This window comes from Pseudorca crassidens, chromosome 5 (assembly GCF_039906515.1).
Source record: "Pseudorca crassidens isolate mPseCra1 chromosome 5, mPseCra1.hap1, whole genome shotgun sequence".
In the NCBI taxonomy this organism is placed as follows: Eukaryota; Metazoa; Chordata; class Mammalia; order Artiodactyla; family Delphinidae; genus Pseudorca; species Pseudorca crassidens.
The window spans coordinates 108,568,384-108,712,562 of record NC_090300.1 but is presented as its reverse complement, the minus strand read 5'-3'; the positions used below and the strand labels follow the sequence as shown (position 1 = coordinate 108,712,562).

At 35.8% G+C, this 144,179-nt stretch overlaps 1 protein-coding gene across 1 annotated transcript; it reads left to right on the top strand.

Moving 5' to 3' along the window:
* Window positions 1-51,063: 51,063 nt before the first annotated feature.
* Window positions 51,064-117,604, top strand: CSNK2A2IP (casein kinase 2 subunit alpha' interacting protein). Its single transcript, XM_067737169.1, is given in 4 exon segments — window positions 51,064-51,108; window positions 115,319-115,646; window positions 115,649-116,075; window positions 116,077-117,604. Coding segments are annotated over 4 exon segments (2,193 nt in total). The 3' UTR covers window positions 117,470-117,604.
* The last annotated feature ends 26,575 nt before the right edge of the window (window positions 117,605-144,179 follow it).

Here is a 144,179-nt window from a genome sequence, read left to right as displayed (position 1 = left end):
TATACAGTAAGTCTTAGGTGATTTATTTAGTACCTTAAACTCCTAGGAAATTTCACTAGTTGGCAGCAACTGGCAATGCGTATTAATTACACGCTCAATCACACATCTGAAATAAAAGGAGAACGTCAGGAATAGACCAATTCTTGTTTCCTTTTGAGTATCATGTTTTAATTTCTTTTATGTTTCTTTAATCTTTTCAGCAGTGCTTAAGGATTTGGAAGATGTTGATTAAAGCATTTCCTCTGATTAATTATATTTTGGCTTTCAACTGTTTTATTTTAAAATGAAGCGCACACACATTGTCTGGATTATAGGAGCATCTGCTCTTCCCAGCCTCTGCAAATATTTATATAAATCTTACTGCCACCCTGTTCTCTCCAAGTTCTCACTGCTTAGCTAATCCTGATTGCATCTCCTCATTAAGCCATGTTCAGGATATGGAAACATAAATAAAACAGACTAACAGCCTACATTTCAGGAATATTTGTGTGCATGGTTTGCCGTTTAACTTATGTTATTAAATTCTCAGAATTCATTCTGAAGTCATAGGTTTCCCTTACCTCTCTTTATTTATTTACACATCTGATTACTGTTAACCTAAAAACTATTTTGGGTATAATAGCTTGGCCCTTACCAAGAGGATATACTATTTTTAAGCAAGGTCTGTGAAATTATTATGACTGAAAATTTAGAATTAGTAGGAAGTTTAAAGGTAACACATAAATGTTGAATGTCTTCTGTATTTGTTTTTCTTTCAATTATCCTTAATATTTGTTCCCTCCTTTTTTTATGTGTCTGTGGGCTGAGAGAATATATAAAGATAGTACCTCTCCACAGGGATGGAATGTTAGTACTTTCCATAAAAATTATCCTTCACCTGGGTTTCCTTAACTAATTACAGCTTTCATATGGGGACAGTACTTTAATCTGGGGTCTTAGCTTTATATCATGCTTTGATATAGAGTGAGAGACATCTATTTGACTTCATTTTACAAATTGTCTTTGACCATGTAGTTTCTATAGACAGAATGATTTTTTTTGATAATAAATTTCTAAGACTGAGAATTTCTGTTCTTGCAGCTTTATGTAATTATGTTCAAAGGGGTTTGAATTAAAATGGAACAGATGTGTCCATCTTTAATTATGGTGTAACAAATTGTGTTACTCTCAGTCTTTATTAAGTGAAACGCTCATCTTTATGTAATAATGGGTCAGACACTTTCAAAATGATATCAGTGAACACAGTGTATTGCCTATTCCAATTAGACTTCAAAAGGACTGTTAAAACTCAGAGGCTATGTATGTAGAGCCAGAAGAAACTATGGAAAATACATATATATATTTGTTTTTTTATTCCAAATTAAGTGAAAACAATCGTTAGAAATATATGATGAATCGTAATGTCATCTAAATAAGACAAAAAATGTAATATTTGTCTTGACAGGTCTACCTAATGAATAGTGGGACTATACAACTGTCTGCAGGGAAACACCATTTCAGGATTTCCTGAAAACCCTTTTGTATTTCTTTGTGCAAACACTCTCTTTTAAATGAGTGGCCAGGGAAGTCTTTTTTTTTTTCATCTCTTCTAAGTCAGTACAACAAAATCCTTTTTAGGAATAGCTAGTAGCTACCTAGAGAACCAAAAATTTGCTAGAATAAAATGAATTGGCACAAATCCTGTGACGTTAAGTCCCATCCCACTGTTTCCATTTCTGTCATTTGTACCAAAATTCTTTCATGCTTTGAAACGTCTTCAACTCCTCATATATTTTGCCTTTCCGTAACTCTATCTGTTATCGATTATTATTTTTATTTTCTGAATTATTTTCTTAACATACTCTCTGCGCCATTATCATCACCACTCTAATCCAGGCTCCATTACCCCATAGCCAGGATATTGCAACAGCTTTCTAATGAGCTTTCTTGAACTTTGTCTCCCCTTCCCATTCTCTAATTCATCACCAATCCAATGTAAAAATAATAGTTTTATTATGACACATTATTTCTTAAAATATTGTGATAGATGCAGGCAAAACTCAAAGGTATTGTGGGTTCAGTTTCAGACCACCACAATAAAGTGAATATCACAATAAAAGGAGTCACACAGATTTTTTGGTCTCTCAGTGCATGTAAAAGTTATGTTTGCACTGTTTTCAGGGCAGAAATAGAGACACAGATGTAAAGAACAAATGTACGGACACCAAGGGGGGAAAGTGGCGGGGGGGATGGTGGTGGTGGTGGGATGAATTGGGAGATTGGGACTGACATATATAGACTAATACGTATAAAATAGATAACTAATAACCTGCTGTATAAAAAAATAAAATAAAATTCAAAAAAGATAAAAGTTATGTTTGTACTATACTGTAGACTACTAAGGGTGCAATACCATGTTTAAGAAAACAACGTACATAACCTTAATTAAAAAATACTTTGTTAAGAAGTGCTAACCATCATCTGAGCCTTCAGTGAGTCACAATCTTTTTGCACTAGTAACGTTAAAGATCACTGATAACCATAACAAATATAATAAGAATGAAAAAGTTTGCAATATTGTGAGAATTATCAAGATATAACATAGAGACATGAGGTGAGCAAAGGCTGATGGAAAAATGGTGCTGATAGACTGGCTCATGCAGGGTTGCCACAAACTTTCAATTTGTAAAAAACTCAGTATCTGTGAAGCACAATAAGGCAAAGCACAAGAAAACAAGGTGTGCTTGTATTAATTGTCCATTATATGAAGCCATACGTTTTTTTACATGTATCTATTCTTTTTTATATTCTTTTCCCAATTATGTTGTTACAGAATATTGAGCAGAGTTCCCTGTGCTATACAGTAGGTCCTTGTTGGTTATCCATTTTAAATATAGCAGTGTGTACATGTCAATCCCAAACTCCCTAACTATCCCTCCCCCCCATCCTTCCCCCCTGGTAACCATAAGTTCATTCTCTAAGTCTGTGAGTCTGTTTCTGTTTCGTAAATAAGTTCATTTTTATCCTTTTTTTTTTTTTTTTAGATTCTCCAAATAAGCCATACTTTTCAGTCTGACCTTGAGGACCATCCATAATCCGTAAGCACCTTCTTCTCACTACTCCTTAATAAAGCTAGGGATAAGATCTTCTTTCATAAAGTACCTTTACTTTCAGTACGAAAAACAGCTTCCTCCAGGAGGATTGTTCATTGCATCCCAACATACATGCCTTTATCTTCACCTCCATGCTCTTTCTCCAACCTAGGATGACCTGGTAGCTTTCTCATTAAACACATCCCTTTTCTTTAAAGGCCAGATTCTCTGTGATGCTTTTTTCCCTTTTCCCTGTCTCTGAGATATCAATTCAGTTTTGATTCATACCCTAATCGTTTTCTGAACTGGTTTTGAATCCTCATAAAGATCTTCATCTCCTCAGGTCTTATTCAGAGTGACTAAATAAGGAATTAGAGTGACTGAAGCAAAAGTATAGATTGGTTGCTCAATTGACATGCCTTCCTGAGGGATTAATTGCTGAGGCTGTCTTCATGGTTATTGGGATGGGCAAGGGGCAGAAACATGAGATGGGTAAAAGAGAAAATTTGCAGAACAAATATTTTATTTTATTGCAATGTCCATAAAATTGTTGGTCTTAAGGGAACAAATACACTAAGTTCAAAGATGAGAAAAAAAAAAAAGTAAACTTCACAGAGCTTTAGTAAACACCAGATGTTGAAAGAGAATCTTACCAGACAAGCCTTCTTCAGCTTTCCTCTCTAGGAGATGAATTACAACAGTGAATCAAAATAAACATTAAGAAATCATAGAGGACATTAAGTGACAATGCAGAGCTATAGATTTCAAAACAGAAGACACACCCAGGGAGCCATTATCAGTGTGTCCCTTCACTATCTAGGGTTGCTGCTCTGAGTCCTTCTGCTTTCACAAGAATCTGCTGCTCTCTGTTATTTTGCCTTCCTTTCTTTTCCCCCAACAGACAAACACAATCACAATTTCAGTATCCAAAGAAGGGAACAAAGCTCGATTTTCTGGTTCCATCAGGGCAGCAGGATAGCGATGTAGTTAGATACTTTCTCCTGCTAATCCTCAACACAGAACTCTGAATTCTCATCTAAGGACTAAGAATACCTTTAATTCCGATGAATCAAAAATAAGAACTATAATTGAGTTACTTATCTAATATTAAAAAATGAAGAAATGTTGATCATTGGGTTAGCTTGGTTCACTAAGTGTAGTTTTATGATTTGTACATATACAACGATATAGGATTTTTCTTCTTTAATAACCAATTTAAAGTAACATAAATCTCATCTACATTAAAAAGTATAGGGATGGAAATGAAAAGTAATATAATCAGAGTATGATGCTACAAATGAATGATACCTTATTAGATAAATAGATCTGTTATTGTAGATCAAATAATGAGGTGCAAAGTGGACATAGCTTCAGAGAAGATGTTGATTTCTTGTCTTTTATTTTTCTAATATCAAAATTATTATGTTTATTGTAGAAAATTTGGACGGAGAGAAAAATATGAAGCAAAAAATTACCCTTAATCTCATTCTACCATCTAGTGATAACCACAGTCAATATGTTGGTCAACATCTTACCAAGAGGTAGTTTTGCACAAACATTTTCCTATTACAAAAATATCACATTATATGCTAGTTATTAAAAACTTTTCACTTAACAATATATAGTCATTTCCCACATCAAATAATATAATATGCTAAAACTTTTATGCCTAATAGAAACAACACTAAATGTAGGCTAGCTCTTATTTGCCTTATTAGTAGGCCAATTTATTTAGTTACAAAAACTTATTTAAAATCATATTTTTGCAAATACTAAATTTATTTTAAAATGTTAATTTAAAAAATCTCACATTCCATGAGATGTCATTAATTTTTCATCATTGGAGATATTCTTTTGAGTCACTGCTTTTTTTTAGGGTTTATCATCTATCCTTGTGTATCTGTTTATGATGCTGTTACTGGAAACCTTATCCCAAGATATAAATATTCATTTATATAACATTAAGACTTTTAGTATTATTGTTAATTGCCACAATATGACCTTTTATCATCTTGCTTTTAAAAGGGATCTTGTTTACCACAATATCATCACTTGGAATTATGTGGCCAGACTCCAGGAAAAACTATTAAATATGTGTTAATTTTCTCCAATTCCAGTTTTTACAGTTTCAGTCATATTATCTATTTATTTATCATTTATCTAGCTATCTTCTATCTAAATATACACACACATAAAACTAACATTGATGAAGGAAATTTGAGGCTAACGTCTTCTCCCAATCCTCGTAATGCTATTCAAGACAAAGGAATTGAGAAAGTACCCTTTGAAAAGATTGATTTAAGCTTTTTTGAGGGATCATTTTGTGAAAAAGGAAGTTACCTTATATTTGAGTATGTAGGTTATAGGAAAAAGGATGATAGGATTATGTGAAATATGTATTTGAGTTTTTTTTGTTTAACACTTAATAAAGGCTTTTATACTCCACAATTAGACAATCAGAACTTTTTTTAAAGAACATTGAATCTGAAAGTGATTTTTTAGATTTCTTCAGCAGATTGCCTATCTCCACTTCACTTAGTTGTTCTCCTGGGGTTTTATTTGTTCTTTCATTTGGAATGTGTTCCTCTGTCCCTCATTTTGCTGTTTTTATTTCTTTGTATCAGGTAGGTTGGTTATGTTTCCTGACCTTGGAGAAGTGACCTTTTGTAGGAGACGTCTTATAAGTCCCAGCAGCGCACTCCTCTCTGATCAGTAGAGCTATATGCTCTAGGGGTGTCCCCTATGTGGGCTGCTTGTGTCCTCCTGTTGTGGTGGGCTGACTATTGTGGGTGTCTGGTAGGTTTGGCCAGCCCCTGGTCCGGTTGGTTGCCAGGCTCTGCCTTGTGCAGAGGCTGCCGGATGCTGCATGGTGGGTCCACCATGACTCAAGGTGGCTGGTTGCAGAATCTTGTGGGGGGTAGTGGGGGGCTAGTGCTGGCCTACTTGTGGTCAAAGTTGGGGTCCAGAAGATCCTGGGGCTGGTGCCTGCCCATTGGTGGGTGAAGCCAGGTCCTGGGGCTAGTGCTGGCCTACTGGCAGGCAGATCCAGGTCCTGGGGTCTGACTGCAGGGCCCATGGGTCCCAGAGCTAGTGTTGGACCTTTGGTGGGTGGGGCCAGTTACTGACACAGCGGCTGGGTCTGGGAGACCCAGGGTGTCTCAAAGCTTGTGTTGGCCTGCTGGTGGGTGGGACCAGGGCCCAGGGGGTCCCATGGCTAGTGCTGTCTTGCTGGTGGATGGGCTGGGCCCACAGGCTGTGGGGCTGTGGTCGTCCTGGGATTGGTGTTATCTCACTGGTGGGTGAGGGTAGTCCTGAGGCTAGAGCAAGCTTGCTGATGGGTGGGGCCAGGGATTCTAGGGCTGGTGCCTGACCACTGTTGGGTGGAGCTGGGTCCTGGCGTCTCTGGCTTCAGGGCCTTGGGGGTCCCTGGTCTAGTGCTTGCACACTGGTGTTTGGAACCTGGTCCTGGGTCCTCTGGTGGGCAGGGTCATGTCCAAGAGTGGCTGTGGACACAGCTGAATCCTAGGGTGTGTCTGTCTGCTAGTGGGTGTGTCTGTGTCCATGCCCAGTTAGTTTTTTGATCTGAGGCATCCCAGTACTGGTGCCTTTAGTCTGGCGGACGTGGGCAGGGCTGGGTCCTGAGGGAAATAAGCTAGAGGTAGAACGAGCACCCAAATATACTTGCTGCCAGTGTCTATGTCCCCAAGAGTGAATTCCAATTGCCTCCTGCCTCTTTGGGAGACTCCAAGATCAAGCAGGTAGGTCTGACCCTGGCTCCTTTCAAGTTATTACTTCTGCCCTGGCTCCTGAAGCCTGTGAAATTTTGTGTTGGAGTCCCTATTTCCCACAGCCCTCTGTCTCGCCCCAAAGTAAGCCCCATGGCCTTCAAAGTCAGATGTTCTAGGGGTTCGTCTTCCAGGCTGGGGAGCCTGATGTGGGGCTGGGTCCTCTCACTCCTTGAGGAGAACCTCTGCAATTGTAATTATTCTCCCATTTGTGGGTCACCCACTGGGGATATGGGTCCTGACTATATTTCAGCTCTGTCCCTCCTATGCTATGGTTCCTTCTTTATATCTTTAGTTTTAGAAGATTTATCCTGGTAGGTCCCGACCTTTTTCATCAATAGGTGTTCTGTAAATAGTTGTAATTTTGGTGTAACTGTGAGAGGAGGTGCATTCAGGGTCTTTCTACTCCGCCGTCTTGACCAACTTCCCCGCCTAGTACACTCTATTTCAGGATAATTTCCCCTTAATTATCTCGTAAGAAATCCTGCATTACTTGTTTAAGAAAATGAAGATAAACTTCTCTGCTTTTTCTCCTGAGAAATACTGCCCTTTATTATCTGTATGGATGCTGCTTCCTCTCTTACAGTTCCTTATTTAGGGAATATTACTTAGATGAACTAAGCTTAAACTTATTTCCTAGTTTTTCAGCCCCACATTATCTCTGGCATTCATTTATTTATTTGTTCAACAAACTTACACCTATTGAGTAATCTGTTATTTTGCACTGAAACAAATGAAAAAGATAAAATTTGTGATAGTCACTAGGGCTATTCTCAACATTCCAATTTTTCTATTTCTAGGTATATGGTATGATTAAATTGCATTTCTTCATCTCCTTGCCATTAGATATAACTTTATTACTTTATTTAGTTATCTATGCTTGACTCTGCTGGATCTCATTTCCCCACCATGGAAGCATATGTTAAGAGGGAACCTCTGTCAGTCTGGGTCCCTGAGTGACCACCACAAACAGAGCTGTTCTCCTGGCCAATGTTGGACAAATAAGATGAAGGTATTAAACTACTGAGAGTTTAGAGCTTGTTACCACAGCTTAACTTAGCCTATCCTGATGGATAGAAAGCCCTTGCTTTCAAGATCCTCTTAATTTAGTGGAGTAGAGGTGATAATGAAGCATTTCAACTACACTCTTATCAGATTTATTATTAAAACATATTTCTATATAATGGAAGGACCAAGGAAAGAAATCAGACTTAGGAGTCAGATAGCCCTGAGTTGAAATCTTAACTCTATCTTTTAGTTGTATTTAAGTTATTAAACTTTCTAAATCTCACTTTCCATGTTATAGAATATGGGCATTAGTACTATTTATCTCATAGGGTGTTTGTAATAATTAGGTGAGCTACATAATAAGCATTCAATAAAAAGTAGTTACTACTATTATTTTTAATATTGTTATTTTCTAAATCTGTATTTGGTATAAATGGGTAATGTTGGATTGGCAAAGTTTCATATAAGTAATGCTGAACAGTTGAGGAGTTGGGGAGTTGAACTGTGAAAGAGCCATATCTGGTAGAGGCTTGGGCAAATATTTTGGGTGAGGAGATGTTATGCATAGAATACAGGTGAATGGTGAGAGGTTAAGCTGGAAGGTAGCCGAGACCTGAAGGAGAAAGATCTACCTACCATGACTAGGAAGAAATGGTGACACTGATGGAAGTGAAAAGCATCAAAATTTTAAGATGAAATCAACATTTTAGAAAGATCATTAAAGTAGTGGAATGGAAGAGGGATTGGAAGAAAACATGAGATTGGAAACAGATCTGTAAAGGTGTTACTGAAGTCTTCCAGGGAGAAGAGAGTAAGTATACTGATAATATTTGAAACCATGGATGCACATGACTTCATAAAGAGGGATCTCTTGATGTCAGGGCTTGGAATTGGTATTGCTAACATTCCAAGGGTTGCATGAAGCAAAGTGTTCTTGGGGAGAAAAAGGACAGGGAGGAGAAGACAGATAGGAGCCAGGAACCTTGGCTATCATGGATGCCAAAGTAGGGGAGAATGTGAGCAGGGGATAATCAACGCTGTGAAATATGGCTGAAATGCAAAGTAAGATACTGTCTTAAGACTCTTTTATGTCATGTAAGAATTAGGAGGTCATGGTGGATTTGTGTGGAAGAATTTTGGTAGATTGCCAGAGGTTAAAGACAGACTGCCAAAAATGCATGAGGGAGGGTGGTGGAGTGTGGAAGTAGAGTGGGTAAGAGTACTTTCAAGATGTTTGGCTGTAAATAATAGGGGAAAAGTGGGGACATAGAGTAAGGAAAGTTCTTTTCTTTGAAATGGAAGTGACTTTAACATATGTATGCTTTGGAGTGTCCCTCTTAGATGCAAGCAAATGTTTCTCTTACCCTGGGTCTATACTTTAAAAGGACACCTCTGTCCTGTTGACCACATCTGTCCCCAAGGCAAGGAATCTCAAGCCCAAAAGGACACGCACCACTGAAGAGACTTCTGGACCCAAATGTCTCTGATCACACTTCCAGAACCTACATAGACTTCTTCCCTGAATCTGCCCTCCTGAGGTTATGGGCTGCTAGGATGTTCACCTCTAAGCTTAGGTGGTGGCCATGGAATAGCTGTCATGAAGGTGGAGAGGTGGGTGGGTGGGAAATCCAAGGAGTCTAGGAAATCTAAATTCAAATCTGGCCTTCCACGTCATCATAGGGCAGTAGTTGTCAAGGCAAGGTGATAAAATATATTCTTGTGGTCTGTTAGGTGGATCGATTTATCTTTTAAAAGCTTCAAGTTATAGTTAATGTATGATAATCTGCACATATTCAAATTGTACATTTTGATGTTTTGACGTCTGTATAGACTTATAATACATTACCACAATCCAGATAGTGAACATATCTATCCATCATCTGCAGAAGTTTCCCTGTGCCCCTTGTAATGACATCCTCCATGCTCTCCTGCTTGCCATGCTCCCTGGTAACCACTTACCTGCTTCCCATCACTCTGGATTCGTTTGCATTTTCTAGAGCTTTATATAAATGGAATCATATACCATGTATTCTTTTTCTGTTTGTTTACTTTTGGTCTGGCTACTTTCACTCACAACAATTATTTTTAAATTTATTAATGTTATTGCATTTCCAATAGTTCATTCCTTTTAATTTCTGCTTATTCCATTATATGGATATACTACAACTTGTTTAGCCATTAACCTGTAGGTGGGTATTTGTTTCCAGTTTTTGCCTGTAAGAGATAAAACAGCTATGAGCATTCTTATACAAGTTTTTATATGGATGTGTAAGATAGAATATATATATTCTCTTAGGTAAATACTAGCAAGGAAAGGGCTGAATTATATGGTAAATGTGTGTTTAACTTTTTAAGAAACTGCCAAAGTGTTTTCCAAAGTGGTTGTATCATTCGACTTTCTGGCCAGCAGTGTGTGAGAACTCCAGTTTCTCCACATGTTTAACAACATTTGGTATGATCGGTGTCATTAATTTTAGGCATTATAATAGGTGTGTAGTGGTATCTCACTATAATTTTAATTTGCATTTTCCTAATGACTAATGATGTGGGCATTTTTAATGAACTGATCTTCTTTGGTAAATTGTCTATTCAAATCTTTAGCCCATATTTTAATTGGGTTGTATGTTTTCTTATTGAATTTTGAGAGTTCTTTATATATTGTGGATAGAAGTCTTTCATTAGATATAAGTTAGACAAATATCCTCTCCCAGTCTGTGGCTTGTCTTTCCACTTCCTTAGGAGTATTATTTGAAGAGCAGAAGTTTTTTGTTTTGATGAAGTCCAACTTATTTTTTCCTTTGAGAAATGATGCTTTTGATGTCATATCTAAGAGATGTTGGCCTAACTTAAGGTCACAAATAGGTTTTCTCTTAAAACTTTTATAATTTTAGGTTTGACATTTAGATTTATGATCCACTTTGAGGTTTTTTTTATGGTGCAAGAAATTGATCAAATTTTCATTACCATTTGTTGAAAAGACAATCTTTTTCCATTGAATTACTGTTGCATCTTTGTCAAAAAATCAGTTTTTTATATTTGTAGGAATCTATTCTCTTTCAATGATCTGTGTGGCTATCTTGAAGCCAGTATCACACTATCCCGGGTACTACAGCTTTACATATCTTGAAGTCAGGATGCCCTCCAAATTTATTTTCCTTTTCAAAGTTGTTTTGGCTATTCTAGTTGAGTTGTATTTCCATATAAATTTTAGAATGGGCTTATCAATTTCTACTAAAATATCTGCTGAAAATTTGATTGTGATTGCATTGGATCTATAGATAAATTTGGGAAGAATTGATATCATAACAATATTGATTCTGATGAATCAAGAACAAATTATATCTCTCCATTTCTTCAGCTCTTTTAATAATTTGCTCAACATCATTTTGTTGTGTTATTGTACATTTCACATCATTCATCAGGTTTATTTCTAAGAATTCCATCTGATGCTATTGCAGATGGTTTAAAAACATCTTTTTTTTTAGTTTTTTATTGTTCATTGCTAGTATTTAGAAATACAATTGATTTTTATATATTGATCTTTCTGGAAATTTTGATAAGCCAATTTATTATCATTAGCAGCTTTTTGGGTAGATTTCATCAGACTCTCTATAGGCAATAACATAAACTACAAATAGACACGTTTCTTTCTTTGTTATATGGATACGTTTTTCATATGGATAACTACAGTAGTCTGAACTCTCAGTATAAAGTTGAATAGACATAGTAAGAATAGGTTTTCTTAAAAATAAGGAATGGATATTAGATTTTGCCAAAAGTTTTTACTACCACTATTGAGATAATACATTTTTTTCCTTTTATTTTGCGAATATGTGAATTACATTGATTTTCAAATATTAAACCAACCTTGCTTTTTTAGAATTAATTACTATTTGGTCATGATATATTACTTTATATATATTTATAGAGATATCTATCTATATTATCTATCTATCAATCTATCTATCTATGTATCTATCTATCTACCATCTATCTATCTGTCTATAGAGAGAGAGATTAAGAATGAGAGAGATTGAGAGAGTTGAATTCTATTTACTAAAAATGTGTTTATAATTTTTGCAACTCTATTCATGTTTTGATTTTGGGGGATTTATTTGCTTTTCTTTTTCTAGTTTCTTAAGGTGGAAACTGAGGCAGTTAATTTGACCTCTTCTAATATAGGCATTTAGTGCTATAATTTCCCCATTAATACTGCTTTCTGACATTTAATTTTTATTCAGCTTAAACTGTTTTCTAATTTCCATTCTTATTTCTTCCTTGATCCCTGGGTTATTTGGAAGTGTATTATTATTTCTAAAATATTTGATGACTTTCAGATATTCTGTTATTGATTTCTAATTTAATTCCATTGTGGTCAGAGAACACTTTTATGACTTGAATACTTTTGAACTTATTGAGACTTGTTTTATGGCCTAAACTGTGGTCTGTCTTGGCAAATAGTCTGTTTACTCTTGAAAAGAATGTGTATTCTGATGTTGGGTGGAGTGTTTCATAAATATTCCTTAAATTTGTGTATTAAGTTTCTTGAAGTTATTCCACAGCTGACTGATGCTCCTTAATTTTTCAAATATTATTTCTTTCTCTCTGTTTCATTTTTAATAATTTCTATTATGCTCTCAAGTTTACCAATCTTTTGCAATGCCTAATCTACCTCTAATTCTATTCAGTGTATTTTTTATCTTAGTCACTGAAGTTTTTATCTCTAGAAGTTAGATCTGGGTCTTTTTTATATTTTTCATGTCTCTACTTAATTTTGTAACACTGAATACTGTTATTATAAGCATTTTGTTTTCCTTCTTTACTAACATTTGTGTTAGTTCTGGGTCAGTTTCATTTTATTCATTATTCTCCTCACTATGGGTCGTTTTCCTGTTCTTTTTGCAAGTTTGGTAATCTTTGACTAGATGCTGTACATTGTGAATTTTACCTTTTTGAGCACTGGATCTTTTGTATTCCTGTAAGTATTCTTGAACTTTATTCCAGGATATAGTTATTTAGAAATAGTTTGATCCTTTTTGGTTTTTCCATTATGACTTGTTCATTGGGCCTAGTTTTGTGCTCATCCTGGGTTAATTTTTTCCTCACCCTGAGGCAAGACCTTTGTGAGTAGTCCACCTAATTACCTGTGAATGATAAGTTTTCTTAGTCTGGGTGATGGGAAAAGGCACCCTTCCTAACCCCTTGGTAGTGCCAGGCATAGTTCCTGTCGATTTTGCCCTGGCTTGGGGTAGTTTTCTCACATGCACACACTATAATTTTTCTGCCAAATTATTGAGCTGATCCTCTGCAGACATCCAGGGTTCTGTTTCTGTGCAAGTCTCTCCTCTTGGGTACTCTGTCCTTTGAACTCTAGCAGCCTTATTCTCCCTGTACTCTCAGCTCTGTCTCCTCTATTCAAAGAGTCCACTGGGGTCCTCCCGGATTCTTCCTCCTCTTTTGTGGCCTGAGAACTCTCTCAAGACAGTAAATTAAAGAAATTGTAGGGCTCACCTCATTTGTTCCCCATTTCTCAGGGATCACTGTCATCTGTTAACTGTTGTCCAAATTCTTAAAAAACATTGTTTTGTATGTTTGGTCTGTGTTTTTGAAGCATGGGTTTGTTTCAGGTGGGATAGTAAATCTGGTTGCTGTTACTCCATCCTGGGTAGAACCAGATGGTTCTGTTAGTTTGCTTTATAATTTTTAAATATTTAAAAAATTGTACACAGGCCTCCATTTGTACTTTTCCCCTGGACTTAGCAAATGTTGTGGCGGATCTAGGAAAAAGTCAGTAGTATGAAAATATATGAAAAAAAAAGAGAGATAATTGATGTAATAACACAATCTCAAAGGGAAGGAATCATTATTCTTAAAATTTTTACAGAAAGGAGAAAATAAAAGATATTTGAGGAATATGGCTTATAATATATGCTGTCAATATTTAGAGATATTGTTGTTTGTTGACATGTAAAAGGTTTACTGAACCATAGCAATAGCACAATTGCTTTGGAAGGTCTTATACTTTTGATAGTTAATACCCAGTTATGTATTTTCCCGTTGGTTTTTAGCAGTGTTGGTGTGAAGCGGAGCAGCTAGTTTGTTAAGTTTGTCTATGTCTTATGTGGGGAAAAGAAAATAATGGAGCACAGATTTTAGGCTGGATATGGAAGAAATTAGGAGAAAATGAACAAATTTAAGAATAAATAAATGGGTACAAAATAACTAACATTTATTTAGCACCTATTATGTTCCATACCCTACACTATGCTAAATGTTCCATGTTGCCTCATTTTATCATCATAACAACTGTATTAGATGGACATGAGTATCTGCTAGAATAGACATAATTCCATTTTCTTTATAGGAGGAAATTAGGCCTTGTTTAAGTTGACACAGCTAGGAAGCAACTGATCCAGGATGTGGATCCAAGCAGACTGATTTAAGAGCCCACACACTTAACCACTGACTCTGTTGCCAATGAGGTTAAAATGGAAATGGATTAAAATACACAAGGGAGCTGGAAGAATTGAGGGTTGTGGTCAGAAAGCAAGATATTAATGTTAAAAGTGTCAGAGACAGAGCTGCTTTGGGTGACGTTGGATCTCAGGTGGGTGGCTGAAATAGAGCTGAAGTTAATATAATTAAGTTAAGGCAATTTAAGAAACTTTAGGCAGGGTTTTGCTTAATTTGTGTTCATGGATATTAAAATCACCCATGATTCTGGCTGAATTTGAGATGGAGGGTAAGACTAATGAAGTTTTATTTTTCTATTTGTCCTATTGGATGGTTTTCTCTAAGCCTTTAGAAAAACTCAAGAAGTTGAGGAACCCTAACATTGGATACCTTATTTAATCCGTCAGGAAATGTTCCCAGGTCCCCAAACTGTCAGGAGACAATCTAGTAAATGGATATACTTACTCTACTGGTGTCCACTACTTATCACTCCTGAAGTAATCTGGGTCTCAATCATGTATCCCTTCCCCAAGGAGAGGTCTTGATGTCATTGTTTGAGATTTACTATCTATGCAGAGTCCTTTTGGCCCCTTCAGTCAGGTGTTTCATCAGTGCCAGAGAGGAACTGCAACACCTAGGAGAGGGGTCATCTGAAGTTTCCTGCTGTAATAAGGGAATTCACCAGGATAAATATATATCGAAAGGCCAAACTTGTGGAACCCTTGAGTTTCTTGGTTGTTGGTTTAATATTTCTCAGGTAATCTCACAGAGTATCAGCTCTCTAATGTCATCTTAACTCACAGTATTACATTATATTAATGTAACATATCATTATTATTTTAATAACAAATTCCTTTAAAAGGCTTGTTATTTATATAAATTCTTTGATGGGGATTACAGAAAAAGGTGGTGCCGATTTCACCCTATGAAAGGAGATTATCATGGATTCTATACTGTACCCGATGGGGTTATAAGGTGAAAATCAGTTCTAAAGTAACTGTACTTTGGCAATATTCTCTTTCCTCTGATTTTGTTTAGTGTGGGTTTCCTGCCCTGTAGCATGTGATTCTCAGCAGAGGATTTTAAACTCTAGCACTTTTGAAGTCCAACAGACTCACAGACCTATGCCAGGTCCTGGGTTTCCAACTGTGGCCAGTTCTATGATTAAAAAGCTTCAAAGCACGTCTGTGACAAGGCAGAGTTGACATTCCAGGGCAGTCAGTTTGTGTAATGGTTAAGCCACAGTTGTATGTGGGTATCATATTGTCATCATGTTCTAGAGTGAGTCGACCAAAAACCAAATGAGATAGGGAAGGCATAAAATCAACCTATAAGGCAAATTAAGAAAGAGAAATTTGTTTTTCTAAAAGAGAATTGAAGTTTTCATGTCAGCAAGTCTTAAAATTTGGTTTGTAAATGAGTCTTGGAGTTGAAAACAAAATAATTTTATTTCCTCAAGCCATAATTCTGTGTGCCCCACCACGTTTATATTTTAATAGAGAATGAGTACATACGGGGTAAGTTTAAGTGGTGTGTTAGAGTGATCACTATCTTCTAGGATTAAAAAAAAAAAGGTGGTGGTTATATTGAAGGAGGAGAATGAGGGGCAAATTAAGGGTGAAATATGTAATTGGAGCCGATGCAAGAAACAAGGGAACATATTATAAATAGCATAATTAATACTGTAAGTTAAAATGTTTTTTGGTTTTTTTTTTAGAAAGTTAATTTGTGCCTCAATCTGCCCCTTTATTACTCTCAAGGGAAGCTTTCTAATTCACAGGAGGGAATAGAAGAAGAAATTAAGGTGAAAAAGAAGAGTCAGATAGTTGCTGGGTACTTTGAGGCTTCATATGTGAAAGTCGTGCTCAGAGTGAGTCTTAATTAAGGATGGGGCACTAGATGTTTAAGGCTGAGATGGGCAAAGTGTCATATAGGGACAGCGGCAGGGAATGGAGAAAGGCTGTGTTGAAGATAGTGCTTGAACACAGTTGCTTAGTACATGCTGAGTTTTATTTTTCATGCATTATTACCCTGTAGTATTTGTAACGAAGATAAAAAAAAAAAAAGAGTTCCAAAGCTATTAGAGATAAAAAACAAAAGCAAGAAGTTTTAAGGGGACTCCACATTTTATACTTACGTTTCCTTAACATTTAGAAATCTGTGTTTTCGAAACTGGTCTTTCACTTTGTTGCAGACAGTGCTTTGGAAAACAGATTCCTAAGTCTGAAAAGGTCAACGCAAGCCCTTCACACCAACAAAAATGCACATTTTCCTTTCATCACTCAGGAATAGTTCTTCTGATGCTGTTGAATATTGAAGTAATGAAGAATTTCTGTGTTATCTAAATTATTTGTTTTGTTCTCTGGGCATATGAGCTAGCTAATTTACAAAGTCTGGCTGAAAAACCCTCATTTGGATAGCATTTAATAAAAATGCAAGTCTTTTGACTAATGGTAAGATGATAGTATTTGGTTTTTCTCCCAAGTAAACAGATTTGTTTCCAGGAATTTGAGTGATGGAAAAATGACCTTTAAACCTATCTTTTAAGTTGAAGAGACTGTTCTGTTGTGAAAATTCATATACAAATATTTTGGAGAGTAAAAATCTCCAAGGAATTAATGGGGAACAAACAGCTATGAACTAAACAATATGGACTTCAGATGGTATTATGGACATTTTTCTCCTATAAGTAAACTAGTTTTATAATACAAATTTGGAAGAGTTTTATTCTAATGAAGAATAAGTTTCACCATTAAAACTTTTTCTAGCCAAATTGACACATTTATGCTATTTTTTAAGTTGATAACTGATTGTCGAGGGTCTATTAGCTACAAATCCTCTTCTAGGCATTGAGAATACAATAGTGAATAAGACAGTGTTTGCCTTCAAAGAGTTGAAATTCTTACTGGGAAAGATAGATAATTAAAAGAAAAATATGAACAATATATCAAATAGTAGTAAGTAGAAAAAGAAAATAAATTAGGGACAATAAATTACTTCAGAAGAGACTGTACTTGAATTGGAATTTGAATGATGAAAAGGAGGTAGGCAAATTAAGATCTGGAGAAAGAGGTCTTAAAAATAAGTAATAATAATTGAAAAGGCCTGAAGGCAGGAACAAGCTTGGTATTTTTGTGAAATAGAAAGAAGGCCAGTATGCTTTCTTTCATAGGAAAGAGAAAAAAATTTCCAATAGTTTAAAACGATTAGGACACATTTCGGCTCACATAACCAGAAGTGCAAAGGTCAAGTAGTTTCCAGGCTTGTTTGATCCTGTTGAGCCAGTGGCATCTGTTGACTATTTTATCAGAAGTAGAAGTTCAAAGACAGTTTTGCCCACTGCATCTTGGTTGGAGTCATCAAGGAAGGCATGACGCAGGCAAGCACTGGATTGGATATAGGGAAGGGACAGAGCAAGATCAGTTCTGGAGTGGGCGTTGGTTCCCCAGGGCCAGCAGTTCCCTCTGACAGCCGATGTAGGGCAACTGGCTTACATGCATGTCTCGTGTGCTGTAGCAGAAGGAGTCTCTCCTTGCAGGAGCAGCTATTGCAGCAGGGTTGACCAGGTGCCATATATTGCACATGCTTAAGCAGAACAGTGGAGAACACACTGAATCAGAAATAGGGAAAGATATTCCCATGCAAAGAGATAAGCCCAGCACGCTTATGGCCATGAGGAGTCTTGATGTCTTGACAAGGATGTGTTCCAGGCCCAAGGCCTATTCTTAAGCAGCTAAGATGAGGTGGAAAGACTGCAAGCAGAAGACTGCCTTTCCCAACAGATCCCATCATCAAGAAACCATATTTTTTTCCCTTCTTTTCATTTTCTTCCCCAGTATATTCGCATTAACCTTTGATTTGTACTGAAGGTCAGTTCACTTTGTGGCTATAGGATGGAGGCTGGTATCCATCAGACTTTACTCATTCAGGTTCAGGGGACAAGAAAATTAATTCCCAAATCTCTTAGAAGAATAAGGAACTTTCTTAGAAGCTCTGTCAACCTCTTTTCACCTGCTACCCAAATCTTTCAAACAACCAATCCTGAACTAATCAGTGGTGAAGGTAGTACAATTATTCTTAGGTATATCAGGTCCACCTCTAAATATGTCTGTGGAAGCAGGAAACCTATACTTCCCACATTCCTGAGATATGTAGCTTGTATAAAAAAACAAGAACATGAAAAAAATTATCATTCTTTTTAGAGGAATAGGGTGGGGGCAAACTGTTGATTAAGCAAACTATTGATTACCTGATATAGCTATTATGGCTATAGTATAGTGAATAAGGAGGAAAATGGAAAGAAATGAGGCCAGATATTTAGACAGTGGATAGATTATGGAGAGTCCTGTAGGATATTGAGTTTGCACCTTACTCTACTTGAAGGGAAAAGCGATTTTTGGATTTTTAAGCCACTGTGTATGTGTGTGTTTGTATGTGACATGATCTGATTTGTGTGTAAAACTGATCACTGATAATAGGTGGTGTGACAAGTTCAGGCAGTTCTTCCTGAAAAAGACAATTACAGAAACTGGAAGAAAAGCAAAAACAATCATTTGAAGATACTGGAAAATGACCAAAGGCAGGCAGAGACTTGAGAAGAGTTTACTACTGAATGATTGCCACTATGTCATGTAGAAAGTACAATTTTGTGGCTTTAAAAAAAAAAAAAAAACTCAGCCTAAATACTCAATTTCAAAGCAGGAAAAATCACTGGATATTTAGGAAAAAACTTTAGAAGCAGGAGTACCACAAAAGAGTTGAAATCCAAAAATATGAGTATAAACCTTGTCCAAATGCTTGGATGACCGGTAGAGTATGCATGCGTATGGATGACCCCAGGCATTCTGATTCAAAAGCAGGGAGAAAGTAGAAATGGGTCTCTTGAAAGACAGAATTAATTCTGTTGAAATACTGGAGTTTGTTATTCCTTTGATTGAGTGCATTCCCTAGTACACAGAGAGCTTGAGTGGCAGAAAACAGTAGGCTTATTAGATTGATTTGTCAAAAGAAAGAATTCTGGGATAGAAAAGCAACTGGAAATTTACTACAGGGGCCCTGGAGGCAGGAAACCACCAAAAGGATGAGCCTAAAAATCTGAGTATCAACTCAGCTAAATTCCTTGGCAGACATCTAAACTAAACAGGTACAGAAGAGACCAACATGGGAGCTAGGCCAAAAAAGCAACTAGAAGCCAAGAGAACTTGGCAGAGGTATCATCTTTTCCACACTATGGGACAAACAAATTTTAGTTTGAGTTCAGGCAAGTTCATGGCACCAAAACCCAATAATCTTAAGAAGAAGAAAAGAGGTTTCAGAGTAACTATAACATATTATCTTCTTATAGACTGATTTTTTTCAATTCATGTGTTGAAGCCCTATCCCCAATGTAGCTGTATTTGGAAATGAGGCCTTTGAGGAAGTAATTAAGTTTAAATGAAGACATAAGGGTGATGCCATGGTCCAATAGAATTTGTGTCCTTATAAAAAGAAACACCGGAGCATTCTTTCTCTCTCTGCACACACACTGAGGAAAGATCATGTGAGGACACAGTGAGAAGACAGTGGTCTGCAAGCCAGAAAAAGAATTCTCATCAGAAACTGAATTGTTTAAGAGATAAAGGAGAAAATAAATTGTGTAATAAAAATTATTTGTTTAACAAAAAAGAAGGTGGGAAGGAGGAACAGAGGAATAAAATGCAGGTGAGGCAAACAAAAGATGAATAGCAAAATGTCAGAAATAGGTCCAACTATATTGATAATTATATTAAATTTAAACAGACTTGAATCAGTATATTGCCACAATAGAAAAAAAGCAAGACTCTCACATATTTTGACCATAAGAGATGGATTTTAAATATAAATATCTTGAAAGTAGAATAATAGAAAAAGTATAATATATAGACAGTAAGCATATGAAAACTGAAGTGGCTATATTAATATAAGATTAAATAGACTTGACACAAGGACTATTACTAGACACCAATGTAGAGATTTCATAATGATAAAAGTATCAATATAACAAGAAGATATAACATTTATAATGTGAATGCATCTAGTAACAGAACTCCAAAATACTTCAAGAAAAACTTTATAGAACTGAAAGGAATAATAGACACTTTAACAATTATAGTTATTACCACTCAATAATTGGTAGAACAAGTTGACAGAAATTCAGTAAAGGTATACAAGAATGAAACAATACTCTTAGCTGATTTGACCTAATTGTTATTTATAAAATACTCTACCCAACCACAGAAGAATACATTTATTTTCAATAGTATATCAAACTTTTAGCAATGTAGACAATATTCTGGGCAATAAGACACAGTATCATTCAAAAAGATGTATAAAAGAACATTTAAAAGTCATAGAAAGTATGTCCTCTGACCATAATGCACTAAATTAGAAATCAACATCAAAGATATTGGGAAAATCCCCATATATTTGAAAATTAAATAATGCTCTTTTAAATAACTCGAGTTAAAGAAGAAATAAAAGGAAATGAGAAAATATTTTGAACTGAATAAATTTAAAACACAACACAACAAATTTAAATTTGAAACACAAACTTGTGGGATACAGTTACAGTGGTATTAGAGGAAAATGTTACAGTAAATTCTCACAGAAAGGAAAGGATGAGTCAATTATCTAAGTTTCCACTTTAAGAGGCTCAAAAAAGAAGAGCATATTAAATCTAATGTAAGTAAAATAATGAATATGAGGGAAATTATTGAAATAAAAATAGAAAAAAATGAGCAAAGCAGAGAAACTCAATGAAACCAAAAGTTAATTCTTTGAAAAGAAAAAAAGAGATAAATATCTAGCTCAACTAATGAAGCAAAAATTAGAAAACACAGATTACCCATCTCAAGAATGAAAGATGAGACTTCAGTACAGATACTGTATTTAAAAAGGATACAATTATAAACAACTTTGTGCCAATAAATGTCACAAATTTAATGAATGAATAAATTTTTTGAAGACAAAAATTACAAAAACGACTCAAGATAAAATAGAAAACCTGAATAGCCCTATAGCAATAAAAATAGATGATTGAAATCTGTAACTTAAAATTTTTCCACCAAGGAAGTCTAGACCCATATGGCTTCTCTGGCAAATTCTATCAAATATTTAAGAAATAATACCAATTCTATGTGGATTCTTTTAGGAAAGGATTACTTAGGCTGCTTTATGGAGAATGGATTGTAGAAGAACAAGAGTTGAAACAGGGGGACTGGTTAGGAGTTTACTAGAACAATGCAAATTAAACTGAAAAAATAGAGTTGTAACAGTGGACTTGATGAGAGTGGTTTATTTGGAGATGTATTTTGTAGGTAAAGATGACAGGACTTACTGAGTTTTGACAGGTGTGGGACATGAAAGAAGAACAATTAATATGCCTGCTTAGTCTTTGCCCTAAGCAATTAAGTGGATGAGAGCTATTAGCTACAAAATAAGGGACAAGAGCAATGTATTTGAGGGTGAGGGAGTAGTGAAGAATTCTAGTTTGTATGTGCTAAGTTAGATGCTTCTGAGATATCCAAGCAGAGTTGCCAAGTGGGCAACTGATGGAATGGTACTGTGTTCAGCAGAGAGGTTCTGGATGAAGACATGGATTTGGGAGTTACTGGCATATAGAAAAGTGTTACTAAGGAACTGGATAAAATCATCTTAGGCTGTGAGTGTAGATGATGGAGTAAAGATGTTATGGACAGATTGCTGAGATCCACTAGACTTTTAGAAGCATATGTGAGCAATAGAAGACAGAAAATTATGTGACTATATCTATTCAATACTTTTCATTTCTCTATGTCTATTCCAAAATTCTATTTCACAAGCACTCAAAACTCACTTCTGACACCAATATTTACTCAAGACACCAGATCTTCTCCTTCATTTTGACTATGCAATGGCCACTCTTTCCTTTTTCTATCCCTCCAGGCTAAAATCATTCCCATTTTGGATTTTTAAACTTGCTATCTCCTTTTTCTGGAACATTCCTCCTACTGGTCTCCCCATAGTAGACTTGACCACGTTCAGATTTCAGCTTATATTAGCCAAACTCAGAGAGGCCTCCCTGCTTTCCCTTGCTGACCAAGAGCTATCCACTCAGTCTCTATCTAACTGTCTTATTTAATTTTCTCCAAAACCATGTCATGATTTATAATTATTTTGATTATTATTTGCCATTTCCTCTTTCTTTTCTCTTTTACCCTATTTCTAAATATTGGTGTTCTCCACCATCTACTGCAGCTTTTGTTTACTTGCAGCTATATTCCTCCTCACTCTAGAATATATTAACTGGGTAAGTTCAGGTTTTTCCCTGTCTTGTTCATTTCTGTGTCACCAGTTTATAGAACAGAATCTCTCTTGCACATTGTGGATGCTCAGCAAATATTTTTTGAATAAGTGAATGAATATTGAGGACTTTTGACCTTAGTTACTGAAAATGACAAATTTCAGTCTAACTTTCTGTAGATCTTCACCTATCTCCTTCATCTTTTCTTCCCAAAGAGAAAATTCTCCTCCCTGTCCAAGATTGAACTCTCTTGGTGTTTTCTAGATTCGCTCTTATTTCACTAGCTTCAGGATCTAGCTCTTTGAATTATAATCTCTGTTTCAGTTTTCAGACACCCTTTATGTTCACTAGTTTTTCAGCCTACAGATATATTCAAAGCAAAAAAAGTAAAAACTTTCCCTTACTCCTGTCATTTCCTCAAGCAAACATACTTTCCCTCTTTCCTTTTGTGGCTAAATTTATAGAAAGACTACAACATCTGACCTTCAAGCCAAGCTTGAACTGGTTTTGGCCTATCCCAAGCTTTTTATTCTAAAGTTACCAATAATTCCTAGTTGCTAAACCAATGACTTCTCTCAATTCCCATCCTCCTCAACCACTCTGTAGCACTTAATACCACTGCTTATCTTTTCTTTTTTGTAACTCTTTTGTACTTTGGTTTTCATCCACATCTCTGAATTCTCTATCTCAATCTCAGTTGTTGTCTCAGGTTACCTAAAAGAGAAGATATTCTTTAGGAATTCTTTCTTCTACTCTCCTTCCAATGTCAACCTCATTTGGTGTCATACTTTTAATAATTAACAATGTGCTGATGATCTCAATCCTGTAGTTTGACTTTTTTTTTGCAGAACTCCAGATCCTTATATCCACTGTTTTTTTTGGATACCTCAACCTGAAGTTCTTACCAAAACCTCAAAGTCAATATTTCTAACATGAAACCCATCATCATTCTTCCCAAACATCTGCTTCTCTACGTAAACTTGGAAACTTTGGTATTTTCTTTTACTTGGTGCCCCTCTACCTAGACTTGGGAACCTTGGTATTTCCTTTGACTTCTCTCTTTCTTTCATCTTTCTATTATATTATTTATCAAGTCCTGTTTATTCTACCTGTATTATATCTATATATTTGTCCCCTTCTCAACATTCCTATTGCTTATTACTCTTTTCAGACACAGGTACTACCTTTGACTTTGAATGATTGAGTCTGTATTCCACCTGCTTTTTCCAGATTGCATCATCTCCTTCTCTCATCCATGTTACATTCTGCTGCTGAATTAACTTTTCTAAAGCACATCTCTAATAATGTTGCAGATTTCAATATTAATAGTAATAATAGCAAAACTTAAGGGCTTATTACACGCTACGCACTCCTTTCAGCGCTTTAACATTAGCCCTTACACAAACACTGTAACATAGGTACTCTTAATATCTGTACTCTTAAGATCTCTCTCCAGAAGAGGAAACTGAAGCACAGAAAAAGGTAATATGCCCATGATCACGTAGTTGGAAAGTGTTAAAGCTGGTATTTGATGATTTTAGCCAACACACTGTGTACTGCCTTAGCTATAAAACCTTGGGACTTATCTACACAGTGATCATCTGTTAATTTGATTCAATTGACTATTTTAATGGAAAAAAATTTAGTCTTGTCTCTAACAATGATATCAGTGAAATTAAAGATTTTGCGTGCTAATATATTTTTTTACATATCCATAAAATACATATAAAGCTGTTAAAATTAAAAATGCCATCAAAGTACCACTGAAAATCATACTGCACACCGTACTTCAGCACATGTCTGCAAAACAAACTTAAAGTCGTTATGGTGTAATGCAAATTTTTTTTGCCATTCAGATTTATTAATGATCCAAGTCCATCTTAAATATGTAATTTTATTTCCCACTTCTATCCTTTATTCTTCCATCAGTAAAAATAAATTAATTAATAAGTGTGGCCGCTCCTCCTTGTATATACCCTGTATGCTGGTTTCCTTTTGGTTTCTTGACTTTTGTTCATGCTGTTTCCTTATATTTAATACTCTATTAAATGAACTTTTGAATATGTCAAAATTTTATCCATTTTTTCCACTCATGAAGACTCAGCTAAGTGGGTTTAATAAATTCCTGCAACTTGATAGGATATTTCTATTTTCTAAGCCAGTGTTTTCCAATAAGCCTCTTCACAGTGATGGAAATGCACCACTGTCCAACACAGTAAACATTAACCAGTAGTGAGCACTTGAGATCTGGGTAGTGAGACTGAGGAATTAGATTTTTAGTTTTATTTAATTTTAATTAATTTAAATTTAAATAGCTGCATATGGCTAATGGCTCCTGTACTGGACAGTACAGCTCTAAACTCAATTCATTACATTAATATTGCTGATTGACCAATGTATTTAAAAAATTTATATTATAGCAGCATACAACTATATTGTCTTATTGTTTATAGTGTTCTGAAAGGAAGGATTTGCATTTTATAAGTTTTGTGTGTATTTTAACGCACCTAGCACATTTCTTTGTGTGCAAAAGTACACTAAATATTTATTATGTGACTAAATGGATGACCATCTGTTAACTTCAGTATTAGGTATATAAAAAGCTGCTCTATAATTTAATTTTTTCAAGATAACAAAGGTAAAATAAATGCTTATAATAAACAACTTGCCTTCATCTTTGCAATTGCCTATGTGATTCTTTAAAGTAAAGTGCTTTTGTCAGTTCATCTTTGTTTGCGTGGCATTGCTAGAAATGAAAACATCTATTTTGTTAACTATCTCAATTCCAAGGTCAACCAAACTGCAAAGCCCCAGATTTACAATAACTAAGTCAACAAACCTGGAACATGTTGACCTAGATTCATCATGGTTCTAATCAGCATTTTGCACATGGGAAGCTCCCCATGTGGCTCAGACCCCTGTGACACTCATTTCTTTCTAATGCAACTGCCTGCTTCTCCCTCTGCTTGTTTCAGAATAAACGTCTTGTCAACAAAAGAATTAGATTTTGACAGCTTTTTCCTATGGTTAATTGAGGTGATAGATATACTTGACATTTATCTAAGAATAGAAGATTAAGAAATATTTTTTTCCTGACCTCCTCCTGAGCTCCTCTAAGAGCTCTGCAAAAAAAAAAAAAAGTCAAGCTACAGGACTGAGATCATCAGCTCACTGTTAATTATTAAAAGTATGACACCAAATGAGGTTGCCATTGGAAAGAGAGTTGAGAAAAGAATTCCTAAAAATATTCCTGACCTCTTCTAATACTTTCTCTGTTTTAGAGGAGCTCACTTTCTGGGGTCCTTTTAATATGCCTGTGCAATTAATAGTAGTGATAATTCTGCTTCATATCACACATCTTTAAAGTTCTTCCTTCAAACTTACAGATGAACTTTTCTTTTTGTAGGGTTTGAATTATTCGAGTCTTAATTCACCCTCTAGTTCTTCCCCAGTTCAATCCTGTAAATTAATAGTAGTTGAAAAATACAAAAACTAGTGTGCAAACCCACTTAGTTCAAAGAAAATAGGGAAAGAGGGAAGTAGTTGAGAATACCTTCATTATTGTCCCTCAGTTTGTAAGGGCAGTCCCTGGCATTGTTAGGCTGACAGAAATAACATTTGAAAGTTTTTTTGTGCATATTAAAATTTCCTTAGGATTTAGTTGTGTTTGTTGTTGCTGATAGAAGTGCATACTATCATTTTAAAAAATTTTCTACATTTGTTTTATTTAAAAGTTTTTTTTTAATCATGCCAGGGTTATCTCATGTAGATATCTAATAATGTCTTCAGTCTTGAGGCTCATTATGCAATTTAATGTTAGGTATTCATTCATTATAGCTACTATATTAAACATTGTATTGTGTTTGCAGTATTTCATTTCAGCCTGTAGAACATTAAAAAAACCTCAAAATATATAAGTACATTTTTGCATTTGTGAAAGGGATTATGAAAACATAAATGCTTTTGAAACTGTTAATGAAGTACTTTATTGTTATAACTATGATAGGTGATGTTAATATTTATTGAGAGAGTTAATACAAATAAATGGAAGATTAGAAAATGTATTTAAAAAGGAAAGCAAAAATAATTTTCAACTTAGAAAAGTAAACCATTCTTTTTAGGCTAAACTTTGAACACAGGGAGTAGGTGAAGGAAACTAAAGTAGTAATGTTAAAAAAAAAAATGTTTGCAATGTAAGACACAAAAGAATTAGCCAAAAAGAATATTAGATTATGTGAATAAATACTAGTGGCTTACAAAAGGAATCTGGTAGCAAGGGCTTCAAACTGAATGTTAACTCTTTCTTAAGTATTACATTTGACTTTTATATCACTTATTAAGTTCATTAAAGACAATAACACTATTTAGAAAACTATTTAAATAGCACTATTAAAACCAATAAAACTATTTTAGAAAACTATTATTTCTAAATAGCACTACTTAAAAAATAAGGCTATCAAGTTATATTTCTGTTGACTGGCAATGCCCATGTAAAAGGGAGTAGAGTAGGTTAATACTTCTAAAGTATATTCAGAATTAAGGCAAGAAAATAACGTAATAACTATTAGAAATAGAAGAAAAATAAATAAGAGCATTGTGCCAGGAAAAGAAAATGAATGGGATAGATTCACTATTTAAGTTTTTGGGAGGCAAAGGATTCATAGATTTATTTTTATTCCCTGCACATGTTGAGCTATAAAGAATTAATGACTTCCTGACTGTGTTTAATTTATTCCTGCCAAGGAGCTTAGATAGTAGAAAGTTTGAGCTTAAGCTATCTTCTTTATACATGTGAAAACAGGATATCAGTCAAAGTAGCGATTAAATAAGTTCCTCATGGAAGAAGTTACTTAAAATGCCAGTCTCTTGCTTGTCTCAGATGGAGACAAAAAGCCCCTAAAAAAAGGAAAAGACAATTCAATGGCCTTGCACATGTGCTAAGATAGGGTAGGATCCAGCCATTGTCCTGAGATGAGAGTGTGGCAGAAGCTTTGTTTATTACAGTTACCACTCTTAAATGTCACTGGTCAGGAGATGTGTTCCTTGAGAGAAAATGTATCTGTAAATGAAAATCTGGGGCTTTCTTGAAGGAAAGAGGTCAAGAGCCTAAATATACCTCCTGGGAACTCCTAGTACAGGAGACCAAGTAGAATGACTCTGAATGGCCCAGGTGAAGAACTAGTGGCAGACAGAGGCAATGAAATAAAATTTCCTTTATGAAAGGAGTAGTATGGGGTAGTTCTTTAGGTGGTACACAAGGGACCAACTTTTTATTGTTGTTGTGGGGGGGTGAGGTCTTGGTGGTTACGATATGGCATGGGGCTGGGGCATGAAGACCCTCACACACATAGCTTTGTGGCTGTCACATGGGGAACAGTCAATAAGTGAGAGGTTTTTAAAAGAGGTACTGTGTATCTTCGGACTCCAGCATGGAGACCCACTAAGGCTATCTTGGCAGATAAAATAAACATCTACAAGATTGGGTAAAAGTAAACTTCAGCAGTAACACAATTTTAAAAGTGAGAAACAATGGCAATAATGGAAGGACCAACTATGAGATCCTTAAAAGCCTGATTTCAGAAGAGGGTTAACTTCCATTCCATTCCTTCCAAAGCCTGATTTCAGAAGAGGGTTAAGCCTTTAGCGTCTTTTGGGAGCAATTGAGGAAAAAGTGGGTCGTAGTCGGAAGAAACAGGCTTCCTTCTGATAAGGCATGCAGGGGCTCAAATAATGAGTTAGAAAAGTAAAAAGGTATAATTATACATGGTACTTCACAGCAGTTCAGATCTAATGATAGAAGTAACTATTATTCAATAAATTAAGCTTAAAAGATAGTCTGTACTGGCCAAGGATCAGCTGTGAATGCTGGCTTCACCCATTCTGAGAAGAGTGGTCACAGGCAGTTCTTTTACTCTGGTCCTCCTCTTTATTTCTCTCCTCACCTGCTCCTTCACCCAGTTTTTCTACCAAACGAGGACTTTCTCTGTATTCCTCTCATTCAAACACCTCATGAGAAAGGATCTAACTTGTTCAGTCAGTCACTATTCAGTATAGAACTTTTCTATTGAAAATGGTTCTTGGGCTAAGCCATCTCAGAGATAGCTTCTTACACAAAAGATGGCTGCCTTTGAGAGAGGAACTGATCCTTAGTACGATCCTCTGTACTCAGGGTGTCAGTATTGAGAAATTGAAGGGTAAATTGGTCCCCATAATTTTGTGATCAGAAGGGTGATGACATGATAGCCCTACCAGCCTGGGCAGAAGCTGCCAACTGATGGGGCTTTATTGAGACTTCTAGAGACCTGAGCACTGAGAATATTATGATACTTCTGGATGTGTAATCAAAATGTATTAATCTGTACAATACATATACAGAAGTCCAAAACAGTTCTGATTTTCTCCACCAAGCATTTTTGCCCCCAAGTTCTTGCTGCTGCTGTTTCTGCCTCTGTGAATTCTACCTTGCAGGAACCCTTGGCAGCTTCTCTGTTCATTGACAAAATACTTCTGGACAAATCTGAGCCTGTAGTTGGGTAGGAAGGGGTACTGGGCCCAGCTGTGGAGATGTGAAGATGGAAAATTCAGAAGAAGCAAATCATGGACTCATCAACTCTGAACAACTTTGTCCTTGTGGTTAAAGTAGCTCTGGCCTTTGAAAATTCATATCCTAGAGGCCTGATATCAATCTTATTTTTTAAAAAACTAATGGATTCTGTTAGTGAACAGAATTGTTGGTTCACTAATGGCTCACTAATAGTTCACTTGTGCCCATGCAAACCTAACCTTTCATTTTTACATTATTAATTAGCTACATGTTTCTAGTTTACTTTAGCGAGTTATTTGGATGAGTGGATTAGTTTAGTTCTAATTTAGAACTAAACTAACTTAGTTTAGAAGCCATTTTCTACCCTCACACTTATTAAACTAACCCAGTGACATTGCAAGACAGCTTACCTTTGCAGACCTAAAATTAGTCTTAAGTGTTTCCTCCTCCTCTTCCTTCTTTTTGGGAGGTCCCTTAGAAGATGCAAATTAGGGCTCCTATAGGTCTCTCCTGGGTCTACACTTTAATTCTCAGATTCAAAGGGTACTAACTTAAACTTACTGAAATAGAAAACAAAAGATGAGAGGATATGTAATATTGTAGAAAGAATATATACTTCGGAGCTGGGCAGATATTATCTCTAATGTAAGATCCATCATTCACTATTTATGAAATCTTAGGCAAGTTCTTATCATCCTGAGGTCAGAATTTTTATGTGTAAAGTGATGATGACAATGCATACTTCAGAGTATTGTACTAAAGGAGATAATTTAGATAAAATACCCAGCACAATGTTTGGTGCACAGTCAATTCTCCATTATTTTTAGCTCCCTTTCCAGATGGACACTCAGGGAGTCATTTTACTGTTTACTCATCAGCATATGGCTTAAGTGGTATTTCTTGTGCTTGGTTAGTCATAGGCCAGATCCTGGGAGTTATTCATCATTTTGAACAGCTCATGGAAGTCTGTTTCTTCTCATGCTGTAGCTTTGCTTTGACACTGCAGATATTTGTGCAGAAAAAGAAAATAATAACTTTTCCCAAATTAACCTTTATGTGACAGTTCATATTCATTTATTACTTCATTCTGCTCAGAAATATTTATCAGAGTGGTTATTTTGTGTCAGGTTACCTTGGTGACTAAGGTAAAGTCCCTGCCCTTATGAAAATTGCATTCTAGTAGCCTGGGATGGACAACAAACCAGGAAGCAAATACATAAAACAAGTAATTACAGACTGTGAAAAATGATAAGAAGGAAATAGTATATTCAATTAAAGTAACTGGAAGGAGAAAGGGTCGAGTTTTGATTGGGTGGTCAGGAAATTTTCTTCCTTCCTTCCTTCCTCCCTCCCTCTCTCTCTTTTTCTTTCTCTTTCTTTCCTTCTTTCTTCTTTCTTTCTCTTTCCTTCCTTCCTTTCTTCCTTTCATTCACTGAGACAAAGTTTTTTTTTTTTTTTTTTTTAAGCTAGCCATGTTAAGAGCCAGGGGAAGAGAAATGCTAGACATGGGAATAGCAAGTGAAAAGCTCTGAAGCTGGAAAGAACTTGGCAGGAATGAGGAGAGTAAAGGAAGCCAATGCAGCTGTTGCATGGTGAGATGTGACAGAGGGATAGAATGATATATTATGAGATAAAAATAATTTGACAGGAGCCATTTTTTCCTCCAAAGAACAATAGGAACTCCTGGAACCATATCATACAAAAATGACATGATTCAACTTATGTTTTAAAAGAGAACCATTTTTTGTATCTATGGAAAGTGGCCAATAGTGAGATAAAAATGGAATCAGGGAGACCAGAGCGAGTTGCAGTTGTCCAGGTAGGAGATGCTGATGGCTTAACTAGGATGGAGAAAAGTAGAAATGAAAAGATTGAGATATAATTAGGAGGTAAAATTGAAATGATATGGTGATAAATTGGATTAAAAGAGTGAGGACACTGGAATAATAAAGCCAGGCTTATAAGTAAATAAAAAGATGGTATGTCAGTCTGAGATGTTAAAGATTGAAGGAGAACAGTATTGGGGGAAGAGGGAGCAAAATTTCTTTTTGAGATGAGATATATTGGAGGAACTTAGCTTAAACCATCTAAGTTGGAGATCTAAAATGGGTAGTTTGTTATAGGAATTTAGAATTTAGGCAGTTGGGAATAGGAATTTGGAACTGGGAAAAGGTATTAGATGAAGATGCAGATTTAGAACTAATCATCATAAAGATATTTCATACTTTAAGGTCATGTTGGCAGAAAGTATAAGATAAAAGATGATTCCAGATAGTTTCCTGATGCCAGCCAATAATTTCATGTGGTCACAGGAAGAAGAGCCAGCCAAAAAGACTGAAAAAGCAGGACTGGTGAGGCAGGAGGAAACCTTGGAGTGTGTAGTGATATAGAAGCCAAGAGAAGAGAGGTATTCAAGAAGGAGGGGTGAGATCTTTAATGCCACTGAGCCATTATGTAAGAATAGAATGGAGAGATTCAAGTGAATTTTGGGAATGTATAGCTCTCTGGTGACCTTGCAAGGCAAAATCCCCATCATTTTGGGTAGCTAGAAACCACAGTGAAGGAAGTTGAATTGGAATTGGAATATGAGGATCTGGAGATGGCAGCTGTAAACAACTCATTAAATAAGTTAAAAAAATTTTACTTACTATTTATTTAAATGAGCTGAAAAATAGATGGTACCTGGAAGAGAATGTGGGGTCAAGAAAGTTTGCTTTTTTTTTTTTTTAATTAATTAATTAATTTACTTTTTTTTATTTTTACAAGAGATAAACTGACACCAAGCATTGTAAATAGATGACCACAACAAAAGCAACAATGATTACTATTACCAAACATGAAACACACTCATACTATGTCATAATATTGACATTCAGTCCAGTAATCCTCCACTGTAACAGCTCCTTTACTTTGCAGTGAAAATTGATTTGTGTATTTTTTGCCTCTGAGTCTTTGTGGGGTATTTTTTTTTTATTCAAACAGAAAGTCACAAAAATTATAATCATCCTCATCAGTTCACTCAGTCCCATGTATTTAATTTTTTTTTATCTTGATCTTTTGTTAGCACTTTTATGAATTCATCAGTTTTCCATTAGAGTTCTGAAAATGCTTATTCATTCAGTTGAGCAGTATAGTCAATTACCAGAAACCTGTACTTGTCAGAGTCTTTTCCATGAATTCCTTGAAGATGAAACCCTTTTATAGGAACATTTTTGCGAAAGCATCAGAGTACACCCAGAGCTGTCTGTAAATGACAAAAGACTTAAAAATGACCACGGTTAAAGATTTGATGAAAATTCATAATAATGCAATTGACAAGGAAATTTAGTTATTTCTGAGATATACATTTTAAAGTAATAACTAGAATTATGACATAACATTATACCAGAAAATATAAGATTTTTAGAAATTTCATGTGATGTCTGAAACATTTATATTAACATATTTCCATACAAATAACCCAAAGAAAGTTTAGTATTAGTTGTTTTGTTTGTTTGTTTGTTTGTTTATACTGCAGGTTCTTATTAGTCATCAATTTTATACACAACAGTGTATACATGTCAATCCCAATCGCCAATTCAGCACACCACCAAGAAAGTTTGCTTTTTAAATATGAGTGCTACTGGAACATATTTTTAGGCTAATTAGGAATAATTAAAAAGAAAGAGAGAAATTGGTACAGCAGGCAAAGGGAAACCCCTTGAGAAGATGAGAGCAGTTGGAATCTGTAGCACAAGCTGACAGATGAGGTCATGCCACCTATTCCATTCTAACAGGAAGAATAAAAGATACAGAAGATGGTCATGTAAGGAGGTGATTTTTGTAGATTTGAAGGTGGGAGAATGAAGGAGTTATCTTTCATGGCTTCTATTTTCTCAATAAAGTATGCAATCATTTACAAAAAATGTAAGAGGGGTAGGTATGGGTTTGTTCAAGGACATTGGAAAAGATGTGGAATATGAGCTGGAGCATAGGAAGGTGGATTTACTTGGGAAATGTAGTAAGACTGAGAGTAATATGGAGAATTCAATTCAAGTTGAAATTTATGAATGGAAAATAAAATATGCTGTCCATTTGTGAAATAGTTTTATAGCAATATTCAATTTCTTATACGGAAAGTAGAGAGAAAGCAAATAATTTGATTAAACCTGGTCTGAGGTTTGGCAAGGCATGGATGACAGAGAGAGGAAAAAAGATTTGAGGCTATTTTCAGGGAGTGATTATAATGACCAAACATGTATTCTAAACTGGATTAAGAAGGTGTAAGATGTAAAGTGGGGGAGAATAGAATACCAGAATCAAGAAAAATTGGTGGGGTTATTAATCATATAGTGTGGGTAAAGTTGTAAGTGAAATGGAAGAAAAGCATATGGTGGTTAGCAAATGGAATGCTAAAATGGAGATTTCTAATGTAGAGTAGTTACTGATGTTGAAAAGTCCAGAGTGTGACAATATGAGTGGGTGGCTGAGGTTGGGGAAAAGAAAATGATAGTTAAAGATGAGGAAGTCAAGGAACTGAGACTAGAGTTGTTAGGTGGGTCATTCACATATATAATGACGTCACTCAGGATAAAACCAGGTGAGACTGAAGGAAGATGTGGGATGGAAATGCAATGAAACAAAAGCTAAAATCTTCAACCAGTAAATAGAAGGTTAGAAGGTACCTGGAGATAAAAGTGAGCAAGAAACCCTATTCTCTATCTAGTCATTTTATAATTCTGTTTTTGATTTCAACATTACAATAGCCAAAATCCTTGAAATATAATTGGCTGCAAACACAGGCTTTTACTAAACTATACCATTGTATTTATGTATCCGACTGTAGAGACTAGATATAGCCACCATAATTCCCATTATATACATATATATATATTAACATCTTTATTGGAATATAATTGCTTTACATTGGTATGTTAGTTTCTGCTTTGTAGCAAAGTGAGTCAGCTATACATATACATATATCCTCATATCCCCTCCCTCTTGCCTCTCCCTCCCACACTCCATATCCTACCCCTCTAGGTGGTCAAAAAGCACCAAGCTGATCTCCCTGTGCTATGCAGCTGCTTCCCACTAGCTATCTATTTTACATTTGATAGTGTATATATGTCCATGCCACTCTCTCACTTCGTCCCAGCTTACCCTTCCCCCTACCCATGTCCTCAAGTCCATTCTGTATGTCTGCGTCTTTATTCCTGTCCTGCCACTAGACTCTTCATAACACTATTTTTTTCTTTAGATTCCATATATATGTGTTAGCATACAGTATTTGTTTTTCTCTTTCTGAATTACTTCAGTCTGTATGACAGACTCTAGGTCCAACCACCTCACTACAAATAACTCAATTTCATTTCTTTTCATGGCTGAGTAATACTCCATTGTTTATATGTGCCACATCTTCTTTATCCACTCATCTGTCGATGGACACTTGGGTTGCTTCCATGTCCTGCCTACTGTAAATAGAGCTGCAGTGAACATTGTGGTACATGCCTCTTTTTGAATTATGGTTTTCTCACGGTATATGCCCAGTAGTGGGATTGCTGGGTCGAATGATAGCTCTTTCTTAGTTTTTTAAGGAACCTCTACACAGTTCTCCATAGTGGCTGTATCAATTTACATTCCCAGAAACAGCACAAGAGGGTTCCCTTTTCTCCACACCCTCACCAGCATTTATTGTTGGTACATTTTGTGATGATGGTCATTCTGACTGGTGTGAGGTGATACCTCATGGTAGTTTTGGTTTGCACTTCTCTAATGATTAGTGATGTTGAGCATCCTTTCATGTGTTTGATGGTAATCTGAATATCTTCTTTGGAGAAATGTCTAAGTCTTCTGACCATTTTGGATTGGGTTGTTTCTTTTTTAGATATTGAGCTGCATGAGCTGCTTGTAAATTTTGGAGAATCCTTTGTCAGTTGCTTCCATTGCAAATATTTTCTCCCATTCTGAGGATTGTCTTTTTGTCTTGTTTATGGTTTCCTTTGCTGTGCAAAAGCTTTTAAGTTTCATTAGGTCCCATTTGTTTATTTTTGTTTTTATTTCCATTTCTCTAGGAGGTGGGTCAAAAAGGATCTTGCTGTGATTTATATTTTTGTTTTTATTTCCACTTCTCTAGGAGGGTCAAAAAGGATCTTGCTGTGATTTATGTCATAGAGTGTTCTGCCTGTTTTCCTCTAAGAGTTTTATAGTATCTGGCCTTACATTTAGGTCTTTAATCCATTTTGAGTTTATTTTTGTGTATGGTGTTGGGAAGTGTTCTAATTTCATTCTTTTACATGTAGCTGTCCAGTTTTCCCAGCACCATTTATTGAAGAGGCTGTCTTTTCTCCATTGTATATCCTTGCCTCCTTTATCAAAAATAAGGTGACCAGGGCTTCCCTGGTGGCGCAGTGTTTGAGAGTCCTCCTGCCGATGCAGGGGACACGGGTTCGTGCCCCAGTCCAGGAAGATCCCACATGCCGCGGAGTGGCTGGGCCCGTGAGCCATGGCCGCTGGGCCTGCGCGTCCGGAGCCTCTGCTCCACAACGGGAGAGGCCACAGCAGTGAGAGGCCCACGTACCGCAAAAACAAAAACAAAAATACGGTGACCATATGTGTGTGGGTTTATCTCTGGGCTTTCTATCCTTTTCCATTGATCTATTTTTCTGTTTTTGTGCCAGTACCATACTGTCTTGATTATTGTAGCTTTGTAGTATAGTCTGAAGTCAGGGAGCCTGATTCCTCCACCTCGTTTTTCTTTCTCAAAATTGCTTTGGCTATTTGGGGTGTTTTGTGTTTCCACACAAATTGTGAAATTTTTTGTTCTAGTTCTGTGAAAAATGCCATTGGTAGATTGATAGGGATTGCACTGAATCAGTAGATTGCTTTGGGTAGTATAGTCATTTTCACAGTGTTGATTCTTCTAATCCAAGAACATGGTATACCTCTCCATCTGTTTGCATCATCTTTAATTTTTTCATCAGTGTCTTATAGTTTTCTACATACAGGTCTTTTGTCTCCTTAGGTAGGTATCAGTGAGGTTTATGCCAGGAATGCAAGGATTCTTCAATATATGCAAATCAATTAATGGATAAACCATATTAACAAACTGAAGGAGAAAAACCATCTGATCATTTCAATAGATACAGAAAAAGCTTTCAACAAAATTCAACACCCATTTATGATAAAAACCCTCATTTTCAGCAGATTTTTAACCAACCAAAAATTAGTGATGAAGATAACTTGGCTAATGAGAAAATGTTTATGTGTATGCAGGAACAAGAAGGTTTTCCAGAACAACAAAGGAAAATAAATAAGATGCCAATGAACTGGACAGCCAGTCTTATATCTGATTACTATTAAAAAAACAACTTTTTCCACTTCCTGATTTGGGCGCCTTTATATTCTGTATCCTAATACTCAATTACAGACTTGCATTTAATTAGATAATAAATTCTATACATTTACAGTTCCTGTAAAATAAGGGACCATTATCTTGACGTGTTTGACTTAATCTGCCAAGATTCTGACCAAAGCCTGTAACATTTTGACATTACATTTTGCAAAAAGCTTTTATATATCGAACCTTCATCAAATTGAATAATATATGTGCAGAGACTGGAAATACGTACTTTGCTCAGTATACTGTTATTAACATAACTGGCCTAGCACCAAAAATGATGAGAAGAGTTACATTTTAAAACACATAGGTATTTAACAGACCACTCTTTCATCTGTCACTAATAGTTTATATGTTTTTCTGTGTATGTGATTCAATCAGGAATTTATATGGGAAAAACTAATCAGTAAAGAAGTAAATGAGAATTGTCGCTGCCTAAAATAGGATTGGTAAAAGAGGAAGTCTAATAATATAACTGCTTTCAGAAAAAAAAAAAAAAGGATAAGTACTATGCTAAAATAAGTAGGAAAGAGTTAATTAAGAAGCCAAACTTGGAAGAACACTATGGGAAAGGAGGATTATGATAAGGCTTATCTCAAGGCAGTACTACAAGTGGGAGAAAATAAAAAGAAATAAAATTCACATACCAATATCATCCTATAGACTAAGTGACAGCCTACACACAAAATTACAATGCACTCCCATGAAAAAATTTAAAATATAATGCGTATTTTATTCTTTTTGTTGCAATGGTAAATGGGAGTGCTTCCTTAATTTCTCTTTCAGATTTTTCATCATTAGTGTATAGGAATGCAAGAGATATCTGTGCATTAATTTTGTATCCTGCTACTTCACCACATTCATTGATTAGCTCTAGTAGTTTTCTGGTAGCATCTTTAGGATACTCTATATACAGTATCATTTCATCTGCAAACAGTGACAGCTTTACTTCTTCTTTTCCAATTTGGATTCTTTTTATTTCTTTTTCTTCTCTGATTGTTGTGTCTAAAACTTCCAAAACTATGTTGAATAATAGTGATGAGAGTGGACAACCTTGTCTTGTTGCTGATCTTACTGGAAATGGTTTCAGTTTTTCACCATTGAGAACAATGTTAGCTGTGAGTTTGTCATATACGCCCTTTATTATGTTGAGGTAAGTTCCCTCTCATGGACAGTGAGGGGCCCGTGTACCGAAAAAAAAAAAAATCTGCTGAATTTACTATCATGTTTAGCTATGGAAGGAGTCTTCCATGGAGGAGATATATATATACACACACACACACACACACACACACATACTCTCTTTATAGGATTATTTCTCCCCTCTGCTCAGTTTAAGACCAAATAGTAACGTTTGTTGTTTCATCCGTGTAACAAATGTATAGTCTCTTTTGCACTGTTCTAGGAAATGAGCAGATATCAGTGAACCAAATAAACAGAAACAAAGTAAAAAACCCTGCGCTCATCAGCTTACATTCTAGTTGGGGGAGATAGATAATAAAATAAATAAGTTATATGGGTATATTAGATGGCAATTAGTGTCCCACAGAAAGAAAACACCAAATAAGATTGGGAATATTAGGGTAAGGTAAAATTTAAAATAGGGTGCTCAGGAAGGCCTCACTGAGAAAAGAACATTTGATTAAAAACTATTAATACATGGACATGAGAAAATGAGGACTGTGTATATCGGGAGGAAGATTGTTCCAGGAAGTGGGAATAGCAAGTGCAAAGGTCTTGAGTTGGAACTCATCTGGCTGTGGAACAGCTCAAAAGCCAGTGTGGCTAGAGGGGTGTAGGGGAGGATGAGAGTGGAAGGAAATGTTAGATCATGGAGGGCCTCCCAAAGCAGTGTAAGAACTTTGACTTTTCCTCTGATTGAGATTGGAAATTAGTGAGCAGAGAAATGAAATCATCTGACATAAGTTTTAAAACAGTCACTCTGTGTTGAGAATAGACAGTACGGAGAGCATGGGTAAAAGCAGGTAGAATAGTTACCATATATTGAAATAATCTAGGTGGGAGATTATAGTGGTTTATAACAGGTTGCTGGGGGCAAAGATGGTGAGGAGTAGTTGCATTTTAGATGCACTTTAAAGACAGAATGGGGACTTCCCTGGTGGTCCAGTGGTTAAGACTCTGAGCTTCCACTGCAGGGGGCACGGGTTCAATCCATGTTCTGGGAGCTAAGATCCTGCACGCTGTGAGGTCAAAAAAAAAAAAAGACAAAACCAACAGTAGAAACCTACTACAAAAGTATGCACTGGGGTGCATGACAGTGAAAGGAGACAGAAAAACCTGTATTTTTTCCTTTATTAAGCTGAAGAAGCGCTGGTTTTTCTAAACTGGGGAAGTGTTCTATAACAGTGCTAACGGGTTTCTCTCCATTGGAAAGAATCTATGCTTGTATAATTCCTTTCTTCTGAGAAAATCACCAGAATAGCTTGTGTCAATATGCAAATATAAAATAAGTACCCCCTCAGTGTTCTGGAGAAAGAGTAAAAACAATCTGTCTGAATCAGAGAACAGGCTCATCTCTGAATATAGATGGGATTTTAAAGTCTTTCCCTCTCCTGCATGAATATAAGAAGAATAAATAGCTTAAATTTGGGGGGGAGGAAATTTATGTGCATGTGGAGGATGGAGTTGTACATTTGGATAAGTATAAGTTCAAAATTATTACAGCACATCTGATGTATTTGGCTGAAGCCAAATGAGGCTGGCAAACAGGAATGAGGAAAAAAAGGCTCTCTTAGAGCAAGCTTACTTTTACATGTAGCATATTTGGACCAGTGATGAGGAGTAAACATCAGGACATGAGATTTTGAAGGTAAAAGTTTTACCCAAGCCCAGGAAGTGAGTAGTGCTAGAACATTCCATGGTGCAGTAGCACTAACCTGGCACTGTGGCATGTACTGGAAGAAAATGATTACCCCCTCCCCCCTGAATAAGGAATAAAAGAGCTGGTCATGAAGCACTGCAACACTTCATCAGGCTGTGGACCAAGTGTCACACCCATTGAGTGGTCTTCTCAGAGGGACATACCATCTACGAATATTTGTTGAAATAAAAATATAACTAAAGAATAAACAACTAAATTAAGCAGACATTTCTTAATGTCACTTCACTTCTCTGGTTAAAAGTTGCATATTTTAAAGGTACATTAATTCTATTAAGATGTGGAAGTACTGCTTATTTCATGAAGTATTAATTAAGGAGTTCTTGAAAAACCTAAAATAATTAGTACAGCAATATATGTGTCTTTTTTTTAAACCACGGATTATTTTAAGGTCTAGGAAAATCTAGGTTTCTGCATCTGTATTTTAATAGATTTACATAAGATAGTATACTGAGAAAATCTATTAATGCTCTAACAACAGCATTAATAACATTATTTTGTTATTTTATAGCCTCTTCCTAAAATGTAAGACTTAAAGAAAACTTCATCAGTGCTTATTTAAGAGAAAGTCTTGCATGATGATTAAGAATTTGGGTTCTGGAATCAGACTGCTCTGTGTTCATTTCCAGCTATCATTTTCCAGCTTTGTGATTGGGCCATATTATTTAAACTTTGTATGCCTAGTTGTCTCATAAGCAAAATGAGGATAATAGTACTCAGTAGGCATCTGTAAGGACCAATCTATATTTCTATCTATGTATCTAGATCTATCTATAGATATAGAGATAAGGTAAAAATATATAACTATCCTAATATTAGTGCCTACTGCATAATAAGAACTAAAAAACTTAGTTATTATTATCTTGGGAATAATTTTTCCAATTATGATTTTTAGATTTTAGCACTGTTGAATTATACTGTTCACTCACTTATGTATACAACAAATATTGAGAACCTACTATGTGTCATACAATGTGCTAGGCACTGGGGATATATCTGTGATCCAAAAGGATATAATACTTACACTCATAGATGTTACAGTTGTAGGGGAGCAGAATAGGCCACACCGAAATGTGCCACTTTGGCATGTGAATTATTTGGAGCTGAAGACAATCAAGGTCCAGAAAACCCAGGAAGAAATTTTTTACTTCCCCCTTAACTGCCATAAAGAATTTAGAAAAAGGGTCTGGTTGAGGAAGAGAGCTATCACCAGAGATAACTACAAAGAGTGTAGGCTAGGTGTGGTAAGCTGTGGGGAGCTCAGCAGGGTTTGTTTATTCAAATTACTCTCTGTGTCCCATTGTCTCTGCATGGCATGACAAACATTTGCTTAGCAAACATTTGTTCTTCCCATCTTCCTGCGAATTGTCTTCTTTCCCTTTGAAGCCACAGAGCTCTACCCCTTCTTCTCAGCTCAGGGTGGCATTTAAGCCTCAATGTTCTGACTCACTTGAAGTGTTTCACGTATATGTAAGGCTCCTGTATGTATGAAATTAAATTTTTCTACTGTTAATCTGTCTTATGTCAATTAAATTATTAGGCCAGCCAAAAGAACCTAGAAAGGTAGAGGAAAAAAATTCCTCCCTTAAAGTGTACAGGGCATAACATATTTAAAATACTGAAAAAGCAAATGCAAACTTGAAAAGTAAAATAAACAGGTTTTAAACGTTCAAATAACAGGTCAAATCTAAGCTAGAATAATTTTTTTGTTCTTAAAATTATATTTAAGATAAAAAAGATAAGGCAATCCATAGATTCAATGCACTCCTTATCAAAATACCCATGTTATTTTTCACAGAACTAGAACAAATAATTCTAAAATTTATATAGAAACACAAAAGACCCTGAATAGCCAAAGCAACCTTGAGAAAAAAGGAGAAAGCTGGAGATATCACACTCCCTGATTTCAAACTATAATACAAAGCTAATGTAATCAAAACAGTATGGTACTGGCACAAAAACAGACACATAGATCACTGGAATAGAATAGACAGCCCGGGAATGAACCCACACTTACATGAGCAATTAATCTACAACAATCAAGGCAAGAATATGCAATGGGGAAAAGACAGCCTCTTCAATAAGTGGTGTTGGAAAAACTGGACAACTACATGTAAAAGAATAAAACTGAACTACTTTCTCACACCATACATGAAAATAAATTCAAAACAGATTAAAGCCTTAAATGTAAGACCTGAAACCATAAAAGTTCTAGAAGAAAACAAACAGTACACTCTTTGACATCAGTCTTAGTAATATTTTTAGGGGGATATGTCTCTTCAGGCAAGAGAAACAAAAGCAAAAATAAACAAATGGGACTACATCAAACTAAAAAGCTTTTGCACAGTGAAGGAAGCCATCAACAAAACAAAAAGGCTGTCTACTGAATGGGAGAAGATATTTACAAACTATGTATCCAATAAGGGGTTAATATCCCAAATACACAAAGAAGTCATACAACTCAGCATCAAAAAAAACAAACAGCCTGATTTAAAAATGGACAGAGGGGGCTTCCCTGGTGGCGCAGTGGTTGACAATCTGCCTGCTAATGCAGGGGACATGGGTTTGAGCCCTGGTCTGGGAAGATCCCACATGCCATGGAGCAACTAGGCCCATGAGCCACAGCTACTGAGCCTGTGCGTCTGGAGCCTGTGCTCCGCAACAAGAGAGGTCACGATAGTGAGAGGCCCATACACCGCCATGAAGAGTGACCCCTGCCTGCCGCAACTAGAGAAAGCCCTCACACAGAAACGAAGACCCAACACTGCCAAAAATAAATAAATAAATTAATTAATTTAAAAAAATGGGCAGAGGATCTGAATAGGCATTTTTTCAAAGAAGACATACAGATGACCCACAGACACATGAAAAGATGCTCAACATTACTAATAATCAGGGAAATGCAAACCAAAACCACAGAAATGTCACCTCACACATGTCAGAATGGTTATCATAAAAAAAAAACCCAAAACAAAAACAACAATGAAAACAAATAAGAAGCGTTGGCAAGGGAGTGGAGAAAAGGGAACACTTGTGCACTGTTGGCAGGAATGTAAATTAGTGCAGCCGCTATGGAAAATAGTATGGAGATTCCTCAAACAATTAAAAATAGAACTATCATACAATCCAGCAATTCTACTCCTGGGTATTTATCCAAAGAAAGCACTAATTCAAAAAGATGTATGCAACCCTTTATTCATTGCAGCATTATTTACAATAGCCAAGATATTGAAGTAACCTAAGTGCCCATCAATAAATGAATGGATAAAGAAGATGTTTTTTATATATATATATATATATATATATATATATACACACACACACACACACACACACAATGGAATATGTCTCAGTCATAAAAAAAGAATGAAATCTTGCCATTTTGTGACCACATGGATGGACCTATAGGGTATTATGCTAAGTAAGGGAAATTTTACTTACTTACTTACTTATGAAGTAAGCAGGTAGAAAAAGACAAGTAATGTATGATTTCACTTATATGTGGAATCTAAAAAACAAGACAAATGAACAAACATAACAAAACAGGAGCAGAGTCATAGCAGAGAACAAACAGGTGGTTGCCAGAGGGGAGGAATGTGGTGGGGGGAGGAGAGAAATAGGTGAGGATATTAAAAGGTGCAAACTTCCAGTTGCAAAATAAGTGAGTCAAAGGTACAAACTGTACAGTGTGGGGAATATAGTAATTATGTAATATCCTTGTATGGTAACAGATTGTAACTAGACTTATCATGGTGATCATTTTGAAATATATAGAAATATCAAGTCACTATGTTGTGTAAAAGGAACTAACATAGTGTTGTAGATCAATTATACTTAAAAAAAAAAAAACAAGCAAAGAAAATCATAGAAAAAGAGATCAGATTTGTGGTTACCAGAGTCAGGGGTTGGCGGGAGGGGAAATTAGATGAAGACAGTCAAAAAGTACAAACTTCCACTTATAAGATGAATAAGTACTAGGGATGTAATGTACAACATCATAAGTATAATTAACATTGCAGTATGTTATATATGAAAGTTGTCAAGACAATAAATCCTAAGAATTCTCATCACAGGAAAAAAATTTCTTTTTCTATTTCTTTAATTTTGTATCTATGTGGATGATAAATTTTCACTAAACTCATTGTGGCAATTATTTCATGACATTGGTGAGTCAAATCATTATGCTGTATATCTTAAACAGTGTTGTACATCAATTATATCTCAATAAAACTGAAAGAAAAAGAAAGATAAGATTGTGTAGTTTTGTGGAAATATCCAGGTGAAGAATAAGGAAAGAGTATTCTAGGCTGAGGGAATAGCAGGGGCCAAGAACCAGAGCCAAGATTTGTTCAAGAAACTAATAAATCCATCATCACTGGAAGTAAAGGGAGAATTCTATTGATGAGGTTGTAGTAAAAAAGAATGAGATTGTGTAAAGTCTGGTAAGCCATGCTAGAGAGCTACAGCTTCACCCTAGGAGCTGTGGGAAGTCATTTTATATGATTAATGGCAAGAGTAATATGATCATATATGCATTTTAAAAAAAATTACTCTGAAATTAGATAATGAGACTAACGGAAGCAACTGAGAGTGGTTGCATTGGGAACAGTGAGGAGACTTGAAGCCATTCATTCAAGAGTGATGGTGGCTTGATGATAGTTTGAATGAGGAAAATGGATGGAAGAAAAAAATATTTTAGGATATAAAACCAAAAAATATTGTAATTATTTGGATATTAGAAAGAGTAACAGAGAGAGAATAGCCAAGAACAACCCCCAGATTGCTGGGTGGATCACCTGAAAAGATTGGGGTGCCATTTATAGAAATAGGAAATATAGAAATGGTTGGGGGGAGCAGGGCAGGCCAGAGCAATAGAAGATAATACTTACTGCTTCAAACTGTGAATTGTGAATGTATTAATGCCAAGTAGGTAGTTGGATAAGTGGTTACGAATTCAGGAGAAAATTTGAGACTGAAGATAGCTGTTTTTGTTATACTTCAAAATAGTAACTAAAGCCCAGTGGGAGGAATGAGATATCTCCAGGGCTAGACTGGGAAAGAGAAGGAGGCTTAGGATAGATCTTGAGGAATTCATTGGAAGAAAAGAAAGAAGAAACAAAAATAAGGAGGAATAGTCAGAGAAATAGTGAAAAAAATAGCAGAACGTGGGGACATGAAATGTTAGGAAAAAGAGAGTTCTACAACGGAGGAAGCAACCAGCAGTTCAAATTCTTCCAAAGTTAGGCAAGGTTAGAACAAACACATATCAGTTGAATTTTGGAGAAGGTAAGATATTATGACTTTTCTAAAAGTAGTATTAGTGGATCTGTGGAAATTGAAACGAGATTGGGATGGGCTGGAAACCGAAAATGGTGTGAAGAAATGGAGAAAAGTGCTGTCAAAAAATTGCATCTGTTTGGATGGAGAGATAAGAGATAAAATACTAGCTGGATTAGTGGGTCAAAGAAATATGCTTTTGTTTTAGTTTTATTTATTTTTTAAAGATAGGGCACTATAAGCATTCTTTTTTTTTTTTTTTTTGCCGTGCCTCAGGGCATGTGGGATTTTAGTTCCCCTTCCAGGGATTGAATCTGCATGCCTCCAGCAGTGGAAGTGCGGAATCTCAACCCCTGGATCACCAGGCAAGTCCTTATAAGCATTCTTAAAAGCAGATAAGATTGAGGTTAAAAACACAGTTGAGATACCATTGAGAGGTAGATAATTAACAGTACAAGGTCAGAGATGAGAAAAAGACTGCAGTCTACAGAGTAATGAGAGGACTAGCCTTGGAAAGGATAAAGGGCATTCTTTCCTTTGTATTAGAGAAAAGGAGAAATGAATTTAGCTGTACATTGGATTATGTCTTTGGTGGTAAGAGTTGGAAGAAAACTCTCACATATCTGCAGAAGATATGAGGGAAGATGGAGGGTTTTAGTTTCAAGCAGACTGGAGAAGGTTCAAAGTAGTTATGGGAAATGGAGAAGAAAGCAGCTTAGGTAAACTTAATAAGTTAGAGAAAAATTTCAAAGCCCAGTTGAAGAATATTAATTTTTTATATTAATCTGTAAAAGATATTCCTCCACCTGGATTATAAGCATGGAGAATGTACATAGTAGATTCACCTGGCATTAGGGATTTGGCATTTATATGTGGACAAAGGACTTTTAGAAATGGAAAGAATGTAGTGCATAACATGGATCATAATCAAAAGAGATGGGAGGGATACAAGTAGAGATATTGATAGACAAATGGATATAGACAGGAGAGATAGATACAATGATAGAAAAGGAAATGGTTTGATGGACTCAGCAATATTTTTAAAAAGCATAATTGCAGTAGCAGATGATATGTCCAGAATTTTAGGAGATTGTGGTCAGACAGTGAGATTTCTGAAGTAGTTTAATGTGATTGTCTGATTTATTCTGTGGTTATAAAAATGTGTGGTTAAAATGGAATGGAGAAAAATACCATTGAAGATGCAGAATTTGAGATGCAATATATACAATGTAGAATTTAAAAATAATAGTACAGTTTGGCCAGAGAAGAGCAATGTGAGCTGGGTGCCAAGGTTACTAATGAATAAGGAAAAATGACCAAGAGATTGGTAGATGGTATGGAGGGTTAGAGAAATGAAATGACATAAGCCACAAATGAGCAAGGGTAATTGTCTGAAAGTAGTATTAGGGAACAAGGAAAACACTGAGACAACTCTATCATTTTACATGGTGTGTGGCGCAATATATGGCCCTGAAGTAGAGAAGAAAACCAGGGATATGGTGTTCTCAGAGAATAACAAGTTTCTCAAGAGAATAACGTATCAGGTCAGTAGATGTAGGGAGTGCTCAGTGAAAACTTTTAACAGTGTACAGGAGATTGTTAAGAAATATATGAGCTGAACTACTCTTGAAGTTTTGAATGGGGTAGTGGTCAAAATAGTTTTAGGTGGGGAAGAAGTATACAGGTGCAACAAGGAAAGAGAGATAATGGAACACCATGGGGGCTTAATTTTTGGCATTTCCCAAAGAAAATAGGGACATAAAATGATTACTGCAAATTCTCTCAGTTCCTTGAGTAAGGTGTGTCTATTATCCCCTCACTTTGAAATAAGGTATGGTCTCAGTTGTGTTGGCTGAGGGTTTTTATTGTCTTGTAGTCTTCACTTATTTTTCAACCCATAGTATTTAAAAATTAAATTAGTTCTTTCATTTACTTAATTTTGTTGAAGTATAATTTACATGCAATAAAATTCACCCACTTTTATGTATAGTTTGATGAGTTTGACAAATGTGTCCATCCATGAAACCACCACTACAATTAAGTTATTGAACTTGTCCATCACCCAGAAAATTTCCCTGTGTCCATATGCCATCAATGTGACCACTCACTTCCCTAGTCCTAATCAACTACTAATCTGGTTTTGTTACTATAGATAACTTTTGCCTTTTCATATAAATGGAATCCTAGAATATGTGCTCTGTATCTGGATTCTTTTGCTCTGTATAACATTTTTGAAATTTATCCTTGTGTTTTCATGTCTTAGCTCATTCCTTTTTATGGATGAGTAGTATGGATATACCAAAATTTGTTTACCTATTCACCCATTGATGCAAATTTTGGTGGTGTTTGGTTTGAAACTATTATGAATAAAGGTGTTTTCTTATTGAGTTGTAATTGTCCTTCATATATTCTAGATACAAGTCCTTTGTCATATACACACATATTCACACACGTACATACACATACACACACACATAAAATCTTCAAGTTGTCTTTTCATTTTCTTAATCGTGTCTTCTGAAGAATAGAAATTTTACATTTTGTGAATTCCACTTTATCAATTATTTATGGTTTATCCTTTTGGTTTCTTTTCTACTCTGTCTCAGAAATTTTTTTCTAGTTTTAAGTGTAGAAGTCTTTTACTGATTTTGCTTTAAGTGTTTCATATTCTTATGTAATTTAAATTGCATTATTTAAAATATTTATTTCATAATTGTTTATTGCAGTTAATTACTTTTAACTGGTGTTCATATTAAACTAAAATTTTTGAGCGTCTACCATATGTACTCACTTGCTCTATCTTGGAGTTACATGATGAGTAAAGTCATAAGCCCTCTCTGCTTTTTTAGAGTTTATAGTCTATTGGAGGAGACAGACATTGATAAACAGGTCACACAATAAGTGCAATAAAAGAGGAGGGCCTTGTTTCGTAGGGTATAGAATCAGGCAATTTGACCTTGCCAAGAGGGTCTTTCCTGTGAAAGCACTAGGGAGTTGAAGTCTAAAGGATGAATAAGAATTGACTAGGCAAAGGAGGGAGAGGAGAACTGTTTACTTGAAAGAAAGAACATGAACAAAGACCCTGGGGTAGAAGGAAGCACAGTGAGGAGGTGGCACTGAGAGATGATCATGGTAGTTAGGAGAGGGCAAGGAGAAGTTAGATTTGGCTCAAGAGATGTCTTAAGTGACCAGATCTTGTTCTCGAAGCCATGGTTGTCTTTATCCTGAAAGGTTGTAGGCAGGAGTATAACATTATTGTAGTTACATTTTAAAAAGGTCAGTGTGGCAGCCATGTGGGTGATGGTTCGGAGGAAAGCAATAGTAGAATTACAATAGTTAGGTGGATATTACAATAGTCCAAGATGGTAACTTGGAATAGGGTGGTGAATTGGAAATGGAGAGAAGTAAATACGTTCAGGAGATAATTCAGAGAAAACAACCAATATGAGTTAATGGTGTATTGTATTGAATATGGCAGGTAAGGAAGAGGGGAGGGTCAAGGGTGGTATCAATGTACCAGATATATGGCAGTAACATATTTAAGACAAGCTAGAGGAGATGAGGCTGATAAGTGTATTCAGAGCTCAGAAAAGAGGTCTAGGGAGTAATAGAGATTTATTGCCCAAAGGATTATAGCTGTCAATTGAAGTCTTAGGTGAAGATAAATTTACCTAGGTAAGGATTATAGAATGAAAAGAGAAGAGGTCCACGTTCAATTTCTGTTCTCCCTCTCTCTAATTCAAATACATTTTAGCTATGTGTGTCAAGATTATCCTATTATCTTGTTCTTTTTTCCCTTGAAATTTCCAAGTTGTCAGTTTTTCTCCTTTGATTTCTTATCTTTTGTCTTATATTTGTGATGGTTTACTTATGATGTTACACTTGTACTGTTATTAATCTTTTGTTAGTTTTATCAAATTCTATAGAATAATAAGACAAATGACAAAGGATAACTTGTCAAAACATAAATTCCTCATGTGACACTACAAAACTGACAAATAATGAGGGTTTGCTGAGCAAACCTTTGGGTGGGCATATTTACTTTGTAGGTGATCACTAGAAAGATAAAATGTGAATAGGCTGAGGAAGAAAAATTGAGAATGAAGTAGAAGAGATGTGTTATAGTATCTATATTCATAAAATATTAAAATTATCAGTGAATGTGAGTATTGTGGAAAATCTGCTTCATTATTATTATTATTATTATTGGAATATCTAGTTATTTTTTTGCCTATTTCTTTCTTGCAAAATACCAGCATAATATGAGGCATCTCAATTCCAAATAGTAACTATTTTACTACTAAATGTGAAATGTAAGAAGTAGACTGAAAATATATAAATTGTCCTTTCCCCTTTTAGATACCATCTATTATTTTACTTATTCATAAAGCAATTCTTAATCTGGGAACTGAGCCAGTAAATTGATTTCATTTTCATGACTTATAACAGCTTTTGGATAAGAACCATTGTTATAATTTAGTAAAATTGGGTAACTGTTTCCTGATAACCTATAGAAAAAAATATGATTTCCTATAATAAAACACTGAACTACATCCAGTTCAGAGAAATATACAGAATTCATAAACAGAAAAATAAATCCTCTAATGCAAAATGAATATAGATATTATAGCCACTGGAATTGTTCTTAGATGTGAGCAGCTATTACTTATGCAAAGTGTCCAAGGAAGATGAATAGCCCATTGTTGAAGCCATTGAACAAAAAGCTTTGATTTCCAACAGTGATTTTAATCAGGACTCATTATATGACTTAGAATAAGATACTTAAAAATTTTATGCTCCTATTTCATCATCAGTGAACTAGGAAGAAAAATATACTTTCTCTGTCCTTGAACTCTTAAAGTTGTAAAATGTATAATGCTAGAGTATCCTACTAATATAAATGCAAAAACTTCATTACTTAAAAATTATTTAAATCCAAGCACCACTTAGATAACTTAATCCTAAAATAAATTAGGAGTATATAGGACTTAAATATTTTAAAATGCTATATATATACCAAAATATATGTTCCATCTTTCCCAATGCAACATTTTCCACCCAGGTTGTCTTTTAGAGGAGAACAGCATTTTGAATGTGAAGAGAAATCATAGACATCAGATCCAGACACCAGGAACCTTTATTTAATGATTACAAGTTGAAAGCTAATCTGGCCATGAAGTCTTGAGATACTAGAGAGGACATCTTGATTTATCTATAACTGGGAGCCTTGTATATGGAGACAGAAAATTTCTTTATTTGGAATAGTTTTTCATTCTTATTCCATGATGGCAGGTTATGTGTGCGGCTCTCACAGTCCCTTGTACATGTTAATGCTCAATAAATATCTGAGGAAGGCATGATACCAAGTGAGATATGCACTTACTCATTTAATTAATATTTTTAAAAAGAAATAGAAACTGTCCTAGGTTCTAAGGATACAAATACACACCAAGGAGTTTAAGATCTGTCAAAGAAGGATGTACAAAAAAGTATAATAAAATACTAACTTGATAGGACATTAATGTTGACATATGTAGTATTTTTGAATAAAGTCATTTTAGGGTGCTGCATAAGAGGGATCCAAAAATAGTGTAAGACTGAAAATATTTTGAAATACTTTTAGAATAATTTTGTTACTATGAATTCTGTTACAGAAGATTTTGCTTCACTCTTGGGTCAAAATAGCTGTCTTGGGCTTTTTCATTAATGTTTTTAGAAGACAATTTATTGACTTTCAACACTTGAAAACAATCACATTTACATCCAAAAAAATATATTATCACGAATGCAAGGGACTTTCAGGAATGAGTATCCAGGGTGGGTTGAGAAAAGTAAAGTAGACCTACCCACTCTGCTCCTGCATCCAAAGCTTGGACACACTAACATGGACCAATAGGAGTCTAATTTTTATGTCAATATTTCATTTATCCTTTCATTCATTCATTTGACAAATGTTTATTTAAAGTGCCTACTATGTGCAGGCAATGCACTGAACATTGAGCTTGGCTGTGATTAAAAAAAACTGATTCTTCCTGGTAGAGAGAATAATATGACAGGAGCATAGGCCTGAGACTGAAGTGGGACTTTCTACTTCCTAACTTAAAGACAGCTGGGCCCAGGGTACTGATTCAACCTGCGTTGCCACCCTAACTGCAGTCAGAAATGCTGGAAAAGAAGACAGAATGGAAAAATCTGCTCTGTGCAAGGTCTCCTGCTCCAATGTGCTTTTTGGTGAGGGGAATTTACAAAGGTGAGCTCAGAAAGAAAAATGAACTGGAGAGCAGGTCTTGCCTTTAGGCTTAGAACCAACCCAGACTAATAAAATATAACAGGGGTCCCCTTCTCCCGGGCCATGGACCGCTACCGGCCTGTTAGGAAGCTGGCCGCACAGCAGGAGGTGAGTGGCAGGTGAGCGAGTGAAGCTTCATCTGCCACTCCCCTTCTCTCCCCATTGCTTGCATTACCTCCTGAAACATCCCCCCCCACCAACCACCTGTCCGTGGAAAAACTGTCTTCCATGAAACTGGTCCCTGGTGCCAAAAAGTTGGGGACCGCTGTAGTATAGCACATAAAATATGGAGAATGTACAATGAAATGAATGATTGAAAAGTGAAATAAAGGGAAAAGTATAAACTATTATGCACTAGACACATCATAAAATGAAACATATAATAAATATAATATCTGAGAGTAGAAAAGTAATATTTGTCCTCATATAAAATAAGTGATAGATTATAATTTAGTGGTCAGATGATAAACGTTAGAGAAATTTTGGGTGAGAAATCTACTTAAACTAGAATAATTGAGGGCTCAAGGAAATGTTATCATCTGAGCTGGGCCTAGAAAAACAAGTTATTTCATTCAGGATTTAACAAATATTTACTAAAAGTCTACTATCTGGCAGCAATGAGACTCTTGGACTCACTTGTAGATGGGAGGTTGAATTGAATGACATTTGTGCATCTGAACCACTCACTACATGCTCCAATTCTATGAGTAAAGAGGTAAACTTTGTTAGGTGGCAGGAATAGAAGAAAGCTGTGGTGGGCAGAATAATGTGTCCCCCAAGAGGTCCACGTGCTAATCTCTGGAACCTGAGAATATATTATCATATGTGGCAAAATGGATTTTGCAGATGTGTTTAAGTTAAGGACCTTGTCATGAGGAGATGAGCTGGATTATTCAAGTGAACGCAATCTGATTACACGGTCCTTAAAATAGAAGAAGCTACCTTAATGTTGTAAGAGAGAGGGAGATATGACTATAGAAGAATAATTAGAAAATTGCAACATGGTTGGCTTTGGAGATGGTAGAAGGCCACAAACCAAGGAATATGGGGACCTGTAGAAGCGGCAAGAGGAACGCAGCCCTGATGACACCTTGATTTTAGCCCAGTGAGACTACAGAACTGTAAGCTGAGAGATTTGTGTTTTCTAAGCCACTACATTTGTGATAATTTGTTGTATCAGAAATAGGAAACTAATGTAAAAGTGTTCATGTAAAGGTTACAGTAGGTCCGTGTTGCAGACGGAGAAAAATATGAAGTGTTGTTAATGAACAGAGGTAAGAAATTGGTAAGAAATTTGGCTGAAGTGTAGAGTACGTGTAGAGACATAATAGATGACTCAGTACACATGGCTCGGTTTAGGTTACTGAGGGCCTTGAAATTTAGGCAAAAAAGTTTTACTTATTTTATTATTTTTTGTATGATGAAAAATAATGTTATCAAAAGTTGTTGAGCAGTATATGAGTTGATTCAGGAGAAGAAAGCCAAAGTAGTTAATACTATTGCTCTTTGCTTTTCAAGAAATCAATAAAACATAAATCATAAAAGTCAAATATAAAGTCATAAAACTAGTAATATAGTATGCATATTTAAAGAACTATATTCTGATTGTTTCACAAGAGCTTAAATCCTCTTTATAGTTTTTAAAATATGATTGACAATAGCAAACTGTCATTATTTTTTTATTTTTTATTTTTTTTGCGGTACGCAGGCCTCTCACTGCTGTGGCCTCTCCTGTTGCGGAGCACAGGCTCCGACGTGCAGGCTCCGCGGCCATGGCTCATGGGTCCAGCCGCTCCACGGCACGTGGGATCTTCCCGGACCGGGGCACGAACCCGTGTCCCCTGCATCAGCAGGCAGACTCTCAACCACTGTGCCACCAGGGAAGCCCGCCAGTTCTAGTTATTTAAATAAATATGACTGTATGCATACATAACCTACATGATACCTTGAATTTCAACAATACAATGAAACAGAAACCCATTAGTTAATAGTCCTTAGTTTATAGGACTTAGTTTATAAGTATGGCAACTTATAGATGTTTTCATTTAATTTAAAAAAATATCTTTTAGGGACTAACTTGAGAAACAACGATACTTTTTGCAGAACATTTTATTCAGAACAGGTTTTGACATTGCTATAATGGAAATACAAATGACTGGATAAAGTCAGCCTTTTAGGAGAAAGATGGGTTTCTTAGGATTGTCAAACTCTAAATGAAGAGTTAATGAAATGCTTAAATCCTGCTGCTGTATTAGTGAAAAGACTCAAATGCAAAGTCTCTGTGGAAAGTTGTAGTCTCTGTCACTTTCAAGAAGGGGCTAACCAGTCCAACTTCACAACTGAGTAGTATATTTAAATGGGTTTTATATGAAAAAAAAATAAGTCAAAGGGGGGAAAAGGAAAAGGAGGCGCTGGGGGAAAGGGAAGAGAGGAATGGGAAAAAACCAGAGGGTTTCTAAGGATGCTAATATTTACAAAAGTATAAATTAGCTAAAAAAGTTCTGATTCATAGGTAAGTGATCTCTTGCTAAGGATCGAGCTAATTTTGGGCTTGAGAAAAATGGTTGAGAGCAGCTGTCTGCCTCTGTTTTGGAAAGAAAGGGAATCTGCTATGTTTCACTCATCATTCTTTGGGCAACTCACTGTAATATCACACAGAGTAACATTACAAATTGGTACAAAATGGGTTAAATGGAAATTTAGTAAACTGCTTCAAGTCCAAATCCAGTAATTTACTGCTTAAAAGACATGCATTTGAAAATTTGAAAATTTGAAAATTTAATTTCACTTAAAAAAAATCTAACAATGTTATTCAATCTCATATTCACCAGAAAAATAAACATTAAAAGTATTCTGATACTATCATGTGCAGGTTAGGATATGGAATAAAGGGAACTCTTATATGTTGGTAGTGGTTGCATAAATTGATGCAGCAAGTTTTAAGAACAATTTGGCAATATCGTTAGGTTGATCAGGATCCAACATTCCACTCCTAAGTGCTGTATTTACTTCAGAAAAACTCTTGCATATGTGCACAAGAAAATATGCACAAGGGTATTCAATGTGACATTGCTGTTTATAGAAAATAAACACTAAAAACAACCTAAATATCCATTATTATAAGGGAATAAAATTATATACAGCAGGCACAATGAATAATAAAAATAATAGAAAAATGTTGAAAGAAAAAGCAAACTCTTGGGCTTCCCTGGTGGCGCAGTGGTTGAGAGTCCACCTGCCGATGCAGGGGACACGGGTTTGTGCCCCAGTCCGGGAAGATCCCACATGCTGCGGAGCGGCTAGGTCCGTGAGCCATGGCCGCTGAGCCTGCGCGTCCGGAGCCTGTGCTCCACAATGGGAGAGGCCACAGCAGTGAGAGGCCCACGTACTGCAAAAAAAAAGCAGCAAACGCTTAAGAATTCCTACAACATTATATGTGTTATTTAAAAATTTGAAACTTAAAAATAATATGTTATATGTAGACATACACATATATATTATATATTTGTATGTAAAAATATGAAAACATGGATGGAAAGGATACATTTCAGTTTCAGAATGGTGATTATTTCCAGGATGCAAGGGGGATGGATGGCATGGAAGAGAATAAATTAGGCTGCACAAAAAGGACTTTGATCAAAATTTTACTATTTTATGTCTTTTCACAAGTATCCAAAGAAAATGTGATAATATGTTTTATTAAGTCTGAGAGGTGGGTACCATGTGTTTGCTAGATTACTGTTTTGTACTTTTCTGTATTTTCAAATATAACCCAATTAAAAAAAGACCACATTTAATTATTTTATCATATGTACTAATTATCTCATACATAATCTGGTATGGTTTTAATTTGGGTTGTTTTGTGTGGTTCTGTTAATCCTGTTGCAGCCTCAGACCATAGTTTTCACTTCAGTTAGCTGGCCTATATTCCTCCCTAGATTGTGTGTTTATAGCACAGAGGTTTCTTCCAATACTATCATGCATTTGATGATCCATTTGCAAAGTTATTTGATGATCCATTTGCAAAGTTATTTCTTGAAGATATTCAGAATATCTATGGAGCTGTACTCTGCAATATTTCTATTAGTTTTTTTTTTTTTTTTTTAAGATTCAGTTGAATGCCCCAAATATGTTTTATTAAGCACAACCTCTGGAAAAATAAGGTCACCATTAAAAAAGGTAACTTTACTCTGCGCTGGCTAATCTGATTGATGGAGATAAATATGTGTTATTTCTGAGAAAAAGACTAGCTTGTCATTAGCAATATCTTGCTCATTGATACCAAGGGATAATAATGGAGGTGTCATTGTTCTTTCATCTTCATCCTTTGGAGAACAGCCTTGACCCTTAGTTGCTTCGTTACCGTCTTTCGCAGTAAATCATCAGCCCATCCTGGACAGCCATTTAGAGAGCAATAATAATAGTAGTTAACATTTAAAAAGCTTTTATTATTTGCAGCGCTGTGATCAGCACTTTACATGGATTATCTCACATCATTTTAACAACCTGTGAGGAAGAAGCTATTATTATTTACCTTTTATAGTTGCAGGAACTGAGGCTTAGAGGGGCCAATGAAATCTCAAAGAAAACAAAAACTCTAGGCAAATGACAGCACAGTCCTAAATTAAATTGTAAACAAAAATATTTCATTCTGAGTTTGGTAAATGTCTTAGCAAAGGAAGTCTATATTTTGATCGGCCAAAAAAAAAAAAATCTGGAAAGAAGTTGGAAATGCTTTGCTGGTAGCAGAAAAAGGATATGTGGGAGAGGCAGAGAAACACATGGAGACTTCCAGCAAAAAGAAGCAGGTTCTATTTCTTTCCTGATAATATTGGGAGAGAAGCCCCACAGATATGATTTATTTCTCTTCTTTGTTTTCTATGTAGCTTGAGGGTTCCTGTGGAAGAAATCAAATTCTAAATAACCAGAAGCAAGACCGAGCAATAACAGAAGGCAAATGGTGAACCAGGGAGAGGTTTAGGAAGTGAATGACCTCCGTAAGGGGTAGTCTTGAAGAAGATGCACTTAGATGGCTGTTCAGGAAGCAGGTGGGGTTGGTAGTAGATGTAAGCAGCACAGGCGTACAGCGGAATCCTAGGAAAGTTAGGTAACTGACTTAAACAATATTCATCGTTTAATGTTGCAGAAGTATTAGAGCAGTGTGGCCCAGTAGAATTTTATCTCTACACAGGCCCAGTTGGAACAGGTTTACATGAAAAAGGGATTTTTTTTTCTGTAAACTTTGATCTGTTTATACCCATTGCACTCTCAACTTTCTCTTTCTTTGTCGCAACTTTCCCTCCTTTCCATTTCTTCTTCTTTTTCTCTCTTTCCAGAAATTTGACTTTGCAATCTATAATCTAACACAATTTCCTCATTCTACCTGGTCTGCCCCTTGTACTGAGTTAGTACTTTTATGCTCCTAATTTTAAAATTGATGTCTTTTCCTCATTTAGCTCTTTCCCTGTTTTTCCTTTGTTCACACTTCACCTGCATTTCATCTTTCATTTCATGCTTTCATCTACTCTTTTCCATATGCACTTTGCCCTTCCCACTCTGCTCCGTGTCTTGTGAGACTGACCTATGTGGACAATATATCAAGAGGTCCCCTTTCCCTCTAGCGATCACCTCCTGTTGGCTCTGCCTCTTGACCACAGTTTAGAGCTCCTGTCGAAGTAGCTCTTCTTCCAGGATCCTCTCTTTTCTTCCAGGAGCCACATACTCTTTCTCAGGTTAGCCTTAGGAATATTAATAGCTCAAGCTTTTTCTAGCCTTGGACTCTGGTGATATCTCCTGTGATTGCTTTATTCTCTGCCCACACCTTGGTAAACGATTCATTAATTAGACCCTCTTCCAATCATCTGAATTTGAGTGTGTCATCTGTTCCTTGTTGGGATTTTTCTTTATTTTACACTATACTGATTTAGTTGATCCTAGGCACTCCTTTATCTATCTTGTATTTATTAACCCTGTTTTAATCTATATTTCATGTGATCATAAGCAGATCATTTAATTCCTCTGAACCTCAGTTTTTCTTTTTCATCTAGAAAATGAGGAGGGTTATATTAGATGATTTCTAAGATTATCTTCTGGCTTCAAGATTCTGCAATTTCATGAAATAAGCAATATATAATATTTATAAAGTATATAATATTTTAATCTCAGTGATTGCTCAGAATTAGTCTCTGCTTTATTCTGACTTTGTATGAGGACTATTTCTTTATGAAAAAATCAGTACCTTTTATATGTAAAAAATTTAAATATAAGAAAATAAACCTGAATGAGTTTAAGATACAAAAATGCTAATATACATATGAAAACACAAAATAAATGGCTATCATGATTAAGTAGCTTTGAATTTGAAAACTAAACAGTAAAATTCTATTCAAAACTAGAAACAGAAGAAGAAAGTTAAGTGCAGGTAGTTATTTAATGCACATTGCTTGTATGTACTTTGAACATTTAGATTCAATGAATACAATTTACTTATATTTTTATTCATGGGATATGGAAAGAGCAGTTGCTTTAAATGTTATCTATAAAAGGTTTAGCTGTCAGTTGAACTTTTCCATTTCATTTTCCTCTTATCACTTTAGAAGTGAACAGGTAATTTTTTGAAATATATAATGTTCTAAATGGGGGGAAAGAGACACTCTACATTGAATGGTCAAATCTCAGGGAATATTCTGTCTATATTTTAGCTGAAGGATATAAGATTGAATAATTTTAAGATGGGCTTTTTTGGCCATTGTTTCATTGGACTTGATATTAAAATACCAAACCATAATGTGATACTAATATTCCAAATAACATTGTGCATTTTTCTTTAGCTGGAAGGTGTTTTCTTTCAAAGAAGTCAAGCAGATACACCTGTGCTATTAAAATTCTTTATTTTTGAGAGCCCCTGAAAAGAAAAAAATGTACATAGCATTTAATATTTAAATTCTGTACTTGAGGCAGACCCATGCTGCCAGGCAACTGGCCACAGAATTCAGTTCTGTCACGGAATTCTCCCCATGGAGATCACCAGGCAGCTCCACTCTCAAGTGGCTGACAGAGAGGCGAGGGAGAGTATTGCATTTGCTTTGCTTTGGCTCTGACTTAGGAAAATTGCTCAAGCAATTGCTCTTTGTAGCATGTAATGCTGTTAGCTCCTATCCCACTGCTAACAGCCTTCTACCTCCAAATAGACCACAGAGCTGATGGAAGGAAGAAAAACTACCACTTCTACTAACCCTATTGGGCCATGTATAAATAGAGAGCAGTAGCTTTCCAATCCTACCGCCTCAGACTCTGTATGGGCTTGAGGACGCCAGCATGGAATCATTTACTCAATGTTGAGCCAGGTATTACCCAGCACTGTGCCAACATTCTTTTTCTAATTCAAATAGATTATATAAGTTTCAGAAAGAAAGTGAAAACGTCAGAAAAGGTAGAAAAAGAAGGGGAGATTCTGAATGCATATTTACACATTTCTTGTAACGTTTATTATGCTAAATGTGTGAATACACACATTTTACATTTTTAAGGATTGATACCAAACAAGATTTTGCTTCTAGATTCAAGCCAGCAATACAAGGAGCTGATGTTGAAATCTGATCAGCTGCTTGGTAGCATATATAGTGTTGACAATAATCTCTTTCTATTTTTGTTATCCTAGTCACTGCATCTGATAGAGGTCAGTGTGTCACGTCCACCCATAGTGCAGGTGGTGACACAGGTGGCCATGCAGGCTGAGAACTTACACTTTAGGCTTAGGGCTACTTTCATAAGCAAAGCTTTATTTACTGTAAAGGTGATATCCTTTGGGAGAGATTCAGGGAAATACCATGGAATGGATTTATTTTTATATGTAATGGATTAACTTTCACATATACATTAAAGCAGTACATTCAGTAGAGCAGAAAGAGAAAACACGTCATTCCCAGTACTAAATTCACTCCTCAGTGGGCAAATCGCTAACAGATAAATAGAAAAAAGAAAGGGAACACTCAGTCTTCAGACGTCATGCCTTCTTTTATAGTTTTCACATGGGCAATAGTATGAGAGAGGTATGAGTTTTTCCTTAAGGAAATGTAGACAATAAGTGGAGGTTTGCTTATTTCTATTGTTCACCACAAGTCTGACAAGGTTCATTTAGCTTCTAATGGTTTGTTTTCTTGAACTCAATAATGAAGTTCAGTTTTCTTGTCTGTCAGACCAGACTTGACCTTATGGAAATACAAATCCCTCATGACTTTGTGAGGATGGAACAAAAAAGAAGAGTAAACACTTTCTCACTAAATCAGCTGAATAATCTTAGGGGAATAGTATAGCAAATAAAATTTAAATTTATCCTGATAATTTAGAACCAAGCCCTCAAAAGTGTTATTAACATAGAGAAAAGCACCCTGTTACTTTATTTTACATGGAATAAAGCATTCACAGGGGAGACCATTAAAATTCTCATCTTCCAAAATGTATATGTTCAAGGCTGGCCATTGTAAGAGGGGTTACTGTGATCTGAGAGCTGCTTCTCTCCTACACCAGATATCTGTATTCCATTTTGAAACTGTGCCAAACTATTTATCTCAAAGATCAGAGCACCTAACAAGTTAACTGGAGGGACTCCCTTTTGTTTTAATGTTTTGGTGGATTCATTATCAGAACCAGTTTTCTTTAGCAAACATATAAATTTATCATAACTTCAGACCCCTGAAAGTGATGCAAAATCAATCAGCCATGACCATTACTGCCAACTGAGACCATTGGAAGGGGGCCCTGGAATAGTGTAATTAGTTGCCATTACGTGGCTGCAAGCCTGCAATTTTCCTACTGACTCTGACCCACTGCCTTGCCTAAGTAAGTATTTGCACTCAAACTCATGATAATCGATCCCCTTCTGTGTCAAGTGTCTTCATAACTTTAAAAATTAAAGATGCAGAGTGTCTCACGTGGTTTGGGTAGGCAATTTTATTCCAGTTTTATTATCACAATGGGTCCATAATATGCATGGAGTGTCCTTTCTGATTAGCCATGCCTCAGCAGTCATCCACTCTATTTCCATATTTGCCTGTCTTTCCCTCCTCTGTTCCTCCTTTGCTTCCAGTCTAGGCTTCCCTTCATTTTCTGAGAAAATGGAAAAGGCTGCTTGCAGCAATTAACTAGCTATTCCAATTAGCTGTCCAGAATCAAGATTGGCTAAGGCAAGATGATGTTCCCTGGTAAAGAGCTGCCTCTGATACACATGAAAATGATTTCTTTTTATCACTTCTGAGACTGAACAAGTGGGGCTGGGGGAGAAATGCCTCAGTGGCCAGGTCCAAATGAAAATTTTGCTCTAATCATTGGAATGTATTTTAAAATTCTCTCAGTACCAAATTATGGAAAGCGAGTGTTTTATGTTCATCTAGCCTATCGATGGTGCTGCTATCGCCTAGGAATGCCTGGGGCGCTCACCAGGGCTTGCACTCTTTGTGGTGAGTTCCCCCATAGACAGTTCTCTGTCCAAAGCCAGTGCTGTGGCTGGACTGGACCTTGTAATTCTTATTATGATTGTCAGACATGCCTCAGCAACAACCATCGAGGAACTTTGAAAAAACAAGCTTATTAATTCACACACGTGTCCTGGTGGGTACATGGCCACCCAGAGACAGAGCTTGCAGATCTGGGGCTCTGCCTTTATTGGAGCCAAGGGTAGGGTTCCTGAGATTTCTTCGGTTCACTCTTCTTTGATGAATTTAAAACAGAAGGAATTAAAGTGCTGGAAGAGAAAAGCAGGGTCCTCAAGTGGTCAGTTATCTGGGTCACCTGAGGTTTTGTAAAAGGGGAACTTCATGGGTGGGGCCGCCTGGCCCTTTATCTCCTTGTGTAGCCGGGAATATGTCTGAGGTGGAGTTCTTTGAGGTAGATGCATTGACAATCAAAAGCTTAATGTCAGGCACTTACATTACAATCAAAAAGGCTAATTGCCAGGCACTTACACTACAGTGAGGCAAAGAGAAAAAAAAATTAGCTTATTTAGCAGACTGTGAAGTGGCAAAAATTATTTTAAAACAAATTGTAGCACGCATGAATAATATTATAAACAAGTTGAATGTAAGTAATTAGGGAGCAAGTTAGTTAATGACAAGATCAATTTGGTTTTTTTTCTTCAGATTCTTTTATCATATTTCTATTTTTGTTTCATTTCCTAGTAAAGTTGGCAATCGTGTCTTTAACTGTATATGAGGAAGTATATTATTCATTTTATTGGTCACTTATAAGATGAAACAATAAAAACTCAAATCATCCTTTACTACAGGAGCAGTTATAAAAGCAATGATAATATCCAACTTCCGTAACAAATACATCAGGGCAAAGTATTTTTAGCTGCCCTAGGGCCATTGTCTGAACCTGAATTAGGACACTTGTGTGTCACAAGAGGCCTTTTATCCAACAGTAATTGAGAAATACTATCTGGGCTAAGTCAATAAATCAAACTCCAAAGTCTTCAATAGAAAGACTCCAAATTTTGTCACAAAATGACTAAAAACATTTGGGCATTCATTTTATTTTGCAGGCAGTGTGGTTCCCTGATATAAATAAAATCATGAAAACTGCACTGGGGCAGTAACTTTAATCAAATTCCAAAGTTTAGAATATCCTGAAGATGACCCACCCCTACGTATTTCCAAAATTGAGAGGGTTTTCTTTTAAATAGAGATTTATTCGTATAACTATAAATGGAAAGGGTCTGTTCCTTTGTAGCACATGCAGAAATCAATGGAGGCAGGTGAAAATCAGACCCATACTTGAGATCATTTGGAGTCCGACATTTACAAAGATCTCTAGTTACAGAAGCTCATGCTTTCCTTGATTTGTTGCAGTGTGAACCACTGGTCCATTCTGGAAGCTCTCTTGCCACTAAAGTCCTTTACAGGGACTTCTCTTTTGTGACTATCTGATTGACAACTGTTCAATAAATTTTCAAAATGAGTTGTTCATGGGATTACAGACATTGGTTATTACCTCTAAAACTTAATTTTCAAGTCAAATATAAATTATTTCCAAGTTTAGTCATTATATTCTTATTTCTAGTTCCCCATACCCATTATTGTCAGATGTTAAATCTAAATATGAATTTAATTATTGTAAAATGCTGCCATTTGATCACTTCCTGGCTCTAAGGACAAGAAGTCAACTTCACAATGAGTTCTTAACATAGTGGTGACTTATTGTATGAATTTTGGTGATAAATACTTGACTTCAGTGCCCACAATTACTCATCTATAAAATACTTTTGTTATGCTCACAGAGATGGAGCAAAACAAATAGCAAGAGAATAAAATGCTCATGTTGTCTTCAAAAATAAATCTATTTCCCATTTTAACTGGTGATTGGGCAAGATATATTTAATGTTTAAAATTGCAAATGTTTGTGGTATAGTATTGGAAAATAAGTTTTTATTACCTTAAATTATTTACTGTAAATTTCCTTACACAGACAATTGAATCTTATATTTATTACTCATTTTTAAATAAATGAGAAAGATAACTTTTTATTATAATTAAGATGAAAGTTTTCTCTTTACAAACACTAATGAGGAAAACATCAAAGGATGAGGTACGATTAAAAATGTGTTTTAGGGGCTTCCCTGGTGGTCCAGTGGCTAAAATTCTGTGCTCCCAATGCAGAGGGCCTGGGTTTGATCCCTGGTCAGGGAACTAGATCCCACATCCCGCAGCTAAGAATTCGCGTGCTGCAATTAAAGATACCACGTGCCGCAACTGAGACCCGGCACGGCCAAATAAATAAATTTTAAAAATGCGTTTTAAAGGTATAGATTTTTGTGGGGCTCAGACAAATCTCAATTTTCTCCTAGTTTGGAAGCAAACTTAAGCCATGTTGCTTGTTTTTAAATTTCAGATATTCTATAAGGTCTACAAGTGACATGAAATTTACCACACATTTTAGTCTCTATCTATCTATCTATCTATCTATCTACCTATCGTCTATCATCATCATTTCTGCCTTGTCTTCTGGAAATGATTAGGTTCTTAAAAAGACTGGACTACGAGTTTCATTAAGTATATACTAAAGTACTATATAATGAGATTCCCTAAATTGAATCTCTGATTAGCCGTTACGCAGATACGGATTCTCTAGACTGCCCTGTCTGATATTGTAGCAACTAATCCTATGTAACGATTGAGAACTTGAAATGTGGCTTGTGTGACTGAAAAACTGAATTTTAAATTTCATTTAATTTTAATTAACTTAATTTTAAAACTGATACTTTATTGGAAAGTTTTTAAGTTTGGAAAACTTGGGTATGTGAATGTATTCTTTCAATTATAGACTTATTAAATCTCAATACATACTAAGTATTGCTGATGAGTATTTAGTGTCTGAAATGAGATGTTTTGTAAATGTAACATACACTCCAGATTTCAAAGACTTAGAGCTGTTAAAAGAAAATTTCAGATCTAGTTGGCTTTTATTCAGCAATTTATGAATCGGGAATCATCCCAGAGAGGAGCTTCAAAACGTTGCACAAAGTGAGAGGGTTTTATAGACCAAGGTGAGCAGGAACCAGGAAGTTACAGGAATTTGCTGATTGGTTAAAGAAGGGTTACTTTCCTTGTATGGAGCGAAAGGAAGACTTGGAGCTGGTCGTGTAACTTGTGCTGAGCAGACAAGTGCTGGTTGGTTGACCTAGACCTTCTTTTTCTGGGAGAGCTGAGCATAGAAACAGTTAAGTTCTGGTTTGCTGAGGTGAGGCTAAGCATGAGGGACTCCACGTTGATCCTAGTCTGGACACTTTAACAGTATGAAAAACAAATGGAAAATATTTCATTAATAATTTATCTAATATTGGGTAAATGTTGGAATGACAATATTTGGAAAGATTACATTAAGTAAAATATATTATTAAAATCAGGGCTTCCCTGGTGGCGCAGTGGTTGAGAGTCTGCCTGCCGATGCAGGGGACATGGGTTCGTGCCCCAGTCCGGGAAGATCCCACATGCCACGGAGCGGCTGGGCCCGTGAGCCATGGCCGCTGAGCCTGCGCGTCCGGAGCCTGTGCTCTACAACGGGAGAGGCCACAACAGTGAGGGGCCCGCGTACCGCAAAAAAAAAAAAAAAAAAAAAAAAAAAATCAGTTTCACATGTTTTTCTTTAATTTATTTAATGTGGTGACTAGAAAAGTTGAACTTACATACTTGGTTTGCATATACTTTTATCAGACAGCACTGCTAGAAGAATACCCTAAGAGAAAGGCTACTATTAAATGCTCTGTATATAAAAATAAATTTCAAATGAATTAAAGAGTGATGTGAAAATAAGTCATAAACAACTGGATGATATTCCTTTTATTTTTGTCTGAGTAATGGTTTTATCAGAATAAAGAAAAAGGAAGAAATCATAAATAATATATTGATTGCTTTGACTATATAAAATTAATGACCTGTGTGTTTCTGTGTGTGTGTATTTTAAGAATCCATCATGAAGAAAACTAAAAAGCAACAGTTTACTATCTTGTGGAGGCAGTTCTTCCTATCTTCTACAGTGGGGGAAGGTCTCCTGCTCATTCCCCAGAAGTGGATAGCACTGGATCATCCTTTTGGACCCTTCCCCTAGAGAAGGAGTGAATCACCTCATTCTTATAACTGTTTTAAAGATCATTGTTCTTCTTATGAATTGGCCTTTTTCTTTCCTCAGAAGAACACATTGTCTTTCTTCATTTCTGTTTTGTGAAAAGTTTCAGTTCTTAGAAAATATTTAAGTATGCTTGGAACAACTTGTGCACACAGATCTGCTCTTTCAACTGTAAATTTATGAAATTGTAAATTTCTATTGTAAATCTATATGGATGCGAGTGGGTATGGGGGTATATGGTTTGTCAATTTTTCAGCCACTGATGGCAGGATGGATGGATTAAATTGTTACATTTCAATGGGTAGAAGTAGGTGTCCCTGTTTTGGCTTTTGGGCCAAGTTATATTCTTTTTTAAAAATTAACTAATTAAGGTATAATTAACACATAACATTGTATAAGTTTAAAGTGTACAATATGTTGATTTGATGTACTTATATATTGCAGTATGATTATAATCATACTGTTAGATAACACCTCCATCACATCACATAATTATCGGTTCTTTTTTGTGATGAGAACATTTAAGATCTAGTCTCTTAGCAACTTTCAAGTATATATTCTTTAGTATTCCTGGGGAATGTTTTGGTTAATGAAGTTGATAGTGTTTTAACTCCAATTTGCCTTGTGTGACTCTAATTTACTTTAATTTAACGAGCACTAACTCATGATGTAAGGCATTGGGAAGTATGTCTAATATTCTATGTAGACTCTTGTCAGCTATGTTTGACGTAAATCTAATGATGAGAAAACAGTCAGATACATCTAGAAAGTGAGATGGTCTACTGGTTGATTGACCTGGATCCTTTGAGGAGTCAGTATCATGAATGACCAAGAAAGGGAGGTATAGCTTGTCTAGATTGAGAGAACTAAAGACATATAATATTCAAATGATATAAACCATGGATCCTGAAAAGATATTTTGAGGGTAATTGAGAAAATTTGTGTAAGGATATTGGATAATACTGTTGTTGATTTTCTTAGGTGTGGTAATGATGTTGAGGTTTCATAGGAAATAATGTTCCACTTCTTGGGAGATGCAGGCTGAAGTAGTTAGGGGTGAAATGCTATATCTGCAGCCTACTTTGGAAGGTGTGACAAAAGGCGTGTGTGTGTGTGTGTGTGTGTGTGTGTGTGTGTGTGTGTGTGTATGGATAGATAGCAGGTATGGATAGATAACAGGTGTGGAAGAATGTTAACAGTTGATGAATCATGATGGTTTCTCTGTGCTACTTTTTCAAACTTTCAGTGGATTTAACAATTTTCAAAATAAAGATGTGTACATAGGCATTTTTTATATGTGGCATAGGGAATAAGAAATGTGATTAATAAATAATAATTAATAATTCCATAACCCCAACATAGAAGTGAGAAATATATGAGCATATATAATGAATGATTAATAAAACTAGTATGGAAGAAAATTTTAAGATCAATAAGAAAAAGAAAATTGGTCAAATAACATGAATAGGTTATGAACAGAGGAATAAAGACAAATGGCCAATAGACATACCAAAATGTTTATCATTGATAATCAAAGGCAGGAACTTAGATACAATACTGAGTTGTTAAAACTCAGTTTTCCACCTGTGTTTCTCTCTTATTTTCACGCAGAGCAGTTCACTTTTGTCACCCAATGTTGGAGACTTTCCCACACCAAGCAATTCTCTGTGACACGATCTGGATGTCCTACAATTGAACTCAATTCTAACAGTGAAGATAGTGTCGGATTCCACAGGCTAAGGGCTTTTTCCCACAAGACAGCTCTCACCTTATTTCACATGCCAATTGCAGGAAGTAGGTCCCCAGATTACCCACAACTTCTGTCTGAAGAGGTTCCCATGAACCCCTCCTCATTTTCGACTAATTTGCTAGAGTGGCTCACAGAACTCAGGGAAACACTGACTAATGTTTGCCAGTTTATTAAAAGATATGATAAAGGATACAAACAAACAACCAGATGAAGAGATCCATAGTGCGAGAGTTGAGAGGATCCTGATTGCAGGAGCCTTCTGTCCCTGTGGAGTTGGGGTGCATCATCCTCTCAGCACATGGACGTGTTCCCAACCTGGAAGTTTTCTGAACCCTCTACTCTTGGGATTTTACTGAGGCTTCATCATGTAGGCATGACCAATTATTAACTCCATTTCCAATCCCTCTTCTCTGTCTGAAGGATGAGGGGTAGGGCTGAAAATTCCAAGCTTTTAATCATGGCTTGGTCTTTCTGGTGACCAGCCGCCATCCAGGAGCCATCCAGAAGGCCACTCAGAGTCACCTCAATAGAACAAAAGATCTAGCCCCGGGTGCGCTAGTGGCTAGGATTCCTGGTTTTCATCCAGGCTACCCAGGTTCAATTCCTAGGCAGGGAACTAAGATCTCTGTTCAGGGCTGCTCATTGCTGTCTCACCGAGATCAGTACCAACTGTATTCATGTTGTTAACTCCACATCTTCTTCTCCAATAAAACTAGCCAGTCAGGCATGGTTATAAAAAAAAGAGAGAAAAGAAAAAAGAAACACCCCCAGTGATTCAGATATTGGAATCATCAGACACAGATTAAAAAATAACCATGCTGGGCTTCCCTGGTGGTGCAGTGGTTGAGAGTCTGCCTGCCGATGCAGGAGACGCGGGTTCGTTCCCCGGTCTGGGAAGATCCCACATGCCGTGGAGCGGCTGGGCCCGTGAGCCATGGCCGCTGAGCCTGCGCATCCGGAGCCTGTGCTCCGCAACGGGAGAGGCCACAACAGTGAGAGGCCCGCGTACCGCAAAAAAACCCCAAAAAACAAAAAACATGCTTACTATGTTCAAGGAGATAAAAGACTGAGAAAAATTAAAAAAAAAAAAGAACAAAAGATGCTCCTAGTGTTTTCATCATTTAGGCAATTACAAAGGCTTTAGGAATGCTGTGTCAGGAACAAGGGACAGAGACCTGTACATGTATTTTCTATTATCTCACAAATACCAAGGTAGAAAATTTGCCTCTCATTTTGTGTGTGTGTGTGTGTGTGTGGTACGCGGGCCTCTCACTGTTGTGGCTTCTCCCGTTGCGGAGCACAGGCTCCGGACGACAGGCTCAGCGGCCATGGCTCACGGGCCCAGCCGGTCCGCGGCATGTGGGATCTTCCCGGACCGGAGCATGAACCCGTGTCCCCTGCATCGGTAGGCGGACTCTCAACCACTGCGCCACCAGGGAAGCATTTGCCTCTCATTTAATAAAACATTTTAAAACTATAAACAATATGACAGTCCAAGGAAAAAGATCCTCTCAAACTGCTGGTAAAAGTATAATATCTTGAGAAAACTATTTGTAAATTTGTATTGCATAACATATCCTAAGAGAATCAGAAATATCAGCAAAAATGTACTTATGAAGTTTTTTTTAAAAGGAGATTTTTTTTAAAGGCAGAGTATTACGGATTCTGGCTTCTGTTTCCTCACATTCAGAATAGAAAACATTTAAAACGCCTGCCTCTTAGTGGAGTTGCAAAGTTCACCTGGCTTCAAGAGCCACGTTAATGTCCAGAGCCTGCTTTACAAGTCCTAAAGGCCGACCCGGGAGGTATATTTCCTTTGTCCCTACAGCATGAAGTGAAGCGCCTCAGCAGGTGTGACAAGCTGAGGATGTAACATTTTCCCGTTAGACTTTAAGTTCCATTGAGATGTTCTCCCATGAATCTATGCCAGAATTCAGAAACACAGAAGCCAAGGTTAGCCTCACCCTCTAGAAGGCTTAGATGAAATAGGGTGATAGAGGCTTCAGCCAGCCGCAGAGGAATGGAAGTCAGAGGGATTCAAGAAAATGGCATTTGCATTTGCACTGTGTTTATAGCTTCCACATCTTCCTGGTGAATCAAATTGCTCCCTAAAGAGGCACAGGCCTGAGTGCAGCACATAGCGGAGATAAGGAGACCCAGTAGCATTTTCAAACCTCAGATAAGCAGATCAAGGTAGCATTAAAATTAAGAGACAGAGAGATCAGTGATACATTGTTATAGCTTTGAGATTGGGTGGAAATTATTATACTTCTACAGCATCTTTGCTTCTGAGACACTTGCTATACCGTATCACTGAATCATAGACATCTGTCACCCTTAATACATTTACTCCTTGTCAGCAGCTCTGGGCATAGGGAAAACGGTGCTCAGTTTACGACAGCATAACTATAAATCCTAATCCATTAATTTACTTTTTCTCAAGATAAGTTCTTGCAATTCAAATTACGTGATTAAAAAGCTGCTATTTTATCAGTCAAAATAAAAGCAGCTTTTCTTGTTTGCTTAATTTCCAAATTGTAGTATTTCTCCTTTTTAATTGCCCATGCTAATAGATTTAAGTGTATGGGCACATATGCAATAGTACGGCATGAAAATAACTTAGATCACCATGAGTGTTGTTCTGAATTCTTCCCAGTTTACTGCATTATTAAACATTACATAAATTATTCAATGTCCTTTATATCAAACATATATTTTTTCCTGCAAAAAGGATCAAAACTAAGTGGCATTACTTAGGATTACTAGACACAGATTATATAGTATCTTTTCTTCTTTTCCAACTAAGAAAAAACGTGCCTTTAATTTATATATTTCACTGTTTGAAACACAGGGGAAATTGTAATGACAGAAAAATGGGGAGGCAATTTAGTCTATTTACACAATAAATAGCCACATTTGTTGGTATTTAACGTTTGTTGTTTTAACTGCCTCTGTGCCCTGAGAAAAAGATTTGAGCGTGCACTTTCTTCTTGGTTATCTGGTCCCAACAGAATGTTGCCTGGGAGCTGGAAGGGTAGACATTTAAAAACCCAAGTATTTAATTATGTCTGCTGGCCTGGTTAAGAAGGCAGAGAATGTCCTTTAGAGAAACAAGAGTGCTTCTGCTTGGGCTGGTTCTTGGTTGTGTCTGAGAATGAATGTTTGGCACTCCTTCCATGGGATGGGGGTAGGCTGAGAGCGTATCAGCTTTATATTACTGCCTATTTGTAGCTCTGATATTTTCCAGGTTGGTGAATTCCCAAATTGGACATACTGAGAACCAACTACAAGTAATAGGCATGCTAAACAAGGTGGCCCCTTTTTTAAGTCAGATCTGATTGTTCATTTTATTTATATTGATCTCAAATTTGCTTCCATGTAACTGCCACCCATTGGTCCTGATTCTTCTTCCTGAAGCAAAATAAAAGAACGCTTTTTCTTTTCTATGCCATAGCTCTGGTCTATTTGACATTTTCTATGATCCATGGAGGCCCATGTTAGACTATGCAATATTTTGAAGTGTTTTCCCTGAAATAATTATGTATCAGTATTTATACATCTATATTAGAATATATAAAATTATTTCTTAAAGATCAAAGACTAGCCCTTCTTGAGACCTAAAAGAAAACATGTAAACTATTTTCAAATTAATAATATTAAATCACAGCATCTTTGTGTCACCATAAAAAATTTGGGAATTAATGAATATGTGATTACATATTAAAGAAATATGAGAAATTGAGACTAATAGATTTTGTAGTTGTAGTTATAAAGAAATCGCTTGACCTAAATGAATAATAAAATATATCTTCAGGGCATTGTACTTCTTATGAAATCAGAATTTATTGATAATTCCTTTGGACTGTGTGAGAGGGTGCATGGCACTGGGGTGATGAGAGGTGTTTTGATGAAAGCCAGTGGAATATTTCCTAAGAATTTAATTTTAAAAGAAAAGAAAAAGACCATAGTGCAGTTAACATATTGCATGCCCATTGGTATCTTACTCTAAAAGTTCTCTCCACACAAGAGTAATTTTAATAATTAAGACTATCATTATGCTACTGCTGACAACTTTCTAATGTCTGTAGGGAACTAAAGATCAGTGTGTGTGTGTGTGTGTGTGTGTGTGTGTGTGTGTACATCCATTTGGGTACATTTATCCTCTATTCCTCAGCAGCATTTAGTCTGGCATAAAATCAGATTTCACTAGTTAAGAATAGCCTTAGTCAATGAGGGCAGGTGAGGGGAAAAGGAAGTAAAATTCTAAGATTAATGTTATTTGAAATTAGGCATTTAGTTCATTATTATTGTTTCTTTGTGCTTTAAATCTTTTTCTCTTGAATATGGAGAAAACAACAAAGATAACTTTTATAAATCCCTGTAATAAAATAAACACCAACAAAAAATCTCTTGCTTTAAGTGTCAATTCAGACCCTTTAAAGTCTTGTTTGAGATTCCTTTTAGAGGGGTTGGAAGGCCGTTCTGAGGTCCAGAAGCCTCTACAGTGGTTACGCACGATCAAGGCAGAGGGAAAAAACGAGACATTCTCACTCCCATTCCCTCTGCATCAGAATCACCTGGAAGATATTTTTAAAATACTGATCATGCCCAAAGAAGCTCTGATGTTATTAGTCCGAGATGGGACTTGTGCATTGGTATTTTTTAATATCTTCTTAGGTGATGCTAACCTTGTAGCCAGGGACTGGAACAACTAGTCTGCTTTAGACGATCACAGACGTAAAACTTTTTCTTGGCAGACTCCCCACTTGTTGTAGGCACTTCATGGAGATACATGTCACTGTCTTTAACTAGCTGTGATGCTTTATTCAGTTCCAAAAATATGGTTGTTGGTTAATAAATGGTTAGCTTAATACTATAGCCATTTATCTTATGCCTGGTTACCACTTATCAATAAGGCTAAGTGGCTAATCTGCCTTGCCTCAACTGCCATTCTGCCCTTCCCACACCCAAGGCAGGCATTTCTAATAATCCCCTATCAATTAGCCTAAATAAAGCATCATGATCTTTCCAAATGCAGCATTTAAGGCAGCCATGACTAAAGGGTCAGAGTTTTCATGTGATATGTAATCTTTATAATCTGCACAAAAGTTAAAGCTCTGGGCATTTCCTCAGACATTTGAAATGAGATTTATATAAGTTATGTGTTCACTGACTACAGTATATATAATAATAAGCTAGTTTTTTTTCATTATTTATTATAAAATGAATGGGAATACACACTCATAAAATTGTACAGCAAAAATGTTTAATCAGGACCCACTTATGCGGGTTACAGAAGATAATTTAGAGGGAGAGTGAAATGCAGAATTGTGGAAAAGCAAGAGCAATATTTAAGTTATATTCAGTTATATTTAAGTTATATGCTATGCTCTTGGGAATATTTCTTTCTGTATTTGAGCACATGTCTTTGTATATATGTTTCTTTTCTCTGCATGGTTCTCTATGGGTTAATTTTTGAAATATTTATAAGGATCTTTATGTCCATCTATTTGTATCTGTATCTTTGGCCTTCTGGGTCCTGCAATGGGCAGAGCACTCATTTCTCTCTTTATCTTTCTATATATTCGTCTATTTGACATTCTTTCATTCCCCTTTTTTCATTATCATTTTTCTTTCTTCCTGTGTATCTTTTTTTGTCTAATTGAAAAATATTTTAATTTCTGTTCTTAAACCTGGGCAAGGAAGGATATTTTGGTTAGTTATCTTTCTCTTAAAAACAAACAAACAAGCAACAAACACCAGCCATTTCTCTACTCCTCTCCTACAAGACAATGTCAATTTAGTGACCCTTTTCTTTTGTGACTTTAGTGAGATTTTTCTCACCGAGAGAGAGAAAATAAAGATTCTCTCACATCTGTGACCTAGAAACAGTCCTACAAAAACAAAACCAAACAAGCCAAAACAAAAACACAAATATAACCTTGGAATTAACATTTAAAAATATTAGCTTAACTGCTATGTCAGAAAGAACAAAGTATATATCTTTCCAGAAAAAGCAATTGTTAATCTGATGTAGGTGAATTTTAGATTAAATTTTTATTTATATATCTAAGAAACAACGAATATTTGGTCCATTGTTCCTCCCTTATTTTCATCTTCTGTTACTGAATGAATGGAGGCATGAAAGTTACCCTATAGGCTAACAGCCCCTGGAGAGTCTTCCAGGTCACACGTCTGAAAAGTTAGCATTTCCGACCTATGTTCCTTTCAAAGTCCAGGCTTTGACAAACAACTTTTATTAGGCATATTTTCCACAAATAACATTTATAATGCCTTGTATCCATTTGAAAGTAAATTTAAAAACAAAACAATAAATAAAAAACCAATACAACTGAAGTTCCCTTTATCTTTGAACCTCTAGGACAGAAATGCAAATTTTGGGGTTTAGTTTTAAATAGTAGAAGTGGATGATTGTTTAGGCAGTAAACAGCATGAGAGCAGGGGATTGTGTCTGCCTGGTTTACTGCTTATTTTCTGATATGTAGCACTTATTGTCTTGAACTCAATTGAGCAGGTGGTCAATAATTATTTGTTGGACAAATTCAAACATTTGAAAAGCAATTTTCTCGTTGATCTTCAAGATATCAACCATAGAAGAATCTTGAAATGGAGTAATTACCTCAAGTCTAATACTTGTGGTTCAAAATAATTGTGGGTAGTATTTAGTTTTCTATTTGGGGACCTTATATATTTTATTACAAAAATGATAATGGATAAGAGGAGGCACATGTAACTATCCATAACCTCACCTTTTCTCACAGAATAGTCTCATCATTAATTTGAAAACTTCTCAAATATATTTATTTTCATTCTCCTAACAGGAAAACAAAGTGCTTTAACAAATTTCAAGATACCCTGGTGAGCAATGGTTCTTTAGCTCACCTCCATACGTTTCTCTTTTACAGAGACAAATTCTATTGCTTTTAAAAACATTTACTTTTTTCTTATAGTGTTTTCATTTTATGATCATATTTTCTCTCTTGATTTCTTTTACACTAGAAATAAGAATGAGATTTCACACTAATATTTATTGTTTTACTTTTCTGAAAAAAAAAGAATATTAAATGAGAGAATATTTAATTTGAGGTAATCCACTTAACTTCCCATCCTTCCAACATGTGAAGAGGTTTGATGAGTATCTGTGATATTCTCTAGCATTGGATACATGAGGTGTACAACTCAGTGCTCCAGTTTTTAGGGTTTTCTTGTTGTGTATGTCTAGATTTCTGGATTCCTGTTCCAAGCTGAGCAATCGTAAGAAAACTGTTGATATATCGGTTGATAGATGGACACCTTTACTCATGTATTTTTTTCATTCTTTGTCCCTAGGTAGTAGATATTGTAATATTCACAGAAAGCATAAACATGATTTATGTTTTTACAGGCAAAATATAGAAAGCATTTCTCTACATTGAGGATCAAGAGGAACAGAGATTGATGGGTACCCTTTTGTCTCCTCCCTGTTGTTTTGGCCTCTTTCTTACAAGTTGTAGTAACATTACAAGACATCAGAAGTTTCCTTTGCCTCACTGCACAGACTTGGGAGGCTATGTGGCAGATCAGGGGACTGTGTTCAGCAGCAAGGAGGAGATGAAAAGGACGCCAGCAGCAGAACAGTTTCTTATAGCAGAGGAGAATCCCGTTTTATAGATAAGAACCTGAGGCACCTATGATATGAAGAAAATCTGACCAGGTCTCCATGTACTTTTTTTTGTGCCTGGCACTCTTTGTTTTCTCTCCCCCAAATATGGTATGCTTTTCATGCCACCCTTTGAAAGAGGAAAATGTTTACATTTTTTTCCCCCCAGAATGTAGAAGGATACTGTCACATTTAACTTCTCACTGGGATATTTCTCTCAAGTGAGTTTTAACCTTACCAGCATTTTGGTGAAGCTGTGATCGAGATTGTTTTTAATTTTTCTGTCCTTTTTTCCCCCCTCCTTATTCCTGTCCCTTGCTCTTTCTCCTGAAAACTTTAAACTGCTCTTATTATTGTCTGACTGGACATGGTGCTATACTTGTGGATTTTGATGGATAACCAGTACTGGAAATACTGTCTTGTCTTGGGAAATCATAGTGTGTAAGGGATGTATGAGCTGGTATAGTAAAAATGTATTATTATTCTAGAGTATTTATGTTGTCTCAGTTTTGCATTCTTGAAGCTAGGACTAAAATAATTTTACATGTCCATCTGACCCCATATACTCTGGACGTGTCAAATGAGAAAAATTTTCGTTAGAATAATCCATCTTTGAGGTGACGGCACAGCTGTGTCAGCTGTAGCTGCTGAAAGAGGAGCCAGGAAGTTACCAGGCAGTGAGAGAGCCCTCTCACCAGAACTGAGAAGAAAAAAACATGGAGGCAAAAAGCTCTTTTTACAAATTTTGGCTTTAGTTTTTCAATAGGAAATAAAGAAGAGGTAACAGGAACTGCATTGGACTTGTAGATCAATTGGAGGGAATTGTCATCATGAAAATAAATATTGAGTCTTCCAATCTGTGAACATGAAATGTGTCTCTATTTATTTTGATCTTTAACTTTCCTATTAATGTTTTGTACTTCTCAGTGTACAATTCTTACCCATTTCCTGTCAAGTTGATTTCTACACATTTTATTCTTTTTGATACTATTGCTAATGAAATTGTTTCTTATTTTCATTTTCTGATTGTTCATTGCTGGAATATAGAAATAGAATTGATTTTATAATGATCTTGCATCCTATGTTCTTTCTAAACTTGTCTGTTAGTTCTAATAGTTTATTGTGGATTTCTTGGGATTTTCTGTATAAAGAATCATGTGCCTGGTGAACAGAGACTGTTTTCCTTCTTCCCTTGCAATCTGGATTTCTTCGTTCATTTACAACGTTGGCTTGAGCCTCCAGATAATGTTGAAGATTTATTTTTGTCTATTCTTATTTCTCTGTCACAATAAAGAATCAAATTAATTCTGGAAGGTATTTCATATTCTCAAAATTTGAGGTTGGGTTTGGACTCAAAATTCAGTTGGGTAATCACACCACTTACGATCCATATATACATACCATAAATTCTCATTTCCCTGTGGAACATCCCGTGAACTTTTGAAGGGTTCTCTTTGTCATAGTCACCTCTGGCTTTTATTTCCCACCTCCACTAAATGCTTGTTCTTTGCTATTATCTTGGAAATTTTACTTTATGGCTTATATTCTACCTATCCACTGTTCCTTTGACCAAATCACTACAAAAATGAATCTTGGCATGTACTAGAACTTTATGCATTATATAGAACTTGTATTTCTTTTCAGGGAAAGGGATTATACACATAGTTCTCCAGCAAAAAACAAACAAACTTAAAATTACATGCTAGAATCTTTGTTGTTAACATCATTTTGGCTCCTTGATATAGGTGACTTCTCACTGGCTTTATTAATATATACAGGCCTGGCTACTCTTACCATCTTGATGGCCCTTCTCTCCCCATTTCAACTCTGCTATATTCGTCTAACTCTTCCTTCAAAGTCTTACTCCTGTTATGCAGAGAATTTCAGCCCTTACTTGTCCTTACTTCCAAACTTAGTTCCAGGCCTAACTTTTCCTATTGAATGAACTTAACATTGTTTAATTGAATGAATGTCTGTTTGCTGAGTTCATAATCCTTGAAAAAGATTATGCTCTGGAATATTTTTCTCTGTGTTAAATTGTCATCGCATTAATTGGACTACATGTTCATGTGGCGCATACCATAGAAATAACCCTGATGAGCTTTTTGTACACTGTTGATGAGCTTGAGTCACATCTGTTGTAAAATGGAGGTGACTTCACTGTCTAGTATAATAAGAATTGTACTAAATTAATATTTTACTTCTCCTCAAGGGATCTGAGGGCAACTCAAAAGGGAAGTTATACTTGGGGGAGGCAGTTTTTAAAAAGTGCTAAAAATTATAATGTTAACTGGTGACACGTGCTTTAGAGAATAAAAATATAACAGTGCATCACAACATCAGTGGGAGAACTTCCATCATTTCCTTAATGTCATTTTCCAAAAGTATGCAAAGTTCTGTCATTGGCTTCTTCGTGGACAGATCACTACAGATATTAAGTGTTGATATCTATATTTTAATGCTTATCAATGAAAGAAGGTAAATTCAGGAACATATAATTATTGGAACATAGCTTCTCTGATTTAATGTATGAAAAAGTAATATTTAGTGTTTATTAGTTATGCCTTTAATGAATTATTTACTTCCAACCACAACCTTTAACAAAACATTTTTCTGCATGTGAAAATCCTGTAACATAAACTTAGGGAAGAATAGTGATGTAATATTTTAAAGAAAAGATTATATAAGAAATTGAAAAATGTTTCCAGCTTAAGGAATGACCCTAAAGAGGTAGACAACGCAGATTTGGGAGTGTCAAATTTGTGTTGTATTTTTAATTTTCTCTTAGAATAAATCCAAAGATACAAAAAGAAACTTCTTATGAAAATTTATATACACAGAGGCACATCACTAATGTTTCATTTCAGAGAAGCTACTCTAGTTAGTTCCAAAATGATTCTCCTAAATAGTTTTACATATTATGTAATTAATTAAGAAAATTATATACCATACAATCATATTCAGAAAATTCACATTTTCTGGAGATTAAAACATACATGATAGAGTTGATTTACATTTGAGAATACTTATAAATGCTGTTTAAATCAGATGTAATTAGCTCTCCATGACATTTAGTATTCCGAATAATCCAGTCTTTCTCTTTTTTGCATCAAGATAGACTAAAGGCAAAGTAAGATACCATCTTCTTTCCTTCCAAATGTTAAGACTGCCAAACTGAAATAAGTAATAAAAATAAATAGTTGTAGTTAAAACGTTATACTTTAATTCTTTAAATTCTAATTTTAGATATTTATATCACCCATATTATATCCTAAATATAAATTGAGATTAATTTTATCCAGTCAACTGTTTTCTTATTCATTCTATAATAATATACAAACTTGACTGTAGAAAATATCTTTTCTCTACAATAATGTTACCTGTGTTAAGTGGTCTAAGTCAGGGGTCCCTAACCCCCGGGGACCCCTGACTTAGACCACTGACCCCCTGTTAGGAACTGGGCCGCACAGCAGGAGGTGAGCGGTGAGCAAACCGGCGAAGCTTCATCTTCCCCATCGCTCGCATTACTGCCTGAACCATCCCCCCGCCCCCATCCGTGGAAAAACTGTCTTCCACGAAACCGGTCCCTGGTGCCAAAAAGGTTGGGGACTGCTGTTCTAAGTGACCAAACATAATTAAAGTCGTTTTATTGCTACGAAATGTCACTAATACTAGTACCAGTAGTGGTACTACTAGTGGGAGTAGTGGTAGTAGTAATGTAATGAACATTTGTATAACACTTTTAGTTTTACAACATATTGACATATTCCTTATCTAATTTAATATTCAAAACATTATTATCTGTATTTTACAGATGCCTGTTTGGAGACAGAATTTGCTTTTCCACCAAGATTAATTGGTAGAACTCCAAGCTAAGCTCCTGTCCTCCAGATTTGCATTCCTTTTGTTATGCTACATGTTGTTATAGGGTGGTAGCAAGATTTAAGAACCTTGATTTTACCCAATGAAGAAGCTGAAATCTTGTGAAGTTAAGCAATGCATTCACTGAGCATTCATTTATTCTGTACACACGCTATGTGGGAAATTTGCTAGTTGTTGTAAAGGAACCAAGAATATATGAGCCAAAGTTTTGTAATAAATGTTCTAAATATTTTCGCATAACAGACACCTACTTTTAAGTGAAAATTGTCTTTTCCTCAAGAAAAAAGAATAAAAGAAAACAACACAAAGGAATTTCTAAAATGTTGTTTCTTGAAATTTATGCAAAACTTTGAAAACCAGGAATATTTGAAAACTTTCTTATGCTGTTTTGAATTAAGATCGCTGTATATTTGTTAGACATTATAAATGTAGTAAAAGTTACCCTAGTGGCCAGAGTTAAAAGAACTTTTTAAGTGTCTATATCAAGTGTCTAAGCATTGATCCTAGGAAGACTGAATACTCTATAGCTTTCCTACTTAACATGTGATCCAGGGACCAACAGCATCAACAGCAACTGAGAGCTAGAAAAACACGCAGATGCTGTGGTCCTGCTCCAGACTTACCGAATCAGAATCTGTGTTGGGACAAGATCACAAAGTCATTCCTATGCTTCATTTTTCAGTGAAGGATAGAGGGACTCCTAACTGCTCAGCGCTGCACCTTCTAACTAGTATTAACTATTCCCATGAGGAGTTTGAGAAGATATTATATCTACAGAGCAAGGAAAAGCTGCCATATATATGTATATACTCATATATATGTATTTGTCTCTCATATAACGAGACAATGCTCCCAAAAATTATAATGGCAATTCCTGAAATTATTGGAAGACTAAAACCCTGCTAAGGTTTTCTGTGTTGCCAAAGAAATCTCAAGTCCGACGGATGATAGCCTCAGAAGTTCAATCCCTAAGGTAAATTCTGTCACCAACTCCACTTACAAGGAAAAGCACTCTTGGAATTCTTGTGTCCCATCTCAGATGTAGTCTTAGAGGCATCAGGGCTCATGGAAGTTAATGAGTAGGGGGTTTCACATGAGAAATCAGAATTCCAAGCATGTTCTACTTTTTGCCTACAGTATCCATTCCATCCTACTTCCCACTTCCTAAATGAATACTGTTGAATATTCCCAATATCATTGAAATATCCATCCCTCCTCTGTCCAGCCGAGTGCTGCAATTGATTTTATCCTCAGCATCAGGGGCTGGCAGTTAAATAGATAATCCTGTTTTGGTAATCCCAGCTCTCCGGACAAAAATTTATATGTAGGAGTGGGCAAGCAATCTAACTCTGGCCAGTAGGATGTGAGTAAATTCATTGGTGGGCGTCTGGGAAGAATTTAATGATTTTTAAGAAAGAGACACAAGAGGAAAATAGTCTCTTAACTGTCTCTGAATGTTTCCAAGTGTGTGATGCTAAAAATATATAACATAAAATCATCTGACTACCAAACTGAGGGTAAACCAATACTGGGAGGAAGGCAAAGCCAAATCAGAGGTTTACGTAGAAGTGGATTCAGAGGTTACACCTTCACTTGGAATCCACTACCCTCTGTATTTAATGCTATACGAAATATTTCCTCATTGTTAACCAGGCAAGTAGGGTTTTCCATTACTTGCAATCCTTAAAAATATCCTAACTGAACATTCTCAAGGCACATACAGTATTATATAGACAGTTGAAATTTCATCATCACATGGTAGGGATTTGTAGTAACTTAATGTGGATATTCTCTTCACCAAATGGCTAAATGAGAAAACCTGGTTCTTATACATTGTAGGTCTAAATCAGCAGAACATCTTGAAACTTATATACATAACTTATATACTTAGTGTGCAATTATGTATATATCAGGGAAAGTATGAAAGAGAGAAAAAATAAATGGAGAAGTGAATATAAGACAAGAGAAAGGAAGGAAATACAAAAGAAAAGAAGGCAGTCATATTTACTGCAAAATATTCCTTAAAATCTTAATTACTTTATCCAAATTAGCAAGGTAGAACATATTATATTTAAACCTTGTAAACACTTTATTTAATATGCATTACCAGATGCCAGATAGTTTGTGAATTTTAAGCAGTAACATTTGTTGTTGTTTTCTTTTTTTTTGAATTTTATTTAATTTATTTTTTTATACAGCAGGTTCTTATTAGTCATCAATTTTAGCCACATCAGTGTATACATGTCAATCCCAATTGCCCAATTCAGCACACCGCCACCACCACCCTGCTGCTTAAGTGGTAACATTTGAAAGAATTAAAGGGTAACCAGGTTTTCTGCACTGAAACACTGGATTAAATTTAAAACATCAAGACCATTAAGGGAGATTCCCAAATAGAGAAGTCTAGTGATATACTACCCAGATAATTTTAGGATTTAGTGAAGCTGATATGAATTGAAAAAGGGTATAAATGAGCTTTTTTTCTTAAAAAACATCTTTGATCCTAAAAGGCATGTCTGGCCACAGTTCATAGTCAAACTGATGGTTGAGTTATATCATGCTAACAGGATGGCTTTCTCATTAAACATAATCCTTTCATGAAATTTAAACAAAATCTAAATTTAATTATAAAATACAAAAGTGTACAAACTTTTAAAAGAAAAGAAATACTACATAAGTTCATAATTAAACTAATTAAAACAACATTGGGTGTTTGAAGCTGATGAGCTAGTTCTCCTGAAAATGCTATCTGATTATTCAGGAAGAATGAAAATCCTCATATGGTCCTGATAGCACATGGAATTTTATTGGGTCAATTAGCTTTCTGGATAGTTACCAATTGCATTACAACAAGAAAAAGAAAAGCAACTAGAATTCGTGGTATACTATTGTTATACTGCAAAACTTTAATTTCATAAAATGGTCAGTACTTAAAATTTTGGGACAAATCTGTTTGTATGTGTGTTTATACAAATCTGTTTGTATGTGTGTTTATGTGTGTGTGTGTGTACAGCATTTTTAACAGAAAAGTGTGAGTAACACTGTCTTCCAGTCAAAATTCTTAGTGTTCATGATCAGGAAAAATTTACCTTGGGTTGGAATGAAGTCCCATATGCTTGAAAGTAAAATTTGAACTGGTCTTTATTTATTTGAAATCTATTTCTTAATTCAATAAATGTACTATTAATTAGAGCAAAAAATGATCAGTGCCTTTTCATTATCAGGCCATAACTCTTCTCTTTCAAAATTTTAAGTAAATGCCAAGTTTAGTTTTTTCACACTCATTTAATTTTCCATTTTTCCATTTGGTGTCTAAGTAATATAATGCTAATGCTATCTAACTCTTCCAAGATCACAGCCTACTTTAAGGAAAACTAAGAATTTATCTTGTTGGAGGGCCATTAACAGAGAACAAATTCAAATCTCATTAAAGGTCCTGCTCAATTAGTGGCATATGTTTCAGAATTCATGGCACACTGCCCTCAGTTAAATGGAAGCTAGTATATTTCAAGTCTGACTGGACTTTAGCAGGAGCTAGAAAATTGTGCAATGCCTTCATGATTATGGGCCAAAAAGGGACTCTTTAATTATAAAATCATAATATTATTACAAAACTATTCTTAAACACCTTCAATCTGATCTCATATTGTATACATGTATATATTACATTAGAAAAAATTATAAGTTAACAATTTTTTTAAACATATTTATTGGAGTATAATTGCATTACAATGTTGTGTTAGTTTCTACTATATAACAAAGTGAATCAGCTATATGTATACATATATACCCATATCCCCCCCTCTTGCATCTCCCTCACACCCTCCCTATCCCACCCCTCTAGGTGGTCACGAAGCATGGAGCTGATCTCCCTGTGCTATGCAGCTGCTTCCCACTAGCTATCTTTTTACATTTGGTAGTGTATATATATCGATACTCTCTCTCTTCATCCCAACTTACTATTCGCCCTCCCCGTGTCCTCAAGTCCGTACTCTACATCTGCATCTTTATTCCTGTCCTGCCCCTAGTTTCATCAGAACCATTTTTTTTTTTAGATTCCATATATATGTGCTAGCATACGGTATTTGTTTTTCTCTTTCTAACTTACTTCACTCTGTATGACAGACTCCAGGTCCATCCACCTCACTACAAATAACTCAATTTCATTTCTTTTTATGGCTGAGTAATATTCCATTGTATATATGTGCCACATCTTCTTTATCCATTCATCTGTTGATGGACACCTAGGTTGTTTCCATGTTCTGGTTAATGTAAATAGTGCTGCAATGAACACTGGTATATGCCTCTTTTTGAATTATGGTTTTCTCAGGGTATACGCCCAGTAGTGGGATTGCTGGGTCATATGGTAGTTTTATTTGTAGTTTTTTAAGGAACCTCCATACTTTTCTCCATAGTAGCTGTATCAATTTTCATTCCCACCAACAGTGCAAGAGGGTTCCCTTTTCTCCACACCCTCTCTAGCATTTATTGTTTGTAGATTTTTTGATGATGGCCATCCTGAGTGGTCTGAGGTGATACCTCATTGTAGTTTTGATTTGCATTTCTCTAATGATTAGTGATGTTGAGCATCCTTCCATGTGTTGTCTTGCTAGTTGTCTTGCTAGTTGATTGGCATGGGGCGTCTAGCACTGAAGCTTGCTGGCCGTTGGGTGGAGCTGGGTCTTAGGGTTGAGACAGAGATCTCTGGGAGAGCTCTCGCCGATTGATATTATATGTGCCCGGGAGGTCTCTGGTGGTTCAATGTCCTGAACTCGGCTCTCCCACCTCAGAGGCTCAGGCCTGACACGAGGCTGGAGCACAAAGACCCTGTCAGCCACACGGCTCAGAAGAAAAGGGAGAAAAAAAGAAAAAAATATATTAAAATAATAATAATTAAAAAGAAGAAGAGAGCAACCAAACCAATAAACAAATCCACCAATGATAACAAGCACTAAAAACTAAATTAAACATAAAAATTAGAAACAAATCAGTCACAGGCAGCAAACCCCAAGTCTACAGTTGCTCCCAAAGTCTACCACCTCAATTTTGAGATGATTCGTTGTCTATTCAGGTATTCCACAGATGCAGAGTACATCAAGTTGATTGTGGAGATTTAATCTGCTGCTCCTGAGGCTGCTGGGAGAAATTTCCCTTTCTCTTCTTTGTTCACACAGCTCCTGCGGTTCAGCTTTGGTTTTGGCCCCGCCTCTGCTTGTAGGTTGCCCTCAGGCATCTGTTCCTACCCAGACAGGACAGGGTTAAAGCAGCAGCTAATTAGGGGGCTCTGGCTCACTGGGGGGGGGGGGGGGGGGGGGGAGGGGTATGTTGTTATAATTGGAATGCTGGGCAAGCCTGCTGAGTCAGAGGCCTACGTGATGTTGCAACAGCCTGGGGCACACCGTGTGTTCTCCTGGGGAACTTGTCCCTGGATCACGGGACCCTGGCAGTGGCAGCTGCACAGGCTTCCAAGGGGGTGTGGATAGTGACCTGTGCTTGCACACAGGCTTCTTGGTGGCTGCAACAGCAGCATTAGCATTTCATGCCCGTCTCTGGTGTCCTAGCTGATAGCCTCGGCTCGCGCCAGTCTCTGGAGCTCCTTTAAGCAGTGCTTTTAATCCTCTCTCCTCTCCACCAGGAAACAAAGAGGGAAGAAAAAGTCTCTTGCCTCTTTGGCAGGTCCAGACATTTTCCCGGACTCCCTCCCGGCTAGCTGTGGCGCACTAGCCCCCTTCAGGCTGTGTTCACGCCGCCAACCCCAGTCCTCTCCCTGGGATCCCACGCAAGCCCAAGCCTCAGCTCCCAGCCCCCGCCCGTCCCAGCGGGTGAGCAGACAAGCCTCTCGGGCTGGTGAGTGCTGCTCTGCACCGATCCTTTGTGCGGGAATCTCTCCGCTTTGCCCTCCGCAACCCTGTTGCTGCGCTCTCCGTGGCTCCGAAGCTTCCCCCCTCCGTCACCCGCAGTCTCCGCCCGCGAAGGGGCTTCTAGTATGTGGAAACCTTTCCTCCTTCACAGCTCCTTCCCACTGGTGCAGGTCCCATTCCTATTCTTTGTCTCTGTTTTTTTCTTTTTTCTTTTGCCCTACCCAGGTACGTGGGGAGTTTCTTGCCTTCTGGGAGGTCTGAGGTCTTCTGCCAGCGTTCAGTAGGTGTTCTGTAGGAGTTGTTCCACAGGTAGATGTATTTTTGAAGTACTTGTGGGGAGGAAGGTGATACCCACGTCTGCCATCTTGAAGGTCCCCCAAGTTAACAATTTTTGGTAAGGCAAAATAATTTCCCAACATCAGAAATACTAAAATGTTTTAAGAATCCTGGCATAAAAATAAAATCAAGTTCAATTACTGTTATCAAGGACTGCTTTATTATACATCTATCTCAGATTAGTCTTAAAAATGGGCTACCACTCACTATTACTTCTTTAACAACATCAATTTCACTAACGTTTAACACTGAATCCTTACTATTTTCTTTTTTTTAATTTTATTTATTTTTTATTGGAGTATAGCTGCTTTACAATATTGTGTTAGTTTATACTGTACAGCAAAATGAATCAGCTATACATATACATATATCCCCTCTTTTTTTTGGATTTCCTTCTCATTTAGGTCACCACAGAGCATTGAGTATAGTTCCCTGTGCTATACAGTAGGTTCCCATTAGTTATCTATTTTATACATAGTATCAATAGTGTATATATGTCAATTCCAGTCTCCTAGTTCATCCCATCCCCCCTCCCCCTTGGTATCCATAAGTTTGTTCACTACGTCTGTGTTTCTATTTCTGCTTTGTAAATAATATCTTCTATACCTATTTTTCAGTTTCCACATATACATGTTAATATACCATATTTGTTTTTCTCTTTCTGACTTATTTCACTCTGTATGACAGTCTCTAGGTCCATCCATGTCTCTACAAATGGGTACATATATACAATGGAATATTAGCCATAAAAAGGAACAAAATTGTATCCTTAGTATTTTCTATGTCCTGAGATAAACATGTTTTTCCATTTCACTTATCCTCCAAACAAAACTGAGTTTCCTATTAACCCTTCCTAGATTACAAAGGTAATATCTGGAAAAAAATTTACAAAGGCTAAGAAAACTGTTCAAAACACTCAATAAATGGCAGAGACTATTTCAAACCCAGATGTGACTAATTTCCTAATCCATGTTCTTATTGATTCTGGCTTAGTATTTTACTCTCTACTTCACAGCTAGATGTTTGCAACAACTTTCTAAAATAAATTCTACTGAAAATCTACAAACTGCTATCAGATTATCCCAAAAGTGTGTTTGTTGTCAGCTTCTCTGGAATTTTTTACCAGATCCCCACTGGCTACTGGATTACGTAAAATGATCGTCTGTACATTCACATTCCTCTCTCTATTGTCCCCACACTCCCATCTCACCACTCCCACAGCCTCATCTCTTCTTCAACCTGCCTCAACTACTTCAAATTCCCTGAACATGGTCATGATTTTCTCTCTTCTCTTATTCTCTCTCCAGCATTCTGACTTTTGAAATCGGGTGTGTTAAAGGCCTTTCCCAAATATGGCATCTTTCCCATGAAATCTTTTCTAACATCTTTCTACCCTCTATCTTTCAACCTCCCCCAATTTCTGAAACCTTACATGTCCCACGTTTCTTTGCCATTCACTGCCTTGTTGATAGCAGTATTACCGCATATGTGTTATTCGAATAATGTGACGTCTTGCCCATACATTGAATACAGACACGTCAGAACTGTGCCCCTATGTTTTGTTGACTGGAAAAAGAAAAAAGCACAACGTGAGAGTTGTAGGTTAAGTTTTACTTGGGGCAAAATGAGGACTATAGCCTGGGAGGTAGCATCTCAGATAGCTCTGAGGAACTGCTCTGAAGAGCTGGGGGTAGGAGGAGAGGAGTCAGTATACTGTGATTTTGGTGAAGGGGGAGATGTGCAGTCAAGCACACATGTTGGCAGAGGCTTGCTGCCAGTAACGAGGAGGTTGCTGCTAGTCATAGGAACAGATGTCTCCATTAATGATTTTAGTGCTTTCCTAGATATGAGAAGATGCAAGAAATTGGGCTCATAAAACCTTCCCCTGAAAATATCTAACTATCTGAAGGCCTGTTCTGCCAGGTTTTCCCAGAGCACAGAGTGTCTCATTCCTGATCTCCACCCTGAACTACTTTCAGGTGTTGTAGGTCAGCAATTGCAGTAACTAGTGACTCAATCCTTGTAGAGACAGATGGCAAGTGACAATTTTTATTTGGCAGTTTCTAGGCTAATTTCTTTCTTATAGAACTTACTTTGAGGTCTGTATTTATAAAGAAATGCAGAGTCTAATAGAATGAAAAAAGATAATTTGATAAGACACATTCCTCTGTGATAGTTATTACATTTTTTGTAGGTTTGTTTGATTTTAGTTTAGTTACTTTGAAAAATCAGGGAAAAGTTGGCACTACCAGTTTGCCTAGGGACTAGGATTCAGTGCTTTAAAAAATTTGTTTTGAGGGAGATGCCCAGCTTCTAGTTTACACTTGAGTAGTTACATTAACTAAGGGGACCTTATGATTTATTTTTTAAACTGGGACAGCTTTAAGAGGTAACAGGGTATAATTCAACCAGGACGGTCTTGGGAAATTCTGGTTCCATTAACTAGCTGGATGATCGTAGGCACGTTTTTTTTGTTTTTTGTTTTTTTTTACATCTTTATCAGAGTATAATTGCTTTACAATGGTGTGTTAGTTTCTGTTTTATAACAAAGTAAATCAGTTATACATATACATATGTTCCCATATCTCTACCCTCTTCGTAGGCAAGTTGTTTAATCTCTTTGGGACTCAGTTTCCTCATCCATAGATGATAACTTTGAATTAAATGTTTGAGATTTCTTGTGGCTCTAAAATTTCTGAAATTACAATGGTATTGCAAATTTGTTATAGTTCCTTGGTAATACTTTGTATTTTTCATTTTGGATTCTGAATTCAGGGATATGTGAATGCAGGAAATGGTAGTAGCAAAGAACTCTTTCAAAAAATGATAAACTTAGAAAACTCTTAGTTGGAGTTAAGGATTAACTTTTTAGACTAACTGGGAAAGAGTTCAGTAGCAATTAAAATTGACTAGTTGGTAACACACAATAGCCTATTAGAGATGAATACAGATAGTGAATGTAATACAGATATTGAATATAATCTTCAGGTTTTAAAAAGGAGTTGTGTAGGAGAAGCTTTGGAAATGTCTAGAAGAATTCTGGTAGATAAGAAATGAAAACTGCTCCAGAGAATATGCTTATGCAAGTGGGTATGAGAAAAGTTTATATGACTGTTTGGGGAAGGGTAAATTGTATTAAATGTTTTAGATCTTTCTGGATAATGAGTTCTAAGGCTGGTAAAAATATATATTTTTAAATATGTTTCATCCAAATTAAATATTAGTGTTAACTTAATTTTTATTTTGTTTTCATGTAGAAACACAAGTTTGTCGTTTCCTCCCCCTTCCCCTGCCTCTCATGCCCTGCCGCTTAAAGTGGCTTTAGAGGTGTGTGGTCTGTTTTCATACTGTATACTTTAATGTCTAGTAGCTGCCTACGTTTCCGAAGTCACCTAGAGATTACCTCAGCATCTTCATGTAGCATTTTTATGCAGTCATCCTGTTACCTCATCCCAAATGCCAGGAAATAGCCTGACCAGATGCAGATAAAAATATTACACTCTGTTTTAATGCCATTATTTGAATTTCAAAAAAGAGGAAATGATCCTTAATTGTAGATTCAATTGTTATTTGCAGGTGCAAAAGGGAACTTTGGCTGTCTCATTTAATAACCTGTTCCAAGAGTTCAAAGGTGAATTAAAAGGATAGTGAAATTTAATAAATGCCTGATTTAACTAGGTGTTGCCTAGACAAGTTTATGAGTCCTTCAGGGAAGGAACAGTACATTATACAGCAAAAAGAACTTCTATTAGCTAATCACACAACATCAGAAAGGTATAAACCTGTTTTTCTTTTTTAAGACATCATGCTTAATTTTTTATCTCTTGCCAAGAAAATGATTACAGTTTGTTGTTATTCATGGTCTAGGTTTGGAAGACATAAGTGTGTCTGAAACTTGCCTACTCCACATTTCTACTCAAATAATTCAGCTTCTGCAGAGAGGGATATTTTATTACTGTGGGAAGAAAAATAAACATAGGGATTAAATGGAATGTTTCTTGGTTTCCTACATTAACTGATTTTGAGGTTATTTCTTCCTTCAGCTGTTGTATGAACAATAAAGCAATAAAGAAGTGCATTTCCATGATCGATTATATGCTGGGATATAACCAGTAGAGTTTTTTTTTTTTTTTTTTTAATCAGACTCTTCAGTTTCAATAGCCTGATATTTTGCTGAACATTCCTGTACACTTAAAATATCTGACATGTATTGGAATATAATCTTTTACATGGAGAACACAATTTTTCTCTTTAGTTAAATAGGATTTCCTTAAACTTATTGTGAAATTATCTTGCTGCATCTAGATACAATAGTTCTGATTTCAATGTAAGGTCCTCCTTTTTCATTCATTGTGAACTGATTCTCCATACGTGGACTTTATATTTTTATCCAAATGCATGCTTCAAGTACAACAATCAGAATGAAATACCAGTGTGTGGCTATGTTTTTACAGGAGTTTTCTACATCCAAAGTTTAGCTTCTTGTTATCATCTTTATAAAATTTAGTAGAAATCTCAGTAAAACAAAACAAACAAACAAAAAGACTGTCTTAAAACAGAAACATGGCTTAGGCAAGTTAAAAAAAAGAGTAATTTGTGAGATTTTTAAATAATTACATAATTCTTGGGAAAATCTGAAAATTAAATAGCTAGGCAGTAAAGTCAACAACAGATTGGGAAGGCCAAGATCCACATATCTCTTGTATACATGCCATGCTAGGTTAGGATATACGTGTCTCCTATATATAGGATACATATATGTGCGTGCACACACACACACACACACACACATACACATCAATTAGGTCCTGTTAATTTCTATTTGGTCTCTGAAATCTTTACTGAGTATTCACATATATATCTCAATATTTCATTCCTTATAATTACATAACTAAGGGAAACCATTATAGGTTCCCATAGACATGAACATCCAAATACAAATTGACTGTAAAGAGTTATGAGAGGTATTTACATAATTTGAGTTTCTACTGTATAATGGGTAATTATTTTATAATAATAAAAATAACAATTTATTGATTATATATGCTTTATTAGGCATCATACCAAGTACTTTAACTACATTTCACATTTATTCTTCATAGCAAAGATATGAGATATGCACTGCTATTGTCTTTATTTTACAGACGAAGAAACAGGTTTACAGAATTTAAATAATTTGTCTAAGATCATAGGGCTAGAAAACAGAAGAGCTGGGGCTGTACTATTGGTTTACCTAAACTAAATTTTTTTAACATACCGTATTAAAAGTATAAAAAATTTTAACCCTCTTGCATAATTTTCTTCCTGATCGTAATGAGTTCTTTTAGAGTCCTATTATGTTTCTTAATACAAAGAAACCTGGGTACAATCAATGATCATATATTATGATTAATTAATTAGAAAATAGAGATATTTTCAGTGTAATTTTTCACAATATAAATAAACTATATTCTAGTTTAATTGCTTTCATAACTGACCTTTCAATTGGTTTAAAAAATAGAAATAATATATGTTTGCTTCTTAACAATAAAACTAAAGTACAAATTCCACACTCAGGTATATCCAGCTGAAGTTGTGAAAATAATATAGAAAAATGATTTTTCAAACTTAATGATTTTAATGCTTTTTATTTCTTACACATGTTCAATACTCTGTCTAGTTATATGAGTTAAAAAATATTCTACCCAGTACCTGAGGGTTTGTAAACATATTGTTTATATTAAATGTCTGGTGTTTGGCACTGCTGTTCAATACAAACATCTGGATTTTACCTCAAATACTTAAAATTGTTGACATAGCAATCTTTGATAGTTTTGTAAGTGAGGTGCATATAAAAACAATGAGCTTGATATAAACTAGCAGAAGGGCTTAGGAATAGGAGTTAGGAAAAATGAGTGCAAGTTGAGAAAAGAGGTGCATAGATTTGGGTCAGAGAGAAAAGGTCAGAAAGATGAAGAGAAAAGTCTTGGAAGGTATGTAGGGGATGACTGAAAACAGATGCTGGCAGCGGTCAGCCAAGAGGAGATGATGATTCTGAAAGTTATTTATCCTTTAAAGATAGAAAACCAGAAATAGCCTTCTGTATCCAAAGGGAAAGACTGAGAAGAATATTTATTATCCACCTTTGAAGAGAAAAATCATGAAGTCAAACCCATCATGTCCATACCACAGGGCTGGATCATTGTTCTTGCAAAAATGGAGTTAATATGAATATCTACTGAAAAGGGTTGTTGTAGAGCATTTAAAAAATTAATACATAAGCAAAGACTAAGGATGTAAATGCTGTCAATTATTATTATAATTATAATTATTTCAATATTACTTCATTTGCCATTCCCCAGTTTTCTATGACTAGAAATATTTGGGAAGTAGAGGCATAGGAAAAAAGCAAAGGGGTAATGGAATCATCCTGATTTGTGATATCAAAGGTCTAAATAGAGTTTTCATTTTTTGTTTATACTTTCAGTGTAATGTTTTAGGAAAAAAATATAACAAAATTCCTATTGTAGTATCAGATAATGTTTTCAAGAGAAAATATTGAAGAATTGTTTCTTATAGGAAGATTTTTAAGTTTATACATTTAAAATGACAATATTAACTAGGTAAATAAGATAACCAAAAATTGATTTATCTTTGTTTATAATTTGTTTTTCTCAAGATTATTTGAAGGAATTTCAGGAAAAACACTGGAGGGCAGATAAATATCTTTTAATTATAAAATCAAGGGCATAGAAGATTTAGATTTATCTTTTAAATGGAAAACCTTTTAAAAAATGATATAAACTAGTGAAAAAATTTAGGTGAAGACATTAATAGTAGTTTATTTCAAGAAGGCCTGTAAGTTTATTTTCCAAATGAGCAAAAGGTTATGCAGTACTTAAATGTAGTAAATTACAGGGTACTAAAATGTTACCTGTCATTATGACAATATTTTAGTTTGTTATCATGGTGAGAAAATTAATTTGCATTTGGAAAAGAAAACTAATATTGCTAGCTACTTGCCAAATATGATATTTTAAAATATCCTATTTCATTCTTATCTTAAAATGGTAAACATTATGCAATTTTCAAATACACAAAGATATAGAAATGTTATGTATATGTGTTAACTATTTTAATGCATTTGGAACAAAATCTGCATTACTGAAATCTAATCATTTTATATTCAGACTGCAAGTGGTGTTCGGTCAAGTGAAAAACATGAATCAAGCAGTATGAAGGCAATGTGTAACCTACCAAATTATCCATTTGAGGCTATATTCTTGATTTCGTATAAGCAAAATTTCTTGAAATAGACATGAAATATAATCAACAGATTTCTTAATGTGTCATGGTTTTCCATAAGGTTCTTCCCTTTGTTTGCACAGCTGCTTTCTAGAGACCTGTATATCACATTTCCCTTACATTATTGTCAATGCTGTTTTAAACCTAGTGACCATTTCCAGGAAGAAAGTTGCTTGCACATATGCTTGATCTTATGAAAACTTAATCCACTGTTTCATAACCATTGAAAACCTCAATTTTTGTGCAGTCAAGATGTTTGAATTGTTCAATATATTGTTAAACTGTGATTTCATTAAAAAGGGAGAAATATTTATGAAAATTTAAGCTGGAGAATATAGTATAGCATATTCCAAAATGTATTGCATTCAGTCATTAGAAATATTATGTTATTGGGCAATTGATTTATAGATTGATTTATTGGCTTTGAAGAAATATAGCTCAATCTTGAAATAATATTTGGCTCTAAAATAAAACTGATAGATAGGCCAATAGTGATGTGAACTTGATGCTGAATTACATTATTGAGTTTTGAGCACATACACTTCTTTTTTTAAAATTGAAGCATGGCTAATTTACAATGTGGTGTCAGTTTCAGGTGTACAGCAAAGTGATTCAGTTATATATATATATATATATATATATATTCTTTTTCAGATTCTTTTCCGTTATAGATAATTACAAGATATTGAATATAGTTCCCTATGCTGTAGAGCAGGTCCTTGTTTACCTATTTCATATATAGCAGAGTGTATATGTTAATCCCAAACTCCTAATTTATCTCCCCCCAGCCCCTGGCTATCCCCTTTGGTAAGCATAAATTCGTTTTCTATGTCTGTGAGTTGTAAATAATTCATTTATATAATGTTTTTAGATTCCACATATAAGTGATATCATATGTATTTGTTTTTCTCCATCTGACTTATTTCACTTAATATGATAATCTCTAGGTCCACCCATGTTGCTGCAAATGGCATTATTTCATTCTTTTTTTATGGATGAGTAATAATCCATTGTTTATATATACCACACCTTCTTTATCCATTCATCTGTTGATGGACACTTAGGTTGCTTCCATGTCTTGGCTATTGTAAATAGTGCTGCTATGGACACTGGGCTGCATGTATCTTTTCTCTGGATATATGCCCAGGAGTGGAATGGCAAGATCATGTGGTAACTCTGTTTTGAGTTCATTTTTGTATATGGTGTTAAAGAATGTTCTAATTTAATTCTTTTACATGTAGCCATCCAGTTTTCCTAGCATCACTTATTGAAGAGACTGTCTTTTCTCCATTGTATATTTTTGCCACCTTTGTCATAGATTAATTGACCATAAGTGTGTGGGTTTATTTCTGGGCTTTCTATCCTGTTCCATTGATCTATATGTCTGCTTTTGTGCCAGTACCATACTGTTTTGATTACTGTAGCTTTCTAGTATTGTCTTAAGTCAGGGAGCATGATTCTTCCAGCTCCATTCTTCTTTCTCAAGATTGCTTTTGCTATTTGTGGTCTTTTGTGTTTCCATACAAATTAAAAAATTTTTTGTTCCAGTTCACTGAAAAATGCTATTGTTAATTTGATAGGGATTTCATTGAATTTGTAGATTGCCTTGGGTAGTATAGTCATTCTAACAATATTGATTCTTCCAGTCCAAGAATGTGGTATATCTTTCCATCTGTTTGTGTTGTCTTTATCTGCTGACAGCTTCATTTTTGCAAGGGTCCATTACCTGCAACATTGGACACCTCCTCTTTCAGTGTCCAGTGTTACTGCTACAGTGAATTTCTCACTGTCTGTCAATGTTTTAGGTTCTTTCATACTTTTGTGCCTTTCAATAGGATGACATTCCCCTGATTCTTCAATGGTAAAATGATCCTTCAAAAACCCAGTTCATATGTCACTTCCTCTTTGAAGCTCTTATACTCAATAACAAATATGAACACACTTACTGAAGCATGGATAAATAAAATGATTAAGGACTTAACACATAGAGAAATATAGGTAGCCAAAATTCAGTTGATATTCAAGATATGAATATTAATACAAGTAGTCATGAGGTGGAGACCAGCAAAAAGATAAATATTTAAAATATTGTATAGCCAGAGTTTGCAAGGTAGCTAAATGTCACTTGTCTCTTACTGATGGGAATGTAATTTTTTTTTTAAATGAATTTGCTGGAGGAAAAATTAGCAATCTATTTAAAAAAATCTTAAAATATAAAATTTATCCTATGATTCTAATTCTAGAAAGTAATCTAAAAGAAGCAGAGATGTACAAAAATATTGGCTAAGATAAAGATCTTCAAAACCTTACTTTTAAATAATGGTATTTGGAAAAAGAATGATGGACTACAGACACCAATTAAAATTTTATTTGAAAAGAATATGTTGTAACATGAAAATATCCATGTTACTACATGAAACAAAAAAGAGAATTATGAGTATCTTATATTTGTATAAAAATGCAGATACATAGAAACACTAGAAAGATATCCATACACAGTAACTCAGATGGGATTATGGGTGGTTTTTATTTTCTTGATCATAGTTTTTTATTTTTTTCTAAGTTTTCTACAACAAATATATATTACATTTATCATCAGAATGTTTAAATGATTAATCATCCAGGTGTTTTAGTTAGCCCTGTCTTTGCTAGGACAAAAACAAATAAAATTTTATTTTGAGGAGTTACATTACCATAGAGATATATTAGAAGTTATTTTCTTGACTTAAATGACCCAAAATATTACATAATTCATTTGCTTTCTAAAAATTAAATTTCAAACATACAGAAGAAAAATGATATTTGAAATAATCTCCATACCTGAAATATTGTCTGGGGTCAATTTACATATTTTCTGCATTTTCAGTATTTGCTAGTGTCTCTGGAAAGTACGTGGTGAAGGAGATTGGGAGATTGTTGGGATTGGATAGGAAGGTTATTAGTTGGGTAGGATAGCACTGTCTTCTTTGTTTTGTATTTTTTAAATGTAGAGCAGTTCTGTCATAACATTGCTTATTTATTTATTTATTTATTTATTTATTTATTTATTTTTGGCTGCATTGGGTCTTCGTTGCTGTGCGTGGGCTTTCTCTAGTTGCAGCAAGTGGGGGATACTCTTCATTGTGGTGTGTGGGCTTCTCATTGCAGTTGCTTCTTTTGTTGCGGAGAATGGGCTGTAAGTGCGCGGGCTTTAGTAGTTGTGGCTTGCGGGCTCCGTAGTCATGGCTCGCAGGCTCTAGAGCGCAGGCTCAGTAGTTGTGGCGCATCGGCTTAGTTGCTCCGTGGCATGTGGGATCTTCCCAGACCAGGGCTCGAACCCATGTCCTCTGCCTTGGCAGGTGGATTGTTAACTACTGCACCACTAAAGAAGCCCAGCACTGTCTTCTTAAGCATCACAGAACTTGGACATTTTTTCATATTTGTAATCTTGAGGTCCTGGGTCATGCATATACCTCAAGAAACCCTGGATTCCTACACAAAACAGAACAAAGAGGTTTTGTTTGAAGATACTCTTACAACAGGTTATCTATATCTGTACATCTTTGTCTATATCTAAGCCAATTAATGTTTATTTTAGGTAATCCATAGATCCTAGTTGACCTTTTGCTGCCCTATTAAGAGTGAAAACTGGAAGACAAATCTCGTGGTTTCTCCCAAAGTATATAGAGGATCCCTTCTGTTTATGACATTAGGCCAAGATGTGTACTGCTATAGCACAGATTTGCAGGATGGCCTACTGTTTTTGTGTAACATTATTAAGGTTCTCTATTCCCCAGACTCCCATCATACAAAGATACATTAAACTCCAGCTTTTGCCAATCTGAGGTGTTCTTCTATGCACAGGGAACCTGCAGTGTATACATAAATTTAGAAGTTTTCAGCAGACTTGGGATTTTGCCTGGCAAACCGAAAGATGTGAAATATTTTCTGATGTATGAAGTACCACTCACTACTTTATAGGTCAGGGGGAATTGAGCTGGATGTATGACTATAAGTGATTTGTTTATGATTTTGACAAAAGTATATGTAATTTTGTTTATGCATGTTTCTTTAACAGTGGCTTCTCTGCTCCTTTGACTGGCAGAAAGTGTTCAGACATTGACAAAACAATATATTTCCTAAAAGTCCCCCCACAAAAGAATTTTCTTTTGGACTTAACCTCTTCCTTCCTTCCTTCATCATTTTTAGTATATGTAATAGATCAGATAAAAAGGAAGTATTTTCTTCTTTTTTTTTTGAGAACTTCTTTTTCTTAACCTGAATTATTATTCTCCTTCAAAAAATGGACATTGAAAGTTTTCCACTGCCCAGCTAATCCTCCTGTCTCTGGTATATGACGTGCCATCACTTTTCCCCTGTGGTTCTTCTTTTTCTCCTATCTACCAATATAGCTGAGTGTTTCTCTATTTTAACAACATCAACCAGACTTCCCTTAAAGATAACCTTTTCCAACTGTACTTAACTCTTCACAGTCGAGTTCCTTAAAGTCAGCCTGACTGTAATGGCTCCACTTCACACACATTACTCTTTGGAAATGTGCTCTCAAACAAGTGATTTGTGAACTCAAGGATTTGTTTTCAGTCACCACTCTTGAAATCCTTTTATAATTTGATTCTATTTAATGCCATTTATTTAAGTGGCAAAAATTATTTCTTGGACTTTTAAAAAATTTCCCTTCACATTTATTTCTCTCATCACTACTGTACGGTATCCTTTGTGGGTCCTCCACTTCTTCTCCTCTTCCTCAGCTTCCTCCCTCTTCCTTCCAAATGTAAGTCCCTCAGAGGTTCTTATATATTAAGCTCTGCCATCTTTCCTTTTTCTTCTTTTTTGCCACTTTCTGTTTCAATTCCTAACATCATCTTTATTCTTCAATTTCCAGAACATTTTCTTCATTTTGCTGTGTGTTGTCTGATTTGTTTTAAATCCATACCTGGCTTACTCCCTCTTCTTTAAGTTTAGACTGCATATGCCCTAATAATCTCTATATTTTTACACCTATCATAATTGGCTTTAAAGTGTTTCATGGAATTAAATTCCCTTTTCTTTCTTCTGCGCTTTTAATATTTCAGGAAAACTATGTTTTGTGTGTGTCCCCAAAGTGCCTTTCTGAATGGACTCAACAGGGATATTTTCTAAAAGTGGATGAAAACATGAACACTGTGGGTGGGAAGGGATGAATCCTAGCAAACTGTCTTGATTCACACCGTGCCAAGGAGCCACCACTCTTTGCCGCTACTCCTTAGTCTCTCTCATTTTTGGATTTGGTTTAGATTCGTTGCACCCTACGCACTTGTCATGGGGGAAGAGGGTAGGTATGACATTATTATTCTGTTAAGATATGGAAAGTGGATGTTTTAACATTGTTTCTGAGGAAATTTTTCTGAAATTAAAACCAAAAATAAAAATACAGAAGCCTGAAAATTAATGGATTTTTACAGAGCATATTATTCTGTGGCCTTGTTGAACATATCCAGTGTATCTAGTGTGGCCAAACTAGACTGACTTAGCTCTTTACTCACCAAACCCATGGTTCTTGAATTTGTCTGAGAGATGAAGACAGAGAGGATAGACAGTGTCGAGTCCAGCTGCGTGGCAGTGATATTTGGCTTCTGGATGGATTCCTGCAGAGCTCATGGGTAGACTCCACTAACAGGTCCCTATGTTTGGGTGACAACTTGATTGAAGGTGAAAAATGGCAGAATTTGCTCACAGTTTTTATGGAATAGAGAACTGTAGAAACAGTAGCCATTATATTTAGGTATATTTCTTTTTCTGTGCATTAGAACATAGTCTTCTCTGGATTGCTTTTCTTCACAGGGAATGAAAGCAGCATATAGTCTACAAGATTGCCTGGCGTGAGAGTAGCTCTGTTTCTAAGAATCATTGAAACAGCCAGATTTTTAGTTTTCATGAAACTTCTCTTAGTAAGAGGCAATTTTACAATCAAAAATATGTAGATTAGTGAGCATGAATGATAAAAAGAGTTCAGAGAAGGTAGCCTTGAAGTATAAATCTGAGAGATACTCTCTTGGGTGTGTATATGGAAGAAGATGAAAGCTGAAATGTCTGAGTTCAACAAGGTAGAAATGTCAGGTACTCATGTCAGGCTAGAGATAAACCTCGGATTACAGAGGTTTCTTCTGAAGTCTTCTGTACATCTAAGCCAGAGCCGCTTATGCAGTTGGTTCCCAAAAGAGGATTATCCTCTTTGAGTGATCAGTCCTCACTCTGAGTTTGGTGCATTAAGATTTCCAAGAAATTCTCTAAATTCAAATCTCTTGAATTGTAAAAATCTTAATATAGGCCTGAGAGTTTGGCAGGCAGGAGTCAATTTGGCTTAAACAAATCAAACAATTGAGCAGATTAAAACACAATGCTAGCTTACTTCAGCCCAAAATAAAAACAGATTTATATATTACGTGTTCTGAGTATTAACTCAAGTAGAAATAGTTAGAAAATTAATCTATACATACAACAAGAATACTGAATATTTTAAATCCTAAACCAATCTTCACCAGTTTTTAAGGCATTGATGCATTATTTATGTTTTTATTGCATGGGTTTCCTGGTGCATGCGTTTATTTCTCTTTTGATGGTTTATTGAGAACACAAAGCATTTGTCTCATTGTACTCTTTTTGTTTTAGAAGGGCTTACATTTGAAAGAGGTTGGCTTGTGGGTCTATTTTTGTTTTATATCAGTTCTTTTTTCTATCATTTTGTGAACGTCTTGTTCCCAAACACTCATCTGCAGATAAGATTCCTGAGACTGGTAGTAGTAGTATACTGATAAATGGATTTACTGCAATTTGTTAATCCATTCACTTGCCGATGACCATTGGGTTATTTCCAGTTTGGACTATTAAACTAATGCTTCAGTGAGCATATTTCTATAAGCCTTCTTATATAGGGTATGATTCCTTTTCTCTCAGGTACATACTAGGAGTAGACTGGATTATATGATACATGCATACTTCGCTTTTGAAAAAATGGTCAACTGTTTCCAAACTTCTTGTGTTATTATATATTTCAACCAGCAGTGTATGAGAGTTCCATTTTCTCTACATCCTTGTCAATGCTTAGTATGGCCAACTTTTAAAATATTAACTGTTCTAATAGGTATTTAGTTGTCTCTCATGTGGTTTCAATTTGCATTTCCTAATGAATAATGATGTTGAAATCTTTTCTTTCTGTGTTTCTTTTTTTTTATATACAGCAGGTTCTTATTAGTTATCTATTTTATACATATTAGTGTATATATGTCAAGCCCAATCTCCCAATTCATCACACACACACACACACACCCCACACTCCATTTTTCCCCCTTGGTGTCCATATATTTGTTCTCTACATCTGTGTCTCTATTTCTGCCTTGATGAAATCTTTTCCTGTACTTATTTCCCACTCACATATCATCTTTGGAAAGCTGTCCAAATATTTTGCTCATTTTTTATTGGATTGTTTGCTTTCTTAAGTTCTGTCTATAAACTGTTAATAACAAGTCCTTTATCAGATATATGCTTTGCAAATATTTTCCCTATGTTTATGGCTTTTTCTTTTCACTTTCTTAACAGTGTCTTATGAATAGCAGAAGTTTTTAATTTTGGTGAAATTCAATTTATTCATGTTCTTTTATTGATTGTGCTTTTCGTGTCACATTTAAAAATCTATGCCAAAATGCAAAATCACAAAGCTTTTCTCCTATGTTTTCTATAGTTTTATGTTAGATGTATGATCCCATTATGAATTGATTTTTGTGTGTAATGTGTGGTATGTATCAAAGTTTACTTTTTGCAGCTGTATATATCTAATTATTACAATGTCATTTGAAAGGATTATTCTCCACTGAATTACCTTCACACTGTTTTCAAAAATCAGCTATCTACATATGTGTGGCTCTATTTCTGAGCTTCTTATTCTGTTCTATTGATCAATTTGTCTACCTTTATGCCAATACCAGACAGTTTTGACTATTGTTGCTTTTTAATGTCTTGAAATCAGGTAATGTTGGTCTTCCAACTTTCTTCTTTTTCAGTTTTTTGTGTGTTTTAGCTCCTTTGCATTTAGACCCTTTACCCAGGTTTTCATAATGTTAATATCTTACATAACCATGGCATATTTATCAAAACAAAGAAATTAACATTGGCACAATACTATTAACGGAACTACAGATTTTAATAGAATTTCACCAGATTTTTCTTTAATATCTTCTTGCTGACCCAGGATCCAGTCCAGGATACCATGTTGCCTTTAGTCATTATGTTTACATTTCTCCAGTGTGTGACAGTTTCTCTGTCTTTCCTTGTTTTTCATGACTTTGGCACATTTGAAGAGTACTGGTGAAATATTTTGTAGAATTTTCCTCGGTTTGGGCTTGGCTGGTATCTTATGATAAGATTGGGTTCATGGATTTTGAAGAAGTGTATTATCTTTTTTTATAGATTTTGAGATTTGACTTGCTAAAATTTTGTTTGGAATTTTTGCATCTATATGAAGAATATTGGTCTATAGTTTTTTTATAATCTAATAATGTTTTTGTTTGAATTTGGTATCAGGGTAATGATTGATTCATAGAATGAGTTAGGAAGAAATTGTTCCATTTTAATTTTCTGGAAGAACATTTGCAGAACTGGTATTCTTTCTTTCTTAAATGTTTTGTGGAATGCACCAGGGAAGCAATCAGGGTCTTGTGTTTTCTTTGTGGGAAAGTTTTCTTGCGGTACGCGGGCCTCTCACTGTTGTGGCCTCTCCCGTTGCGGAGCACAGGCTCCGGACACGCAGGCTTAGCGGTCATGGCTTACGGCCCCAGCAGCTCCGCGGCATGTGGGATCTTCCCAGACCGGGGCACGAACCCGCGTCCCCTGCATCGGCAGGCGGACTCTCAACCACTGCGCCACTAGGGAAGTCCTATGGGAAAGTTTTAAACTTCAATTTATTTAGTAAATTTGGGACCTTCAGATTTTCTATTTATTCTTGAATGAGTTTTGGCAATTTTTATCTTTCAAGAAATCTGCCCTTTTCCTCTGAGTTGTCTAATATATTGGCATAATATTATTCACAGAATTACCTTATTATCTTCTTAAATATCTGTAGAGTCCATAGTAATGCCAACTCTCTCATTCCTGATATTTGTAATTTATGTCTTCATTTCCCTTGATATATCTGGATAAATATTTTCGATTTCATTGATCTCAAAGAACCAGCTTTTTGTATCCTGCTTTTCTTACTTCTAACTTATTTAGCTTCCAATCTCTATTATTTTCTTTCTTCTACTTAATTTTAATTTAATGTGCTCTTCTTTTCCTAGTTGTTTAAGGAGAAAGTTAATATCGTTATTTGAAAACTTCTTTTCTTATAGAGTCATTTAATGCTACAAATATCAAAAGTTGATTTCAAATGTTGATATTTAAGAAATTTCTTGATCCATGTATATTGACTTAGTAAAGAGTGACTTCCTTGAACTTTCTGAATTTTAATATATATTGATTCTGTTAGGTTTTCTATATTCTAAATTGGGTTTTCAACCATATGCTATGCAGAAAGATTATTTAATTTCTTCCTTTTCAATAGTTATGTATCTTTCTGTTTCCTTCTTTACTGCATTGGCCAGATCTTAAACAACATTAAATTGTAGTAGTGATAGTGGATATGCTTGTCTATTACCAATCCCTAATGGGACTAGCTCATATTTCAATGCCAATTGAATGATTTGATTTTGTTTTCAAATTGATGTTTGCTTTCATTAAATAATCTGTTTTTTCTTAGTAGTTTACTGACTGAGTTTTATGAGAAATGGAGGTTGGATTATATAAAATTACTTTTTTGAATACCTATTAAGATTTGTGAATTATGAACATGACAATTTAAATGTTTCCTAATAATAAATCATCATTACATTGTTTGAATGAGATCAAGTTGGTGACAGTCAATTATTATTTTATTGTAATGTTAAATTAACTGTTTTATTTTATTTAGGAATTTTGCTTGTGGTATGTGTTATCACTTTATTATTTTCATTTTAGTTTTGAACTACTACTTTTGTTATGTTTTAATATCAGAATTATATACAACAGTTTCACAGAACAAATTTAGAATATTTTTATGTTCATAATATTCTGAAAAAGTTTGTATAACATTTATAAATATATCTTCATTGAAAGTTTGAAAGGACTCAACTGCAAAAAGAATTCGGGCACAGAGATTATTTGTGAATTAAGTCTTTCATAAGTCATATTCATTTTCTTCCCATAGTTATAGCTTCAGTCAAATCTCCACCACTTCTTGCATTGTATTTAACATTTATATGCTGTAGCAAAACATTCTTTGAAATGGGAATGTTATTTGTCTGAAAGTGGAAAAAAATTCAAGAATGTTATTTTTCTCTTTTTTCTTTATCTTATATTCTTATTAGTTCCATTTGTTTTGAATTTGTTTATTCCCCTCCATATGATAGCAGGATTTCTACACTGCATTCTTCTCCTCGTCCCCCTTTTTTCTAAGTTTTCATTGCATCTGTGTGCCAGAACTTGGTTCATCCTTTAATGTTTCAATTTTCAGTGAAAATTTGTGGCAGATGTGTCTTTTCAAATTAGCATCAAGTTATGCAATTTTAAAATTTTTATTGAAATTAAGAAACACAGAAAAATACACATAGCGTAACTATGTTAGAGCTCAATTATCACAAAGTGAATTCACCCACACAATCAGCATCCAGGTCAAGAAACAGACCATTATCAACACCCCAGAAGCTTTGTGTTCCCTCCGAATCTCCACTTCCGTAAATGTATTATTATCTTGACTACTAACACCATAGTTAGTATGAACTCATTTTGTACTTTCACACATAAAATTATGAATTATTTTTTGTGCATATAATACTTTTCATTCAACATTTTGTATGTGATATTCATCCATGTAGTTGCATGAAGCTAGATTTTCTGTTAATTTTCATTGTTGTTTGGTATTTTATTGAATGAATATATCACAATTTATTTATATATTCTATTAATGATGGACAGTTAATTCTAGTTTGAAGCTATTAGGAATAATGTTCCAATGAATATCCTAGTATATGTATTTTGGTACAATATTTATGCATTGCATGCCTCTTGGAATGTACCTAAGAGTGGAATATAATATACACATGTGTGTGTATATATAAAATATACTATTAAGCTACATAATCACCAATTATTGGCTTTGTCAGTTTTCATATTATTTTAGTCACATTCTAATAATGTGCAGTAGGATCTCTCTGTAGTTTAAATATGCACTTCACTGATTTCTATGGAGGCTGAGTGTTTTTTTCAAATGTGCATTAGCATTTGGATATCTTCCTTGTGAAGTGCTTACTCACATGTATTGCTTATCATTCTAATTGCATTGCCTGTCTTTTCTTAGCAACTTGCAAAAGTTGTAATGGATATGAGTCTTTTTTTAAGTATTGTAAATATTTATTTCCATTCTTTGATTTGCCTTTAACTCTTTCTAAATATGGTATTTTTTGATGATTGGGAATTCTTGATTTTAACTTATCAATTTTTAATGGTTATAGCTTTCTATGTTCTTTTTTAAAACATCTTTATTGGAGTATAACTGCTTTACAATGGTGTGTTAGTTTCTGCTTTATAACAAAGTGAATCAGTTATACATATACATATATCCCCATATTTCTTCCCTCATCTGTCTCACTCCCTCCTACTCGCCCTGTCCCAGCCCTCTAGGTGGTCACAAAGCACTGAGCTGATCTCCCTGTGCTATGCGGCTGCTTCCCACTAGCTAGCTATTTTACATTTGGTAGTGTATATATGTCCATGCCACTCTCTCACTTTGTCCCAGCTTACCCTTCCCCCTCCCCATATCCTCAAGTCCATTCTCTAGTAGGTCTGCGTCTTTATTCCCATCTTGCCCCTAGGTTCTTCATGACATTTCTTTTTCCCTTAGATTCCATATATATGTGTTAGCATACGGTATTTGTTTTTCTCTTTCTGACATACTTCACTCTGTATGACAGACTCTAGGTCCATCCACCTCACTACAAATAACTCAATTTCGTTTTTTTATGGCTGAGTAATATTCCATAGTATATATGTACCACATCTTCTTTATCCATTCATCTGCTGATGGACACTTAGGTTGCTTCCATGTCCTGGCTACTGTAAATAGAGCTGCGATTAACATTTTGGTACATGATTCTTTTTGAATTACGGTTTTTCAGGGTATATGCCCAATACGGGGATTGCTGGGTCGTATGGTAGTTCTATTTTTAGTTTTTTAAGGAACCTCCAAACTGTTCTCCATAGTGGCTGTGTCAATTTACATTCCCACCAACAGTGCAAGAGTGTTCCCTTTTCTCCACACCCTCTCCAGCATTTATTGTTTCTAGATTTTTTGATGATGGCCATTCTGACTGGTGTGAGATGATATCTCATTGCAGTTTTGATTTGCATTTCTCTAATGATTAATGATATTGAGTATTCTTTCATGTGTTTGTTGGCAATCTGTATATCTTCTTTGGAGAGCTGTCTATTTAGGTATTCTGCCCATTTTTGGATTGGGTTGTTTGTTTTTTTGACATTGAACTGCATGAGCTGCTTGTAAATTTTGGAGATTAATCCTTTGTCAGTTGCTTCATTTGTAAATATTTTCTCCCATTCTGAGGGTTGTCTTTTCGTGTTGTTTATGGTTTCCTTTGCTGTGCAAAAGCTTTTAAGTTTCATTAGGTCCCATTTGTTTATTTTTGTTTTATTACCATTTCTCTAGGAGGTAGGTCAAAAAGGATCTTGCTGTGATATATGTCATGGAGCGTTCTGCCTATGTTTTCCTCCAAGAGTTTAAAAGTGTCTGGCCTTACATTTAGGTCTTTAATCCATTTTGAGTTTATTTTTGTGTATGGTGTTACAGAGTGTTCTTATTTCATTCTTTGACATGTAGCTATCCAGTTTTCCCAGCACCACTTATTGAAGAAGCTGTCTTTTCTCCACTGTATATTCTTGCCTCCTTTATCAAAGAAAAGGTGACCATATGTGCGGGGGTTTATCTCTGGGCTTTCTATCCTGTTCCATTGAGCTATATTTCTGTTTTTGTTCCAGTACCATACTGTCTTGATGACCGTAGCTTTGTAGTATAGTCTGAAGTCAGTGAGCCAGATTCCTCCAGCTCCATTTGTCTTTCTCAAGATTGTGTTGGCAATTCGGGATCTGTTGTATTGCCATAAGATTGTGAGATTTTTTGTTCTACTTCTGTGAAAAATGCCAGTCATAATTTAATGGGGATTGCATTGAATCTGTAGATTGCTTTGGGTAGTACAGTTATTTCCACAATGTTGATTCTTCCAATCCGAGGACATGGTATATGTCTCCATCTATTTGTATCATCTTTAATTTCTTTCATCAGTATCTTATAATTTTCTGCATACAGGTCTTTTGTCTCCTTAGGTAGGTTTATTCCTAGATATTTTATTCTTTTTGTTGCAGTGGTAAATGGGAGTGTTTTCTTAATTTCACTTTCAGATTTTTCATCATTAGTGTATAGGAATGCAAGAGATTTCTGTGCATTAATTTTTTATCCTGCTACTTTACCAAATTCATTGATTAGCTCTAGTAGTCTTCTGGTGGCATCTTTAGGGTTCTCTATGTATAGTATCATGTCATCTGCAAACAGTGACAGCTTTATTTCTGCTTTTCCATTTTGGATTCCTTTTATTTCTTTTTCTTCTCTGATTGCTGTGGCTAAAATTTCCAAAACTATGATGAATAATAGTGGTGAGAGTGGGCAACCTTGTCTTGTTCCTGATCTTCGTGGAAATGGTTTCAGGTTTTCACCATTGAGGACAATGTTGGCTGTGGGTTTGTCATATATGGGCTTTATTATGTTGAGGTAAGTTCCCTCTATGCCTACTTTTTGGAGGGTTTTTATCATAAATGGTTGAATTTTGTCAAAAGCTTTTTCTGCAGCTATTGAGATGATCATATGGTTTTTCTCCTTCAGTTTGTTAATATGGTATATCACATTGATTGATTTGTGTATATTGAAGAATCCTTGCATTCCTGGGATCAACCCCACTTGACCATGGTGTATGATCCTTTTAACGTGCTGTTGGATTTTGTTTGCCAGTATTTTGCTGAGGATTTTTGCATCTATGTTCATCAGTGATATTGGCCTGTAGTTTTCTTTCTTTGTGACATCTTTGTCTGGTTTTGGTATCAAGGTGATGGTGGCCTCGTAGAATGAGTTTGGGAGTGTTCCTCCCTCTGCTATATTTTGGAAGAGTTTGAGAAGGATAGGTGTTAGCTCTTCTCTAAATGTTTGATAGAATTAGCCTGTGAAGCCCTGTGGTCCCGGGCTTTTGTTTTTTGGAACATTTTTAATCACAGTTTCAATTTCAGTGCTTGTTTTTGGTCTGTTCATATTTTCTATTTCTTCTGTTTCAGTCTTAGAAGGTTGTGCATTTCTAACAGTTCGTCCATTTCTTCCAGGTTGTCCATTTTATTGGCATATAGTTGCTTGTAGTAATTTCTCATGATTCTTTGTATTTCTGCAGTGTCAGTTGTTACTTCTCCTTTTCCATTTCTAATTCTATTGATCTGAGTCTTCTCTCTTTTTTTCTTGATGAGTCAGGCTAGTGGTTTATCCATTTTGTTTATCTTCTCAAAGAACCAGCTTTTAGTTTTATTGATCTTTGCTATCATATCCTTCATTTCTTTTTCATTTGTTTCTGATCTGATTTTATGATTTCTTTCCTTCTACAAACATTGTAGTTTTTTGTTCTTCTTTTTCTTATTGCTTTAGGTGTAAGGTTAGATTTTTTATTTGAGGTGTTCTTTGTTTCTTGAGGTAGGATTGTATTTTTATAAACTTCCCTCTTGGGACTGCTTTTGCTGCATCCCATAGGTTTTGGGTCATCGTGTTTTCATTGTCATTTGTTTCTAGGTATTTTTTGATTTCCTCTTTGATTTTTTCAGTGATCTCTTGGTTATTTAGTAGTGTATTGTTTAGCCTCCATGTGCTTGTATTTTTACATATTTTTTCCTGTAATTGATATCTAGTCTCATAGAGTTGTTTTCAGAAAAGATACTTGATACGATTTCAATTTTCTTAAATTTACCAAGGCTTGATTTGTGACCCAAGACATGACCTATCCTGGAGAATCTTCCATGAGCACTTAAGAAGAAAGTGTATTCTGGTTTTTTGGATGGACTGTCCTATAAATATCAATTAAGTCCTTCTTTTTTTTTTTCCCCCTTTCTTTTTCTTTATTTGTAACTATTTAAAGCTTTCATATAACTATCTGCAGTATGAGCTGATACTAAATAAAATATCAGTTAGGTGATGAAACTAACATCCAACAAGCAAATATAATCATTAAACTTTCTGCTGTACCCATTTTTTAAAATCTTGGTTCTGGTAAAATAATATCACAGTGATTTTTTTCTCCTGTCAGAGAATGGCTATACTTGCTTTTCAATGATTGTGTTTTGTTCAAACATATATATTCTCTGTATTCAAAAACTGTGATAACAAAAGAACTATTTTATAAGAAATTTAACATAATAGCCTCTACCCTTGGGTAGAGTACATTAGAATGTTTGTACAGTTATTTCGTAGGTAGTTTGATGAAACAGTATTTCATTAGAGGAAAATCTGTACTTATCAGAAGAGGATGATTCAGTGGATATGCAAATGAGGTGGCTAGTCTTCCTTATATTTTTCTCACCTCCAGAATAGCCAGAAAGGAGTGAGAATTCTAGAGCTACAATCTTTAATTTTTTTTTTTTTTTTTGTTGTTGTTGTACGCAGGCCTCTCACTGTTGTGGTCTCTCCTGTTGTGGAGCACAGGCTCCGGACACGCAGGCTCAGCGGCCATGGCTCACAGGCCCAGCTGCTCCACAGCATGTGGTATCTTTCCAGACCGGGGCACGAACCCGTGTCCCCTGCATTAGCAGGTGGACTCTTAACCACTGCGCCACTGGGGAAGCCCTACAATCTTTAACTTTATAAAGGCAGTTAGCATCTTTCTTTGATGGAAATATTAGAACATAGCATAAGATTTTTTCCTCTTTTGAGAAGACCAAAGCTCTGAAAATGTACTTGGATTATTAACACCTAAGTCACAGCAGTTCAAAAGTTCAAGGATAAATATGGATCTGGAGATAATCCCTGAAAGAATTCCACCTTAGTAGACAAAGAAAATGGCTGAGATCACATCAACAGGACTCCCTTTAATAGGTGCAAAAATAAGGTCACGTAAGAAGAGAAGAAACTCTTGTCAGCTCCTCTGGAGGGAGGATATGAATAGCAAAAGAAACTAGTAGAAGGAGTGGGAAAAACGTTGAAGAGACAAGCAGTTAAAGACCAAGTTAAGATCAGAAGTAGCTACGAAACTTTTTCTTGCAATGACAATGGAAGCAAAGAGGCATACAGCCACATGGTAATTCCTCTCTCTCTGCTCATTCTGAGTCGTGTCTGTTCTCTGTGTTCTAATAATGCTATGTTGATATACTTATCACTTCACATTGTATTATTGGCTTACCTCCCTCTCTAGTCACATTAGGAGTAGACTGAAAGCAACATGAAGTCTCTTATTTCTTTATCCTCAGTGCCTAGCACAAGATCTGGAATATACTGTTTATCAACTGTCTGTCAAATGAATGAGCCAGGTTCAACACTATATGATCTTGAGAGAGACAAAGTAGTCAAGTAAACATCCAAAACCAAAATAAGTATTACTTTAGAGTAATCTCTGAGATAATATGGAAGTACACATAATCGATATAATTCCAATTAAACGCAAAGACATTTGACACTACTTAGCCTATATGTAAATGATCCTTTATAGACCAATGATAATTTTGCATTAGGTATTTTGAAATATTGAAAATAGTTCATTAATGCTTCTAGGTAACTTTATTGATTCCTAGTTGGACGCTAGTGAGCTAGAACTCAAGAAATCCATGAGATCCAAGTTCTGGAGTGTTCCTGGACCTGGGCTATACCTGAGTTTATAGGTGAGTGTCAGATGATGCTACTCTCAGGATAGGAAAGCTGCCAACATTGGGAAACAAAGACACAGCCTGATATCTCACATCACAGTTCTTTAGAGTTAATTGATTCATTACTGACAGTTCTGTTTACTGCGGTTCTGAACATTGTTGCCAGGGAAAGTGCTTAAGGAGAGTTGCTGAACATCGAACCTGCACATCAGCGCTTGCCCCAAGGTGAATCCAGACATTTAAAAGAGACTTATATTGGGCTTCCCTCGTGGCACAGTGGTTGAGATTCTGCCTGCCGATGCAGGGGACATGGGTTCGTGCCCTGGTCCAGGAAGATCCACATGCCGCGGAGCAGCTGGGTCCGTGAGCCATGGCTGCTGAGCCTGTGCGTCCGGAGCCCGTGCCACGCAACGGGAGAGGCCACAACAGTGAGAGGCCCGCGTACCGCAAAAAAAAAAAAAAAAAGAATTATATTGAAGGTCCTTCTTTTTTAATGTATCATTCAAAGCTTGTGTTTCCTTATTTATTTTTATTTTGGATGATCTGTCCATTGGTGAAAGTGGGGTGTTAAAATCCCCTACTATGATCGTGTTACTGTCATTTTCCCCTTTTATGGCTGCTAGCATTTGCCTTATGTATTGAGGTCCTCCTATTTGTGGTGCATTAATAGTTAAAATTGTTATATCTTCTTCTTGGATTGATCCCTTGATCATTATGTAGTGTCCTTCTTTGTCTCTTGTAATAGTCTTTGTTTTAAAGTCTATTTTGTCAGATATGAGAATTGCTACTCCAGTTTTCTTTTGATTTCCATTTGCATGGAATATCTTTTTCCATCCACTCATTTTCAGTCTGTATATGTCCCTAGGTCTGAAGTGGGTCTCTTGTAGACAGCATATATACGGGTCTTGTTTTTGTATCCATTCAGCCAGTCTATGTATTTTGGTTGGAGCATTTAATCCATTTACATTTAAGGTAATTATCGATATGTATGTTCCTATTCCCATTTTCTTAATTGTTTTGGGTTTGTTATTGTAGGCCTTTTCCTTCTCTGTGTTTCCTGCCTAGAGAAGTTCCTTTAGCATTTGTTGTAAAGCTGGTTTGGTGGTGCTGAATTCTCTTAGCTTTTGCTTGTCTGTAAAGCTTTTAATTTCTCTGTCAAATCTGAATGAGATCCTTGCTAGGTAAAGTAATCTTGGTTGTAGGTTTTTCCCCTTCATCAGTTTAAATATGTCCTGCCACTCCCTTCTGGCTTGGAGAGTTTCTACTGAAAGATCAGCTGTTAACCTTATGGGGATTCCCATGTATGTTATTTGTTGTTTTTCCCTTGTTGCTTTTAATATTTTTTCTTTGTATTTAATTTTTTTTTTTTCTGTACACGGGCCTCTCACTGTTGTGGCCTCCCCCGTTGCAGAGCACAGGCTCTGGACGCACAGGCTCAGCGGCCATGGCTCACAGGCCCAGCTGCTCTGCGGCATGTGGGATCTTCCCAGACTGGGGCACGAACCCATGTCTCCTGCATCGGCAGGCGGTCTCTCAACAACTGCACCACCAGAGAAGCCCTGTATTTAATTTTTGACAGTTTGATTAATATGTGTCTTGGTGTGTTTCTCCTTGGATTTATCCTGTATGGGACTCTCTGTGCTTCCTGGACTTGACTATTTCCTTTCCCATATTTGGGAAGTTTTCAACTATAATCTCTTCAAATATTTTCTCACTCCCTTTCTTTTTCTCTTCTTCTTCTGGGACCCCTATCATTTGAATGTTGGTATGTTTAATGTTGTCCCAGAGGTCTCTGAGACTGTCCTCAATTCTTTTCATTCTTTTTTCTTTATTCTGCTCTGAGGTAGTTATTTCCACTATTTTATCTTCCAGGTCACTTATCCGTTCTTCTGCCTCAGTTGTTCTGCTATTGACCCCTTCTAGAGAATTTTTGATTTCATTTATTGTGTTATTCATCACTGTTTGTTTGCTCTTTAGTTCTTCTAGGTCCTTGTTAAACGTTTCTTGTATTTTCTCCATTCTATTTCCAAGATAGATAATTCCTGTTCATGCACACAGGCTTCTTGGTGGCTTCAGCAGCAGCCTTAGCATCTCATGCCCGTCTCTGGGGTTTGCACTGATAGCCACAGCTCACGCCCATCTCTGGAGCTCCTTTAAGTGGCACTCTTAATCCCCTCTCCTCATGCACCAGGAAACAAAGAGTCAAGAAAAGTTCTTGTAGGTCCTTGTTAAACATTTCTTATATTTTCTCCATTCTATTTCCAAGATTTTGGATCATCTTTACTATCATTATTCTGAATTCTTTTTCAGGTAGACTGCCTATTTCCTCTTCTTTCATTAGTTCTGGTGGGTTTTTACCTTGCTCCTTATCTGCTGTGTGTTTCTCTGTCTTCTCATTTTGCTTAACTTACTGTGTTTGGGGTCTCGTTTTTGCAGGCTGCAGGTTCGTAATTCCCATCGTTTTTGGTGTCTGCCCTCAGTGGCTAAGGTTGGTTCAGTGGGTTTTGTCGGCTTCCTGGTGGAGGGGACTAGTGCCTGTGTTCTGGTGGATGAGGCTGGATCTTCTTTCTGGTGTCACGTCTGATGGTGTGTTTCGGGGTGTCTGTGGCCTTATTATGATTTTAGGCAGCCTCTCTACTAATGGGTGGGGTTGTGTTCCTGTCTTGCTAGTTGTTTGTCATAGGGTGTCCAGCACTGGAGCTTGCTGGTCGTTGAGTGGAGCTGGGTGCTGGTGTTGAGATGGAGATCTCTGGGAGATTTTCTCCATTTGATATTACATGGAGCTGGGAGGTCTCTAGTGGAACAATGCCCTGAACTTGGCTCTCCCACCTCAGAGGCACAGCCCTGACGCCTGGCTGGAGCACCAAGAGCCTGTCCTCCACATGGCTCAGAATAAAAGGGAGAAAGAACGAAAGAAAGAACGAAAGAAAGAACGAAAGAAAGAAAGAAAGAAAGAAAGAAAGAAAGAAAGAAAGAAAGAAAGAAAGAAATTGATAAAATAAAATAAAATAATTAAAATAAATATTAAAAAATTTTTTTAAGTAATAAAAAAAAAGAAAGAAAGAAGAGAACAACCAAACCAAAGAACAAATCCACCAATGATAACAAATGCTAAAAACTATACTAAAAAAACAAAACAAAACAAAAAACCGGACAGACAGAACCCTAGGACAAATGGTAAAAGCAAAGCTGTACAGACAAAATTACACACAGAAGCATACACATACACACTCACAAAAAAAGAAAAAGGGAAAAAAATATATGTATTGTTGCTCCCAAAGTCCACCTCCTCAATTTGGGATGATTCGTTGTCTATTCAGATATTCCACAGATGCAGGGTACATCAAGTTGATTGTGGAGATTTAATCTGCTGCTCCTGAGGCTGCTGGGAGGGATTTCCCTTTCTCTTCTTTGTTTACACAGCTCCCGGGGTTCAGCTTTGGATTTGGCCCCGCTTCTGCGTGTAGGTTACCTGAGGGCGGTTCTTCTTCGCTCAGACAGGAGGGGGTTAAAAGAGCAGCTGATTCGGGGGCTCTGGCTCACTCAGGCCGGGGGAGGGAGGGGTACGGATGTGGGGCGAGCCTGCGGCAGCAGAGGCCAGCTTGACGTTGCACCAGCCTGAGGCGTGCCATGCGTTCTCCCGGGGAAGTTGTCCCTGGATCACGGGTCCCTGGCAGTGGCGGGCTGCACAGGCTCCTGGGAGGGGAGGTGTGGAGAGTGACCTGTGTTCATACACAGGCTTCTTGGTGGCAGCAGCAGCAGACTTAGCATCTTATGCCCGTCTCTGGGGTCTGCACTGATAGCCGCGGCTCGCGCCCGTCTCTGGAGCTCCTTTAAGCAGCGCTCTTAAACCCTTCTCCTCGCGCTCCAGGAAACAAAGAGGGAAGAAAAAGTCTCTTGCCTGTTCGGCAGCTGCAGACCTTTTCCCCGGATTCCCTCCCGGCTAGCCGTGGCGCACTAACCCCTTCAGGCTGTGTTCACGCCGCCAGTCCTCTCCCTGCGCTCCAACTGAAGCCCGAGCCTCAGCTCCCAGCCCCCGCCCGCCCTGGTGGGGGAGCAGACAAGCCTCTCGGGCTGGTGAGTGCTGGTTGGCACTGATCCTCTGTGCGGGAATCTCTCCACTTTGCCCTCCGCACCCCTGTTGCTGTGCTCTCCTCCGCGACTCCGAAGCTTCCCCCTTCCGCCACGCCCATCTTCGCCAGTGAAAGGGCTTCCTAGTGTGTGGAAACCTTTCCTCCTTCACAGCTCCCTCCCACTGGTGCAGGTCCCGTCCCTATTCTTTTGTCTCTGTTTTTTCTTTTTCTTTAGCCCTGTGCAGGTACGTGGGGATTTTCTTGCCTTTTGGGAGGTCTGAGGTCTTCTGCCAGTGTTCAGTAGGTGTTCTGTAGGAGTTGTTCCACATGTAGATGTATTTCTGATGTATTTTTGGGGAGGAAGGTGATCTTCACGTCTTACTCTTCTGCCATCTTGAAGCCTTTTTATGTTCTTTTAAGAAATCTTTCCTTACATCAAGATCATGGAGTTACTCTATTATTAGTATCTAGAAGTTTGTTAGAGTGCCACACATATATAGTAGGATGTGCCATTCCCCCTCCTTTTAAAGTATTGGATGTCAAAACACACCACACAAAGCCAGCAAGTAACTTCAGTCGTTATTATTCATGCCGGCAGAAGCAAAATGAAGAAAATCTTTGGGTGAGGAGTAACTATGTCTCACCAGCAAGAGTTTGCTTTGGATGTGTGACAGAGGAGAGGGAAGAGAGTGAGTGAGGTTATGGGGGAAAGATATGTAGAGGTTAATATAATAATACATTAGTTTACCTGAGATATGCCTATGGTATAAACTGAAATAGTGGAATTGGATAGAAGAAAGATGAATTAAAGTATGAAAGAGATAAAACCAACAGGTCCTGGTTTCTAAATCATTTTAGAAAGTGAAGCTGTCCAGGGTGTTTTCAAAGATTTTGAATTAGATGACTAGGTTTTAAGAACCGAGAGAGAAGATATACAAAAAGATGATTTCTTTATAAGGAGAAATAACTTACTGATTTTTATGTTTTGTGCCTGAATTGTTTTGGGGAATTTTGGATGGAGAAGTCTGATGATTAATTGGAAATAGAATTTCAAAGCTAAAGAGAAAACCAGGACTAGATACAAAAAAATTAGGAAGTCATTGGTGTGTAAATAATATTGTTGATACTTGGAGAATTCCACTAAGAATGACTCAACACTTGAAAACAAGTGAATTAAGATACTAATAAGTTATATTTTTAAATAAATGTAAATAAGATTAAATATGTGGAAAGACACCTTAACATAAGGGAAAAAATTCTAGCAGTAGTAGAATTGATAGTAAATAAGTGGATAAGTTGGCATATATGAGGAATAAAGTTGTCCATCAGAAATTGGATTAGTAAGTTACTGAAGCATAGAAATAACCATGAAACCAAATTCTGATAGCTCTCATTCTTCAAGGGCCTTAAAGTCAGTGTTCTAATTGGCTAATCCCTGCATCAGTTGGAATTACTCTTGGGTTTTTTGTCATATAGTGTGTTTTAGCCTTAAAACCTGAAGAACAGACCCTTGACCATGAAAAATGCACTGAAATAGTGTCATGTTAAACCATGTGTTGCTTTTTTTTTTTTTTTTGTGGTACGCGGGCCTCTCACTGTTGTGGCTTTTCCCGTTGCGGAGCACAGGCTCTGGACGCACAGGCTCAGCGGCCATGGCTCACAGGCCCAGCTGCTCTGCGGCATATGGGATCTTCCCGGACTGGGGCACGAACCCGTGTCCCCTGCATCGGCAGGTGGACTCTCAACCACTGTGTCACCAGGGAAACCCATGTGCTGCTTTTTAAGAAGCACCATAGCTCTGTTTCCTGAGTAGTAAATGCTTGTATTGCTTTTGACCAGATAGAAGGTTCTGTTTTTTATAAACTTTCTATAGTTCATTTTTAAATCCTAAATGTAACTAATGTGATTCCTTAGGAATAAAGTGAAAATAGGACAGAACTGGTGATGTAAGTCTGAGAACTACTCTGAGGTGAGAAAAGAAAAGAATTCAGTGAAGATCTATAGAGAAATAAGAGAATGAATGAGAGAATCAGAGTAGAGAGAAATAATGGACATGAATGAAGAACATTGTTTGAAAAGGTAGTGATCAACAGTTTCAAAAGCTGCAATAGTGACAAATAAGACTAAGACTGAAAGTATGCAATAGACATTCAACTAGAATTATGGTCTTTTGGAAGTAAGCTAAAAGGTGGTAATGATGGGTAATTGAATCTAAATTGAAAACTAACATATCAGAACTTCCATTTCACTTTCTTTAAGATTCTCTTATTTCATGCAATAAACTTATCACAGACTTTTTTTTTTTTTTTACACTAAAGCAATCATTGAAAGAGTACCGAAAATAGCTATTACCTTTTATTGAGCATCTCTTATATCTTGGGCACTGTTACACATTTTAGATATATTATTTAGTCTTTAGCCCAATAAATTAAACATTATGTTTACCTATTTTACAGATGGGCAATTGAGAATTTAGAAAGTTTAATTCAAAAGTTACACACACAGTAGTTCTCTAGTCACTACAAATTGTTTGAGAAAATTAATATCCCTATCAGGATCTCTTCTGAACCTTCTTCACTCTTTTGTTAACAGGCATTATTTCCTCAAGAGGAAAAAACTCTAAAGAGAAGACAGAGAAGAATCTCAACTGGTGACATTTTTTTCAACCTCATTTACACCTCAGTTTTGAAACGCTCTATAATATTTAGGAATTAACAAAAAGATTACATGATAGATGATATAAACTACCTAAGTTTTTTATTTAAAAGTATTTGTTGTCCATGGAATCCAGCTAAAAGACTCTATCAGTTACTAAAACATCCCTGCAAGACAACTGCTTTCAGAAAGACCTCTAGACTAGCACAAGTTGGTGCCACTAGCATACTATGATCAACAGTTTGTGCCATTAGAACGCTCTTACCAACTGGCCACAAGCAGCTCATTAACACCTCAACACACAGATGAAAAACAAAAGCAACCCAATAACCAATCTGTGGTCAGAGTAGAATCCCATAGTAATAACCCTGCAGTGCATCCCCTAAACTCTAACCAGAAGGTACAGAGATGCTCAATATTGCCCTCTGCCAAGTGTCAGGACACAATTTCACGGGACCTCTATAACAGGGTTCTGAAATCACCATTATCTCACTCCAAATATCAGGCCACACCTTCACTACACCTCCACCAGAGAACTCCCTGTGGCCTAATAAGAGAGGCTTGAGCTCACCGTTGTCCCACGCCAAACCTCAGATCACATCTTCACTTGACCTCACCAAGACATCATTGCCAGAGCCCAATCAGACAGCCTGGAGCTCACAATTACCCTTTCCCAATCCTCAGAATACATCTTCCCTAGACCTTTGCTGGATATCACCTTCACCGAAGTCTAATCGAAGGGTCTCAAGTTCATCATTATATGCCCTCTAACATCAAGAAACTCCTTCCCCAGACTACCTATGGACATTGTCATCTTTGGGACCTAATCAAAGAGCCTTTAGCTCAGCGTTACCCGAGTCTAAGCCTCAGAAAGCGTCTTCATTGGATAGCCTTTGACACTCTTTGTTAGAGCGCAATCAAAGATGTTTGACCTCACCATCATTCAACTCTACACCTCAAACACGACTTGGTTCAGACATCACCTTCTTTGGAGCCCAGTCAGATGACTCTGAGCTCATCGTTACCTGATTCCAGACCTCAGACAACACCTGTATTGAGCTCTAACTCCAGTGTTCTGAGATTAACGTTGTCCAACTCAAAAGAAAGGAAATCACCTTTACCACATTCTATGCATCAGTCAAAGAGTTTGCCATTGTTCCAGCCCAAAACACTTGATCGTAACTTCAGGACCCTGGGTTCACCAGTGTGTCACTCAAAATTTCAGAACACCACTTCACTAAGTGACAAACACAAGGCCACAGATCTTCCCTCACCCCATCCCAAACCAAATATCTCAGGTCCATCATTATTAAGCTCCAAACACTGCATCAGGAACATAGCTGCTTTAACATTGGGCTCCAGGCTCCAGAGTAAAAGCAGTTTTGGTCTTTATGAAAAGACAGAACCAAATAAGGAAATTCAATGGACTTTAGGTTATATTCATCCCTGCATTATCAAAGGTGGAACGGTCCCTGATGATGTTGTAAATAAAATTGTCAATTCTCTCTCCAAGACCAGAATCCAGAGGGATCTCTGTAGGCAGATTCTCTTTCGAAGGATGAGGGGAAGGGCAAATCCTCATCCTGGACCCCGCCTTTCATCAAGTTATATGGTTTGTTTAGCTTGTGCCTCCTGCATAAAATCTCAGTGTAACCATCTTACAGGAAGGAAAGACCCTCGTGCTGCAACACTATTTGTCAGCCCAGCACCTGAGGCCACTCCTGAGGGAGAAATAGAGGTGAAACTAGTTTTTATCCTCTCCCTACCAGAGACTTCTTTTTCATTCCCTGTGAAAGAAAATCAGCCTGATGAAGTCCCTGAAGAACACTTTGGAGGAATTGGGAAGATATCAAAATTTTTCCCTACATCTGAACCTGATATCACCAAGGAGGCTAATGTGAAGAAAACATGGCTGACAGTAGCCCCTGAAAACCAAGCTATAAGCCAACAGCCCCAGGCTATAGACTGGCTGCTCTATGTTAAGGAAAGTAGTAACCCTCAGTCGCAGTTCCTACTCCCCTCATCTTCTTCCTCATCGTCCTCTTCTTCCTCTTCCTCTTCCACTACACCCCCTTTACCTCCTCATCCTCTGAAAGAGTCTACCACATCTACCGTCTCAGGCTGTGTGTCCACTAAGGTACTTAGTTACCACCGGCTGCCTCCAGGGGTCTCCTGGCTTGAGTTTATATGTAGTAAAAATCACCAGCCACTTCCTGGAAAACCATGTCCAAGCCAATCACCATCTCCCCAAACAAGGCCTATGAGGAATAGCACCACAGTAAAAAGGAGAAAGGGGCCAAAGATACTGTTCAAAATGTTCCAGACAAAGGTTCAAAATGAGAGAAATCTTGATTAAATTAACTTTTTTGTTTCTTTGAAGGCAATTGACCTCTTAGTTCTTTGACATTAGAGATTGATTTCCTATCGTGCTCATTAAAATTCTTAGTATTAACTAAGCGTGCCTCTATAATTCAGCTGATGAAGCAGCTAGTTGAGGGGAACTATTACTCTTAAATCTATTTTCTACTTAAATAATAGACTATGATCTCCTAGAAGCCAAATTGAATCCTATGTTTTTAACCAAATGCCTGGCTTACAGTAACCACTATAAAATAATTGTTAAGTGAATTAATAATAATTGGCCATAGACCAGAAACACCTCATTTGTCTTGCCCTGAACAGTATCTAACTCATTGTTATTCTCCTTCCTCATAAGATATAATAATGACAGAATCCTTAAACCAGTGTATGCTAATCCGTTTCCCTACCTCTAAAGAAAATTCACATCATGTTCAACAGGTAAGAATATATATAGAAAGGAATCTTTTCAGTTATGTGTTCCTAGGGAAAATTCTTCTATGCTAAGATCCCACACTCCAAAATGCAATGATTTACTCAACCTTAGTTAGCAAATCTCAGGAAAGAATAACTAACTGATGCAGACAATCCTACCTTATGCTGACTGTGCCAACATTTAAATTACGGGCTCTAAAGTCACTTGTTCATCACTTCTACCTATACAACATAAACGGATTAATAAAAATGTTTAAAAATGTTTTTGTTTCACTGGGTCCACTAGTAGTGGGAAAAGGAGGGAATTGTCTTACCTATTACCTTAAGTGATTATCTCTAACCCCAAGGGCTAGAATTAGCTTCTCTTGCATGCACTGATGGCTCACACTTCTGCCTCTCCGCTCCACATCTTTCTGAACACCAGCTTGCATATGGGGCTTTTCCAGTGGAACATTGCACAGGCACCTCAAACTCAATATGGTCAAAACAGAATTTATCATCTTTACATTTACAACTTGCATCTTTACATTATAGTCCTTTGCCCTCTGTGTTCCCTATTTCAGTGGATGTACCACCATCTGTCATGGAGTTTGACTGTTTTTCTCATTGCCTGCCCCTCTCCAGGCCCATGTGTTCCATGGCCTTATTGTCTCCAGAATCCAGCTTTTTCCTTCAACCCCACTGCCACTATTCTAGTTGTGGTCACAGCATTTGTCAGCTAGATTACTCCTAAACATGTATTTTAACTTTTGAATGCATTTCTGAGACAAAATTTAATAAGGCCATTTCACTGTTTATAACACTTTTATCATTGCCCACTGTTTTCTGGGAAGAGTCTAAATTCCTTTTATGATTGAAACATGATAATTTTTCAAAATTATTTTCCAAAATTTTTCAGAAATCTTTTCAAAAAAGATTTCTTATTCTTCTCCAGTTTCAGCCACATTAATTTCTTTACAGTGTGACGCAATCATCCTACACTTCTAAAACAACAATTCTGCTGTCCAGAAAGATCCATCCTTCTATACATTTTTGCTCTACAGGGCTCTATTTTGTCTTAACATCTTCTGGGAAGCCTTTTCCTGATCGACTTACAAAGAAAGAGTTTAGCTGGCCTTCTTATTACCATGAAACTCTGTTTTTACTCTTTATACTGCTTTTAACCATATTATAAAGCAATTATTTCTTGTCTGTCTTCACTCACTAGACTGAAAACTTCTTATTCACCATTTTATTTCTAGTTTTTATCTAGTCCTTGAAATAGAGTATATTTCCTGAAATATGTATTGATATTGAATTAATGCTACTGAAGCTCTTCATCTGTTTAAAATTCTCTGAAATAAGTAATGCTTCATCTGTTTGCTTCTTTCCCATATTAGTATTGAATTGCTTTTTGTACTTTTTGTCTTGGTGAGAACATGCATAAAAATGTTACTGATGACAGTAGTCATCCTTGTCTTATATCTTATGTTAAAAGTGTTCCTTTCTAGTATTTCAGTATTTAATGTGATGTAGGCTTATGCATAGCTGATCAGTGATGATGAAGAAGAACTTAGGTGTGTCATAATGTGTTCAAGGCTTTCTCTAACCTCTTTAGAAAACCCTTGACGTGTGCTTAATTCACCCTGAATATCTCTGTTGATGACACACATCATCTGTATAATTACTTCTTTAATATGTTTTCTACTAGACTAAACTTCATAAGGGGAGGTCTTGTGTCTGACTTGTTTACCACTAACTTCTCAGGACCTAGTGATACCTGGCACATACTAAGTATTCAATAAATATTTATTGAATAAAATTAAACCAAGGAGTTCAACTGATTTTTATTTGTTGTTGTAATTTACATGTTTAATTTTCCATTGTTTAGCTTATTTTCTAAACTTTATGCCTCATTTTAAAATTTTTCTTTATTTATTGGACTACGATTTAATTATTTTTAACTTCTCCATTGTACTGGCAGTTATTTATTTTGTTCTTAATTAGAACAGGTCTACTTCCAGAAAAAAATTTTTAAGAATTCGTTAACCATTATTTCCTAGTTTTTAAATTTGGAAATAAAATCGCATGAAACTTAATGGGAAAAATACACAGCAATGGCAAATATCCGACTCACTCTTCCAGCTTCTATTGATATACCAAGAGATTTCAAAATAGGGAACAATATGTGTTGTGCCAGAAAGGTCAAGAAATTTCTGTCAGATCTTATACAGGTGAGAGCAGATTTCAGAAGGGCAGAAGGACTCAAAATTTACTGTATTTAAATAAAGAGATCAACTGAAAAGTAATAAAAAAAGATTTAATTGTGTCTCATTAGTGCCTTTTCCCTTAAATGGAAAGGCCTGGACATGAAAACAGGCTACATAGGAATTGGGAAGTAGAAAGTAGATTCTCTAAATTGTCACATTTTTATCAAAGCAATTGATATAAAATGGTATGACATATCTGGATGATAATTTGATAATAATATCAAAACCTTAATAATATACATAATCATTTTCCTTAGGATCATCTTCATTGGAATTTATTTTAAAGAAATTGTCATGACTATGTAGAATCATATAAACAAGTAGGCATTGTGTTTCTTTATAATAGTGAGGGACTGGAAAAAATCTTGTTCATTAACAGAAAAGTGTTTAAATACACCATGATCCATACATGTGATGCTTTTCCTAGTGAAAAAAAAAATGTTATTTCTAACATTGCACCTACATTTATGTTAGGAATAGAAATACTTTCTTTAGGAAAATATCTTGAGAACCCTTGAGCATGGCTAGTGATCCTGAGCATGTTGAAAGAAGAAAGTGAAACAAAGAGGAGATAGATAAACTAATGCATTTAAGTTTCAAAAAGGAACTGTTCGATCAGAGACAGTGAAGAGAGAGAATTTATCATTTATGATTTAAGTGAAAACATACTCAGATTATAAGACATCACATGCAGTTTATATATGATTCCACCTTGAAAAACATTGAAATTTTGCATATATGTATCTGTGTGTACTTGTGTAAAATCTCTTTCATATGTATGAGAAAGATGGAGTGACTGGAAGTAAACACCAAAATGTTGAATAAATGTGGTTATTATGGGACAATAATTATAATGAAGTGTTTAGGAAATGGGTAGATTTTTTTCATTTTCTTTTCTATATTTTCCAAATCTTCAATGAATATGAATTCCTTTTATAATCAAATGTTATGAAAATGAAAAAATGAAACATGTCATCTCGTCTATTTTAGATAAAATATGTAGCATACAATTTTGCTGTTCTAATCCTTTCTACTTATTGGTATCATTTGTGGCTTTGCTAATAATACATATAGAAAATACATATTTCTATGAGATATCTTCAAAAGAAATGCATTTCTATTGTTTTAAAGTCTTAAAATATTTTTTAAAAATTTCACATTCTCTACTTCAGTATTCATTGCCAGACTTATACCATTCTTTTATTTATTCATGCTTTTATTTTTATTATGAATTATTTTAACCCATAGGGAATAATAGTCGGGCTTCCCTGGTGGCGCAGTGGTTGAGTCCGCCTGCCGATGCAGGGGACACGGGTTCATGCCCTGGTCCGGGAAGATCCCACATGCCGCAGAGCGGCTGGGCCCGTGAGCCATGGCCGCTGAGCCTGCGCGTCCAGAGCCTGTGCTCAGCAACGGGAGAGGCCACAACAGTGAGAGGCCCGCGTACCGCAAAAAAAAAAAAAAAAAAAAAAAAAAGTCAATATATTTATGAAAGTCTTTTCACTACTACCCAGCTTTATCTAATCTTATTCTTTGGTTACATTTACTTCATGTGTTAAAGAAATAAAACATTATTGATACAAGTGCTAACACTTGTGTATATAATCATCCAGGATCCCGATCCTATCCTGCATTCTCTAGAAGTAAACACTGTCAAGGATTTGCTGTAGGTCATATTTATCTATTTTTTTTAAGAAATTTACTAAATATTTACGGAGCCATAGAAATCAATCCTTTTTGGATGTTTTAAAGTTTTGTACATATTTTATTATAATGTATTTTAACATTTTAAAATGTGTGTTTTGTTTGTTTGTTTGTTTGCGGTACACGGGCCTCTCACTGCTGTGGCCTCTCCCGCTGTGGAGCACAGGCTCTGGACGTGCAGGCTCAGCGGCCATGGCTCACGGGCCCAGCCGCTCTGCAGCATGTGGGATCTTCCCGGACCGGGGCACGAACCCGTGTCCCCTGCATTGGCAGGCGGACTCTCAACCACTACGCCACCAGGGAAGCCCTAAAATGTGTGTTTTTTGATCTGGAGTATGTTTCTGAAATTTATCCTTGTTATAAGATACAGATTTTCATTTCCATTTATATACATATATATATACACATGTATATATGTGTATATTGTCTATATACACATACACACATATACATACATGTATATTATATAACTGCATAGTGTGGAGTTATTACAGTTTTTGGTTAGTTTACATTTTTATCATTGCATACAGTGTTGCACTGACGTTCTTTAAAAACTTTTTTTTTTATTGAGGTATAATTGACCTACAACATTATATCAGTTTCAGGTGTAGAGCATAATGATTTGATATTTAGCTATACTGCAAAATGATAACCACAGTAAGTCTAGTTAACTCCATCCTCATACATAGTTACAAATTTTTGGTGTGAGTGTGTGATGAGAACTTTTAAGACCTAGTCTCTTAGCAACTTTCAAATATGAAATACAGTATTGTTAACTATAGTCACCATACACATTCTTTTTCATGTCCTATTTTGCGTCTGTGTGGGAAGTTCTCTAGAGTCATGCTGTGTAACATTTTATCCATGGGTTAGCAGCATCCGTATCACCTAGGATCTTGTTAGAAAGATCACCTCATCTCAAATATACTGAATCATAATTTGAACTTTATAAGATCCTTAGGTAAGTTTTATGCACTTTAAGCATTTGAGAAACTTTGTGTTAGAGTACATAACCTAGAGTAGAATTGATGATTGCAACAGTGCTGTCCAATAAGAATATAACATGTCATAAATAATTTAAAAATTTCTTGTAGCCATATTAGAAAGCAAAAAGAAACAGGTAAAATTATTTTAATAATATATTTTAATACCATATATCTAAAAGTTTCCCATTTCATAATGTAATTAAGACTTGTTCTCAACCAGGGTTGAATTTGCTCCTAGGGGATATGTGGCAATGTCTGCAGACATTTTTTTTTTTTTTTTTTTGGCTGCTTTGGGTCTTCGTTGCTACTTGCAGGCTTTCTCTGGTTGCAGCAAGCGGGGGCTACTCTTCATTGCAGTGCGCGGGCTTCTCATTGTGGTGACTTCCCTTGTTGCAGAGCACAGGGTCTAGGCACACAGCCTTCAGTAGTTGTGGCACGTGGGCTCAGTAGTTGTGGCTTGCAGACTCTAGAGCGCAGGCTCAGCCTATGCGGTGCATGGGCTTAGTTGCTCTGCGGCATGTGGGATTTTCCCAGACCAGGGTTCAAATCCGTGTCCCCTACACTGACAGATGGATTCTTAACCACTGCACATTCAGGGAAGTCCTGCAGACATTTTTGATTGTCATCACTGGAAAGATGTTTTAGATGTTCTAGATCATGATTAGGTAGAGGCCAGGGAAGCTGCTAAATATACAATGCAAAGAATAGCCTCCAACGAAGAATTATCCAGTCTAAAATGCTAATAGTGTTAAGTTTGAGAAACTTTAAATTAATATACCAAATATTAGTGATATATATATATTTATATATATGTATATATGTTATATATATATATATATATATATATATATATATATTTGCTCTTCAAAATCTGTTGACTTTAACACTTAGAGCACATTACAATTCAGACTAGCCACATTTCAACAACTCAGTAGCCCCAATGAGGAGTATAGGATTATATCATGAAAGTATTTTAAAATTTGTTGGATATTGCCAAATTACTACTCAAAGTATTTATACCAATATACATGCACACAAATAATGTATGAAGCTCCTACTGCATTGTAGCCCCATCAGCATTAAATAATTTTCAGACTTTTTGATTTCTGGCTTACACTAATAATATGGTTCATACAAATAAAATGATCTCCTTTTACTATGCTTTAAATTTTTACCTCTCTTATTGCTAGTTACCTTAAACATCTTTCCATGTTTATTGACCTCCTAGCTTTCCTCTTTTGTGTCTTGCCTTCAAAAGCTTTGCTCACCATTCTATTGAGTGCTTTATTTTTTATTAATTTGTAGAAATTTTTATATGTGTATTCCAAACATACACTCTTTGGCCTGGCTTGATATTAACCCATCCTTATGCTCTCTCCATATATGTTACTTGGTCATCATGTGTTATTATCATACCCTGCTGAATTCAGTTTTCTAAATCTGATTTATAATTATACATCTGTGTTCAAAAGTATCGTAGAAATAAACAAAGACTAACCAAGTGAAAACAAGCAAAGTCTATCTATTAAGAGCTTGCTATTGCAAAGGAGTCAGCCACCGTTACTTGCATTTGGCAAAAACTCACAGGCAGGCAGAGGAGTGGAAAAGCTTTATAGTAGGAAAAAAGGGAAGGCTTCAGGTATGCCTTGATTGGAAGCTGTTGGCATGGGGGAGCTGTAGGCAAGCTAACTAGAGGAAGGACATCATATGTGATTGGTTAGGAGAACATATTTTTCTCTCTCTGATTGGTCCTAAGTTGGAAATGGGGACAAAGATTAGGGAAACTATCAGTTATTAATCATGTCCTGGCCATTTGGGGCCAATTGTCACAGGGGTTATTGTTTGGTTTCCTGGATTGTTAATAGAGAGAGTGATCATAGACAGCAGGCTCGCTTCCTGGGCCAGTTACTGCAGATGAAGGGCTGGTTTCCTGAGCTACTTCTTTCAGGTTGTAAGCCAGAGTTCTGTCTTATATGTGGTCTGGCCATTGTCTGTTTTTATATTCAACCTCACAGATTTGCTTTGTCTTTATTTGAATCAGCTACCACTTTTCTTATAGGCAAAATCTCCAACTGAGGTTAACAAAATTCACAGTACACCTCCTGTCAAGATTCAAATAGCTCCCTCAAAATCTCTCCCCAGAATTAATCAACACCCTATACACACAAAAAAATCCCTGCAAAGTATAAAGCCCATAGTAGAGTACAAGTTCAAGGACTCATTATCCCTTGTACTGGTCTCTGTAATACTCCTGTTTTGCTGGTGGGAAAAAAAACCCCAAGGGCTGAGGGTGAAGGTTTGTCCAGGACCTTCAAGCAATAAACATTGTTATCCCTTGATACTGTCTTTTTCCTAAGCCTCATATGTCACTAACATCCATTCTGACAGGCAGTAAATACTGTAATTGATTTATGCAGCACATCTTTACTACTGTATTTCAGTTGGTGAAACTAGTCAGTATCTACAATTCACCTGAACAGTAATGCCTCAGTATTTTACTGAGCGTCCTCTTATTTTTCACAAATCCTGAAGCCTTATCTGGATGTTAAAATTTTCCCTAGCGGTTCTACTTGGTTGCAATATGTGGATGATTTATTTCTTTGCTCTCTTCTTCTCAAGTCTCCTCACAGAAAGACAGCATCCATTTGCTAAAGCTTTTATCCTTAAAGGGACATAAAGTCACCAAGGAAAAATTACACTCTGATCAAACCCAGTTTTGATATTTAGGGCATCTGATATCAGAACAAGGACTACATCTAGATACAGATTGAATTCATGCTGTCGTAAGTTTTCCAAAACCCAAAATTAAGTACCAACTGCAAGGTTTTCTCGACTAGTTGGTTATTGCTGAAATTAGATTCCAAATTTCTCTCTTTGGGGCAAACCTTGGTACATTTCACTAAACGATAACAACCCTGACCCAATTTTTATGTGAAGACCTGGACGACATAGCTTCCAAGGCCTTAAGGAGAGTTTGATTAACCCACCCGCCATTGGTCATCCCAATGATCAGATTCCCATTTTCCTTTCCATATATGGAAAGGAAGGGAATACCTTTGGGAGACTCACTCAAAAACATGAGACCATCAGTAACCCAGGGGGTATTCTAACCAGCAACTGGGCCTTGTGGCACAAGCATGCCATCCTTGCCTTAGAGCCATTATGGCCACTGCCTTTTTGGTTAAGGTCACTGGGAATGGTTGTGAGAGCCCCTTTAGCCATTTTTGTACCTCAGGCAGTAGAAACCCTCCTGAATTCTCACCACATGCAACATTTCTCAGTCAGCCACCTTACCTCCTATGAAGTCCTTTTGTTAACTGCTCCTCACATAACTCTTTTCCTCTCTAATAACCTTAACCCTGCTAATCTTCTCCCCTCTGTCACCAATGAAGTCCTTCACAACTGCTTACTGCTGATGGATTACTTCCTGATTCCTCATGATGACCTGCAGGAAATTTCTTTGGGCAACGCTGACTTCTCATCGTTCACTGATGGCTTTAATTTAAAAGGTGACAATGGCAAATATTGTGCTGCATATGCTATTGCAACTCCTTTTGATGTCATTGAGGCAGCATCTTTACATATGGCTACTTCTGCCCAAAACTCTGAATTATACACTTTTACACAGGCTTGCACTTTAGCCAAGGGCAAAGATGCCAATATTTATGCTGATAGTAGACATGCTTTCAGAGAAACTGATGACCTCAGAATATTGTGGAAGCAATGTAGCTTCCTTACTTCCAGTGGAAATAAAACTAAAAATGCTCCTATGTCCAGGAGTTACTGGATGCAATACTTTTACTTGCTGTGTTAGCTATTATTAAGATTCTGGGGCATTCTAAACTTGACTCTGGAAGCTAAGGAAAATCACCTTGCTGACATTTCCATAAGGAATGTTGTCCCTAAAGGAACCAACAACAGCCAAAACTCTGTCATAGTACAAAGGGATATTTCCCCAAATGATAATTTAATAAAAATGGGCTAGAGAAGCCCAACAATTGGCCTCAGAAAAGGAAAAACAAGATTGGAAATTCAACAATTGTTGGTTTGATAAAAAAGAAAGTTCTGGTTTGGACGAAATAATGATCCAGTCCTACTGGAGACTCTAAAATTCCCACTTCTCACCACTGTACATGCATTAAACCATTGGTTTACTGACAAAATGATGGCCTTCATAAATCAATATTGGTGGGAAACATTAATAAGGCCACAAAAAGTGCCTATCTCACTGTCCCACTGTCTGAAATACAAACCAGGAAAGTCTGTTAGTATTGCTCCCAGACATTTTAAAATGCCTAATGGACCATTCAAATTCTGTCAAATAGATTTCATACAACTTTCTCTATCTCATGGAGGATATAAATGTGCTTCAGTCATGGTATGCATGTTTTCACATTGGACTGAAGCCTTCCCTTGCAGACAGGCTACTGCCTCTTCTGTGGTTAAAGTCCTTTTTGGAAAAGATTATCTCTACCTGAGGAACTCCACTCAAACTTCATAATAATTGAGGAACCCATTTTATTTGTCAGCTACTTTGACAAGTCTGTGCCGTTGGCTGGTTTTACAGCACTTTCACTGTGCTTACCCCTGTGAATCCTCTGGTTTGGTCAAACACACTAGCACTAATGACATTATTAAGACTCCATTTGTCTCTGAAGTAAAGACAGGCTACATCATAAAGAAAATACTTGATATAGATTCCTCCCTCCGTTTACAATATGAGCAGTAGTAATAGTTGTTCAACCTTAGCTTCAAGTATTCAGTTTTACCTTATAGTTTAAAGAAAACTTGAAAGGATGAACCAGTGGAGGTTAAACATTTTTTCTTAATTGTGCTACATTTAAACTTATAAATGGTTTTAAAATTTGTTTCGTTAACTTTTTTTTTTTTACGGTACGCGGGCCTCTCACTGTTGTGGCCTCTCCCGTTGTGGAGCACAGGCTCCAGACGCACAGGCTCAGCGGCCATGGCTCACGGGCCCAGCCGCTCTGCAGCATGTGGGATCTTCCCAGACTGGGGCACGAACCTGTGTCTCCTGCATTGGCAGGCAGACTCCCAACCACTGCGCCACCAGGGAAGCCCTGTTTCATTAACTTTTAACATAATATTTTGCCTTATTTTAGCTACTATAGATGAAGGAAATGAATCACTAAAGGTAAAGATGGGAAGTTGGGCGTACGGAGGTTCAGGAAAGAAACCAGGGGAGCATTTCATGAGAGTGGAAATTGAGAGAGGCTGGTGGACAAGATTCTCTGTGTCGCTCTCCCTTATTAGCGTTCTCGATTAAGTTTTGCTTTTGTGCCAGCTGGATTTTTCTTCAAAACCAATTTTCAGGTTACTGAATTTTATTGCAATAAAGTGTTATTTCCCCCTTTTTCTTCTTTTCTCTCTCCTCCTATATCTCTTCTTCCTCATCTTCCTCTTTTTTCTTTTTCTCCTAATCTGGAACAATCTATATAAATTATTTGTCAAATAGAAACTTGAGGGAAAATAAAACCCTCAGCTTTAAACTTCTTTCATTGGCTTCTTCCTTTCTCTAGGAAACTCATCAATCTGTCTTCTGTTATAATTCAATGTCAAATATCATTTACTTTTCCAGTCCTTCCTCAGCAACCACGGCCTCGTCCCCTCCCTGTCCCCCCAACACACACAAAAAGAACCAGTGAATTGGTAAATTTCCTAAACAAGACACTGGACTTGTTTTCACACTAACAAACTATAAGATCCTTGGGAAGAAAGTTAGCCTCTAATAATCTTAGTTTATACATCTTTGAAGCAAAAGAGTTAAAGTGTATGTTTCCTAGAATTCTTGTATATTTTGACATATAATGTCCTTAAATCACAAATTAGAGGTAAATCTGATCATCCCCACTTAATCACATGGTATGTGACTTCCTTTCTTCATGCTTTTGTTCCAAAGTATTCTAAACACTTGTCATAATTATATAGTTACTAACATCATATTAACTGATCCTGCATACTTTTAATAAGAGCCATGTAAACCACTGTTTATTTTTGCATTATTTAGAATCATCAAAAATGCGAGGTGCTTCAAAAAACAAAAACATGAAGTTGAAACTAGAGTCATTTCTTGATTCATTCACTTATATAACATCAAGTGTACATTTTACCCAAGTTACTTTCCAAGGAAACTGCAGTCTCTGGAACATCATCTAAACTCCCTGTGCCTTAAACTCATTCCAGAAAAAAAATGGAACTGGATTATATATCTCTCAGGTCTAAATATTTGTTTCTCTTCCAGGTTGAAAAATAAAAGTTCACTTTAACGTTCAGGGGTAGTGATCACGTGTTCTACACTCCTGGGCTCACTCTCAGGCTCTGTCACTAGCTGCACAGCTTTACAAGTCATTTAATCACTGTGAAAACCTGTTCCCTCAACTAAGAGAGATGATATAAGGGGAGCATCTGTCACACCGTAATCCTGAAATAAATAGTATCACAACTACCTTTATGACTACTTTGTTGAAATGCTTCTTTTTTTTCTTTTACATTATAGATCTACTTTATGCTTTAACAATTATAGTTTAGCAACATAACTTAAACATTTTTTGATGTTTTAGGATAATAATGACCTAAGGTCCTTATTCAAACATCAGTTACAGAGTCTGTAACTGATGTTTAGCAGTCTTCCTTCTGTGTGTTAAATCTGTATTCCATTTTGACCATGGCCATGCAGGTCAAGGCTGCTTATTGCTCATTGAAAAAAGTCCAGACTTTTCAGCCTGCTATAAAGGTCCTCCATAATTTTGTCTGTATCAAATCTCTTTCACCATCTACTATTCTCAAAACATACTATGTCTATAATGCACTTTAACTCCATGTAATCTTTGCCTCTTGCAATTTCTCAAATATGCCCAGTATTTTTCTGCCTCTCAGACCTTGCTTATGCTGCTTGGCCCCATTTAGAACACACAACATCCACATCCAACTACATCAATATCCTATCCATCACCTGAGTTCAGCTCTGTTAACAATCTATCAACACCCCTGCTTGCACCTTAGACCAAGTGATTCTTTTTCTTTTGCATTCCTATGCATCTGGCCTGGGTTTCTTTGATTATATTTACACATAGATTCCTCCAATTAATTAATTTACTTTTCCATTTCACCAACGAGGTTGTAAATACCCTAACGTCTAAACCTTTTCAACATATTTCCTTCACTCTTTACATTGTACTGTATAGTGCCTAGCCATCAGTAAATGACTTGCTAATAAATATTTAAATGAATATTTGGTGCTAGATAGAAATTATGGGGGATGTACCGAGATTGACTTCTGTTACTTATAGAAAATAACTTTCCTAAAGCTTGTATTAACTCCTACAGTGAGAAAAATGGTGTGTCAGAATTACATTCTGGGATTTGTGCCAGGCTTACACTACAAAAGTGAGAAGTGTTTGAAAAGGTAATACTGAAGTGTTAAAATTTTTCACTAAGAAGTGTTAATTGCAGTACTTTAGAATATGAAAATGAGTTGAAATATAACTACACACTTCTCAGTCAACCAAAAAGTATAAGATGTAATATACATATAATAAATTGGAAATGGTTATTTTAAAGGTTGAGACCATACCATATTATTCATACTAGAAAGAAAGTACTGAGATCCATAATATGAAGTATATTGTATTTGATACTCTTATTCATGGCTAAACTTTAAATTAGGCTTCATCTCTTTGAGCAGTTTGCAATTATCTTGAATGTTCATTAGAGGAAAAACATTTTATTTATTTACTCTTCATTTTCAATAATTATAATAAGTCCAAAACCACTTGTTTTGGGAAAAAAATTTTCCCTTCACTGGGGATTATATTTTATACTTTCAAAATTGATCCTTTTTCTAATACTTAAATATATTTACTATAAATCTGTAATTCTGAGCAGCTCATAGCACTATCTCGAGTATGAAAAATTATCTGAAGAATTTCTAAAAGGTTGTTTAGAGATTTTAAAAGATAAACATTATTATTAACACCCCCAATGTGCCATCTCCCCTAGACCTGCATAATATTTTTACAAAATTTGAAGAGTATTATGATCTCAATTGCACTGAAGAAGAAATGGAGATCCAGAGCAGGGCTTATTAGTCTAATAATATGGTTTACACAACTGTCAAGGAACTATTTTATGTTTTTTTTTAACATCTTTATTGGGGTATAATTGCTTTACAATGGTGTGTTAATTTCTGCTTTGTAACAAAGTGAATCAGCTATACATATACATATATCCCCAAATCTCTTCCCTCTGGCGTCTCTCTCCCTTCCACCCTCCCTATCCCACCCCTCTAGGTGGTCACGAAGCTCCGAGCTGATCTCCCTGTATTATGTGGCTGCTTCGCACTAGCTATCGGTTTTACATTTGGTAGTGTATATATGTCCATGCCACTCTCTCACTTCGTCTCAGCTTACCCTTCCCCTGCGTCCTCAAGTCTGTTCTCTAGTAGGTCTGTCTTTATTCCTGTCCTGCCCCTAGATTCTTCATGACCTTTTGTTTTTTTAGATTCCATATATATGTGTTAGCATACAGTATTTGTTTTTCTCTTTCTGACTTACTTCACTCTGTATGACGGACTCTAAGTCCATCCACCTCACTACAAATAACTCAATTTCATTTCTCTTTATGGCTGAGTAAGCAAAGAGATCTACAAACAATAAATGCTGGAGAGAGTGTGGAGAAAAGGGAATCTTCTTGCACTGTTGGTGGGAATGTAAATTGATACAGCCACTATGGAGAACAGTATGGAGGTTCCTTAAAAAACTAAAAATAGAACTACCATACGACCCAGCAATCCCACTACTGGGCATATACCCTGAGAAAACCATAATTCAAAAAGAGTCATGTACCACAATGTTCATTGCAGCTCTACTTACAATAGCCAGGACATGGAAGGAACTGTTTTTTAAATGTCTAGAACTGTGCTTTCCAATACAAGTGGCCATTAGGTACACGTGGCTATGGAGCACTTGGAATGTGGTTAGTGCCACATTTTAAAATTTAAAAACTAAAGGAATGTAAAATGTTTTTCCAATAAATACAATATTAAAGTTTTGGTAAGACTACACTTTCTTTACCTATTGCATCACTTTAAGATATTATTGTTTTACTTTAATGTGCGTGTTGGGGCATGTGCCTCATTTCCAGTATCGCACGTAACTGTGTCACAAATCTAGATGATAACATATTGGCTCAACTCAAATGACTTTTTTTACACAGTGAAGTAATATTGTAATGTGTGTATTTGAATATTTTATGTGAACAGCACAAGTTACAGTAACATTTATGTAAATTGTAATTGGTAATTAAATGGAAATAATATGAGAGTTTTCATTATAATTAAAATATTTTTAGTTTACAAATAAGTATGCATGCACTGTAAATTTAGAATGAAAACATATAACTGTGCAGAATAAAATGGAGATGAGGAAGCTGGTACTATGACTAAAGGAACAGAAAAAAAAGTGGAAGAAGTTTTTTCAAAAATTTGTAATGAATGTCAGTTGCAATCTGCTGCATCAGAGCAATACGAAAAAGCTTATCTATTCACTGTGTTAAAATTAAGATAATATAGTGAATAACAATAGGAAACATTTTCAGCAAATAAGTTTTCTATCAACAGTCAATGTGTCAACATTATTAGTTGCCTGAAATCAGAATTACATGTCTAACAAAACATTTTACAATTATTTTTAACAGAATTTTTTTCTGAATCAGTATTGACATTATTAAAAAACAAACAAAAGTATTCTAAAGATTACTTTGGGATGTATAAATATAATGTAGATTTAAACTGCTGGCAATTAATAATGGCCAGCAGTTTAAATCAAACTAAACCAAAAAGTGGAATTCATAAACCTTAAAACATTTTAACATTCTTATAATTTTAAAAAGGAAAGCAACTATATTGTGCTGTGTATCCTCTGAGATATTATGTGTGACAAAGTTTTATGGACTACTATTTTAAGGATAGAATTGAGGATATTTCTTTCTAAATAATTGAAAAAGGAGACTAAGAAAAATTTGTCCAATCAAAGGCAGTATGATAGGATTTTTTAAAGTAGTTTTTAAAATGCAGATTAGTGAAAAAACATAAAATAGGATGGTGGATCTAAATTAAACATATCAGTCATTGAAAAACAAGATACATTTAATAAATAAATTTTCCAATTCTAAATACGTGCAAATTAGAATTTAACAACCTAGCTAAATGCTGTTTTCCAGTAATTTGCCTAAAAAGTAAAGGTAACCATAATGAATGGGACAGAATCAATATTTTAGAATTTTTATTTATTAATTTAGTTTTTAAACATGATTTGAATTTGTAATTTTGGCAGGCTCTAAAGTGGCTTGGATTCTTGCACAATAAATGATTTTTATATGGAGGAATGGAAAAATTATTACAGTTATGGAAACTTTGTTACAAAATTATGAGGAAAGACTAGAAATGGCATATTCCTAAAGTAAAATATCTTCAATTAAGGCACCATACAATGACTCTCAGAATATAAACCCTTTCTATAAAAAAAAAATCAAATTAATTTAAAATTAGAAAAATTGCAAACCCTTTTCTTTAGTTTTAGGTAAGTCATGCATTATATGAGACACTATCCAATCAGTATTTTGGGAGCATTTTTCCTCTGAGGACATGCAAGTTAACAAAGACATGTTATTTAGAAACATAAAAATAGAGATTGTAGCTTAGATATTTTTGAAACTTTCCCATCTGCTAAAGATGAATTTTAGTTAGATTATGGAAAAATTAATTTCTATCCTTATGTATAGTCCTTCAGCTAGTTATTCTGGGTCAAAATTCTAGATTCATTGGAATTTAAACTGATGTTTCCTTTATTGTTTCATTCCACTCTGTAATATATACTAAAAATATTTGCGCTCAGATTTCTGAAGCAATTATATAAAAAGTATAATGTATACAGTTGTTAAAATTATTCAATATATGTATGCAAGTGCTATGAATCACTGCCAGTTTATGAAAACCATTGAAAGAGAGAAGAGAGAATAAATTTAATGATCTTGTGTTCTTCGCCAATTTTTGTTGGTTGTGTTATGGGTGAATGCCATAAAGATTTACTGTACTGTTAATTTAAAATTTTCTTGAAACAAAAAAGATTCTTGCCAAATGTTCAATAATCTAAGACAAAAAATTGTAATTTACATAATTTATCGATATGACATTGCATATGAGCAAGCAGAATTTGTAGCATCAAAGAAAGAAGAAGCTTATTTGTGACCTAGCAAGACATGTACAAAAAAAAAGAATTTATGTTGGAATGACAGCTCTTCATAGTACAAATCAATGATAGTATCTATACATTTTCCAATATGAATCAATGTGCAGATTTTAATTGTAATTTACAGGATTATGTAAATTGTCCTCAAAATGTAAAAAAAAATTTGAAGAACACTAGTACTGAGTTGACACAAAAGTTAATAAACATCCTTAACTTGGACAGACATAGTTTTGAAACCAAAATGCTTTTGATGCAAAATGATAAAAAATTCTTCTGTAAAATTAGTTTTCTTAATTTGGATACTAATTATAAAATTAGTTTGTCTTAATTTCTATAAAATTAGTTTTCTTCTATAAAATTAGTTTTCGTAATTTTGGTAATGGATTTAGTTATTTGAAACCTTTGAAATATGCTTAGGACAACTTGTGTATATAAGTGTACTTTTAAAGACTGTATGTTTATCAACTTTAAATGCAAATCAAGTATATCTGATGAAAATTTAGTGTCCAAATTAAGATGTGTTATAAGTGTAATATACACACCAGATTTCAAAGAAAATGGCACAAAAATTGTTAAATATCTCATTAATAATATTTAAGTTGATTACATGTAGAAACAATAATATTTTGATATATGAATTTAAGTAAAATATATTATTAATGTTAATTTTAACAGTTTCATTTTACTATTTTGGTAAGACTGCTAAAATTTAAAATTACATATGTGGCTCACTTATGTCTCTATTGGACAGTGCTCATATGGAATATAAATAAGGCAAGGTTGCTGAATGTCTTGAAAACTACCATTTCCCAGGCCTAAGGGAAATATACTTGGCATATGGTTGGTAGTTAACAAATATGTCTGGGTGAAAAAAAAGTCTACAGTGTGTTTATATCTGAGAGAAATTTTACAGTATGTATAAGCAGAACTATTTTCTTCCTCTATTTCTCTGTCTGGCTCTACTTTTTTCTCACTAGATGTGATTATAATTAAAACTTCAAAAGTTACAAAGTTTAATATCTGTCTTGTGATGCCACTCTGGAGAAATTATTTGGTATGTCATTTTGACTGGGTCACAGCTATCATTCTTTTTTTTTAACATCTTTATTGGAGTAAAATTGCTTTACAATGGTGTGTTAGTTTCTGCTTTATAACAAAGTGAATCAGCTATACATATACATATGTTCCCATATCTCTTCCCTCTTGCGTCTCCCTCCCTCCCACCCCTCTAGGTGGTCACAAACCACTGAGCTGATCTCCCTGTGCTATGCAGCTGCTTCCCACTAGCTATCTATTTTACGTTTGGTAGTGTATATATGTCCATGCCACTCTCTCACTTTGTACAGCTATCATTCTGTTTCCCCACATTTTAAAAACATAACAGGCATTATTATATACACACTTTGATGTTACCTGCTCATATTAGAGTTTTACGAATTTTGATTGTGCAAGTAGTGCATGATTTAAAAATTCAGACAATAGACAAATATATACTATTGAAATCAAACATTATATTTCCCTCTTAAAAAGTAATTTTTAGAAGATTTTAATATATTGTTCCATATTTTGTTTATGCAAATGCAAACATGTATTTGTTTTTTAAAAACTGGTGGAATCATACTATACACATATAATGGGTGTATCTTTTCATTGTTACCTGCCTTGATACCGGAAGGATTAATCTCATTTTTTCTTTCAGTCTGTCACTGAGAAAAATCTATTACTCTAGTCATCATCACTTTTGGCCAGCACTCTCATCCCATTATGGCATTGCTATTTTTAGCCCTCCTTCTTACCCCTGCCCAAATACAAAAATCCCTTCCTCTGAATCTTATGGTATAACCAGTCTTCAGCAGGATTTCCTGTACCACATGCTCACCTCTTTTCTGATCATTCCCTTCCCAGTGGGCTAATTGGGTGAAATTTGGGCCTTTCCTGAGGACACTCCATCTCTCAGGTTTTTTCTACATGGCATATACCACTCTTTTTGAAATGGGGGGAGTTTCACTCCTTAATTCTCATTGATGTTTCCAAGCCATTTTCTCTCTGTAATCTCTAACTCCCTCCTTGAGGTTTCAATGTTATGTCATCAGGTGTTTCCTCAGCTATCTCACATTTTTTCCCCTGTCATTATTTTCTGAACCTAGTGTCTGGTGTCAGTCTTATTTGTACTCTGGCTTACTTTCCTTCTCTTTATTACTATGCCTATTAAAACTCTTATAAACCTTCTAATATTCTGAGTTCTCATTTCCTGGATTTCTTCATCCTATCTGACCCTCTCTGTCTCAAAACCATGGTCATAATCTTGATCTTTTCATTATCAAATACTCTAAAATTTCAGTTTCAGGTATCCCGCTCATTTCCTCTAGTGCTCTCACTCCCACAGTATTTTGACCCTACCAGGGATCACAGTCCACTGATCTTACAAACATTTGAACGTCTTTTGCCTCCTTGATGGCTTCCTAAGCTAGCTTAAATTTCAAGTCCATTAATATAAAATCTATTGCATATACCCTCAAATCTCCTGCCATATCCTCATTTTGTAATTTTTCTGGCAAACTTCCAATCCTAGTTAAATTCTATCCTCTATCTACTTCCACCTTCCATCCCTGCAGGTGAATATGGCTAGAGAGAAGTTACCTGCTGACATGTCTCACTTTAAATCTCAGATGAATCTTTAATGCTGTCCTAAATCATAGCATCATCTTTTCTACTCTCCTAGGTAACTACTTCATATCTTTTCCTCTCCTCAAAATTTCAAGACCCCCTTGAATATTCTCAGTCTCAACAATGCGCTGCTTTCTGTTTGAGTTTTCAGTGTCATGACCTAAAGCCTTTCCCTTTGCACACTTTACCTCATCTTCTCTTAGCTACAAAAGGGTAATTATCTACCAATCATCCTCTGTATGATCAATTCTCTCTTTTCCCAATTTATTTCTATTAGCAAGTAAAAATGAATGTATTTTCTATCATTCTAAAAAAGGAAACTCTTTTTTCTCCAGTTCCAGCTACTGCCCGTTTTGCTCACTTGTTTACCCATTCAGAAAACTTGCTGTTATGCTTGCTGTATTGTAGTCTTGTGATATATATATATATATATATATATATATATATATATATATATATAAATTCTTTCATACACCCACTCCAATCAGGGTTTCAGTAACACTGTACCAAACTCACTGTCAAGGTCACTATCACCCTTTGTGTTGCTAAATACAATTCTCAATCCTCAATCTTCAGTCTAGTTGAATTTTCAGTAGGATTTCATTATTAAATTTATTATTCCATTCTCCCTGAAATATATTCTTACTTGGAAACATAGTACCACATGCTCCTGGTTTTTCTTTTTTCCCTTCTCAGTCTCATTGGTTACTTTCTTCCTCATTATTCTAATGTCTGAATACTATAGTGTCCCAAGATTCAGTCCTTGGACCTCTTTTTTATCTATACTCCTTTCCACAGAGTGGCTTTCAATACTACCTCTTAGCTGATAATTCCTGAATTTGTACCTTCAGTCCAGCTATTACAACTCCAAACTGCCTACTCAATATCTCCAATGGTAGTAGTCATTTCAAACTTAACATGTTACAAACCAAACTCCTCATATCTGTTTTTACATCCCTGAACCAATCCCACACTTGTTTCTTCTGAAGAGTTCCCCATCTCAACAAAGAGTAACTCTATTCTTCCAGATTAATTTGTGGAGGATGGCAACTTAAAAATTTTACATTTAAATCATGAAGTATAGGTTCTTTTAAAGATTATTTCTAGTATTTTTTATAATTGTTAGAGGTAATACTCGACATTAAAAAAATTACTAAAGGCTAATTTTGTATGCTGACAATTTAGAAGCACTTTTGCTGAGTATATTAAGTGAATAAGATTTCTTAGAAAAACTGTCCAATAAGAAAACCAATCTCTTGTTTGTCCTTAAGTATATCTTTTTTAAAGAAAAAGATCAGGAATTTAAATTATCTTATTACACTGTGGGTTGCTTCAAAAAATTAAAGATGATGCTAAACATTTCCTTCCTCTTAACTTTCTCAGTATCAAATCAATTAGAGGCCACGAGGAAACTCTAAGGGACATCTATTAAAATATTTCAAACTCAAAGGGAAAGTCACGAAATAATTTCCAGGTCTCTTGGGAATTTTTAAAAATACCTTGAAAATACATCTCCCAGAATTGCTAAGGCTAGTATAAAATAGTTTTGAGAATAAGAAAGGCAATTGTATTTTATGTTTAGATATGAAAATAATTAGGATGCAATCATATTTATTAAGGTATTCATTTCCTAAATTGTGGTTTGTGAACTAGTTGAAAGGGAAGTAAGGGAAAGGGCATTTGCCACTTTTCCAAAGTGTCTACACTGGTCACCAGAAAACATAATAAGGAATCAGGAATAAGCATGTCTATTTTGAAAAAGTTCTAAATATAATTCTGAAAGGATTCTCATGAATTTTGAGAATAAATAGGAATGTATTTTAGGGAAAGGCACACTCTTAGAAGACTTGAAATATGTCAGCAATAGGAGAGGTGGAGTTTAACTTGGACTTGAACAGAACTTAGAATTGGAATCAGAGGCAAAAAGAAGAAATAATATTTCAGGAAAACACAGATACGCTGTCAAATATATCGAAGTTAAAAAGGAAAGAACTGACAATTGCAAATGTGGTGAAGAGTACAAAACCTATGAGTTTAGACACAAATCATTCAATTTACCTGGAAATGCTATTTTCATCCTAGGATAAATATTTAGCAAACTTGGTGAGTTAGGGAGTAAATTTAAAAACATTAAATGGAGAAAGTAGGGTGAATGATTAATTTTTTTCTTGATTATGTATCCAAGTTTCTATTATGCATTAAGGACTTTAGGTTCATTATCTCATTTAATTCTCAAAAGTCTGTGAGGTAGGCACTCGTATTTATCCTTCCTGACAGTTCAGGAGACTGAAGCAGAGAGGTTATATAACTTGCTCAAGGTCATAAAACCAGTGAATAGCGGACCAAAGTCCAAACTCAATGCTGTATCACTACACATCCATGGATATTGCTAAAACTAAAAACAACAGCAAAACAAAAACTGGCAATACTACTTGCTGGTTAGGGAGTGAAGCACCTGGGCTTTCCATACAATGCTAGAGGGAAAGCTAATGACATAGCTATTTTGGAAAAACAGCTTGGCAGTTTCTTATATAGTTAAACCTATATTTATCACATATCCAGCAATCCCACCCCTAGGTATCTGCATAAGAGAGATGAAAAGTTAGGTTTACACAGAAGCCTGCATATGAATATTTATAATATCTTTATTTACATCCTCCAGTTGAGACCAGCCCAGATGCCATATTGAAATACTACTCAGAATATGAAGGAATAAACTATTGATTATTACAACAATATGGATAAATTTTAAATGCATTTTGCCAGACCCAACGGGCTACTATTTTATGATTTCATTTAGCTGACACTCTGGAAGAGGCCAAAATTATAGAGATGGAAAATAGACCAAGGGTTGCCAGGGGATAAGAGTTGGGGCAGTGGTTTCCTACAAAGGGAAAGAATTGTAGGGGCATTGGAACTGCTCTGTATGAAACTGTGGTTTTGGATACTTAATTCTATGCCGTTGTTAAGACTCTATAGAACTTTACGTCTTAAAGAGTGAATTGTACTGAATAAATTTCAAAAGAAACAAACAAACAGCCATGACATGAGGGTGGTGGTGGAATACTGATTATGACAAATAAATCTAACTATATTACAAGTGAATCACATAATCACACTGAAGGGCATGAGGAATAAGGAAGCTGACTTAAGTAACTGTGGAATTATTTTGAATGGATACACTAAGTGTACTGGGCACTGCACACAAATATTGTATTCTGGTAAATGCATTTCTTACAGGAATGTGTGTTGGGAATTTTGAAAGGACTTTATACTAAGATTAAACCAATAAGTAGATAATGAGAGCCAGGTTTTTCATGGTCTGAGAAGGAAGTTACAAACAGGAAAGGGAGAAGGCTAGAATAAACTCTGTGGTGCTGGATTGGAATAAGAGCTATTAATATGGACCCTTTAAAAAAGTTATGTATACAGATAGATATGGAGATAGGAGATAACTACAGATGTGTGCCTGTGTGTGAGTGTGTGCGTACATGGGTACAGATATATGTTTTCTAGCTTTGTCCACTAAGAGGCAATAAAAGCAGTGATACACACCCAAGTAAAAATCACAATACCTAGCACCCAGAACTGGTTTTTAAATAATCTTTCTTCAGTGAAAGTACACAAGACTTTTTGGATAGCTAGAAGGACTCCAGAGCTGAGGCAGGAAAAGTAAAAAATGAAACTGGAGCATTTTTTAGTTTCAGAAAGCAAGAAAGTGCTAAAAAAAGAAAAAGAAAAGAGAATATGGGGCACAGGATCCCATATGGAACAGCTTGCAATGGCTACAAGCAAAACAACTTGTGTGGCATAAGAAATAACTCTGGTCTTGCGTTATACCTCAAATTAAACAAGAAGAATCAATACATATTTAAGTAAATGAATAAACACCTAGGGAGTAGGGGCAGCTCTTCCTGACAGAAAAATTCCAATTAATAAATGTAGGTAGAATAAGGGAAATAGGAAATCACCAGAACCATAGTAATAATTGCTGCAGGCAAGACCCATTTATAGATGTTAAAATGAGGGAACAAGAGTTAAAGAGAAACAGGTTCTTTGCATAATTTCAAAGTATCTCTCCCCAAATATTCAGTAATTGCTAAAAGGGAGATAGTTACTTTACAGTGTAGAATCCTGGCAGACACCACTTTAACCATGGGAATAAAGTTAACATGACCAGTATAATATACATGGACATTGTGTGCCTTGAATGGTGCACCAAGGAGAGCACATCGCCTCTGTGGTCTTCTTCCTAATAACATAGGACTCCAATCTAAAAGTGAAAAAATACCAGACAAACCCAGTTAGAGAGCCATCCTACAAAATAACTGACAAGTATCCTTGTCAAAGACAAGGAAAGACAGAAGAACTGTTCAAGTTTGGAGGCGACTCAGGAGATATGACAAGGTAATGTGGGATCCTGAAGTGAATCCTGGAACAGAGAAAAAGTCATTAGTGAGAAAAAGGTGAACTCTAAGCAAATTGTGTAGTTTAATGGTATTGCTTCAAAGTTAATTTCTTATTTATGACAATTGCTCTATGGTTATATATGATAGTAGCATAAGAGAAAGCTGGATAAAGAGTATACTCGTTTTGAAAGTGTTATGTAAGATGAAATTATCTCAAAATAAAAATGATGTGTGCTTCTAGTCAAGATAATACTATAAGGACATGTTTCAATAACCCCTCTCATCACTCTAAATCCATTAAAATAATACATAAAATGTAAAAGATAAAATTATAAATGATAGTGCCATGTCCCCCCAATATAAAAATCTCCTCGCAGAAAAGATCAGTGGTAAAGAGAGCTGAGGTCACAAGCCTACTGAGCTCTGTGTATAGAAATAGGCCTAGATGGCTAAAATAGAGTAGTCGGAAACAACAATGCTTCAGGTGTGGTAAGGCAATGAATCCAGTCTTAGTGAAACAAGGAATCAGAGAGAAGAGAGAATGACATTATAAACTGGATTCTTAAACAGCCACTCCAAAACTTTCCTCCATAGTTTTCTTTACTATTACGAGTTACATATTTAAACATATTTGAATTCTCAGCCTTCTTTAAAGTTAGATTAGGACACTTTCTAGTCATTGAGATGAAAGTGTTAGTTTTGGGTGAGGGTTTCTTGGTCCAAACATAATTTTATTTGAAGAAAATCCTTGGGCCATTCCTGTTATTTCTGCCTGAAAAAATAACATGATATCTGGAGTTGCAGCTGTTGTATTAAAACTGTAAGAATGAAACCACACATTATGGATGACAGAGCATGAAGACAGAACCAGCTTTCTTGATGTCATCTTGGGCTTTATAACAGCCATGGTTTCTTGCCTCTCTACATCTTGTTATGTGAGAAAAACAATCCTTCATTTGTTTGGGCTACTGTTTTTACTCAGCAAAATGTGATTTTAACTAGGACAGAGAAAAGCTAAACTCATGCTTCTTGAGATGAACATGCCAACATAATTCTAAACATGAGTAAATCTTAGAGAAGAACAAATAAAAACCAATCATAAAAACATGAATTCATTCTAGAAGGGATGAAAAAAAAATTGAGCATCTGAAAAAGCCTCCAGAATAAGTATGTTTAGAATTTAAAATGGTAACTGAGGAAATAACATCTATAAAATAGAACAAAAATTCATGAAATAAAAGCACATAACTAAAACAAAAGCCAGTAGGTTCAAAAAAAATTTTGAAATCATGGAAAAATTTTTATTATATAAACCCTTAGCAAAGTAAGAATAGAGGGGGGCTTCCCTGGTGGCGCAGTGGTTGAGAGTCCGCCTGCCGATGCAGGGGACACGGGTTCGTGCCCCGGTCAGGGAAGATCCCACATGCCGCAGAGCGGCTGGGCCCGTGAGCCATGGCCGCTGAGCCTGTGCTTCCGGAGCCTGTGCTCCGCAACGGGAGAGGCCACAACAGTGAGAGGCCCGCGTACCACAAAAAAAAAAAAAAAAAAAAGAATAGAGGGGATTTTCTTAATTTCATAAAAGATATCTAAGAAAAGCCTACAGAAAACATCACACTAAATGATGCAACATTAGAAGCATTTTATTAAAAATGTGTTAATAACAAAATCATAAATGAGTCAATATCATGGGTCTTATTGGTTGATCAGAAGAAAAAAATATCTAGCTTTGGTAAAAGGAATTGATAAAAGTCTACATTTACTTGCTACTAATCAAATCCCAGCAGAAATAATGAGTATGGTCACAAAAATGAGTATATGTTTGGTTAATAAATTCAAATATTTAGACAGTTCTTAATTAGGTTATCAAAAAGGACTGTCCAACTAAATATCACACTAGAGTATCACCATGGAAGGCACAGATTAGTCTTGTGTCCCTCATCATGTACCATTCACCACTTTTTATGTGCTAACTCAGTTACTCTGCAGAGGTAACCTCAACTCTCTAGGTTAGGTAAGTAGAATTGTAACTATAAGAAAAAAATAAGAGGAAGAATAAAAACAGAGAAAATAAAATTAATTTAATCTCATGGTATTAGCAGTTTTGTATCTTTTTGTTTATAAGCATTATATAGTGTATGATGATTTTATCTGCATTTTAAAGTGTTCAAGGCATTTAAGAAAATTATATATATATGAGGGTTATAAGGAGTGTAATTAAGCTTGTAATCATTGTTCAAATGTTTGGAGTTAAATAATTAACTAAATTTATAAATTTGTGACCTATTAATTAAGTCATCCTGTGTAATATTTTGAGAAATGTTGTTTGAAAATTAATAGACATTAAGCAAAGTGCAAATGGACATGAAAAGAACTGTCAAAAAGAGAAGAAATATTTATATAATTGACTATACTACAATTAAAATGTATGTATGTATGCCATAAAGGTAATGAAATTCAACCCATCTTCTAAAATATATTTTTAAAATATCTTTTTAAAATATTTTAAAAGAAGGTAAAAGGAAACTATATGAATCAACTGAAAAACTGATAATAAGAGAATATCATAAGTTTTTGAATACAAAGTTAATTTATACAAATCAATTACCTTATATACAAACAAGAAACACTTAACATATAATAGAATAAATGGTCTCACAACAGCAAAAGAGAATAATAAAAAGTAAAAATAAACTTAAGAAAAGTGCAAAATGAAAAAAGGTTAAGATAATATGGAGAGGTGAAAACTTTATGGAACAGCGTACTTTATTCTTGCATAATAAGTTTTAAAGTTACAGTGATATTAATTATACCTAAATTAATCAATACATTTAAATATATCCAAATAAAATATCAACAAGATATTTTTGGACATAGCCAAGTTATTTAAGTTCAAAATTGCAAATATAGTTGGAAAAAACTATAAACAAGTATAATGGGAGGGGACCAACTCCATGAAAAATTAAAAAATACTATATGGTAATCACAGTATAT